Source organism: Rhinolophus ferrumequinum, chromosome 22, assembly GCF_004115265.2.
Source record: "Rhinolophus ferrumequinum isolate MPI-CBG mRhiFer1 chromosome 22, mRhiFer1_v1.p, whole genome shotgun sequence".
NCBI classification, from domain to species: Eukaryota; Metazoa; Chordata; class Mammalia; order Chiroptera; family Rhinolophidae; genus Rhinolophus; species Rhinolophus ferrumequinum.
The window spans coordinates 15,345,691-15,489,869 of record NC_046305.1 but is presented as its reverse complement, the minus strand read 5'-3'; the positions used below and the strand labels follow the sequence as shown (position 1 = coordinate 15,489,869).

Here is a 144,179-nt window from a genome sequence, read left to right as displayed (position 1 = left end):
CTTGGATCAAAATCAAGCACAGTGGCCTATTTCCTCAAGACTCACATCCAGTCCTGGTGCTCAAGTGCCTGTCACTTTGATGTCTAGAAAAAGCAAGGAGAGATAAACCCAAAGGAAAAACATGAAGGAAAAGGTAGAATTCGGACTTATGGGAAAAGCATGGCTACCCCTTATATCTCCCACCCCATGCCTTGAATCTATCTCAGTACTTCACTGGTATTGACCCATTTCAGATCTCCTCCAGATAATGGGGATAGGGAGTTTTGCATTCACCCAAGAGAATAGTGGGTACCATTTGTTTGATGATGTATTGATTCATCCAACAAATATTTATGAATGACTAATATGTGTTAGAAACTGTTAATGGGTGCTGGGGATACATCAGTGATGAAAAATGACAAAAATCCCTGCTATCATGGGACCTATATATGCAAATATATAGGTAAAATACATACTAGGTCAGATAATGATAAGTCCTATAGAGAACAATATAGCAAGAAAGGTGAACAGGGAATGCTAAGCTATTACAATACCCTAAGCAAGAGATGATAAGTGTCAAAAATGACATTGGAGATTTAAATATTCCAGTGTCAATAACTGATAGAATAACTAGAAGGAAAATCAGCAAGCATATAGGAGACTTAATACTTGATTTTACTAATAATTGTAAAACATTCCACCCAGTGACAGCAGAACTAACATTCTTTTCAATCACACATGGAACATTCTCCATGTTAGGCCATAAAACAAGTTTCAATAAATTTAAAAGGTTTGAATTATACAATGTATATTTTCTAGCTAAAGTGCAGTTACATTATAAATCAACAACAGAAGGAAATTGGGGGAATTATCAAATACTTGAAAACAACATTCTAAATAACCCATTTGTCAAATAACACTGGAAGGAAAATTTAAAAATATTTTGAACAAAATATTTTTGTTCAAAAAATAACAAAAATGAAAACTCAACATATCAAAATTTATGGGATGCAGCTAAAGCAGTGGTTAGAGGGAAATATATAGCTATAAATGCCTACATTAGAACAGAAGATCTTAAATCAGTAACTTAAATATCCACCATAAGAAACTAGAAGTAGAAGAGCTAACTAAATCCAAAGCAAGCAAAAGAAAGAAAATAATAGATTTGAATAGAAAATAATGAAATAGAAAACAGAAAAACAGAAAAAAATCAGTGAAATCAAATTTGATTCCTATAAAAGATCAACAAAATTGATAAATCTCTTTAGCTAGACTGACCAAGAATTAAAAAAAAAGAAGTCACAAATTACCAAAATCAGAAAAAAGAGGGGTGATTCTTACAAAAAATTTAAAAATCATAAGTATTATTAATCACTTATCAATCAATTTTTGTGAAATTAACAAATTTCTAGAAAGACACAAATTACCTAAACTGACTCAAGAAGCAATATAATAGATCTATTACAAGTAAAAAAAAAAAAATTTTTTTTAATTAGTAATTTAAAATCTTCCCACAAATACAAAGTCTGGACCAAATGGATTCACTGGTAATTTCTACCAAAGACAGGACTTGTATACTGAAAACCACAAAACATTGCTAAATAAATGGAGATACATTCTATGTTCATGAATTGGAGACTCACATAATTAAGAGGGCAATTCTCCCAAAATGATCTATAGGTTTAATACAATCCCTATAAAATTGCCATCAGGCATTTTTTTTGTAGAAACTGACAAGTTCATTCTAAAACACATATGAAATACAAAGAACACAGAATAGCTAAAACAGTCTTGAAAAATAAGGAAAAGAACTTATATTATCCAAAGTCAAACTTACCGTAAATCCAGACAATGTGGTATTGGCGTAGGATAATCATGTATATCAATGGAACAGAACTGAGAGTCCAGAAATAAACTCTCACATTTATGGTCAATTGATTTTTGACAAATGTGCTAAGGCAGTTTAATGGGGGAAAAGATAGTCTTTCCAACTAATAGTGCTGAGACAATTGGTATTCACATGCCAAAAAAATTAAAAATAAGAACACAGACACTAACCTCATACCATACACAAAAATTAACTGAAAATGGACCATAGACTTAATGTAGAAGTTATAAAACTTCTAGAAGAAAACATGGGGAAAAAACTTAATGACATTAGGTAAGGCAAAGAATTCTTATACATGACAACCGAAAGCATGATCTATAAAAGAAAAAATTAATAAACTGGACTTTACCAAAATAAAAAAATTTTGCTCTCCTAAAAGACATCATTAGGAAAATGAAAGGGGGAGGCACAACCTAGGAAAAAGGTTTGTAAATCACGTACCTGATAAAGGACTTGTATTCAGAATATATAAACAAGCCATACAACTCAATAAGAAGAAGACAAATACTCCCATCTACAAATGGCCAAAAGATTTGGATAGACATTTCACCGAAGAAAATACAGAAATATCTAATAAGCACATACAGAGATGCTCACCATCATTAAGTTACTTGGGAGATGCAATTTAAAACCTAAATGAGCTACTACTACTACACCCCTGCTTGAATGGCTATAATCAAAAAGACGGACAATACCAAGAGTTGGCAAGGGTATGGAGAAATTAAAACCCTCCTACCTGTGGGAATGGAAATGGTAGAGCCACTCTGGAAACACTTTGGTGGTTTCCTATCAAGTTAAACATACTTACAACCCAGCAATTTCACATCGATATATCTAATATATAGGAGAGATACAAACCATGTCTACAGAAAGACGTACACGTTAGGGTGTACAGCAGAATTATTCATAATAGCCCCAAGCTGGAAACAATCCAAATGCTACTAACTAGTGAGAGGAACAACAAATGTGGATGTCCATGCACGGGAATACAATTCAGCAATGAAATAGTAGTACTACTGATACATGCTACAACATAAACGGACCTCTAAGTAAAAGAAGCCACACACAAAACACTATACATTGTGTGATTGCATTTATATGAAATGTCCAGAAAGGCAAATCTAAAGATATAGAAAACAGAGCAGTGGTTGTCTGGGATTGGAAGTGGGAACAGAATTGACTGTAACTAGGCACAAAGAAATGTTTTGTGGCGATGGAGATGTGATAAAACTGGATCGTGATGACGATTACACATTTCTGTACATTTACTAAGAATCCCTGAGCAGTACACTTCCAATAAATAGGTGGATTTTATCGGGTGTAAATTATACCTCAATAAAGCTGTTAAAAACAAAAGAGGTGATGGGGCTTGGACCATGGGGTGTGAGAGGTGAGGTAGTGAGAAGCGATACCAACAGAGGGTGGAAGACTACATCACACTAGTGGATGAGTAAAATGTGCAGAACAGGGTCTTGATCCTGGGTCACTGTATTAGGTTTCTCCAGAGAAACAGAACCCATAGGCTATATAGAGATCCATTTCAGAGGAAATAGATCGGAATCGGCTCAGGCAGTTACGGAGGACGAGTCCCACTCTCCGCCCTCTGCTCCCAGCTTGACAGTTCACTACAAGGGCTCTGAGTTAGATCCGGGGCCTGCTGGGGGACCACCTACAACGTCAAGCTCTGTGTCTTACCCGTGGACTCCCAGACTGTGTAAAAATCTTGGGAGACTGGTTTCCCATTAAACTACTTAAAAAAAAAAAAGGCAAGAAGAAGAAAAACAGAATAATCCTAATGTACAACTCCTCCATTCGTGTCTCATTAGCAACGTGGAGCTTTTCATCTTCTCTTTGATTGCATATGCTTCCCTCCCCCACCCTCCACCCACACAGTCATTTCTCCTGCTTGCCTTTTTGTACTTAGTTTCCAGTCTAAGTATCAGAGCTGGTATTGGAGATTCTGTACTCCCTTTATTAGTGTCATTGCAGAAGCCATCACGTCTTCCTGAGCTCATTCCTCATTTCTCCTCTTCTCTCAGCATCATGTTAAATATGCAGGGTCTCATCACCAGTCTCGCGGTGCCAGCCACAGCTGCAGCTACCCTGGTCTGCAAAAGGCAGTAAAGGAAAGCTTGCAGGAATACAATGTTAAGAAATAGTCTGCTGTGGAGTCATTCATTCTTTTTCCATATATCCAGAAAATTTTTACTAGGTGACTACTATGCAAAGGCCACTGTGGAGATGCTTTACAGAATGCTAAGATATAAAACAGTCTTTACCGTCAAGGAATTTACCAGCAAGGTGTGGAAAGAACAGTGATATGAAAGAAAAGGGCAGCAGACGACAGGCTCCTGAGTGAGTTGGGGTTCCACAAAAGCACAAGCTCGCTGCCGCTGATGTAGTCACAGGAGATCTCCTGGACGCAGTGGCTTGGCGGTGGCATTTGAACTGAATCTTGCAGGATGAGTAAGACTTTGAAACAGAGAGAAAAAGGAGGCAGAGGAGAAGGAATTCTAGGAGGAGGGAACAAAACCATGGAAACAGGAGAGCTTAAGTTATATTTGAGGGTAATAAAGGTAATTCATATATCAGGACCCACAAATGGACGCATAGCTGGCCCAGTGATCCGGCCCACAAATCTAAACCTAAGTCAGCCTACACTTACTGGAAACGCATCAATGTCGGGAAACCTACCACCAGTCACAATCCGCCAACCCAGCTTCAGCGGGCTCACCCTAGGAAACAGGCCCTGCTGGCCTTCTCAGGAAGTCCCCCACCTCCTCGTCAATCCTGCCCCGTTTCTGCGTTGCCTCCTCTCAACCTCTTTAAATCTCCTCTTGCCCATAATCCCTCAGGAAAGGGCTCTACGGCTTGTGAGTCACTGCACTCCCCCAATCCATGGATTGGGGGGACATCATATTCATTACTGAATTGTTTCAGTGTTGTCATTTGAAAAGGACATCACCACCACCAGGGGCTCCTGCATCAGAAGCACCCAGAAAACAGTGACAACACAAATTCCCAAGTCGCACCCAGAGATTCTGTTGGAACGCTCTCCCCACTTCTCTCTGCAGGACTGGCTCCTTCTCGTCCTTGAACTCTGAGGTTATATGTCACCTTCTCAACAAAGGCTCCTTCCTGCCACTGTTATTTCTCTCAGCCCCCATTTTTCAAATCACGCACATATTATTGTTTATAATCATTTTGTTGGTATGTTTGTCTGCCTCTGACAGTAGCATCTAAAGTCTCTAATAACTAAACATCAGAAGGAGAAATTAAAAAAACAATCCCATTTAAAATCGCTCCAAAGACTATAAAATACCTGGGAATAAATTTAACCAAAGAAGCAAAAGATCTGTACTCAGAAAATTATAAGACACTGAAGAAAGGAATGAAGGAAGATATAAATAGATGGAAACACATATCATGTTCATGGATAGGAAGAATTAATATAGTTAAAATGTCCATACTGCCTAAGGCAATATACATATTCAATGCAATTCCTATCAAACTGCCAACGTCGTTTTTCACAGAAATAGAACATATAATCCTAAAATTTATATGGGACCATAAAAGACCCCGAATAGCAAAGGCAATCTTGAGAAATAAGAACAAAGTGGGAGGTATAACAATACCTGACTTTAAATTATACTACAAGGCTGCAGTAATCAAAACAGCATGGTACTGGCATAAAAACAGACACATAGATCAATGGAACAGAATAGAGAGTCCAGAAATAAATCCACGCCTATATGGCCATTTAATCTACGACAATGGAAGCAAGAATGTACGATGGAGTAAAGACAGTCTATTCAATAAATGGTGCTGGGAAACCTGGACAGACACATACAAAAAAATGAAGTTGGACCACCTCCTTACACCATATACAAAAATAAATTCAAAATGGCTTAAAGACTTAAATATAAGATCTGAAACCATAAAATACCTAGAAGAAAATATAGGAAGAAACTTCTCAGACATTACCCGGAGTAAGATTTTTACTGATATATACCCTCGCTCGAGGGAAGTAAGAGAAAAAATAAACATGTGGGATTATATCAAACTAAAAAGTTTTTTCACAGCAAAGGAAACCATCAATAAAACAAGAAGGGATCCTACTGGATGGGAAAAGGTATTTGCCAATGATATATCTGATAAGGGATTAATATCACAAATCTATGAAAAACTCACTCAACTCAACTCCAAAAAACCAAACGATCCAATTAAAAAATGGGCAGAGGACTTGAAGAGACATTTTTCTAAAAAGGACATACAGATGGCAAACAGACATATGAAGAAATGCTCAACCTCACTAACCATCAGAGAAATGCAAATAAAAACCACAATGAGATACCACCTCACCCCAGTCAAAATGGCTATCATCAATAAATCAACAAACAACAAGTGCTGGCGAGGATGTGGAGAAAAGGGAACGCTTGTGCACTGTTGGTGGGATTGTAGATTGGTGCAGCCACTATGGAAAACAGTATGGAGGTATCTCAAAAATCTGAAAATGGAACTACCCTATGATCCAGTAATTCCACTCCTAGGTATCTATCCGGAGAAATCCAAAACTTCAATTCAAAAATCTTTATGCACTCCTATGTTTATTGCAGCACTATACACAACATCTAAGACATGGAAACAACCAAAATGCCCATCGGTAGATGATTGGATTAAGAAACTGTGGTACATTTATACAATAGAGTATTACGCAGCCATAAAGAAGAAAGAAATCTTACCATTTGCAACAACATGGATGGACCTAGAGAACATTATGTTAAGTGAAATAAGTCAGACAGAGCAAGATAAGTACCATATGATCTCACTTATTTGCGGAATCTAAAGAAAAGAATAAGTGAATGAACTAATCAGAAACAGTTTTGGAGACAAAGAGGAAAAACTGAGGGTTGCTAGATGGGTGGGAGGAGTGGGGGTTGGGGGGAGGGTGAGGGGATTGGAGGGCAGTCGGTGACCACAGGATGGCCACGGGGTTTGAAAATTAATCTGGGGAATGTAATTTGGTGGTTACCAGAGCGTAAGGGGGTTGGGGGGTGGGGGATGAGGGTGAGGGGGATCAACTGTATGGTGATGGAAGGGGAGCTGACTCTGGGTGGTGAACACACAGTGTGATTTATGGATGATGTGATACAGAATTGCACACCTGAAATCTATGTAATTTTACTAACAATTATCACCCCAATAAATTTAAAAAATAAAATAAAAAAAATAATAATAAAGTCTCTAATAACTATTGGAGCTTCATGGTCCCCATTCTCAGTGTTCACACCCTGTGAAAAAGATTCTAGGGTGGGCAATTTCCCCCAAGCTCCTTCCTTAACCTAAGTAACCAGGTTGGCATGAATTTTTAATATTAGAATCAAGCTATGTTACTAGAGCAATAGGAGGAATGGCTCTCCCTCTGGGCGGGATTTGAATAATCTTTTTTTCTAGAAAGTTCTTAGATACTAACATTTGTACATTTTACTAGGAAGCCAGGATATACTATCACAGGAACCAATATCTTATTAAGCAATCTGTGCCTCCATTACCCTATTTGTAAATGGAGGAAATATTGTATATCCCAAAGGATTGTGGTGAGAATTAAATGACTTAATTTATATACAGAAGAGTGCCTGGTTCAGAGTAAGTGCTCAACAAACGTTAGCTTTTCCATTTTTATCATAGTAGCTCTCATTCAGAGCTACTATATTTTTTTCCCCCTGAAAATAGAAATTGAACATTATCTGCATCAAAGTCACTGAAAGAGTTTGTCTGAATGCAGAGCCCTGGGTCCCAGGCCAGACCAGTAGAATGGTGGTCTCTGTGAAGGGAGCCCAGGAATCTGTCTTTGAACAAATTTTCTAAGAGATTTTGGTCTCCCTGGAACTGGAGACCCACGAGCTTAATGAGTTTATATAAAGTGTGGATGAAATTTCAGCCTTGGCCTTCATGTCCTGCTACCTGGATCAGCTATGGAACATTCCATCGTCTAGAAACCCAAGACCTGAGATGTGGTCATTACACAAGGCATGGCAGAGCTGGGGTCAAGATAATGTCACCAAGATCACTCTGAAAAACGCCTGCTCCAGCCCTCAGTCTTGTTCTAGAAACATACCTCAGGACCTCTTATGAACAATTCCTGGCTTGCAGTCGCTGGGAGGGGCCTCTTACAGCCATCAGCTTTCCTGGAAGGAGATCTGCTTCGGGAACCTGTGATGCTTTGAACACATCTGTCACCACATCAGCCGAGTCATGTACACAACATACGTGATTCCTGCTGCCTCCTGGCTGTGAACTATCTGATTCCCTGGCATGTCTGCCTGTCAGATGATTCACTGTGGACCACAACTCCCCTGGGTGTGACATTCAAATCTGACCCCTCGGAGCAAACTTACCCCAGAGCAGCTCCTGCATGTCTCCTATTTTAAGTATGAGAATCTTGCCGTATCATCATAACAATCACAATGCAAACTAGTAAGTCCTTCTGTTTCTATAGGACTTTATGGATGGTTGTCAAAGAACTGCCACAGCCATTATCCAGCATGCCCTCATAATGGGAGTAGGGAAAAACAGGTGCCCCTTCTGCTTTGCGGGAAGTGAAACCTTGAGGAGCTCAGGTGACTTCCCTCACTTCCCCCAACAGATTCAAGGCGAACATGGCCGGTGACTCTCCACGCTCTGACGCTGGGCGTGCGGCTGTCCTGCCCCCCACGCTGCCATCGTGTCCCCAGGACAGAGAAGAAATGAGGGGCATTAGCGGGGACCACACTTTGAATCTTGAGCCCATGGCTCACTAGCTGTGTGACCTTGAGAAAATGCACCTCACAGTGGTGACATAAGGGAATAATGTGAAGTGCTGTGCTCGGCACACCCTGGGCTCCCCACAGGCGTTTCACGTTAATAGCCTTGCGTTATTAGTAACCACAGATATCACTGATGGGGATTGTGGTGATTCTGATGAAAATGGCCCAGATCCGATCTGGAGCCTGTCTGCCCTCTGATACAGTCTTTTTGGGTTAAGAGAATAAAATGGTTATTGTGGTCCATTTTTGTCTTTTTTTTTTTTTTTTTTTGCTTTGATAAAATAGAGAAAACTTTTAGAACTCATTCCCCAGTTTTTAAGAACTTTAGACTAAATTAATATACGATGTTATGTTTGACACAGGGAATAGAAGTTTTTGTTTTTCCCCAAAGAACTACACTTCAACTCTACTCTTGTCCCAAATCAAATGACTTCAGTTCTTCTGCTTTGTTCCGTTAACTTCTTGACCAAGTTTAAAATAAATGCTGAAGAGATACACTGGATCAGGTGTGACCAGGCAAGGAAAAGATATTGAGTGGACGAATTTTCCTGATAACTGCTTAACCTGGTCAGGTGGTCCCTGACTAATTTCACAACATCTAGAAGTTCAGAATGAACTATTTATAAATAAATAAAAATGTTGACACGCAGGGAACCATTTGTCTTAGATGATATAATCACAACTTTCAGTTAATCACAGTCATAGAGATTTTATGCTTCTTCTCACAATCATTTCCTGTTAACAATCCAATTCATTGCGACCACCTTACACTTTCTTGTTCCACATACACATATAGCACGCACCAGGAACTTAACAGGCCCTTGGGGGAGATTGCAAAGCGAGAGAAAGAGAATGGCCTACCTGTCAGGTCAGGGCCAGAGGTTGAGTGCAGAATCAACCCCTGACAGAGGCAACGTCCTAGAGGACAAAGTGTATGAACACAATCACCCGTTATTAGTAACCACTGTACTTCTAACGAGGATGATCCTCTTTCTGCCAACCCCTGCGTCTCCCCATCCAACTCCCTGAAACCAAGAGAACTCGCTCCCCTCTAGGCAGGGAAAAGGAAGAGTGACACAACAGAATACTGTGAGCATCAGAGTGGCCAACTGACACACAGAGAAGTGACCCACAAGGGGAATGCAACCCAAGAAATAACTCACAGGAAAACAAAAATATTCCCAGCAGCACTGCTTTTAAGGATACAAAGTATAAAGAACTAAAAACCTCCCCAGTGTGTAGAAGGGCCAAAAATACCATGATGGAAACCATGATGGAATACTACATAGTTATTTTAAAAACAAGTTATGGACTACACACATGTAGAAATGTTTACATAGAGCAGGATAAAGTGGCAAGTCACAATGAATAATGTCAAAATTAATTTACATGTATCTAAATACTGAACACTGCTATAAAAAAATCTCACCGCCTGAGAGATTAGAATCTTTATAAATTTATCCCATCTCAATTTACAAGGACCACACAACTATATAACTACTTTTCCCTAGTAAGTTCATTCTTTCAGTCTTGCAATTTCTATTTATCCTTCCTCCACTAGCCTCAAACATCCCAGCTCTCGTAACAGAATCCTAGGAGTTGTCTGTGACTCTTGCTTTGCCTGCCCGAATTTGGCAACATAATCCCTCTCCTTTCGTGTGTTCCGGCCACACTGGCTTCTTGCATCCTTGAATTTGCCAAATGCTCTCCTATGTTGAGGCCTTCCCCTATGCACTTCCTGCTGCCTAGAAGGCTCTTGCCTCAAGTCAGCTAAGTCTTGTATTGATAAACCTCCAGTATTATCCGCAGGCACGCTTTCCTTCATAGCACCTAGCACCATCCTGATGGGTCACTGTTGGTGAGGAATGATGGGAGGTAATGGTGCTGCAATTTAGGGGAAGGCCCTGGCCTTGGCCAGGTAGGGCTGGAGCCGAGAGGCAGTGGGCAGGGAGCTCAGAGGTGGCTCTCAGGTCAGTCTTTGACATGCAACCCACAGTTGTTCCATGTCTCATTGTCAGAGTTACTCTGGCGAACAGGCAATAGTCATATCAAACTATTGGTCAACGATAATTGCACAGGTCGTTCCACAGCCACTAAACTCAGATGCAACACAACAGAACGGTTAGAGCATGGGTTTGGAGTCCAAGTTCCCGGGAGGAACCTCAAAGGTGTGGTCAGAAAAGTCAAATGACACAGAGAAGTCAAGGAGAGCCAACATGTATTATTTTCAATACTGACTGTCACTCTGGCAAAGCTATGACCTTAGTTATCATATTGTTTGTCCTATTTGAATATTTACAAAAACATAAGCTCAAAGGGCAGAGGTGTGATGGAGGAGGGAGTACAATATGAAAAGACAAGTAACCAAATGAAGGCCTAATCCTGAAGGCAGAAAATCCTTTCCTGTGCCATATGCTTTTAGTGCACTCTTTTCATCCTTTCAACTTTCATATCCTGTGAAAGCCTTCATCTTTTCAGCCCCTGTCTACAACAGGTTACCAAAAAGAGCTCGGTGACAGTCGTGCCTGCTGGGAAAACCATAGCTTCATGTCTCTCTCTTCATAAGTATCTTAGCACTATGATACTTGCCACCACTTAATGAGGTGGGGTTTGCACAGCCAGCAGTGCAGAGGCTGGTTACTTCTTCCCCAACAATGTCTGTAATGCCGGCAGCTGCTGGTCTAAATTCTGGCCCTTCCTCTCCACCCACTCCGTGACTGCTCGCCTGGATTCTTGTAACAGCCTATGCAGTGGTCTGATAGTAGCCTTCGCCCATGCTAGTCCCTTCTTCCCTCCACGTCATTCATTTAGTTCATTTATTCACGTAGCAAGTGTTTAACGAGGACCTTCTCCACGCCAGGCCTTCACAGGAGACCGAGCAGAGCACAAGTCAAGCCTATCCTGACTCAATGGACTTAAAAGCTAGAGATAGCATGTGTATGTCAGCCCCATACTTAAAAAACGAATGTTGGGTTCTCTTTACCAAAGTACCTTACAGTGTTTCCAGAAAGCTGGACTCCGTGGAGGTACATAGGAGAGTCAACTTTGCCCTCAGGAGGGAGTGAACCGCAACAACAGTTCCTGTGTGTGTGTGTGTGTGTGTGTGTGTGTGTGTGTGTGAGGACAGGAGGGGCTGGAGCCCATGGGTTGCATTTGTGCCTTCTGACCCTTCGGTTAGGTCTTGCTAATGGACTGGAGGGCACCTGTCCTGCATTCTGTCCCTAGTACTCCTCCATTCCACCATATTGCCTCACCACTGTTCCCCGTTCTCTGTGTACCCATCACAACTCACTGCTTCCGCACAGGCCTTTCCATCAGTGTGATTTTCTTTCTCAGTCTGTTAACCTGAAGCCCTCTCATTCATCCTTCAAAACTCACTTCAAATATCACTTTCTGTGAAATCTTTCCCTGTAACCCCAGACAAGTCTGGAGGTCCTTCTTCTGTGTGCCCACAGCTATCTGGTGTCAAGTCCAGTATAACACTTACTATGTTTACCCTAATCATTTGTTTATATCTGCCTGCCTCCAGCAGACCGGGCTCCTTCAGAACTTCTTATTTATCATCATCGCTCCAGTGCCTGGACTATAAGAGGTCCCTAGTAAGTGATTTTGGACACATGATTAATGAACGATGGCTGGATGAATAAATAAGTGAACACATGTATGAATATTGGGAAAGAGCCTGGCCTGTCTGCAGTTCCACAAGGAGGCTATATTGCTTCTAGAACATTGAAATGGAATAACAAGAACATAACTGTCCACTTACTCTTATCAAAAAGAAATTATTTTTCTTAACATTCTTATCTTTAACCTACTCTAAATGTCCCTTCTGCCCCCGGTTTTTCATTGGGAAGACTTTTTTTCCTTTTTTTGTTCCCACAAGCTTTCCTTTGTGGCTACGCAAAACTCAAGGGTCAAGTAGCTCACTTCCTAATACCATGTGTTCCAGGGCACTCTTCCTTCTGACTAGGGAAAGGCCTCTGTGCTGTCCAAGTGCTTACTCACTAGCTCCTTCCAACTTCCATGTTTAGGGCTGCTGTCAAAACTATTGTTCATACAACCTAAAATTTCTTCATTAAACATTATTACAGCACTATAAACCTAGCTGAAGCGGGCTTCTCATTACTTAATATTTCCTAGACCTTTAAAAATACAATCGAACCAAAGAGAAAGCTCGTGAAATAATTGCACAGACGTTCTCTCCCAGGTCCCCTGAATGGGACCCTCCATTCACCCAACCAGGTTATTTCTGTGGATTCAGAGGAAGGCAGAGATTACTCTTGACACCCTTCAACAGGGCAGTTTGACAAGCCAAATATCAATGAACTCATTCAACTAGCTCATAAACTTTCTGGGATTCAAATAGAGTTTCTTGATATTTCAGGGTATTTTAAGTGAGCAGATTAATCTCTCACATCTGTCCCTCCAGATGTTTCTGTAGACATGCCACCTGAGAAGGGGACCTGGGTGTCTTTACCAGAAGCATACAACCTTCTTGCTCTCCCCATTAGTATGAGCTTCAAGCCTTCACTACAGGCTAGGAAAAAATGGGTTGGGGTACACCTCTAATCACCATTCCCTAGAAATTATTTCAGTTAAATTTGCTAGTATTAATTACACAAGAGCAATACTTTGTCATTAGAAAATGCTAGTTGCTAAAACCTTTTATTAGTCGCTAGTCACTTAATCGGCAATGGCCAGAGGTTAAGCCACATCCAGCCCTTATTAAGTCTGAGATTTTGGTGCACAAATTTATAGTCTTTGGACTTTTTAGATTATTTTCTGGTGAACTGTTCTGATTTTAGAAATGACGCAATAATGTGCATAGCTGGGATCAACACTGCATAAAGTGTGTCGGGTGTGTTGTGTGTGCATCTGCGCACTGTAACTGTGTATCTACATCTTACCTTCAGAGTTTCAGTAGACATTGAACCATGTCCAGGTTGAGGGAGTTTTTATTAAAAAAAAAAAAAATGGCTTGCCAGAGGCTCAGACTTCCCAACTCTAACTTTTTCTACAAAAGAATTCCTCCCCAGATTGTGACACTTTCGTTGACTTGTAACTACTGAAAAGAACGGATCTTAACGTGAGGAAAATGTTATGGGTTTCTCGGAAAAGGTGTTGTGTAAATATAGTGGTTATGCCTCATTATCAAGGCTTAGCCCGGAAAAGCAGAACTAGGCGTAATACATTTACACACCTGAAGGATAGATATAGGCTTAAAGAGGACAGCAGACTTGTTCTCTATCTCAGGGAAGATCAAATAAGAAACGAAGGACTTAAGTTTCAACCAGAGAGAGCATGATCAGGCTTACATGAGAACATCTTGATTATCCAGCTGTTTTATGCAGACTTCGTAAAGAAAGCAGGGAATTTGGCAAGTATTTACTGAGTGACTGTTGTATAGAAGGCTTGGGTCGTGGAGGATAGAAACAAAAGTAAGACATATAGAGTCTCTGCTCTTCAGGAGGTCACGATCTGGTTGGAGAAACAAGATAATCATTCACAAAATGACAGTTCATACAGAATAACAACAAGATATGGTCCAAGACCATTTACACAAGGGCAGTGGGTGGGAGAGTCCAGCACTCTGAGCCCAGAACAGAGAGAGCCCCACAGGCTGAAGCAAGTGGAAAATTTTGGTATTGAGCCTTGAAGGATAGAAAGGGTTTTGAGAAGAAGGGAGGAAGAGATGGGGAAGAAGGGCATTTCAAGAGAGGTTGCCAAATCTTTTTAAAATGAGCTTGAAAGACAAATATGACTCCACTTATATGAGGTACCTAGGGTAGCCAAATCCAGAGATAGAAAGTAGAATGATGGTTGCCTGCTGGGGAGGGGAAAATGAGAATTTATTCATGAAGAGGTACAGAGTTTCAGCACGAAAAGATAAAATAATGCTGGAGAGAGATGATGGCGATGCTTGTGCAACAATATGTACTTCATGCCACGGAACCGTACATGTAAACGTGGTTAAAATGGTAAATTTTATGTTATGGATATTTGACCACTATTTTTTTCTAAAAAGTTTGAGGTCAATAATCGTCTGTCCCTAGAAGACAGAGGATGGGTGGATACTGATCTTTTGAGGTCTGTTCTTTCATGACTCCCTATTACCGGGATGTGCGGCCCACGTGACAGCAAGTGTGAAAGGATTACATGTCATCCATCCCTGCGTTGTTGCACTTTAGTGGTTGTCTTAGTCTGTGGGGGTTGCTATAACAGAATATCATAGACTGGGGGGCTTATAAACAACAGAAATGGATTTCTCACCGTTCTGGAGGCTAGAAGTTCAAGGTCAGGGCGCCAGAAGAGGCCAGGTCCTCTTCTGGGTTGCAGACTTCTCTTGTGTCCTCACCTGACGGGAAGAGCAGAGAAAGGAAGCAAGCGCTCCAGTGACTCTCATCAGGGCAGCAATCCCATTCACGAGGGCTCCATCCTCATGACCTCATCTAACCCTAACTACCTCCCACAGGCCCTGTCCCCTAATACCGTCACATAGGGGGACGGGTTTCAACATAGGCATTTGTGGGGGGTGGAGAACACATACACTCAGTCCCTACAGTGGTTGACTCTCCAACAGCTTTTCCCTTCCTTCTTCCTTGCACACAAAGCCCACTTCCACTACAGAGGCCAGTTACTCACGTTTCCAGCTTCACTGCAGGTAAAGCACGGGCATGTGACCCTGTTCTGGCCCATGGTACTAAGGGGAAATCTCCTAGGGGGTATATATTGGGAGGGTTTTCCTCTCTATTAAAAAAAACAAAACAGAGAGAACTCTACTGAGAGGAACTTTCTCTTGGTCTTCCTTTGGATGTTGTGTGAAGGGGCTAAGATGGTCATCTTGCATCCAGAAGGGAGAGACTAGAGAATGACAGATAAGTCAATCTGGAATCCTGATACCCTGCTACTGTATTCATCACCCTCAGAAAGTAGATCCTTCTTTGTTTGAGCCACTGTTTGTCTGGTATTCTGTTTCCTTGCAGCCAAGGTGATTCCTATGGACTATGGTGTCAGAAAGACAGCCCTATGGCACACTACAGAGAAGCCAGATTCGGCAGGATTAAAAAAAAAAAACACGTGTTTATTATTGTTTCCTTCCTTATACGGTAGGCAAAAGAAAGAATGCACAGAGCAGGGCACCCAGGCAAAAAGAACACCTAATGCTGGGTTTGCAAAGACCTAGGACCATCGTAAACAATAATAACCACTATTCTGGCATGTTTTGCAGACAATCACGTTCTCCTTTGTAACTGAGAAAGATTGTATTTAAAGGGAACACTGGGTAAGAGCATAAACAAAGATGAAGGACTCTCTGAAGATGGTAAGGGTCCAGAAACAAGACAGCAATGACCCAGGAGACCAGAGTGGGCTACTGACAGTGTACGTAGGCTAAGACGAACATCAGTGGAATCCAGAAAAAGAGAAACCCAAGGTCAACATCAGACCAGCGTCTTCTCTCAACTCAGTTCTGTGGGTTTCAGTAATTCTCAAATAAGCTTTGTGCTTTTCTTATAAAGACCCAAGCTAAGCGTCCCTCGACATATTGCTACCGGTAGACACCAGGTCGGTGTGGGAGGGACTTCTTTGTTTGCTAAAATAAAGATTCTGGAGCTCTTTTATCACATTTTTCTATCAAGGTGAACATCTTTCTGGGGGTATTACAGTTGGGCTATTTACTAAGCACTTTTGTTAGCTGGTGATATGAGAGCTATCTCCAAAGTTGATGAAACGGGCACAGCCAAGGAAGGGGGACGGCTCCATCTGCTCATCAATGATGCTGGCAGCCCTGAGAGAGAGGTCCAGACATGGGACAACCTGTCACATCCCACTATGAGTGTCCTGTGGCGCTTTTAACAGGAACCAAGGTGTTGCGCTGGGCAGCTGTCCCCTGTGAACGGGACTCCTTGACCTGAGGCAACCAGAATTATAAGCCACTGATTTCTCCAGAAAAAAAAGAGATGGATTCCGTGATGAAGCCTACCGCCTTCCTCACATTCACACACTAGTGTTTAAAAAAGGAAAACTCAAGTTCTCTGTTGGGAAGCTGACCCTAATGCTCTACAAAGAACCGTGATAAAACAAAAAGCAAACAAACAAGAAGCCAGCGCTACGAATGAATGCATACAAATGTCCTCATAAACTGAAGCCCATGTGAAATATGGCTGATCCAACTCATCAGGGATTAGCGAGCCTTCCCACTAGGCAGAGCCTGCTTCCGGGCTAAAAATGAAATTAGAAACTCCAATTCATATCCTCTGATTCTGATCAAGGGCAGAGTCTCTGGGCTATTCTCTCAGCATTCAAAGAATGCGGATTATTCCCCAAAGAGCACACAAGTGCTCCATGACTTGCAGAGTCCCAGTGGAGATGGAAGGTTTTGGCCTCGGGTGAAAATGATTTTCCACGGAAAATGTCACACGGACACTACCTTCTGGGTCTCAAATGAATCGGGGTCTTGTACCAGGAGGCTTTTCTCATTCACACTGTGGGTTGGGGACACGGCTCTCACAGGGCGTGCAGGGCTTGCTGACGGTCCTGTGACCTCCTCTGTTCTTTTCAAATTGAAGGAGAACAATGCAGAGCAGTGGGAAGAGCGTGGGATACGGAGGCAGGTCTGGGAGCCTGCTGCGTCTTCACTGTGTGATATTGAACAAATGGACGAATTTCTCAGAGCACCTACCTTAGAGGGTTGAGGTGAGACAATATATGTAAAGTACCAAAGAACACACAAAGGGTCAGATTATTAGAGCCGACTCATGAGAACAGATCTGACCCAGTATTAGGCTTTACTAAGAACTTCAATGAAACAAGCAATCACAAGGGTCAGCTGCAGCAGCAAGTGGCCCGGGACTGACGCAGCTCCCCAGGTCCTTTCCTGCCACGTCAAGATACTTTCCTGCGCAGACTGACACAGAAAACCTTGAGCCATGTATGTGGCCACATCACCTACACAGAAAAGAGCCATCACGAAGTATCTTCATGTTGTACTCAGACAGGTATGTAACTTACTTCACCTATTCCCAGGACTCATGCTCAATACATCCATAGATTCCAGATTTGTGACAAATAAGCAATCCAAGCAGACCAGGTACCTCCTTCTAAAAGCAGTTCCTAGGTAAGGACCCTGCGCTAGCAAATATCCTTCATGTGTTTACATGGAGGTCTATCGGTAGCATGTTTGCATAAAGATTTGCTCAAGTTCCCTTCCTTCTCTTTCCCCACAGGCTTCCCTCTGGTAAAGAGAGAGGATAGAATGCAGGCCTGTTGCTAAACACTTCCTTCCCAGCACCTAACCCAGATGGGGACCTGACAGATAGTAGCTTTTATCACATTATTAAAAACAATAACTATAACGTGACTACATGTGTTCTCACGCTCTATTTCTGCCCGACTTTCCAGGCCTTGCGTAATTCAGCCTCTCTATTTCATCCAGGCCTCACTTCCCCAGTTGGGTGCCGTTCTCATCTCTGCCTTTTGTGCCCTTGTACGATCCCACTGTTCTACTCACCTTTCAAGGACAGTCAAGGGTGCCTTCCTCGGGAAAACGCCCTGCCTGCTGCTGCCCTCTGATTGCACCCTTTGTACCGTCTGTCATCCACGATCTGACGCTGAACCTAGCATACTTACATCGTCCTGTTTCTCACTTGTACATGTGTGACAGTGTTCTTTCTCCAAATAGATTAGAAATCCCATTAGGGCTGAGTCACTCGTAGCCGGAAGCATCCTTCCATCCACCTCCCTAACAGATGTGGTCCCTCTGGTACTGACCCCATCAGGAGCCTATTTTCCATAATGTGACGTTCTCAGAACTTCTTGTAATTCCTGATGTCAGTGTTGTCTCTCCTTATGGGCAATAAGCTCCAGGAAGATGGTGCCCTCTCTCTCTTGCTCACTCTCAGATCCCTACTGCCTGACACAGCACCTGGCAAGGAGTAGGTGATTGTTAAATATTTGTTGAAGAAATAGGTTTTCTAGTGGTAAAACGAGGTGGAGCAAGGACACCCATTAATTTATATGGCGAACCTATCGCGCATCTGCTCTGCGTACGCAGGGTGCAAAGATGAAGAGGACATGACTTCATTCGTTTGATCTCTGGATTGAGAATGTCTGAGTCAACGTCTTTACCACCCTGTCTGGGTCTCCAGATACGTACAAAATAGCTATGCAGATAAAATCAAAACAAATCTCATTAGTTAAGCCCAATAAGTTTACAGGAGGGAAGGAGAAAATCAGGGGAACATGGCTCTGAAGGGGTGCAGGTCTCCCACTGCCTCTTATTCATCCCCAACGGCCATCACACAAGCTTGACTACTGGCCCCAATGTAGGTGAAAAGCTTACGGCAATCCTTCACTTGAGCTTCAGCCTCGTAGCTAGTAGATCTTTCTCCTGCCCCTCACCTCCCTGGGCCCTGTAAGCAGTGCCACATTTGTGAAGATATATGCTAGGACACCTTTCTGAAAACCTTTTTTCAGAATGACACATTCTAACTTGTTTGTAACAGATTTTGGCCACCAACACAACAAATTCAAATGAACTCTAATGTTCAAATCAGGTAATACAGATTTAATTTTATCCGTCTTAATATTACTCTGTGTGATAAAAGACATCATATTGTCATTGCTTTTCCAAAGTCAATACACTTTTATTGGGTTTGGTGCAAGGTCAGTCTATTCCTCAATCTTCTGAGAAACAAGGCAAGTAAAGAATTTGGTGTTTATTAATTGTATATTATGAAAGATAAGGGTAAACTATGGTGGACCAATCTCAAATCCTCCTGGGAAGAGGGGTTGAGATCATAGAATGGAGGCAGACGGATTCATGTATGATACTTTCTTAAGCATGTAAGGTCCCCCCCTCCCTCCCTGTGCCAAACGATTCTGTAGTGCAGCTCAAGATGCAAAGGGCTCTTCCTCTGATGCTTTGACCTACTGAGGCTACTTCCAGTCCCCAAGCTAAAGCTGTCTGCAATGTACACCGACAGCATCAGCAGCTTTCAGCCACACATCAAAAAGATTGAGTCTCTTGCTGGCTGCTCCTTGTCCCCATTCCATTTTCCCTCCCACTCATGCCCCTCTCTTTTGCTTCTCTCCTGGAAAGTCACCTCCACATCCCTTGGTACTCTCTTCAAAGCCTCTCTCCGTGCTCTGTCCTCTGCGGCCATGTGTTAGTAGCTGTTTCTCTGCTCTCCCACTAAACTGGAGCTCTGTGAAGGCAGGATCTGGGTCTCATTTGCTTTAGCATCCCCGGGGTATTCGAGAGGGCCTGGAACATGGTGAGTGTTGAGTAAATGTTTGGCCTTAATGAACACATTGAATGAAAGTTGAATCAAAGAACCAGTGCTTAGTGTCTGGGAGATACAAAGAGAAGTGGGTTTAATGCTTCACATTTGAGCACCTCACCCGTTTGTGACGGGGATAAAGGGTAAGGGATTCTACGTGCTGCACCACCCCACCCTTTGAAGTCAAGGTCATTGGAGAGGCAGTAACAGGAAAGGACAATAGAAATTTCAACTGTGCCTTATGTCGTCTCTGGGGACAGTTGAGTAACACCGTTTAAAGAAAAACTTGAAGGGGGAAAACGTAGACAAAAGAACTCCTTCAACTGGTTTCAATTAAGCCAACATAAACCCCTTCTCATTTATCAGAAGTCAGCGCATTCTTTCCTCCTTCTACACCATTTAGAACTCTGACCGACGATCCCAGATGGTTCTGTTTTCCCAAATAGATTTTAGTACCAACTCTAGTGTATTCACTTGGATGGGAAACGAAAGCAGATAGAACTGGCCTCTGCTGCCCTCTCCCCCATCTGTCTGCCTGAGGTCTGCAGCCCAGAAGCCCACTTGGAGGGGCCTTTTCTTGTCAGGTGCTTGGGGTTGTGCTTACTTGTGTCTTGGCTTATCACCGTCCTAGTTCAAAGCCCACCCTTTGGTTCCCCTGCTCCTAATGTTGAGTAAATGTTTGCTGAATTGGATGGAACTGATGCACTGGCTTTGACAGGAAGGTTGAAAGCTTCCCCAGGATTCCAAATCAGCTTCCTAGGACCCATCAAATGGACCCCATTCCTCTTTTTGCACATTTTTGGACACATCTGAGTAATGTGCACAACACTGCGAAACTAGCACCTCGGAGTTTTGGTGAAAGAACGGAGTTTTGGGAGGTCCTGCTCGCTGATGTGCCCGTGACTCATCTGTACTTCTAGAAGAGATGAAACGGCCATTCGTTCAGTAAAATCTGTCTTGTACTGTAAACTCCACCCTACAGTTCCTAAGAGCAACCAGCACAGCCTGCTGTCAGGCTGCATAGCCTGAACTACAAATACAATTGTCCTATTTTATTAGTGCCCCTCTGCACATGGCAGTGGCCTCAGGCACCCAGCCGGCTAAGACATGCCCTAGCCATCCTCAGGATGTAAACGACGGCCTGATGGGTAAGTGGTCGGCATAAGCACATGGAAAGATGGAGTCATATCACTGGATACCAATCATTCTAACTTCTATACAGAAATAGGATTGGAAAGTTTCAGTGAGTACAGTTTCCTTTCTTTCTGCTGTCCTTAGTTTCTCATGAGAAGTTTAACGATTTGCAGACTGTTTAGTATTAGGATTTCCAGAATCTCTTTCTCTCCCAGAAAGGTTGGTATTTGATTAGCAGCAGTAATAACTGCAACAGCTAAACTTCATGATTCTCCACGATGTGGCAGGTGCTGTAGCAAAGCCCTTAGACATGAGTTGCCTCTGTATTAGTCTGCCAGGGCTTCCATAAGAAAACCCACAGCCTGGGGGGCTTTAACAACAGAAATTAATTTTCTCACAGCTATGGATGCTGGAAGTCTGAGATCAGGCTGCCAGAAAATGTGGTTTCTGGTGAGGCCTGTCTTCCTGGCTTGCAGATGGCCACCTTCTCACTCTGTCCTCACATGGTCTTTCCTCTGCGCCCTTGGAGGGAGAGAGGGAGAGAAGAAGAGAAGGAGAGAAGGAGAGAGGGAGAGAAGGAGGGAGAGAGAGAGAGAGATCTGGTGTCTCTTCCTCTTAGAAGCACACCAGTCCCATCAGATTAAGGCTCCACCCTGAGACCTCAGTTTAGTTTGATGACTTCCATCAAACTAAACTCCAAATACAGTCACATGGTGGGATTACAGCTTCAACATATGAGTTTTGGGGAGACACAGTTCAGTTCATCATAACTACACCGAGTCCTCACTACAAGCTCAGGAAGGCAGGCCCTACTATACCGAGCTCTGGAATCACAGTGACAAGAAGATACACTGTCTTCCAGGAGCTCACGGTCCCAGGTCCAGCTATTGGTCGGAATAAAGCTGAGAAATAGAAAAATGTCTCTCTGGGTCCCTTCCTTCTCTGAGAGATCCTTTTCGGTCCCCGTTGTGTGCCACTCTCCTTCATGTCCCCTTCCAAACTGGCAGCTAGCACCCTAGATTACCTAGGGTCTTCACCCCTAATTATTCTTCTACGTCTCTTACCCCTGTCCAGAACTTTGCTGATATTTCTTCCATTAAAACATCTTTGTTCCAAGTCCCATTCTCTTGAGGCCAATCTCTCAACTAGGAAAGGAAAAGACATAGCAAACTTGTTACTTCTGGGTAATGGACTGACACTGCATTGGTGGCCTCTGGAGACTGGTGACTTATGGCACACATTTCAGACACCATGCAAACAGATGGTGGCAATTTTTCGAGGGTAGGTATGTCTGTCAGCAGATATCAAACTCACGGTGAGCGAGACATCATCCACCCAGGGCTTTTCACAAATAAGGCTGTTCCTGCAACTACACAGAGCTGTGCTACAGGGTGTGTGACAGACCCTATGATCTCTCTTAGACCTTTCCAGAATGAGGAAGTCATGCCACTCTGCTTCCTGCCAAGCACATCCCTGGGGTCGCCCCGACCAATGGCTCTCCAGAGATGGGGTATAAATACCTCAGCTCCCTCCTCCCTTGGGCACGGTCATTCGGAGGCATGTTTTATACCATGACCGCCTGCTTCCCCATGGGGTTTCAGTCACTCACCGTGAAAAAAGGCGTGACAACGTACTTACTATTGGTTGCCTCCCTTCCCTGGATAACTTTCCCATTGCCAAATCAACTAACTGGCACTGAAATTCTTTTTCAGTGTCAGGTTCTGGAGGGATCCCAACTGAGAAAACCTGGCATGGGAGTGCAGCTGGACACTGTGCAGGCTCTCTTATCGTGCCATGAGGTTGGGGGCTCCTTGTGGGGAGCCCTCCCAGCACCCCACTCTTCCCTCCTCTGCATGGCCATGGAAAGAGGGTGGGGACCCCAAACCAGAGCCTGTCTGCCTATGGAGATGTCAGAAGAGTATCACCCCAACTGATGGTGCTTTCGTAACTGGAGACCCTAGCTTACCTAAGTGGAATCTTAATTGGGGGTGGGTAAGTGTGGGACCCCAGGAATTAATCTGTTTTCATAGAATATAGGATTTGGAGTCAGAAATGCCTGTTTGGATTCCAGCTCTGCCACCTATGAATTATTTGGCTATTTAACTTCTTTGTGCCTTATTTTCCTCATCTATAAAATGGGATCATAATTGCTGCCTCAAAGGGTTGTTCCTAGGATGACAATAATAGCTAATATGGTTCCAAGAGGCTTACATGAAGTTAATGTAACTCAAAAGAACCCGATGAGGGTATATCACAGGTTGCTTACCTAAAACCTTTGGAGCCAGATGACTTTTGGGATTCATATTTAATAAAGATTACAGGGCACACGTAACATACATTGCAGAACCCCCATAAGTGTATAGGGGAGTCCCCTAGACTCAATCACAATATCTCTGCACCAAAAATAGGAAGATTTATACAAGTGGGGTAAAGCTCATGAAAAGTCTCATTTCGGAATTGCAGATAAAGGATTGTGTCCCAGCCACATTAATCAACTGGCTCCAGATTACACACCGGGATTTCAGCCCCAAAGACGAGTGCCAGAGCCTCTGCTCTAACCACTAGAACGTACTGCCTGCAACAATGAAACCCTCTCACCAGAATAAATGAAGGTCATAAGGAACTTGTATCTGATTCACCAGGTAGGCAAGAGCTGCTTTTTATGTTAATATCATAAATAAGTTTATAGAAATAATTTCCCCCAGAAACAACATTAAAGATGTGGTCACATCTGAAACATTAATGCTATAAAAACATCAGCCTACAAAAAAAAATAATAACTACCATTTCTTGAAAATGTGCTGAATAATTTCTATCTATTCATCTCATTTCATCCCCCCAGGGCCCTAAGATATGGGGGTACCACCCCTGGTGTAGATAACGGTAAGTAACTTACCCAAAGTCACCCTTAGTAAGGGGCTGGGCGGCAGAGCCTCCCACTCCACTGCCCTGCCTCCAAAAGGCGCGTGCGGGCTGCCCCATCACTGTGGGGTTCACCTAAGGTCACGGGACAGCCATCACCAGAGCGCCAGCTTCCTTGCTTTGCTGCCTCCGAAGGCCTGGCGGTGACCGAGTGCTGCTCTGGAAAGCTCCCCAACTCAATATCGTTTCTTTTTGCTGCCCACTCTTGCCACTCTGAGGAAAAAAACAGTACCTAGTGTTCAGTGAAAAATGCAAGGGTACTGATTGGAAGGAAAATTTTATCTTCTTCCAGTCCTGTCCATGGTGTTGCGCCACTCATTCTGTCTTTAGGTACATGTTCTGTGCAGCCCAAGAGGCAACCCGAAAAGCTAAACAGGTACTAGATTCAGGCCAGGAAACAATCACAAGCTGCAAGTTCTCGTGCTTTGCCCAAAGAATGACTATTTGAAAAACAAGAGCTAACAAAGGCAGCAACCTCTGTAAACACACAGTGTTTTAAGGTCTGGGACGTCTCATAATCTGCAGGCGGTTGAAGAAGGATGAGGCGAGCAGGGTCCTCGTCTGCCTGTACAGAAATGAGACGCTAAGCAGAGAAACTAAGCTACTGAACTACTTAGAAAGTTAGGGGGGAATGAATGCTGACAGGGAAGTCATGGGCTGGGCATTGAGGGGGTCCCCTCAATGTGCCAGGTGTCAGCGACTACCCGAGACACAAACTAATCCTTGGTATTTCAGAAAGATGCAAGTAAGCAGGAGAGATGACTGAGGTTCATTCATTCACGGGTCCGAGGGCCTGATGGGGAGCCACGGCCGGAGCTCCTCTGCCCCCTCGAGAACTTATCCTCTGGGCTCCCCCAGGTTGGAATTCTGCCAATATTTAAGGCATCATGTTTCAATCATTAACTCTCTTCCACTAGGTTTTTTGTACATGCCTTACAGTTTTGAGGAATTATACACTCTTTGAAGGCAGGGATCAGTCCCGAGTGATTCTATAACCTCTGTGGAAGCGAGTATGGCATCTACTCCGCTGATATTTTTGAATGAGCACCTCTTGATCAAAGTCTTTTTCAGTCGTGTCTTCTGGTTAGGGTCAATAAGTAGTTTTCTTTTCTAATCCTGTGAAGCATCAGATTTCTGGACTTAAATCTAGTCCCTTTCATTTCTGCTCTCAAACAAACCGATATTTATCTGAGCTTATCTGTCTTGTTATACCTTGCTAAATGTAACTTCTGGAGAAACTCTAAACCAGAACCACTCAGTTAAGCTGCTCCCAAATTTCTGAACCACAGAAACTGTGAGATAATAAATGTTTGTTGTTTTTAACAGCTGAGTGTTGGATAGTTTGTCACACTGCAATATATAACTACTACACCACTCACGCCTGACATCCCTTCCCCATTTCCTCCTGAGAACAGGACAAGAGGGAAGAGAAATTGCTAAGAGTTCAAACTTAGGTTTCACCTACTTATACATCAAGACTTGCTTCAAAAGCATCCCTTCTATGAAGCCTTTCTTAATAAACACCAGTTAATTCCCAATGTTTAGAATATTTTTTAATTTATAAATATATTTTATGCATTTTGAACTCAGTGTCTTACCTAAAAAACGTATTTCTTGTTTTTAAATTAACTTTTTAAAAATATTTTTTTCTGAATAAAAACATAAATACACATAGTAGTAATTTTAGAACCCTAAAGAGAATTTAAATCACCTGAAATGTAAACCTCACCAAGGAAGACACTACTGATATTTTTAATATCCAGTTTTGCATATTTTTCAACACATAATTTTGCCTATGCAGTTTTTCATGCTCTCTAGCTCATGCCATGACCTTGCCTCTCAGTGCCCTGACCTTCACACTTCAGCTACTGACTCCACGGTCAAGTTCTAGACCAAACCCTTGTTATTCAAAGAATGGTCCAGGGACTGACTACATGAGCGTCATCTGAGAGCTCATTAGAAATGCAGAACCTAAGATCCCATCATTCTCTCACCTCAGGACATTTGCACTTTTCATTGCCTGCAAGACTAATCCTCCAGTTATTTGCATGACTCATTTCTTCCCTGCATTCTGGTCTATGCTCTAATGACACGTGCAGAGAAAAGCCATTCCTGACCACCCTAACTAACATTAACATTCCTGTCGTGCTCTATTCCCATATCTTTACTTACTTCATAGCATTTATAACCACTTGACATTATTTTATACGTGTTCATTTGTTTATTTCCTCCCACAAATACTTATGGAACGCCCACTATGTGACAGACACTTCTCTAAGCTCTGGGGACAGAGAACAAAATTAAGTCCCTACCTCCCCCACTCTAATGCATTGTTATCCAAATACAAGCTGTTAGCTATTGCTTCATGTTTCTTTACTTAGTAATAATCATTCCTTCAAGAAGAGGCCCAAGCCCCACCATCCCCAGAAGGCTCCATGCCGGGTCTCAGGATGTACACCCACCCTCAACGGTCCAGCTTCTATATGGAGGGATGTTTTCAATGTGCTTTTGTGCTACACTAAGTCTAACTGTTCAAGTCTCGTGAATTGTCCAATACAGCTTCTCTGCAGTGGAAGTTTCTATCAGTTGACGTAAGCTTCCAACTACATCGCTGGTAGTTGTCTTATTGATGTACAATTTATCTGACTTCAAAGGATTCCCCACAATGCAGGCCAAAAAAACCATCATCATCATCCCAACAGCAGCAGCGCCAGGTTAGGCCCTGATAACATTTTCAAGGAGCAGAGTTTGTCCCCAGTGTCCTACCACTTGCTCTGCCACCTTGGTCCTACCCTGCAGCACATGTAGGTCCCTTTCTTGGAGGCGTGGCTCTCAGCTAGTTATCATGTTCTCCCTCCTAAGGTGGCAACTTGCACATCAGTGGGAAGTGACAGGAGACTGCCAAGGGAAGGGAACAGCTGATAGCTTATTATGTGTTAGGAGTCATTTCTCCCCACCCAGGCATTTCATTATGGGAGGAAACCACAACCTAGGAGGCTATATTTTGTCTTTCATTTGACAGATTAGAAACTGAGGCTCCGTGGGATTACATAACTCTCCCACCACGTCACTCTGGGTAGTCGGGAGTCCAAGCTCTGCCTTTCAAGTCTCCTGAGCCTCAAAAATTCAAAGGAGCGCATTTCTAAAGGTGGATGATCAAAACCGACAGTTAGAAGGACTTAAAAAAAAAAAAAGGGTGGAAGTGGGAAGAGAGTGATTACAATGTTGATGAAAAGGGAGGCTCTATACAGCAAGGTGCTTCCATTCCCGGCCTGCCAGAATTTACAGACAGACTGGCTCTCAGATAATGTCTATACCAACTCCTTCATGTTACAGCCATGCAGCACTAAGGCCCAAAGTGGGTGAATTACTAAACCTAAAGAACTGAGATGAAACCCACAATAAGGAAAAGCACACAACATTATATTTACAGGAACCAAATTTTTCAATGGTCCTGCTTGGGATGGAAGAAGAGGTGACCGGTGTTTCACCCATTTATAAAACCACAGCGTCCCCGTCTGTGCTCAGCAACGTAAACAGAATCACTATAATTTTGTAATTGTGAATAGGGAATTATCGTTTCTAAGTAGAGTTTCCAAATTTAGTAGTGTTCTCATGTCTACATTTCCCTCCAATAGTTGTTGGACAAATAAAAACACACAGATTTAACACAGGAAAAGATGTATATAAAAAAATATTAAGCAAGCTTATCAGGCAGAAATATTTTGTTTAGAAATTTCTGTCTTGATTCTTAAAGCTCCTCAGGCAAAGAACCAAAATCTACTGGATCTCCCAGCACGTTTGAAAGAACACAGAGCATGGGATGGGATGCGCTCTGTTGTGGCCCCAGAAACATGGCTCCTCCTTCTCTACAGGCCAGAGATTCTGATCTTGTCCTTAGAATGGCCAAGACAGGAGTGGGTGAGTAGTCCACTTATGAACATTTGAACGCCACCAAATAAACCATTTACGGAGCTCTTACTCTGTAACAAGGACTGTATCACAATAGGTAGGATGCAGCCTGATAGGTAAGATAGGATGTACACTAAGAAAATGAAATAGTTCTTGTGAGGATAAATATGCATGCGAATGGTAGTTAACGCCTCTGTTTGCAAATGTAGCAGGATAATGTTTTGATACATAAACTGACATGTTTTCCCCTCTCAGGAATTCTTGTTACCTATGAACCTTTTCCCATCCAGGCTTTCTCGGCACAGTGCCTCAGGGAGGGGATTACACTACAGAACAAAAGAGGCAAATTCTTGCCTTTTGAATTTCAAAACCTGAAATCTTGGCAAAAACAATACGTTTAAAAGAAAAATAGATCTGGAAATGGTCACAGATTTTTTTCCTACCCCTGAGATAAAACTGGGGGGAGAAAACCTGGCAGGGACAGGTGAGAGCAAAACAAGAGTTAGACCCTTACCTGGGTCACTAAGCAGAGGCCTGTGTTCCATCGCCTTTGCCCTGACCCGTCTGACTGAGTTCCTGGAGCAGAGGACAGACAAGAGGAAATTGGGGAAACTGTGGTCCGCACCCCACGTCCAACCTCCCACTGCTGCCTCCAGCTCAGGCAAAGCGTCTGTGGCATCCACCCAGCATTCTGAGACAATAGGGAAGATGTGTCCAGGTGGAGAGGACCCGAGACAGCCGGGCAGATCCCCCACATACCCACAGAGTTCAGGGCCAGGCCGAGTATTTTCCAAGCACCCAGGTGGAATAGCTGTGAGAGACTCAGATCTGAAGGAAGGACCAGGAGGACCCGGCGGTGACTTACGTGGAACGTGGGCACTGCAGGATGGCGCTCAGTTCAGCAGATGCCAGTGTGGACTGACGAGAAACACCGAGGACTGGCGTCTATCCCCAACTTTCCTTCCCCATCCCATGCTAATGTACCCTGAGAGCCCCTAGACTTGTACAAATACTCCGGGCCCACCCACACCTTCATGTTTAACCAGCTTCGTCCAGAAATATTCTCACTCAATCCCCTACACTGTAGGCGCAAACGCTTTCTTTTCCCCATTCTTAAGAAGTAAACATCATATTCTGCAAATCGGCCCACAGTGCATCAGAAGAGGAAAGAGAGGAAGGTCTATGGTGATCCTAGGTTCCCGATATACATAAAAGTTCTCCCTTTGGAGGTCAGATACTAAATCCATAGCCTGAGTAGAGAAGTAGGGAAAAGTTTGTCTCCCAAACTCTCCTCTCCCTACCAGCCCTCTCGGTGGACACCTTTCCCACCTGAGTGGCTAATGCCTTGTCTTTCTTGCAATGTTCTCTATCTTCCCATCGAACCTGAATTTCATTCACGTTCAAGTGACTCAGAATAGTTTGAAGTTAAACTCCTCCCCCTTCTCTGTTCCCACAACAAATCAGTTGTTAAATCTACCTCTCTCTGCTCTCTCTCCTCCCCTTTCCATTACCTGGAAATGCTGTTCTCTGACTATGCCTTCTCCTCAGCCCAGGAACATGGTAAAAATTGCACTTCCTCTCCTTTTTGGAGTTGATTATGGCCAGCCACGCCATAATGACTTGCTTTGACCAATAAAATGCGGGCAGGGGTGCCACGTGTTTCTTCTGGTGGAAGCATTTTATTCCAGACACTATAGTACTTTCTTCTTCCTGCCACTGGAACTGACAACATTCCAGAAGGCTGAGGTTCTGTTGACCTGATTCCCAGGGTAAGGACTCCACGTCTATGTGAGCAAGAAATAAACATTTGTTAAACTAATTCACTGGTTGTTACATCATCATACTCTAGCCCATCCTGATTAACACGCCTGGGCTACTATTGGGGTTTGGGCCTTCAGCTCCGCTCACCTGAGCTCTAACACATGCTAACTAACATGTGTGGTCTGCGCACAGATTTTGTCAGTCCACAAAATATCACCAGTCTACAATGAGGTAAGTACAGAAATTGAGAAAAAAATATTTAGAAATTCTTATAACAATTTAACTATTAACAATTTAACTAATTTATCTGTTAAATTTATCTGTTGAATCTATTAAAAAAATATTTGGGCTTATGTTCCTCCAAATCTTAGCACTGTGCCTTGCTACGGTGGGATGCCACATACATGCTTGTTATTCATTGAGATCAAAGCTTCACGATTAAGAAGTAGAATTACGGTAGGATTTCAAGCAACAACAAGGAGATCTGGGGGATATTTAGGGTGCAAGACTCTTCCTCACTAAGGGTGAAATCGTCATTTAAGAGTTCCCCAAGTCTACTCTTTGTGACAGCACAAAATTTAGCTCTAACAAGCAGAGAACCATTCTGAGCTTTTTCTCGTTTCAGATTAAATATTGTTTTAGGTTTCCCTCCCTAAGTGCATTCATGTATTTATTCCTTGTAATAAAACTTGGTAAATATATTGCCTACGAATATGGTTTTCCAAAGTATCCACAGACTGCTCGACATTTTGATCCAGTTGTTCACGAGTACAAGAGGATAATACAATTGATCCCTAAATCACATCCTAGCTCCCTCTGGCACTGAGGCTCTTTGACGTACATGAAGGTGTTTGTCTGCAGCAGACAAGGAAGAGGCAGCATGGTGTTAGGACCTGGCTCCAGTCCTCGTTACTGACTCACGACGACGTGAAGTCACTGCTTAACCAACTGGTACCCTAATTCCTCCATCTAGGAAATGAAGATAATTATGTTAACAACAAGTATTAATAAGGAACATCAGCTCCATTGTGAGAATCAAAATGAAGAGTGCTGAAGCGCTTGGTAGTGAGTAAAGTGCCACACAATTATAATTCAGCATTTATATATCAGACTGCCCGGGAAGGCTCTAACATTACCTCGGATACATAGATTGTCTCCTCTCTAGCCAGACAATAAGATCTTGAGAGGTACACTGTGTAATAGTTCGTTGTGCCCTATTCAAAGTTCAGTCCTTTGGGACAAATAATATACATACAGTAATTGTCTGAACACTGGTTAATATGCCAAAAGTTGTTGAAGCAAATAACTTCACCGTGAAGCAAACTGTATAAACTTCATAGACCATGTGACAGGTATTCATTCCTTAGGCACACTGACAACACCCTTTTGGGGTTTTGGCAAAGGAGAATTATAATTGGCTGAGTTCCTTGAGGCTAGAGGTTCACTCATCTCATTCATCTTTGTATCCCCAACACTTACCAGTCATCTAGGCACATAGAAGGAGCCCAGTTTATGTCTGAAGATAAATTAATAAACAAAGGAACTTTAATTAGATACTTCCTATCATTACCTTCATTCAGTACCCTGAAACCTAAAAAGCCAACCTTTGTTTGATTTTGGTTAATTTGGCTTGGGGGAAGCTTTCCAGAATCACCTAAACATTTTGAAAGCACACCCACCCAGTAAGTCACATGATTTTTCCTTAGTGAACACAAGCAGTTCTCATTCAAAGATCATTAAGAGGCTTAGGTTGCAGAAGTGGGGGTGGTAAGGAACAGAAAAGCTATTGGTCTGAAAGAAGGGAAAATTGTACTGTTAATTGTTCAGAGGACACCACATTATTCTGCACATGTAAACAGTCGAGGTAAAAATACAGCAGATGAATAAAGAGCTTCTGTATAGAACTGTAACTTCGGCAGGAACCACTGTGCTATGGCTGCTGGGGCTGCAATGGAAAAAGTGACATCAGAGAGGAATTCAGAGGAGAAATGCTAAGAGGGGATGAAACACCGTGAAGTTCTGGCTGAGTCCTTTGGTCCAAGACATATTAACGTATAAAGCTATTTTAATTTAAGAAATACAGAGTACATGAATTTGTAGTTGACTCTTCTTTTCTGCTTGTGGCTTAGAATTGCCAAGTAACACGGCCCTCATGTTTTACACAAGGGATCTATACTCTTTAGGAACACATTCTTCTAGAGAGGCCCAAGACACAAAAGAAGTTAGTCTGGGGTCATTGGACTTAGATCCCCTAATGTTCCACTGACCTGTCCGAGCACAGAGGGCATGCTGACCAGGAACCCCAGAAAACAAAGACACGCTATCTGAAGAAATCATTGCACGCCCTTTCCCCGTTTCCTGCTTCCATCTAGGGAGGGCTCCCCGTTTACATAAAATTTTATGTGTATTACGGCAGTAATTTGTCTTTCACCACTGGTATTCAGGCAGTTCAGAGTTTCAGAACTTGGGTCTCTTGATATGTAGAGATGAACCTGAAATTTACTTAATAAATTAGCCTTTGGCAAGGAAAAAATGAAATGCATCATCTCACATGGATATGAACAAAACCACAGTCTAGTAAAAAACACCCATCCCTCCCACCCCTGCCCCAAATGAGCTTTATTTTTAAATATAGATCTACAATTTGAGCAAAGCATGAATCAAGTCACATATGTGATGACAGTAGAGAGTGTAATTTTAGAGACATGCCAGAAAAAAAGGGGGTGTGAGCACATAACACTTATTTATATTTTTATTTATGCTATTTCCCACAGATTGAAAATAAATTTGCAAGAGCACAACTTCTCAAGCGGATCTGCTTCTAGAGTCAGAAAATTTTGTGCTTATTTAGCAGTGCCCTCTGCCGTCCAAATGGATCATTTTAGTTTACCCTGATGCAGAAAATAAGCCACTGTATAATTCAACAAGTCTACAAGCCGCCCTCATCCACCCACCAAATATTTATTAAGAGCCTAGTTTACATGCCAGTTACTGTGGAAGGTGATGGGATACACAGACGTATAAGAGAAGACACGAATGTAAATGCAATTACAAAGTTACTTGACCACAAACACAAAAAAATCACTTTACCTAGTTTTTCACTAAAATGAGACAGACACAGCTAGATTGTCTCCCTTTCCGAACTGTTCTGGACCATTATCCACATTAGCAGGTGTCTGGCCATCTTTGGATAGAACTCTGTGGTCAATTACACAGGGAACAACAGTCTGAAAGCGTAAACATTCTGGGACGTACAGTTTTAATGATGTCTGTGAGGAAGCTTTCACAGTCAACCTCAAAGGACACATCTGGTCTTATAGTGACCAGAGAACCACCGGTCACCAGATCTAACACACAAATCTAACATTCATTAAGCTTACATTTCTTTCTGAAAATGCACCATTTTTCTAGCACTGTGAAGAGAAGCCTCAAAAGGAATCAAATGGCAGAAACCCTGAAAATTCATCATAAACTGTTTTAGGATCCTTAGATCTGCAAACTGCCAACTGGAGTTACACAAGCACATACTGTTCTGAACTGGTACGTCTTCAGGCTTTCGGGGGGGAGCAGAGGAAATCTGAAAGAGTTCCAAGAACTTCCATCAAAAATAGAAAATTCAAATATTATCAAAAGTAACATTCAAATATCACTACTACAGACCAAGAATGATACTCTTATACCATTTTGTAGTGTTCCTACTTTTTGCCATTTTCCCATTCTTGTTGTCGTTTTCTAGAGTGATTAGCTTCTAACCGACAGAATACGGCAAAGGATGGTCAAGAGTACATTACATAAGATTATGAGGTCCATCTTGCTGAGACTCTCCTTGCTGGCTTTGAGGAAGCAACCAGTTGACCTGGCAAAGCCCAAGTGGCAAAGACTTGAAAGTGGCCTCTTGGCAATAGTCCACTAGGAACTGAGGCCCTCAGTCCAAAGCCAACAGAGAATGCAAAGCTGCCAATAACCACATGAGTGAGGAAGAAGACCATTTCCCGGTCGAGACTCCGATGAGACTGCAGCCCTGGCCAGTACCCTGACTGCAGCCTTATAAAGGACTCAACTTAGAGATGTCAAATGAGTGCTCTTTTAAATTGCTAAGTTTGTGGTAATATTATTATGCAATGATAGATAACTCATACAGATTTCAAGGTACTTTTAAAAAACATTTTTATTATAAAATACAAATAAAGAAAAACTGAAATACTGAAGAAAGACCAAGTCATCCTTTTGCTGCGCTGCCATCCTATTATAATCAAATGACAAATAGTAATTTGTCATGTTTGGTGTGCTATTTACAGCCATGATCATACCCATTTATACACTTTTGTACCATGTTTACTTAATATTTTCTCATGTTTATTATATTCATTACTAATTTTAAAGAATACAATAATGTACGATTCGTATCTGTTTGTTCACTATTTCCCTAAACCAGGGGTTGGTGAACTCTGGGTCTGTGTTTGGAAATAAAGTTTTACTGGAACACAGCTTTGCCCATTTGTTTACCTATTGTCTATCGTTATTTTTATGCTACAAATTGCAGAGTTGAAAGCTGTGACAGGGACTATATGGTCGACAGAGCCTAAAATGGCACTTTATAGGAAAAGTTTATTGACCCCTGCCCTAAACTTTTAAGAGGTTTATAATTTGGGCTATTACACGTGATGTCACTTATAACACCCTCATGCTTATAATAATTTACACTTTAGGCACCTTAACTGGAATAGATTATGACAAAAGTGGAATAACTGGGTCTAATTCATAAAGCTGTTTTTAAGGCTGACACTGTCCCCCAGTGTTTCTCTGGTGATGGTCTACTGTGACATAGTAAGGGTGGAGGGAATAAGAAGGAAAGGAAGCCTCAGTACTCCGACAGGTAGCATTTCTCTGGTCCCTATACATCTAGACATGTGAGCTTACACCCTAGAAGAGCATTGTTTCAGTTTCTATTTAAAGTTAACCAAGAGGGAAGTAACGGTAATTGCAACACTAAAAACAACTGAAAGAATTTTTTTCTCTCTTTCTATTGGGGATGAAAAAGCAGACGAACTAAACTCTCCAGGTGACCAGGTGTATACGAAAGGCCACTCCAGACTGGCTGCCGTAGCCAAAGGCACTGAGAGGGCTGACTAAGGGACAGAGGTGACAGCCTCAACTATGTGCTGGCATTGGAAGCAACGAACAGTGAGGCAGCTGTAAGTGCAGGATGAAGAAATGTGTCACTCCCCTTAACACATCCTAGGCATAAACCTGTATACAACTGTAATTGAACGGTTTCCAGGTAAGAAAGTTCTACAGCAACTACGCTATATTTTTGAACAACAACAAAATTCTTCTAAAGAAAGTTATATTCTTTAGAAAAAAACGTATGGAATGGGACCAGCTACGTCAACCCTGACTACCTCTGAGATAAAAGATTAAGCAGGTTGATGGGTCTCAAATCCAGTCTTGTATGAATAAAGTAAGCGTCGGGAGGTAGAGGTGTCATCTTCTAAGGGAAATATTCTGTAACATGAAAAAAAAAAAGATCAGGATGGACCTGTTCCCCAATGAATAATGTAATTTAAAAGTAAAACTAGAAAGATATCTTAATATAATTATCCTAATGCCAACACAGTATGTAAAGACAGAATAGATAACACATCTATTTTATTAAAATATTCCTGTCAAAATGTCAACCAATTTAACACAACTTAAAGAAGTATTCTTTTGGTTAAAACTATTTTTAGCCTTTACATTCCACCTCATTTACTCATCAAATAATAAAATACACTGTGACTTCATGAATTACACGGGGAAACTATGAAATTCTCCATATTGTAAGGAAATCAAACTATTTTTACAAAAACTAGGCACATGTCACTGAACAAAATATAGCATTTTCCTGAGGTATGAAAAGAGAGCCTTTTTTTTCCTTGAATTTTCATACGGCAGAGGAAGAGGCAGTTTTATGAATAGCTCGATTCACAATTAGAATCATGTCATAATGTTTCTCTTTTTTCACTGTTTACTGTTAATTGCCTCAAAACTGACCTGAGGGTCTGGCAGCATAAATCCATCAGTGAGTTTATAATAGACTATTGTGGAATCGGACTCCACTATGGCCAAAGTAAAAGACATCGGCAAGTCTGGATCACCTTGCAATTTTCGAGACGCCTTCAATATCTCCCTTATCCTGAAAATAAAGTCACAATACATTTAGGATTCACAGTCACTCAATTAATAAGATGAAATTCTGTAAAATCTTGGGGAAGAGGTAGGCAACAACATTATATCCATAATGCTAAGGAAATGTCTGGAGGCTCAAATATAAACATTTAAAGTCGTCTTGTCACACAGCAAGGAAGGGCTATCTGCAGACTTTCGATCCTTCTCTTTTGTGTTCACCCATCTCTCCTGATCATCATACCTGTGAGAATCAAAGTGTACTTAGGAATCTACAGAATGAGATTTTTAAGCGATTTAAAAGAGGAATAAACTTCTGGAAAAGCTGAAACTAACAGTGAGTGTTCCGTGCATCTGTATTGGCTACGGATCATAAGTGTTCATTTTCCAACTTTATCTTACAGCGAAGCACTTTGGTACTGAGGTTTGTACCAAATGGACTGCAATAAATATTTCCCCCACAGTGTTCATAATTACTACCTATTTAAATGGCTATATAATATTACTAATAATTTATCCCATCATTCCCCAATTGCTATAAAGTTCTGTCATGTTTGGGGGGTGAAGGTGCTAATACATAAAAGCTGTGATGGTCATCTTTTTTCAGGTACTTGTTTCTTTTGGAATGTTTGTTGGGTCTTTCCAAGTATTGGGATTATTAGATTTAACTATAGATATTTTTATGGTTCTCAATATGTATTCCAATGCTTCATAAAAGCTAAGAGAAAAATAGAAAGAGAAATAAACCTTCCTGGGTAAAATTTATATATCAAATAATCAATGTTATACACGAGTTCAGTTTGCTTGCTGTGGAAAATAGTCTATCAAATTTAATATCTAGGTCTTCAAAGCACTATTGACTTTTGTTTATACAAACTAAAACTCCTTATTACCTACTCAATAAAGCCTGTGTTTGACAATTCAGTAAATGTAACCTTCAGAGCTTTCTTTCAAAGGCAAATAAAAAATGCTCAGTTGCCTTTTTCTCTAAGCTAACCAAGTCTCCAGAAATTGAAAAAAGATTTACTAGCATATTAACATGCTACCACTGAATACATAAATAATTCAACACTATATTCTCTTTAGCAAAAGTATAATTTGTCCCCTTAAGTTCTACTTCCCATCCCTAAGTAAAAATTCTTCTGGTCACTCTTCACCCATCCTATTAGCTACTGAAACTATAAAGAATCTAAAAAGAAAAATCTGCGTTGTATTCTTACTGCTACAATAATTATAATGCTTTATTTAAAAAAAAAATCAGTAGTAGACATTGGAGATTTTTAAGCAATTTAAAACAGCAATAACCTTCCGGAAAAGCTGAAACTAAGCTGTCCTTGCTAAAACATCCCTTAATCTTTACGTAATATGCTTCAGAGTGATAACTGGTTTGTTAGAACATCAGTCACAAGAGGCTGCTTCCTTACTACCCAGGTTTACGAAGACACCGAATGGAGATGAGAGAATGAGTTTCTAAGTTTGTTTCCTCATATTCAAACCATTTAAAAATGACCTTGAAAGAGGTAAATCAACAATACAGCAATACTTCAGTTGTTAAGCATAACTGTCATGAAACACTTATTGGATAAATAAAATCTGTCTCCCTGCAAACTGTTAATTCCTTTTCAAGAGTCAGCAAAGCATCATCTTCTCTCTTAGTCTTCCTGTCATCTTTCCCCAACCTCTGGGCAAAGTTACGTATCCTACCCTACAGAGGCACCGCGTGCAAACCTACGTTACTACCAGGTTGTTGCAAAAGTAATCGTGGTTCTAAAGGTTAAAAACAATTGCAAAAACCGCAATCCCTTTTGCACCAACCTAATATAATATAATCACTACCATGTGTTTATACATCTAAGTATCTGTTTTCTACTGGGTTGTACTCATTTTCAGGGTGAAAGCTTTTTTTTTTTGTTTTTGTTTTTGTTTTTTAATTTGTTAATGCCCAATACGTGGTAAAATACCTGGGCAGAAAAATGAAGCTTTTTGAATGAAGGTTTCCATATGGGTACAATAAATCTTTAGGAATATAAACATTAAAATAAATTTCTGACAAATGTTTTTCTAAAATTTATTATGCAACTTTGTTACACTAAAAAATTCAACTTGGCTTAACTCGGGATCATCATTTTTGGTACTTATTATTGGAGATACACAATGGTAAATGGTGTAGGACTTGGAACCAAAGAAGTCCCTAGAATTTAATTTCTTAAAAGTATCTGATATTCACTGTCTTTTTGTTCATCAAAGCATTCAAATTGTTTTATCACTTGTCTCTATACCAGGGCTTGGCAAACTATGGTCACTTATTTTTTCACAGCCCATGAACAAAGAATGGTCTTCATTTTTAAATGATACATTTTGTGTGATTATGTAAGTTCCTACATGAGAGCCTCAGTTGAATCACTCTTCCCACAGACCTAAAATGTTTCCTATCTGGCTCGTTAAGAAAAGCTTTGCTGATCCCTACTCTACACTATGAAAAAGGTTAAGGGTAAGAATGGAAGATATGATCACAGGGCAGTATACTTCTTTTTTCAATATTATTTATTCAAAATCAGCAGGAAGACGTTCCACTTTCTAATTAGGATGCAGAAGATCTCAAAAGACCACCATTCCTACCATAACAATAAGAAAAGACCAGTTGCTTTAAAATATTACATTTTTCTTTACAGCCATTAAAAAGAAGTTTGAAGGAACTCAATTCCAAAAAGAAATGAGTCCTTCCCAGGTAAGTAGAGAGCGAGAGACAGCCACTTCTGTCTCTGAGGGCAATTACTAAGTGTGGGCACAAATGTCTACAGCAGTGAGCCTGCCACAAACAAGCAACGCCACTGGGGTAAGGAGAAACCAGCAGGACGTGTAACAGCCGCATAGGAACAGGCACGGCAGATTGGACTCTGGGAAGACACCAATCCTTCCAGTTCACCAATTCTCTCTCGTGGGCCTTTTGCTGTGTTGAAGCAACAGCACCTAAAACTAGGGAAGGGACTGGAAAGCAACAAGCAAGCTCTAGTCACAGTCTTGCCGAAGACAGAGGCCTGAACCCATTCTTTAGGCATCTGAAACCAGAACAGAACTGAGATACCTAAAGCTGCAACTCAGACCTGACCCCTCTTGACTTCCGGTAAGACTGGCTACATCAGGCTTTTACCCTACTTGCCAGATATAGGAAAGGATAAGCTCTTTGGGGGTGGGGTATCATCAACATCAGTCTATTACTCATACACACTGTCTGGAATATAGTGAAAAATGTAAAAAATTCTAAACGATGTGAAGAGAAGCAGGAAAATGTATCTAATAATCAAGAGCCAAAAGTCAACATAAGAAGACCTTCAGGAAACGAAGGTTGTTGAAAAACTCAGATGATGATATTAATAGCTAAAGGCTCTCAAATAGTTATTGTAAATATGTTAAAGTACTGAGAAAAAAAGACAAAATTAAAGATAAAAAAATTGAAGCAGAAAAAGTAGAAATTCTAAAGAAAATAAAATGGACATTCTAGAATTTTTAAATAATATATATTTTTAAAGTACTGACTAGGCTTAACGGTAGACTAGGCACGGCAATAGCAAACTTGAAAACTTGTCACAAGAAACTAAATTGAAACAGAGAGAAAAAAGGAATTAAGAAAATAAAATAAAACATGAGAGGTCTTTGGTACCGTATCAAGTAAGTTACCATGTGTGTAATTGGAATTGCGGAAAGAAAGGAAAAAGAAGGGTATGCGTCTTAGTCCATCTGGGCTGGTGTAAGAAAACACCACAAACTGGGTAGCTTGTCAACAACAGAAATTTCTCTCTTCTAGTTCTGCAGGCCAGAAAATCCAAGATCGGGGTTCCAGCACAGCCGTGTTCTGGTGGGGGCCATTTTTCTGCCTCGAAGCTGACGCCTTCTCTCTCACTCTGTCCTCTCACGATGAATGAAGGAAGCAGCGAATCTCTTTATCAGGTGCTACTCTCATTTATGGAGGCTCCACCCTCATGGCATATAGCACCTCCCAGCAGCCCCACCTCCTAGTATCATCATCTTCAGGGATTAGAATTTCAACAGATAAAATCTAGGAAAACACATTCCGACTATAGCATTATAGAAGCAACAGCTGAAACTTCCAAATTGGTGTCTCTGAATGTAGTGTGTCTCTCAGAGAGGGCATATAGTGGGATCTTGCTTTTATATCCAGTCTTGTATTTTCTGTCCTTTGAAGTGTTTAATCCGTTTATGTTAATACTGGTATTGTTGGATTTATGTCTGCCATTTTATTTTTGTTTTTTATACAGCACGTCTTTTTGTTCCTCCTTTACCACCTTTTTTTGTATTAAATAGATATTTTCTAGTGCACCATTTTAATTTCTTTGTTTTTTTTTAACTACAGTTGTTTTTTTTTTTCAGTTTCTTAGTGACGGCTCTAGAGATTACTATATACATCTCACCACAATTTACTTCAGATTAATACTAACTCAATTCTAACAAAATATAGAAACTTCTCCAATATAGTTTCATTTCTTTCTCCCTTCTTTGTGCTGTTACTGTCATATATACTATGTCTATATATTATAAACTCAATAATACAGTGTTATAATTATTGCTTTATATAATCTTATGTTCTTTTTTAAAAGTTAAGAGAAGAAAGGATTAAAAATAGATTAGTCTTTCATATTAACCTACATATTTAATATTTCTGGTACTCTTTATTTCTTCAAGTTACTCTCTGATGTGATTTCCTTGCTCCTACGTAGCTCCATTCCCTCTCCCATCCTTTATGTTATATTGTTATATATATATTACTTATTATGCTATAAGCCTGGTCAGTTGATTTTTGACAAAAGGCAATTCAATGGAGAAATTCTTTTCAACAAATGGTGCTGTAACATGAAGATAACACACCTCTATATCCACACACAGGACTAGTGTAACGATCAATGAGGTAACACACATAAAAAGGTTTAGCCAACTGTCAAGTACTCACCAAATACAAGTATCACTATATAGCACTATGCCAGCTTTGCTACATTGCAATTTGGGACATAATGCTTTTATCCACCCCCTTCCCTTAAGAAGCAATTTCTACCTTTGTTAAACTGCATAAAAATCAGCTAGATTCCTGTTCATATCAGAGATTTACTTTACAAAGAGATTATTTAGATGAAGCAACCACAGATATTAGAATCTTCAATACTCAGCACTGATGGGAAATGACACTAACGCCACTACAATACACAAAAGTTAAAAGGTTATTTAAACATCCCTACCTGGCAGAGTATAATGAGGACGGGACACAGATGGAAGGGAAAAAATCTACTAAGACAACTTTTACATATTTTCCATTTCTCAAAATATGATATTTAAATCAGAATGTATGTGTGTGTGTGTGTGTGTGTGTGTGTGTGTGTGTTTCCTAAGGTAAACTGTGTGGAAATTTTAGCCCATATACTGAAATTTGGGATAGAAATTTCCATTTCATTCATATTTGTTCCCAGGGTTCTTTGATATAAGCAGCAAAACATTTTCAGACTTACTCAAAACACCACATGGGAAACCCTAAAATTTGAAAATTAGTTCAGAGTTGTAAAGAGGGATTTGTCTTCAGAGCTGAGGGAAGTCACTGTCAAAAATGAAGTGGAGTTCCCATCTCTGAGCGCTCTTTATCCTCCTTGGGTGGGGGGGGGGGGGGGCGAACCTTACCAATGAATGTCTGGTAATAACGGACTAACACAGTTTATCTACCTTTGCTACTCAAAGCCCAGCTTGGGAAGCCTTACGGAGATTCTTGTCCAGGATCTCTTCTAGTCTATTTTTTACCATATGTTTAAAGTCATGTCATCACCTGTCCCCATTCGAGACCTTTCTTGTTTGTTTTCCTTTATAGAAAACTGATAAACTCCTAAATATGTTTACTTTGCCTTTAAGTCAACAGACTGTGCTTTCTCAATCTAGTAACAACAACAAAAGGTTCCAAAGTTCTATTTTAAACATCACAAACAACTATAAAGATGCTGAAAACAATGAAACACTAAAATACTATCTCACTTAACTTCTAACCAGCTTACAGTTTGAAATCTTAATTTAGAAACCATAGAACAATATCTATACACACACACACACACATACATATACGTATATATATACATATATATACATATACATTTGTTTTTACAGCTCAGTTCTTTGGAAAAATATTGTAGAGATGTTTCATCACACAAACCTAAAATAATAATTTAGATAATAAGTCTTTATAGTTCATTTGACAGAAATCCACTATGAAAACATAACCTATGTATTAATATGAAAAATTTCAGATTTTTGAGTTCTTTATATCTCAAGGGGAAAAAACCCACCTGAAGAAAGAGATAAATCAGTAAAAATCATAGTTGTTCATAAACAGTAACAGAATTTGATGTCTGTAACAGGTTTTTCTTTCTCATAACTATTCAGAAAGCTCAGCATACTGAAAACAGAGTGGTTCCAATTTTAATAAAGCAAACTTGAAAACAAGCCTGAGGCTAACAAACAGGTACAGCCCTTCTTTATCTAAATACCTCCATAAACCTGAGCATTCATTTTTCTGTAGCAATCCTACAATACAGGCTAAGTCATATCGGGACATTTACACAGATGACAAGAAAGTTGAAGGCAATATTACTTTTAACTTCAAATATTGCTGAAACAAAATATATCATGGGTTAAAATTATTGTTTTCAACCCACAGAAAGCAATATTCTCCTTCTGTCCTCTTCAATGGGACCAAATGGCACGTGCTGTAGCCTCATCAATTAAAGACATTAACTCCTTGATCTGCCTCATTATGGTATTTTGGAATGACACCCCATCATCCAACTCTGAAACACAATGTAAATTTAAATTGGTGCAGAAGAAGCCTTATTCCTCCGCAGGCTCAATCCTGAAGAAAACTTTCAAGGATAACAGACAGCCTCCTCGGGAATCATGCCAGTGACTTACTAGCGAAAAAGCAAGGTGACTAAACTCCCAGGGGGCGTTATTGAACAATTAAGTGCCTGTGTAGCTATTCACCGCAGTGGGAAGCCATTCTGCTAATAGAAACTGCAAGCTTTTCTTTTGGAGGATGAGAGAAAAATTGCTGTGTCAGTTAAAAGAAACTGCCAGAATTGGGGGTTTCACCAGCAACAGATTTCCAACAGAGGTAATATGAGGACACACATATGACATGCAGGCAAGTCAAAGGACAGAAATCATTTTACGCATTATTAAACTTTAGGCCTCACATTAAATAACGGTCATTAAATGAATTTATAACAAAGAATATACTTTTGAAGAGTGGAAATACAGGGAAATAATTAATAGGGTATTTTTCAAAACAAACTAGCATTTCAGGATTAAATCTCATAATTAAGAACAATCTTTTAAAATATTCTAAATCTAGTTAATAATACTGCATGGCATAATCAAAACTTGCAACAGTAGATCTTAAAAGTTCTTATTACAAGAAACAATTTTCTCGTAATTATGTAAGGTGATGTTGTCAACTAGACTTCTTATGGTGTTCATTTCACAACATACACAAATATCGAATCATTATGCTGTACACCTGAAACCAATATAATATTATATGTCAATTATACCTCAATTGAATAATTGTTTTTAAATCTTCTAAAGAAGGAATTCACTTAGTTCTAGTAACCATTTACTCCACCATTAACATTAAGTCCTTTTTCCAAGACACTAAGGAAAAAGAAGGGATGAAAGGCAGGGGTGTGGCTATGAATGAAAAAAAATTCACTGAAAGGTAAGGAGGCTACTCCTATCACTGAGAGTGCCTCTCCAGACCTGTGATTGTTCTCTATCCTAAGGGCATATTATAGTTACAGTGCACAGTGTGGGCAATAGTGACAAATATTGCAAGCAGATAGATTTTGCAGACATTCTAATTTTTCAGAAACTCTTGGAAGGTTACTTGAGCATATCCTTATACTCTTTAACATTTTATTTAGCAAGTCTCCACTGCAGGAACTTAGTAGTCTAAGAGAGTTCATTTAGTCATTCAACAAACACATAATGAATACCAAGTACCAGGTGCCAGGCTAGGCACTGGGGAAATTGCAATGAACAGAACAAAGCTCCTGCTTTCATATTTTCTTGTAGTGATAGGAAGACAGTAAACAATCAAAAGAAAACTAAATATATTGAGTAGCAATAAATGCGTAGGTGTTATAAAGGAGGACCACATAGTAAATTGCAATAATATTGCTAAAAGTCTCTTGATCAAACTAACTGACCAACGTTCCTAGACTTTTAGCCTTATGGCTGCTGAACTAGCAGATGACCAGTTTGGTATGTGGAATGTTGAAGCCTTTTTCCAAATTTCTAGAGTAATATCCAGATTGGAAGATGCTAAGAAAGAGAACATCTGGAAAAAATCTCTCTCATGTAAAATGTCCATTTTAGAGGTTATCAATCAGCAAAAAGCACACAAAATGCCACCAACATGTGGGACTGGGGGCATAAAATGGCCACTGGAGAGGTTCCACCATGACCTATCCACTCTCCTGCGCTGGCACCAACAGGGAGAGTCATTTATATTGTAATTCAGTCAGGTTTAAAAGGATGAATGATTCATTGTATTACTAAGCCAAAAAGATTTATAGATCATTTCAAAAAACAGTATCTTAACTGTCTCCGGATTTTATCATTTACAAAACACTTTCACTCAACTTTTTTTTAAAACTCATAACATGTATAAACACAGTTAAGCTTAAAATACAGCAACTGTGGTTTTGGTTTTCAGCACAACTCTCATATTTTACTGAAGAAACTAAAGTGACATTGAAATGGGAGACAACATAGGTTCTATCAGGAAAAAAATTGGTAATTAAAAAATAGAAAAGCATTTTTTTCCTCATAATTTGCTATGGGTCCTTGTGTAAGTTACTTAAGATATTTTCCCATTTAGAATTACCTGTAATACTAATACTACTACAGAAACCTGTAATATTAGTATTATTTTCCTAACTTCATTGTAATATACTTCTCCCATTTAGGGACACTCAACAAATATCAAGGGCCAAAGTGGTCCAAAAAAGAAACTAATGAAGCTATCTGACCAGAAAGTTGACTTCATTTGCTACTTTAGCACAAAAAAAGGCCCCTGGCTTTTGTTAGGATTCCTCTGCTTGTCTCATGTTTAAATTCATCTGGTCCCTTTGGTCTCTATGAAACTACTAAGATGATTTTATATCATTGCTGGGTCTGGGGAAACTGTTCTCACAACCTCTACAGTCATTAACCAAACGTGCTACATGGGTTCTTAGATTTACCTTAGTAAGAAACAATCTAGAGTACTTCCTCATATGTATATACAATCCAAATACATAATACAGTATTTTAAAATGTAAGCTAAAAATTATTTTACATCAGCATTACGTCGTATTTTTAGATGAGAGAAAAAGGAGATGTGTCCTTCCCTTCAAGAAACAAACAACCTCATACTCCACCAGCATCATTTTCCCACGAGATAAGCAGATACGGGTAGTCTACCAATTCTATTCTCCCACTGGAGATCGGCAATTAGTATACAATCAATCTTTACACAAGGGAAGCACTGCTGGGTGTAGGTACCAGTCTGTAACCCTCCTCCTTCTGTCTCAGTACCAATAAAGGAGATGAGCTGGAGATCTAGTAATCCCACAGGTTATTTCATACCAACTTTAACCTGAAAGACCTCCTGAGACTTGAAAAATACGCCAAAGTGTTTTAACTATGAACATATACTATGTATAACTGCTTTACAGAAAACACCAGTCACAAACTGTACTTCTGCTCAGAGTACTGCATTCACTCACTGTCATTCTAACACACATTCATGTTGTAATGGAATCTGACTGCGCTATTACCAGAAACTGTACATAAAATCACCAGGTTCAAAGCCTGGGAAAATAAGTGGGAAATGGATATAAAAACTGTGTAAGGAGTCTTAGAAATTCACTCAGATATAATGTTAAATCTTATCTAAAATTGTTACCTTTTAAGGAATCAGCAAATCCATTTACATCATAAAATAAACAACAGAAAGAATAAGCCATACAAATATATTAATATAGGCCTCTCTGCCACTCAATAGTCAAGATAGCTCCTGAAGTGATTTTAAAGGATAAGTGAGATTACTTATTGTCATCACTCGAGAAATATTTTATAACCAAGTTGTAGTTAACTATGTAAATGACAGGGTTTGGTCCAGTTTTACAAACTTGGGACTTCAAGACAGGGGATAGCTGTAATGCCTTTTATGCTATATGCCCTTTGTAAATAACATGAAATTGCACCTCCAGCAAATCACCAAATCCTCTGGTTCTCGGGCTTGTATACCACCCAGATTCTCTAGTAATAAAAATGCTATTTAAAGTTTTTAAGGAATAAAGAACATTTTTTTAAAAAGTACTCTAATCAAACAGCTAAGCTGCATAGTGTAGGATAGCAAAACTGCTGTGCTCAGATGGGTTGTGCAGTACGTGGAAAACAATTCATTTCTAACAATGAAGTATCAAAGTTGTCATGTTATTTCTTAACAGAAAATTAATATTCCCCGTAATATATTATCATTCTCATCCACTCACATTCCACCATGCTTTCATTTTTTTTCATTGAGACATGACTGACGTATAACACTGCATAAGCTGAAGGTGTACGATGTGATGAACTAACCTGTTAACCAAAGACCAAAATCACTGCCCACCTGTTATGGCTGAGGGAAGCACTGATGGGTGTAGGCACCACAGTCTGTAACCCTTCTCCTTCTATCTCGGTACCAACAAGGCAGATGAGCTGGAGATCTGGTAATCCCACACAGTTTACTTCATGCCAGCTTTTACCTGAAAGAGCATCATTGAATGGAAAGTAGTGTTTATCAAAAATCAAAAATCAAAATTCTAAACTTCTACCTAATACTCAGCTGAGAAAATACCACTCATAACACTCTCTTCTCTTTATTTTTCAGTATTTTCTGCTACCCGGTAATTTCCAATGTAAATGAAGAAATTACTAAATTGACAAAATTAACAGTAAATGCATATATGATGGTTATTATAATGTCAGCAATGCAATATTCCAACTTAACTCCCCAACTCTTCACCACAGACCCAATAATGAAACAATATAAACAAGTAACTTACTCTCCATGAGGTCCAGGTAAACCAAGAATGCTATATAAACTTGGGTGGCATCTCCTACGTCTAATTCCATCATTTCTAAATACTGAAAATCAAAAGGTAATTGTTAAACAGAGAAGGATGAATCTCTTAATATTTTCTTTCACTCAATCAACAACTATTTATTAAATATATCTAATGTATAAAACTCTTTTCTAGGTAGAGTGGGAGTTACAAGGCAATTTAAGATCTGATCCCTGCATCTAAAAAACTTCCAATTATTGGATAAACACATTGCATACTTGTTAGGCAAATAACAATGACAGTAAGTAATTAAAAGCCAAGTGAGTGGAATTACAAAAACGTGACACAACGGGTCAGAGATGCTCCATTCAGATGGCTTAATTGGTGAATGTTTTATGGCAGAGGTGGGATGCAATTGAGCCCTGGAGGACACATACGATTTGAGTAAATTGAGAAGGTAGAGTAACAGTGTAAGTAATCACACAAAGATGAGAATAAGCCACACATATTCAAAGGCCTATAAAGAAACCTACCTGCCAGGAGTAGAGACATTTTTTAATAAGATTTTTGTTGCGGCATGTCAGTGGAAGCTTCTATTTCCCTGGTCTCTTATTTGCATGTGGAGAAAACTCTGTTAGAATACCACTCCTGGCCTCTTTCCCCACCTCTTCCCACTTAAGAGTAGGGAGTTCTTTAGTTGCTGGATTTTAAAGAAAGGACCAAGAAAGCTGCTACTGCTGCTTCAGGGGATACCTGAGATTGTCCACCTAGGCAGTGGCTAGATGAGTAAGCGGGGCTAATGCAGAGGTGAGGGATCAGTAGACCCTCTTGGCTACATATCTGATGTCACATTCTCCTACCGGCGTCATCGCTTCATCGCAAGTATACAGGTACAGGGGTGTGGTTCGTTTTCCTCCAACTTCACATGTGCTTGAAAACAAGCACTGAAAACGTAATTGGGAACTAGGTTGCAAGGCCTTGACGGTTAAGCTAAAACTCTGACTTTTTTCCATAAGGAAACATGGAGGATTTCTAAGCGTGAGAATAATATAATGAAAGTGGTGTTTAAGGGTGATACAGCTGATGCCATATTACTGGGTAGACTACGTTATTTTCAAATCGAATATTAAAAATGCAGAACTGGAAAAATCAAGGACCCAATGTATTTTCTTTTCTTTCTTTTTTATTAATCAATTAGATCCTTCAGGAAGAAAATCAAAAGGGAAGATCTGATGGTCAGGGCTTATATAGCCATTAACTTCAAAGGGAAAAAAATCTGCAATTATAAACACTGACAGCACCACCAAATCTAGATGAGGTTTTTAAAACTTGTTGCGGGTGTTTTACTTATTAAATACTTACACAGAGCTTACTATGTTGTCGATTGCTCTACACACTTTAACTGATATAATCCTGTAATAACCCTGTGAGGTAAGTTATTACTCCAATTTTACACATGAGGAAACAATGAGATTAAACAACTTGCCCCCAATCATAAAGCTGGTGACAGAACCGGGATTCAAACTCAGGCAACGTGACTTTGAGTTCATACTCCTAACCACTGTGCTGCCTCTCCACCTTATGGTTTTTCTTTTTCTGGCACTGCATAACCTCTCCATGTTCCTGTGTGTTTTTCTCACCTTGAGGGGGAATAAAGGGACAGAGTTCTGGAAAAAATTAAGCAGGAGAAAATGAAAAGGGGTTAACTTCTCAGGCTGGTATCCTCAAAATTTTCCTTTTCTTGACTGTTCTTAGGTGATCCCTTATGAACATTGCTCTCCAGCAGGAGGCTGCAATTCTACTAAAATTACCAGACCAGTCCCTGAGATTCCTACAAAACCCCCACCGCCGCCATTCATCGTCCATTCATTGCTTGGCACATTACTGGTACAAGGCACCAATTTGCGCCAACAGAAGCAAGCAAGAAATTCTCTTTCCCTCCCTTACTGCTACTAGAGAAAAATACACCCACAAGATGAGTAGTTCTTGCTTTGGGGAGGCACCTAACTTTCCAAGAAATTCGAAAACTTAGGAAGCTGCACTTCAGCAAAATCCAGACGCACTGTGTGGGCCCGAGGCCAAGTGCCTACACCTTCATCATTACAGTCTCTTAGATCTTATCCGTGGCCCACAAACTGTTTTTGCGTGGTTGCTGTGGGGAGTAAATGAGCCCATCCCCAGAACCAGCCCTAGACGGCAACAACTCAGATATTAGTGGTGTGGCTGCTGTCGGCCTCTGGCTTGCGAGGGGCTGGGTTTGTCTTTCCCTGCGGATAAGAACAGCGAGCGAAGTGTGTGTGTGGGGGGGAGGGGGAGGTGGGGGGGAGGGGGAGGTGGGGGGGAGGGGGAGGTGGGGGGGAGGGGGAGGTGGGGGGGAGGGGGAGGTGGGGGGGAGGGGGAGGTGGGGGGGAGGGGGAGGTGGGGGGGAGGGGGGGGTGGGGGGGGGGGGAGGTGGGGGGGGGGGGAGGTGGGGAGGGGGTCGTGTCTGAGCAACAGTTCAACTCATTTCAACACGCAAAACCAATACCGCCTGCGGCTGGCAGGGTGCTTTCGGGTCCCCTTCCGTGAGGGTCGCGCGCACACTCAGCGACCCGGCCCCGCAGGAGTGGAGGGTAGCGTGCAGCCCGGGGGTCCGCCGGGGGTAGCGGCCTGAACCGACGCCCCGCTCCTCTCGCGCTTCCTGACCTTTGGGTGGGTGCCTATCCAGGCGTCCTCGGGGGCCCAGGAGTGGGCGCCGCCGCCGCTGCGAGGGCCGCCCGGGCCCAGACCGCTGCAACCCGGGGTCGGCTCGGCATCGCCGCGCTCCTCCATGCCGACCGGTGGCGCCCGCCCGTGGTGCACCGCGCCCCGCGCCCGGCCAGAAGCAGGGATGCGCGCGTCTGGGTTCCGCCTCCCTGCGGCCGGCTGCCTCCGCCCGGGAGGACTCCCATGCTGGCCGCAAAGGGAGATCAGCCCCGCCTTCTGACACCAGTAGCGAGAACGTGCACAAACGCACTCTAGTTTCGCGGTGCGTGTATTCCAATCCGGGCAGATACGCGAGTGAAGAAGGTTCACTCTCCTGAGCCCAGAAGCCCTTAACTCTTCCTTACATCAGTGCTGTTTGCAGCTCTATTGAGAAAGTAGAGAATCCTTATGGCCTCTTTGCGTTCAGCATCGGGTCCTGGTCTCCAATTCCTGAGAACAGGGAAAGTCTCATTCAGTGTCCTGTCATGTAAGCTTAAAGTGTGGAAGTGGAGGAGATCTCTGTAGATGAAAGTGAAAAGAAGAAAGACCAGACTGCTGAGAACTGTAATTTTGGGGTGGACCCACCTTTCAGGATTAGAGGAGCAAGAGGAAATAGGAATAGTTGAATGAGTGGTCAGAAAAGTAGGATGCAAACTAGCGTAAACATGGGACCAGGAAACCAAGGTTGAGGAGTTTCAGATAGGCAGAGTAGGATATTGTAAGCATTTTTGGATTTACTATGAGTGACATGGAGAGAACATTGGAAATTCCTGTTAGGTTTTAATGGTATCTCTGGCTGATATGTTGAGAATAGACCTTAGGAGGCAAAGGTAGAAGGAGGGACTGGTTAGGAGGCTATTGCATTTGGCAAGGCAAGATTCAAAGTCACAGGCAGAGAAAGAACTTCTGCTTCCAAATATGACTAAGACCCTACTGGACTATCCCCCCGTAGAAAACATTTATAATGTAAAACTTGGACGTTATACAAAAAGCAACTACCAGAATATACTGAATGCAAACAGAAGCAGGCTCACTGGTAGGAAGGGCAGCTTGCTTGGGAGACAGATAAGAACTATACAAGAAAATTTTCCTTTCCTTGGCGTTTAGCTTGAGACTCGGTACAGTCCAGGAGGCAGGCTCAGCGGCAGCAGGGGTGCATATGGAAAACCTCTCCATTTTTCTTATCTGGGGAACCAGAAAAGTGAAGCCAGGAAACTCTGAACGCTTAAGACATTAGGAAATCGCAGAAGGGAAGGCTCCAGAGAGGGGATTTCCCAAACTCTGTTGGCTCACATCTCCGACAGGTCCTGAACCACTCGAAACAGAATTACAGCAGTTCATTTGACAACAAAGGATCTGAACTGAGACCAGAGCTGTCCCTAAAAAACAGAGTTTGCAAATAATCCAGCCAAGAAAATTACCTACTAATATAAAGGAAATAACACTCATCATGGAAAAATAATAGACCCCAAACCTCCACAACTCATCATTCAAAATGACCAAGACATGAATCAAAATTACTGACACAGGAAAATCACATTTGGATTACATTTTCTAGAGCCCAATCCTGAGATGAATCAGATGTTGAAACTGACAGAAAAGAATTTGAAGGTAACCATGAAAACTATCCTCCACGAAGCAAAATAAAACATGTTTTCAGTGAATGAAAATCTCACGAGTCAAATAGAAAATCTCAGCAGAAGAAAAGAATCAAATGGAAATCCTGCACCTGAAAATTAAAATTTCAGAAAAAAAAATCTCACTGGGTAGATTTAACAGCCAAATTGCAGAGGGGGAAAAAGTGAACTTGAAGGTAGAGCAAAAGAAATCATCCAAGATGAAAAACAAAGAAACATGATTTTTAAAAAATGAACAGAGCCTCAGAGACCCACAACATGATATCAAACAACATACTTACAAATAGAACACCCAGCTGAGAAAAGAAAGAGAATGAAGCAGGAAAAAACGTTGAATAAAATATTTCCCCAAATTGGATGAAGGACAGAAATTTGCAGGTACAAAATGCTAAATGAATACCAAGTAAAATAAATACAACAAAATCAATGCTGAAGTCAAACTGTTGAAAGCCAGATAAAAAGTTTGAATGCATCAAAAAAATGGAATATACGCGTATTACACACAGGGAGAAGTGCCTCTATTCCTGAATGTGATGTAAAACCACACATGAAGATCTATAAATTGTGCTAGAATGTATTGCGTTTGAATCAAGTCATTAACATTTGTCTCCAGAAAGCCCCTGCTAAGCTCTAAAGAAGCAAATAGCACTGAAATTAATAGGCTCCTTAAAGCACTGAACACTGACATTAATTCAAGTCACTGGAAGCAAATAAATCTTTCTCTTTGACCTCCCAATCCATTTAGATGATGGTATTTATAGTAGCATTAAGAGCATTTTGTTCCTAATATGAGTAGAGGGTAAATTTTATAAATCAGTAAGGAAATCCAATGGATTAGGTACGATGTGAACAATCCTCAACTACCTTCAGGGGAAGATTTTCAGTTTAAACTTGAGTTTAAGAAAAAAACCGAGGGAGGGTGATAGGGAATCCCAGAAAGAAGCGGAAAGACCTGTAAACTGAAAAGACAACAGGTAATGGTACCCTCTGGCAAACAGATGATGATCTATTGCTTACAAAAAGCAAGATACGTTTAAGCACGAATATTAAGTGCTTATGAATTGTAATGTCATTGTCTATTTTAAAAAGATGAAAATGGAGTATCTCTTGGCTTTTGTATTAAGCCATGAAATTTTATAAATAGACCTTGGTAATTGGGTATGGCTAAGAAAAAAGAAACAAAGGATTTGAGAACACTTAAAACAACCTAGTTTTTAAAGGATTAGAATCCAAATGACTATTGTGGCAATGTAGACTGAAATCCATAGAGAACAGGTTTGAGTTTCAGCTCTTGATAGAGTGAAGGATTTCTCGTTTTACACATACTTAAGTAGTTCACTATATTAGAGAAGCAAAGTGGTTTGGAAAAAAAGCTAGGTAAGTAACAACAAATAAAATGCCCCCTGAGTATACTGGATGTGATCAAGTTCAATGTAATTTGGCCCTTGCTCTACTGATTTCCCATCTTGATATGTGAGCCAGACCATATTATTCCCACAAAAATATCTGTAATGTCTAGGCCGAGACATATTAATTCAGTTAGAATCTCAAGAGGAAAAACACACTTTGAGTTGTGAGGTGAATTTTTAGAAGAAAAACTTTTTACACAGTATTGTATAAGACAATGATCTCAAGCTGAAAAATTTAGGCTAGCATTCTGGATCAGCTTTAACGCATTGCTCGTAAGAATGTTCATATATATTTTGTTCCTTCTTTTGTACATAAAGCACAGAATTTCCCATTCTTTGTGTCTCAAGGAGAGTACGTGAGATGTTTACACTTTGGGTAAAATATTTAGAATGCTATGATATTTTACTATTCATATGAATGAGCATATATGAGGGTTTTTTATCATTCAGAAAATAATTTAGAGTAATTCAAAAATATGTTCTCTCCAATTTCTCATTAATTTAACAGTGCAATCTAAATTCCCCCTTTACAAAATCAGGATATAATATATTTAAAATTTTAAAATACGGCTTATATTTGGGGCAAAAAAAAACAACAACAACAAAAATAAGGTACCTAGTAAAGATAAGCAAGCTCTTAATGGAGAACATTATAAATGTTACCCAAGATCATGAGAGAAGACCTTACCTAAATGGAAGACATACTGTGCTTCTGAAGAAAAAAATTCAATATTGTAAAGATGGCAATTTCCTCCAAATTGATCTATAAATTCTAGCAATTCTAATCACAATCCCTACGGGGACTTTCCTAATACCTGATAAGCTGATTCTGAAATGTGGGCACGAAGGGCCAAAAATAACCAAGATTCTTCTGATGAACAAACCGATGGACCTTATTATAAATGTTATAATTGACAGTATGTGATATCGGTACAGGGATAGATAAGTAAACTGATGGAACCGAATACAGGCATACAAATTTGGGCAGAAATGATGTATGCATTGCAGGGAGGAGTTGAGGCAATGTATTTTGCATATATATACATACGTATGTTTGTATAAAAAGAACTTGGATCCCTAATTGCACCATAAACAAAATCAATTCCAGATAGATTAAAGGCTTAAAATGAAACACAAAACATGTAAGATTTTAGGAGAAAATATAAGAATATTTTATGACCCTAAAATAGAGAAGAATTTCTTAAATAAGACACAAGAAGCACCAACCATGTGAAAAAAAAGTTTGATAAATTTGACTATATTTCAATTAAGAATTTTTGACACAAAGATCGTGGAGGACAAAAAGCTATAGACTTGGAGAAGGCATCTGTAACCCATAATTGAAAGACATGATTCACATCCAGAATATAAACATAACTCCTAAAAATCAATTAGGAAATAAAACACTCTCTAGGGGGAAAATGGGAATAAACAGGGGGAAAAAAAAGACATAAATGGCCAGCAAATAAAATTGGTGCTCATCTACATTGTTAGAGTGAGAAAATGTAAATTAAGACAAGATGATAGTATAACATACCCATGAAATTGGCAACAAAACCTCAAGAGTTGGCTGAAAAGTAGAGCAGATGCACAAATCCTATGATCCAGCAAAACCTGCTCCCAGGTACATAGCCTAGAGCAGTATTTTTCAAACGGACAATAAGGATCCACTAGTGCTTGTAAAGTAAATATGAATGCATTAGGGCCAGTTTTTAAAAATGAATTTTAAAATAGAATAGGAAATATAAGTGTGTGTTGCATATAGTTAGAATAACTGTTACTAAGTATTGCCTCATGAAATTTTTGTTTGTTACATATTTATAGCATACCATGATACCAAATGTGTTTCTAATTGATGGTTATGGTTAAAAAAAAAATTTATCTCCTTTGGATCAGGAGACATATACAAGAGTATTTATGAAAGTATTGGTTGTAACAGAAAAAAACAAAGACAAGCCAAATATCTATTAATAGTAGAATAGATAAATCCATTGTTGTACATTCATACAATGTATTACTATGTGAAAATAATGAGCCACAGCTTCAATCAACAACTTCGATGAATCTCAAAAAACCTAATGCACAGTGCAAAATATTAGTCACAGAAGAATATATAAAATATGATTAAATTTACATAAATTTCAAATACAGCTTGCACATGGATGCTCACAGCAGCACTATTCATAATAGAGCAAAAGTAGCAACAACCCAAATGTCCATCAGTTGCTGAATGCATAAATAGAATGTGGTATGTCCATATAATAGAGTATTATTCAGTAATAAAAAGAAAGTACAGATACATGCTACACCATGGGTAAACCTTGAACACATTATGCTAAGGGATAAAAGACAGCCACAAATCACCACATATTGCGTAATTCCTTTTATGTGAAATGTCTACAATAGGCAAATCAATAGAGACAGAAAAGGTTAGTGGTTTCCTAGGGCGAGGGTTGGGAGAGAATGGGGATCGACTGCTAATGAATATGGGATTTCTTTTTTGGGGCGATGAAAATGTTCTAGAATTAACCGTGGTGATGTCGCATAACTCCGTAAATATAATACAAGCTATTGAATTGCATACTTTAAGTAGGCAAACTGCATGGTATGTGAGAAAAATTCTAATAGAGGCAACACTATGCCTATTGGAGGCATATTTAGGAGGCATACCAGTCAGGGTTATCCAGAGAAACAGAACCAATAGGATGTGCACATGTGCAGAGGTGTGTGGGGGGTGTGGGGTAGGGGTAGGGAGATAGCGAGAAGAAGGCGAGACAGAAAGATCGATTTGTTTTAAGGAATTGGCTCATGCAAGTGTAGGGCTGCCAAATCCAAAATATGCAGGGCAGGCTGGAGACTCAGGGAAGACTTAATGATTCAGTCTTGAGTCAGAAGGCAGTTTGGAGGCAGAATTCTTTCCTTCTCGAGGAAATCTCAGTCTTGGCTCTGAAGGCCTTCAACTGATTGAACGAGGCCCACCACATTCTGAAAGATAATCTGTTTTACTCAAAGTCTACTGATTTAAATGTTAATTGCATCCAAAAAATACCTCACAGCAACAGCTAGACTGATTTGATCTAAAGTTTGGGTACCCAAGCCTGACTAAGTTGACACATAAATTTACCATCACAGAATGTAAAGTTCTACATAAAATTAAGACACTGATTACTACAAAATTCAGTCTTGTGCTTCTCTCTGGGGAGTAGAGCAGAGTATTGTGTCAGGAAGGGACATACCAAGAGCCTCGAAGTTAACGGTCATGTTCTGTTTCTCAAGGTGAGTGCTGGGTATATGGACATTCATTTTATTAGTCGTAAACTATATATTCATATACATGTATATATATTCCATGTTTATTAAATATTTTATATTAAAAGTTTTCTGAGGTTTAGAGTACAAAGGGATAACAATTTGGTTATTTCTGTATACAAACAGCTGCGTATATGCAGTCTTAAATAATACTTGGCTTTGTAAATATGAAAAGTCATTAAAAGCAAGTCAGGGTCCCCACAATAGCCCACCTCTTTCTCTAGATATTTGTCCAACATTTGCTATCAACATGGGTATTGAGTCTCACTAATGAGGAATGAGTACAAACCCATATTGAAAATATCCAAGTTGAAAATGCCATATTCAAGTTATCCCAAAATGTTAACAGTGGTTGTGGTGGAATAGTGGATTTAGAGTGCTTTTTTTCTTTTCCCATTTCCAACACATTTTTTTATCCTATAGTAGAACAGACTTCAATGAATCATTGAATTTGGAGGCTTTGGCATAAAAGGACTAATTATACTTAGCTTGTTTGTCATGTCCCTCCTTGCGTCCCTCTATCCCTCCCTCCATTCCTACCTCCTTCCTTCTCCCTTTCCTGCCCTGTGCCAAATGTCAAAGTTTCGTCTATGCTCTGGCCTATATTCAAGAACTACCTAATATTTATAGAAAAATGTTTTTCAATTCCAAACAAATGTATACAAATTTAAAATATACTCCTGTATCTCTTTTAAGACGACTAGATGGGTCCCTTAAACTGTATTCACTCATTCATTCCAACATTTATTCCGTGCCTATTCTATGCCAAGGCACAGGTGCTGGAAATGCATGGATAACTGAGATGTACTGTATGAACAAATAATATAATAAATTGGTATGTGTTACAGTGTTATGATGGAAAAGGAGGATAAGGAAGGGAGTGGAGAGAGTTAGGAAATGCCTCCTTAAAGAACTGGGTATTGAAAATAAGTCGGAAAAGGACAGTGGGCAGAAGGGGATGGAGAGGTTGGAATTTCAGGTAGATGGAACCATAGAAGCAAGAAGGGTTAGGGTTAGCGTTAGGGTTAGGGTTAAAGGAGACACAAAATTTAAAAACAACAACAACAATTAAGGATAGGAGAACACTGACTTAGTTTTTGGCTTAAGGGAAAGATGCGGGAAGAGAGTAGAGATAAATGATGGAGAAAAGTCATGGACTAGAAGGGAGGGGAGGGGATCAAAGGCTCTGTCACCAATAGGCACCTGCAAATCAGGAGTATGTTGGTAGAGATGTTCGAGACTGGGGTGTGGAGGAAGTTCAATAGAGAAGGTGAATTCTTCTGAGGTCGTAAGGGGATCCAAGGAGAGTGGTGAAGCCTTCTAATAGTTGCAGAGAAGGAAGGATAACACTAGTAGAAAGACTGTGGGATAGGGTTGAGGGCAAGTTCGGGTGGGAGGTCATGAAGGTGCACGGGTGTCAATCCAGCGGGCACATCCAGTGATCAAAGCCTACACAGGCCCACAAAGAAGAAACCCCAGCTTTCATTACTGGCTTCCCTGTGTTATCCTCAAGAACAAAATCCGTTAGCAGTGTAGCCTAGTGATTTTCTTTTACGTGCTAATTGTGTTCTTTCTCCTTCTCTTCTTCCTTATATCTCTTGTCCTCCAACAGGTATGGATTTTCCCCTCTCTTTGTTAGCTTAGGTCATTAGAAAGAAGAAAACCATCCAAGCGAATCTCTTCTTTCACATGCCATCCCATCTGGAAGCTCAGGGTCCAGGGTTGTCAGGCAGAATGGGGCTTCGGAACATTGACCCACAAGGGACTTTCCTTTAATTTCAAGGGATCGATCTCGCTGTAAAATTCGCCAAGTCTTCAAACTTGGTGTGAGCCAAGGTCTACTCAGTCAAGAATGAACTTCGGGAGAAATTAAGTGTATAACTAAATGCAAACATTCTGCCTTTGTGGAAGTTAAAAAATTGTTTATCATAATGAATAGTTGGGTGACTTTCCATTTTAGAACTCTACCCATTTAGTCAATAGGTGCATTATGAAAAACTGGATACATTGCATCACTGTGAAGGACTTTAGACTGCGGTTTGCAAAAGCAGAATAAATTTTCTTGGAGTGGTACCCTTATGTACACACACACACACACACACACACACACACACACACGCCCATTGGCAGACAGGGCCACACCTCACAGCTCTGAGGGAAGCCACAGACCTCAGCTGTACAAGCTGAGCCGGGACTGGAGGAACTTTCCGCAGGACCCAGTACAAACAGCCCACAGACACGACTGTCTGCGAGCCTGAGCCCCGGGCGAGCGCTGGCGTTGGCAGGTACGCGGTGCGCCCCCGCTTCAGGGCCTGGGCGGTGCAGCGGCGGCGGGAGGGTCCGGGGCTGCAGAGGTCGGTGCCAGTGTGCGCGCGCCCCCGGCCGGGCCAGCCGCATCCCGGGTCCGCCCCTCGCAGCCCGCCTCGGGCGTCCTCGGGCAGGTCCTCCCGCCGGCCCCAAGCCCTGAACATGGCTGCGCGCCCCGCCGCCAGCCTCGCCTGCTCACTGCTGCTCTTCTGGGCTCTGCTCCGCGGCGGCTGCCCGGCGCGCTTTACCGCCGAGCGGGACTCGGAGGACGACGAAGAGGAGGCGAGGGTTTTCCCCGAGTCACCACTGCAGAGACCCACGGTGCTGGTGGCCGTCCTGGCCCGCAACGCCGCGCACACGCTGCCTCCCTTCCTCGGCTGCCTGGAGCGGCTGGACTACCCCAAGAGCAGGATGGCCATCTGGTGAGCCGGCAGGGACCCCGGGCCGCGGCGGCGGGAGGCGGCGCGCACAGCCCCGGCCGGCCGCTGGCGGAGACCTGGGTGGGGGCTCCCTCCGCCGCTGCGGGGCTAGGGAAGCGTGGTGCGCACACCCCCTCGCTGCCTGCGCGGGTCCTGGGCGGATGGCGCGGTCGGGTTGCCGAAGGACGCGCCGGTGTGTGTACGCGTGGGGTGCTCATGGGGACAACCGGCCTCCCTGAGCTCCTGGTGGGCTGTGTGGATCTGGGCGGCCTCGTCGCTCTCCCGGACACGGGCCTGGGGAGGCGATCCCCAAAGAGTGCTAGCTTCTCCCCCTTTCAACTCGGGAGGTTTCCTCAATTCCCCACCTCAGACTCCTCGCCCTGGGGTGAGGGGATAAAGGTGCCGGTCGCCGCCTACTCCTCCAGATGCGACATGGAACGCAACTGCAGCTCGCAAGTGGGGCTCTGGAATGACTGGGGTGGCTGGCGAAGAGTGTGCCGCCCTGGCTTCGCGGTGCCCGGCTCCTGCTCCCCACTCTGAGGCTGGGGGAAAATGGCTCCTGGTTCTTGGGGACTCGGGGGACGAAGAGGGGATCTGGATCCAGACTTTGAGGCGAGGGGGGACCTGCCGTGTCATCCCAACCACGCCACCACTGTGGGCCCTGTCTCCTCTGAGCACTCCAGGCTGTCCCCGCCTGTGCATCCTCCTGGGACGCATTCCCGCCGTAGATAGAAACAGCCCAGGGCTGTCTTGGGTACTGCGTGCGTCCTGGGAACAGAGCCGCTCTCAAGAAGGCAAACAGCCAAATTTTGTTGCCCTTAGGGATAGAGCCCTGGGCCTGGTTCCTGGGTTTGCTGCGGGGAGGGCCAGGGCATCAGTGGACTTGGCTGCCCGCCCCAACTTTAGAACTCCGTCCAGTCCCGCAGCTTTATAAACGCAGGTATCATTGGGCGAGAAGTTGGTGGCCAGGTGAGCCGCCAGGGGGTCTGTGGAGGAGGACGTGGACATGGGCTAGGAGAGATAGGCAGCCAGGTACCTGCACAGAAGGACTTTCCCCAGGAGGACAGAGCCCAGGTCACTCGGGAGCAGTTTCTATCTCGTGTTGAGAAAGGGAGCTGTCCGCCGACAAGACGTATCCTTAAAGCAACGTTTGGGCAGAAAAAGAAGGATGGATAAAGCTGTCGCTGGATTTGGCAGCCTGACTGTACCTGGTGGGAGAGGTGCGGAGGTGAGAAAGCAAACATGAGATATAGTGCAGCACTGTGCTGTACACTGCTTTACTATATACGCTGCTATACGTGACCGCTGCCACGGAGAAGGGCATGCGTGCGATGTGGAAAGTGGGGATGCTGGTGCAGCCAGGGTTTAAAGCTGAAGGAAGGATTTTTTTTTTTAACCACTTAAACACCAAAAGAACATTCCCCAAATGTCAGTTCTTAGATTTTTTTTTCCCCCAAAAGAGATGTTTTACCCTATGGTTTTGGTCTATAAACATTGCTTAAAGAACATTACAATAGTTACTACAGGAGGTTAGTGAGGGGTGAAGCAGGTAGTAGGTACCGGTTTTGCTACCTATACGGACATTAATGTCCAGACATTACCTCTTTTATCATACACTAAACTTGTAAAAGAGATACTATGATCCTTATTTTACAAACAAAAATACTGAGACGCCGATCAGCTCAACAACTTGCTTCATGTTACAGAATTAATGGTTAAAACTGGAATTTGAACCTGTCTGTCCCTAAACACTGTCCTAGAACGGTAGTGGTGGGAACATGACATCAGTAAAACTTATATAAACCTAGAGGCTACAAATTAGGAGACTTGAGTTGTTTGTCACCAGCATGAAATGCGGTTTGGGGACAGTTGCTTGGGAGCCATAGACATCAGTTTCCTCATCAGTAAACATGAGGGAATTGGAATAAATGTGAAATCTGATTTTCAAGAATTCTTTCTGGCTCTTAAATTGGTAGATTTTATGATGTGACCAGAATCAACCAGCAATGACTGTATATACTAGGTCCCCTGGATGCTCCAGGTTCTATGGACACGGGTTCAGTTTAGGTGGGTAATATTCTAATTCTGCATAGACCTTTGGGACCTATGCACCCCTACCCCCATTCGTGGAACTGCACCTTGTTCTTTATGGCCAGTGTTGGAGAGGTAAGGACAAAATCCAAGGCTTGGGTAAGGCCTTGGGCAACCTGTGCATTGGCCACTAAAATCCCTTCTTTGAGTTCTGGCTTACAAACCTTGCATCATTTATTAGGTAATACCCCAAATGGCAGTTTTTAAATAGTCCTTTACGGCTCCCAAAGTACTTTCATCAACTGTTTCATCTCATTTAATCCTCACTACCATTCTGTAAAGAAATAAAGTTATCTCCATTTCATAGAAGACATTCTGTCTAAAGCCACTGACTTACGTTACATTTATTGGTTAATTTCACCAATGGTCAATGACAAGAGCTCACAGTTCTTCTAAGCACTTTACATTCATGTTCTGGTTTGATCTCCATAATAACCCTATCAGGTATATACTGTATTTATACCCTTTTATAGATGAGAAAACGGCACAGAGAGGTTGTACAAGCACATGTCCCTAATGACCTTCTTTGGTGAGGACCAGGCATGGTGCCAGGTTTGGGCCGAGAAAAGTTGAATAAGATGTGGCTGCTCACAGACAAATATGGCTTTTTTTTTTTTTCCCCTGAGCAGTGTAAGGTGATCTGAATGGCATTTACAGGAATTGGGGGAGCGACAAAGGACTTCTAAATCAGATTGGGGCAGTTCTGTGGTCATGGAAAGCTTCTTGAGGAGGTGACACTTAGTTTGAACTCAGTTTTTGAAGGACAAGTAGGAATCCACTAAAACCTGGGGGGATAGAAGGGGTCTAGAAAAAGGAAACAGGAGGACAAAAATCATAAAACAAAAGAAAGGACATTCACCAGAGTTTCCTGTCAGGGGAGATAAAGTGGGTGGCAGGTCTACTGACTACAGATCTCCGAATTCTTTGCATTGTACCACGGCAGCTGCTGACGTTGAGACTGGCCCAGGGGAGTATTTGGCTGGGAAGGTCATGGGGTATAACCCTCAAGGAGGAGGTGGTACCTCAGTTTAGGATGCTACAACTTTGATGGGCTTCTGCTAATTGCTTACCTCCAGTCTGTCAGTCCCAAGCTCGCCTCAACATTCTGAGATGCCAGGCTGCTCAGTATCCACTCAGCAAAGATGGTTGTGAGCTACCCAGAACCTTACAAAACAGAAGCCTGCTGAATACAGAGGCTGGGTGCCAGCTTCCGCTTCATCTTTTCTCAGGAGCTGTGTGCAGACTCACTCTTCTCACTCATCGGCTGACCTCTAAGCATGGCTAGAGGAGCATCTGATAAGACTTCTTTCCTGGATGGGTAATTGAGAGGCTTGGCTTGTGGATCACATTCAGACTTCCCAGTGATAGGATTTTTTGTTGTTGTTGTTCTCACTTAAATTTCTGAACCAGGTCTGAACTGCACAGACAGGTGAAATGAGTATCAATGAATTGACCTGAAAACTGTTGCTTTCCGAAAATGAGTGCAGCAATCTCAGCATCAAGTTTATTCAGATTAGGTTGAATTAAGGAAAGCTTATCATTTTAGAGATGCTTTGTACCAGCTCAAGGAAAAGTTGTCACATTTACCTATCCGATCTCAAAACCCCACCAAACTAATTGTTTTCCTTCAACTATCATGCAGCTTTGTGATGTGGAACCAAGGAAGGTATTCCTTGTGTTCCAAGTAAAGCCTGCACTGAGTTCATGGGACTCACTGCTGTGCGGAGACGAAGGAAACTGTGAGGCATTGTGCCAGGCGGCAGTGCACAGCCGCGGGTTCTCTTTAAGTCAGTGGAGCCACGAACAGGGGCCTTAGCAACAGAAGGAAGGCTGATCTCATCCCCCTTCCCAAACCTATGATTAAGGGGAGCGGTGCCAAGTACCATGATAGTGAAAAATGGAGCAGGGCATAAGGAAAAAACATGTGACTCAAAAGATACATTCAGTTTGTCTTTTGGAGAGCCTGTGGAAAGACGGTTGGGGTACACAAAGTCTGTGTACTCACAAGGTAGTAACTGCCATGTCATTACAGAATGATTTGGGCATTTCATTTGGTTGAGTATTAAAAAGTGCTGTGCTACATTGGGGACCATTGTACGCCTTCCTGAATAAAGAGGTGAAAGTCTATTGATATAAACATTAACAATAATAAGCCGCTACTTCTTCTGGGTACTGATCCCAGCATTCTGTGCGCTACTCATCTGTGCCGTGTTTGGGGATTAGCTTGGATTTATCTCCACATTTCCAACCAGTAACATTTAGGTGAATGTTGAATTAGATATGCTAATATATGTGTGTTTATAAAATGTTCCAATCTACCATTCAGGATAGCTTTCAGCAACAGCAGTGAGAATGATGTCACCTTTTATCATTACAATCTTGACATTAAACGTGTGTGTTATTCCTTTGGAGAGAACCTTCAGCTCATGGCTGAAAAAGCAGATGATACTTTAGTCTCCTTCTCTCCATTACTGTGTCTTCCTCCCCTTTCTCCCTTCTTTTCCTTATTTCCAGCCTGGTGGGTTAGTTCTGAGGAGGGAGTCTGCAAGCTTAGAGTCAGACAGACTAGGGTCCCAATCTCCTGTGTGATTGTGGACGCATCAGAGAGCCTCTGAGTGTAGCTTCCTCATCTGGAAAGGATGAATAACAGCTACTTCAAAGATTTATTAAAACAGCAAATGAGCTGATGTGTGGACAGTATCTTTTACATAAATGCTACTAAATAGTTGCTATTTCCTATCCATATTTTCCTTTTTGTCCCGTCTCTTTTACCTCTATCTTCCCAAATGAAGATTTCAATAGATCTATATAATGTTTCAAAGGGATTCTATTTTCTTCCTTCCAACAAAAAATGATCAGCATGATGAAAACTAACATTTATGGAGGTGCTGTTCTAAACACTTTGGCATGGTAATTGATTTGCTCCTGACAATAACCCGAGGTGAAACGTGCCGTTACACGCCTCACTTTACACAAAAGGAAACTGAGGCACAGAGAATTTAAGTAACTTCCCTGAGGTCACAAGGCCAGTGCATATTGGAGCCAGGATGTGACCCAGGCAGTTAATGTCACAGACTGAGTAGAGAGGGTTTGTGTAAGATTAAGAAAGGACCAATTAGTTCTAGTTTTTGCTTCTGTCAGTTGACCCAACTTAGGAAGATAAGAGCGCCAGTGTTTCTTTCAAACAAGAATGGCCCCTTCTGCTTGAATGACATAACGGACTCCGTGGTTCCCTTCCGCTGTCTTGATAATTTTGTCACTTTCTAGTTACTGAACGCCAGTTACTATGGACATGACCCTCATCCCTGTTCTGCCCACCTTTCTATGTTGGTCGATTTCATAGGAACAGAGCAAGATTCAAGGTGGGTTGTATATAAATATGTAGGTCACCTGCTGTGCTCACAGCACCTAGCAACAGAAAGAAGTATTATCAAGTCTCGTTAGTGGACAATGAATAAAGCAGCACCATTCCTACACATGGGGGCTGCAGCACTTGGGGTTTATATTGGCAAAACTAAAAACAGCAGGTTCTTTTCAAGCCTTTCTCATTAGGGGTCTTAGATGTGGTTGACCCCCCAAACTGAACTTTCTTCCAAATAATTGGGGAAAACTATCTATCCTTCCCCCACTCTCCAATTTCAAACCATGATTGGCCCTCAGCATTATATAGTTCCTTTGGGTAAAAACTGAAGCGACGAATACGTGTCGCCGAGCCCATTGTTCTAGTTCTGACAGATTGTCTGCAGGGTTAGAAAGAATGCCCCAAAATTGCCCTGGTTCTATTTTATTAAGTCACGTCCATGGGTGGGAAAAGTAAAGCACAGTTCAAGGATTTCACCTTCATATATTATATAGTGAATAAGTATCTGGATGAGATAACAGATTTCTAGATTTTTAAATCCTATGTGTGTGGCTGTTTTAGTGTTGCTTGTGTTCTAACAAATGTCACTCATGGAGGAAAGGAGCACGCCAGTTATTCTAAGCAGGGTTTGGTTTTACAGATTTGTCTTCAGCTCCTTTCTCCAGGTGAGTCCACCACCGAGTTTCTTGGTGACTCCAGGTCTCCAAGCTTCCCGTGGTCCACTCCCTCGACTGTCTCTGGTGGTCGTAGGAATGAACAGTGAAGGCTTTGTGACCAGGAAGGCTGCTGGTTATGCCGCAGTTCTTTTTCCAACACTTAAATGTACACATGGGTCGTATCATTGTGTGGCACTGTCCTCAGTCTATGGCATAGTACAGTAGGGCATTCTAAGGCTTATATAGGGGCCATACTAGGACTCTCATAAGGCTTGTTTCTGCACATTTCTTCCAATAATATACAGTACAATTAATGTCGGAAAGAAAATCATTAGCCTACAGTATGGTTGTGAGTTCTATTCTCCAGGTGCCATATTATGAAGAGCTTTCACTGTGGGTGTTTAAATCATAGTTATTATTCATCAGGAATTACAAAACGTGTATGGTGTATGTCCCGACATTTTTATTCTCCGTGGAGTGACTTGCTCATTTAATTGCACTCGTGTTGTGTAGCACATCAAAAATTGCTGATTTGAAAATATTTTAAATCTCTTAGGGTCCATGTGGAGTTATTTAATAGCAATTTAAGTAATTTAAAAACCTGCTTTCCTGACTTTATCTTTTTAAAATTGAAACAATAACACACACCCACAGTAAAAATTCAAGCAGCACGAATGGGAATATGATCAAAAGTAAACCTCCCTTCTACTCCATACCACCGGCCAGAGGCAAACACTTTCTTGTGTATTCTTCTAGAAACTTTCTATGAATATCCCTGCATCTAATGTTCACCAAAATATGAGCGTTTTATTGAGCTGGTTCTGCAGAAGGGTGATGTTTTAAAAGCACCCTCTCTATCCCAGGTTCTGAAAACTCTGCCAGCCCACCGACACTCATGCCCAGCTTCACACGACACCTGTGTCCAGGTAGTGACTCTGAGCCCCTCCCTGATCACATTCATCCTGCTCTCTTGTGCTTATGTCTCTGGCCCCCAGAAAATCTGGTCGTAAGCTCATTAAAAAAAAAAAATTAATGAAGTGTCCTATGCCTCCAAAAAGCTCACATATCGTAAATACGTAACTGGATAACTTTTCACAAACTGAGCAAGCCCGGATAAGCAGCCCCTGCCTCTCCAGGCCTGCACTTGTACACAGCCAGGACGGTTATGGCTGAGTAGCTGCTGTCCCCTGCACTTTCTCCAGACAGTTGTGTCCCCATCAGCTCACTCTCTGTGCACAATCCGACTCAGAGGCTGGCCTGGCCCCTGGTGGCATTTGGGTTGGGTGGTGACCCTTACACCCTCATCAGGCCCCTCTGGAGCCCTGAGGGCCCTGAGACTAGAGTAGTAACTGCTTTCCAGAACCAGCAGGCTTGGCAAGCTGCCAGCGAGAGAACTAGAGGTTAAGGAATCAGGATCCTATTACGTTTCCCTCACCTCTCCATTCCTCTGGTAGGAAAGTTGTGTGTTAATGTTCATAAAAGTAAAAATAAAAACACAAAAGGATCTCATTATAGGTAATAATTGAAAAGCCGTGCAAAATTTTAAAAAAAAAGTGGCTGTAATTAATCACTGGGACTTGCTGCCATTCAGATTGTGGCTGTGGGATCGGCCAAGTCTCTTGCATGAATTAAACCTTCAGAGTTGACTGGAGAGCATTTCTTTTCCTCTTTGGGAGCACCGTACGAAAATCATGTCAGACTTAGACTTCCAACCTAGCTTCGTGACACCCCGCCAGGGCTGAACGTAAGACTTGGTAACACGTTTCATTTAATTGAGGTCGTTATTATTTTCGTTGCTGGGCAAATTCAGTCGGCCTGAGGCCTGTCCCTGACTAGATGGTTTAGCTGATGAGATTTCTGTTCCTCTGCAAGTACAATGCAAACTACTCCCTCTCGTGTTTTCTGATTAATGTGTCAAGACCCCTTAGAAGATGTGCGTTTCAGAAACATAAATGATAACATACATGATGATCGTGGGCTCTGTACTCCTCAGAGTGGGACCAGGCCTCTGCTGCTGAAGCTTTCCTAAGAGCACCTGTTTCATTGATAACTTGGCAGTATTGTAAGAATTCTTTACCTTCTAGGTTGAATCACTTTCAAGTCTACTGAGGCACGAGAGAGTAGGTTCCTTAAATGGATCTTTCTCCATTTTGGCTGCTGCCGTGGTCTGAATGTGTCCCCCCCAAATGCATATGTTGGCATCCTAACCCCCAAAGATGATGGTATTAGGTGGTGGGGGCTTCGGGAGGGTTCCACCTCCATGAGTGGGATTGGTGCCTTTCAAAAGAGGCTCCAGAGAGATGCCCTCACCCCGTCCTCCCTGTAAGGAGGACACGGCACGAAGTCCGCAACCCAGAAGAGGGCCTTCACCAGACCCTGACCATTCAGGCACCCTGATCTTGGACTTCCAGCTTCCAGAACTGTGGGAAACAAATATCTATTACTTATAAGCCACCCAATCTGTGGCATTTGTTACCGTTGTCTGAACAGATTAAGGCAGTTGTCAAGCCCACGAAAAGCATGAAGGTAGCCCAAAGTGCCCACATTTTAGACAACAGGGAAGTAGAACTCTTTCTTTCCAGCCCCTTTTTCCGTCTGAGAACGATTATATATGTTTTAGAGGTGGGGAGGGTCTGGGGTTATAGCAAGCTTCCTATTCTCGCAGCACAAGAGATGAGCCTGAGAAAGGGGAATGTCTGGAGGCACGTTGATTGGCATCCTCCCGAAACGTCATGGTAAGTGAGAAATGGCTGTTTCTCAGGGTCTTGGGAAAGGGAGAATTTTCTGGAGACTAGCGGTGGAACGTAAATTCCTGGGCTATCTGTGAGAAATGTGGTTGTGGACAACTGGGATTGTGGCATTTCCAACACGGGGTTTCTTGCTGGACCGCTGGGCTGCTTTTCAGTGTCTTGGTTTCCAGCCAGCCCCAGAATCTGTCCAAGCTCCACACACCGCAGTGATTATGGTTTAGACCCGCCAAGATAGTGGAAAGTTGCTGCCAAGTGGAATCAGGGTTTTTCATGTCTCCGCTGCACCATTGAACAGTAATGGTGTATGCAGCTCCCGTGTTGCCATTTTCCTTCTGCTGGAAGCTGGCTGGGGGTGGGGAAGAGCGTTCAGACAGCCGGACTGTGTCTCGCATTTCAGAAGGATTTTATTGAAACAGCCAGCATCCTAAAATATTTTAGAAAATTATATGTCTCCTCTCTGCCTTTCCTCAGTCTTGTTAGACTTTATGATTTACTGGGCACATTGATTTCCACCCTAGAAAATTCGCTTTGGTGTGATAAACTACAAATTTCTGAAGCAATGGACTAAAACATGGTATGTACATCCTTTTATTTATTTGGCCATTTCACATTGTCTATGTGGATAAATCCAGGCAATCATGTTGAAATTAGTAGTTCAGGTGGCCTAAAAGTGACTCACGTCCATTCATCGAGTTCATTGGCCTTACGCGGACGTGACCTCCATCACTGTTCTGCCCACCTCTTGGTTTAAGGCTACTGGACTTCGACGAGTGATTCCTAAATCCTGGTTCAGGAGCCACCTGCATCACAACACCTAGGACATATATTACTTGCTTAGATTTCTGGGCCTCGTTTCAGCCACTTTCAGTCAGATGGCCCATGGGAGGGGCCTGGGAATCTGGTCTTAAAACACATACACAGGTAATTTGGATTCACCTCTGGGTTTGGGAACTGCAAGAGATGGGCTCCCAGAAGGCACTGTGAGGAACAGGGGACCCTCATGGGAGGACTGAAGGCTATGCATGCCTCTACTGGACAGTCCATGAGATTTTCAGAGCTTGGCATAGGCGTGGAATCTTCTAAATTCAGGTTCCAAATGCTTAAACCATCCAGAAGTCCAAAGAGTTTTCTCATCAAGTAAAGTAGTGAGGTACAGGGTTACAAAGGAGAGGCTATGCCAGGCAGACATTATTTGTGTTTTTTATTCAGTGAAACATACATGTCCTCCCTTCTTCCAACAGTGGCTATTTAAAAAAAAAGTTTTTTTTTTTTTAAGATGGTACCCCAAACTGCTTTGGGAAAAAACACCTTGCACTGGGGCTCGGTATAAAATGACACTCCCTCAAACCTTTTACTTTGCTCAGTGTATCTCACATCATGAGCTCATTAAGCATTAGGTTTTAGAGAAGGAAAGATAGCTATTAGTGAGCATCTCTTAATAGAGTGGAGGGAAATCAAACCAGTGCATTTCCTTGAGATAAACAGCAGTCATTTAAATCACTTTGGTCCTCATATTTCCTAATCTTCGTCCCTTTGTTATTTGTATTTAATTTTCCTACCTTTTGATTTTCTCTTTGACGTGCCATTAAAAATCCCTCCCCTCATTTGTGAAAAATATAAACAATCTATTATACTGGTCTGCTTGTAGTAGTTGGCATGTCAGCCCTAATAGATAATATTACCTAAGTCCCTAAGTCTGGCGTCTTCACTAGTTATGACATCAGAACTTTTTGGAAATTCATACTGTCCCGGTCCGCTATACAAAGGACTGTTCTGAATTTGTCGCTGCTATCCTAAATTGATACAGTAGTCTTATTATAATCTCACCTACAGGCAGCCTTCTCGAGGGCTGATCACAACTCAATTGCTAAATGTTGTACCTTTCCACACCCTCGTTTTATTGTGTCCTTATGGTGACAGGTCTTTCAAAAATCCCACAGCGAAGTTTCCCCAGTTTATGCACCCATTTTCTTTTTTAGTCTTTTGCTTCTCAAGAAAATGTGAGCGGTAATCTTTAGCTTAGTGCATCCTGCCAAGAAGAAAAAAGTCACCTACGGAGGAAGGTGAGACCTGGCTGGTGGGTCTCCAGGACAATTGCTTCTAGCCCAAAGCAGACTGTCCATGTTTCCTCCAGTATGCAACAGTCCTCGTTTTGTCATTTATGTTGTCTGATGAAAGGCTGGGAGGAATTACTCATGCTGTGTCACTTAGTCTCTCTGAGCCTCAGTCTCCTCTTCTGTAATCTAAGGGAGATACTCTAGAGTTGTGGTTCTCAAATGTGGCTGCTTATTAGGATCATTTGATGAGGTTTTGAAAAATACCAATGCCTGGACCCCACCCCCAGGCCATTTAAGTGAATTTCGGGCGTAGGGCAGGGCAAATGACATATTTTGAAACCTTCCCAGGGAACGGTAATGTGCAGCCAGGCTTGAGAACCTTTTGATGAGATGTCCTCTGGGGTCCCTTCCGATCTGGCGTTAGTGCCCCCTTTTGTGGAAATGACCGTAAATGAAGAACCTTCATGAACCGTAATAACTCTGCATGACTGATGTTTCCTGGACCCTCAGCACACCTTTAGAGCTTTTGGAATGGCCTAAAAATAAAGTCTAAGTTTTCTCGGAAGCTCATTGTGTTGCATGCACCCTGTTGTAAACTGTGCCCGAAGGTGTTCACTCAGTGTCGTCTCCTGCTGAAGGCGTGTGCTACCCGATGACCGAACTGCCAAGGGATGTGGCAGGAAGTGGGCTGGCCTTGCAGGGGCACACACGGGAACTTCTCATGAAGGGGCTGTGTGCTCCAGGTACAGAAGCAGCGGTGGCCTAGGGCTTGCTTTCTGTGGCGCACGGATGCTGCCACTTCGCTAAGGGAGCTGTGTGTGCCAAGGCTTCTAAGCGCATCTAGCCAGGCTCGGGCGCTCCAGATTCCTTCCCGCAGTGTGTGTTTTGGTGTGTTGCCCAGCCTTGCTTTTAGGCATCTGTTTCATACTGGTGCAGGGCCTCTAATCATCTCTGGGTATTGAGTTTCTGATGTTACTTTTTTAATGGCTTTGGATTTTAGCTTCTTTTGTTTCTCGATTTGCATACACAGTGCTGCCTTTGTCCTGTGGTCTTGACACAGCTTCAAAGCCTTGACTGGGCATTAAAGACCCACTGGCTCCTCATTTCCTAGGCATCAGATTGCAGCAATGCCAGCAGGTGACTGAAGGTTACAGCTCCACTTCTGGGCCAGCGTTCTGTCTCCCAAAGAAGACGAGATTCTGCCAAGTCCCCTCTGATAATGGTCCTGAATTTTAATAACTTTTCCTACAGTCCGTGCAAATACTGGTGAACTAAAAGGGTACGACTGGCATTTGTGTGAAGAGGAAGGGACAATAACTCACCAATACTTACTGATCTGCCCCCACCCCATGAAAGGCAGGTTATCAAGTGTCTTTCTGGGAAGCATGGAAGCCCCAAGCCCACTGGCCAGTGCTGATGTTGGCATGGTGGGGTCCACACCCTCATTTGCCCGTGGGTCTTAACAAAATAAAGGCAGTAATCGAACATTCCATTTTCCATGCATTGATTGTCTGTGTTTTGGATATACAAAGGCCGGTTTCTGGTAACAGACCGGTTTTGGTCTCTTTCGTCCAATCACCCAGCAGACACCCTTGAGCTGTCTCTCTCTCTGCTGCCCAGTAGTTGTGAGGTTAGACACTGTAGAATAATTTTTATCTCAGCTCAGAAAAGAAACTGGAAGATATTCAGCAACATTCCACATAGGGCCTTCCAGGGCCAGTTTTATCTGGTTTCTTAGCTGTTCGCTCTTTCGCGTGATCTATGCAATGTACCACCGTGTTTTCAGATTTTTCTTGAATTCTCTGCTTTGTCTTGGTCTCCTCATCTATACAGGTTGGCAGCTCTTTAAAGACTTTTCTATCCAAAGCACGCTATGTATTTGCAGTTCCGTCACTCATACCATGAAAAATGAAACAACTTACTGTATTGCCACATCATTTAAGATGGTAGTTGGGCCTTCGTTTCTTTCTTTGTACTTAGATATAACTTCTTCAGTCGTTTTGACTTAGCCGTGTCTCATATCCTCGCTCAATAGACTGATGGCTCATATCTATATAAAAATTATTTGCCCTTTGTGATGGTTAATTTTATGTGTCACCTTTGCTGGGCCATGGTGCCTGGATATCTGGCCAAACATTATTCCTGATGCTTCTGGGAAGGTGTTTTTAGATTAGATTTACATTTAACTCAGTGGACTTTGAGTAAAGCCAGTTGCCTCCCATAATATGGGTGGGCCTCATAATCAGTTGAAGGCCTGAGTAGAGCGAAAGACTGACCTCGTCCAGCAAGACGAGGCCACCAGCCTGCCTGTGGTCTTGAGCTGCAATACTGACTCCTCCCTGAGTCTCCAGCCCGCTGACTCACCCTATAAACTTGGAACTTGCCAACCTCTGTAATTGCATGAGCCAATGGGCCAATCAATTTCTTTAAAATCTCTCTCTCTCTCTCTCTCTCTCTCTCTCTCTCTCTCTCTATTTCTCTATCTATCTCTCTCTCTCTCATCTATCTCTCTCTCCCCCTCTAATATAATCTCTAACTTGAAAGAAAATACCATCTCTTTCATGAACAACAGCAACCAAAAGAATATCATAAACAACATCATCTGTGATGAGAAGAAAAAGAACCCAGAGAATTGTGTCAGAAAAGATAGTTCCAGATCTGAAAACTGGGAAAACCATTGCTGTCAAGGCTTGAGAAGGAATATTTGCCTCATGAGTATGCATATTGCAGGTCTTTTGTTAGATCTGACTTTTCTCATGCATGCAGAGTAAGTAAGTGCAAGGTCCCCCTTTCTTTGAAAAGGCAAAAATAGGAGTTTGACATTTGCCACTCGGATGGGAAACAATGTGTGTGTTTGTTCTTTGCAAAAGCTGCAGTCCAGCCTGCAAGGCTGTGTATTTTGCTCAGTCCCCTGAGTGGAAAAAGTAGCTTACATGGTGGGGGAGCTTAGGAGAACCTGGCAGTTGGAAGTCAAGTTTCACCAGGCTAATGGGTTATTGCACCACAGTGAAAGCCCCCTTGCCCCTGCCCTCAATCCCACAGAGGGAGAGGCTTCACTTCACCGTAGACATGCTAAAGATTGGTCTATGCTGACGTCCAGGGACCAGGAGCATGCGTGCCTGTGAAAGTGGGCGGGCCATGTCCTTCCTTGCTAATGCTTTTAGTGTAAGAGCAGAAGAAAAAGTTGGGAAGTGGAGCTATGGGAGACAGAACCACGGTCTCCTGATTTTGATTTGTAGGCTACCCACAGAAAGATAAAATTACAAAGGCAATAATATTCTTTTTCAAAGAGTGTTTTCCACTGGTGACTCTGACTTACATTCTTGGGGTTCAGTCTCGAAAATCGAACTCTTGCTTTTCTGAGCCACAACCAGTAAATAACAAAGCAAACCCTACCACTGGATCAGCGTTATCTCCAGAATGCGCGGCTCGGTGGCCCTCGCTCTGATCCTGGCTGTTCAGATGATACTCTCAAGCTGTTAGCTGGCTGCCTCCTTTCCCTACGAACTAGCAACAACTGCACTGAGTTTCTGAAGTAAGACTCTTGTAGGATGGAAGCCTTAGTAACACTGGGGCACAGGCACGGAATTATAAAATGCTCTAGTGAGTTTCCCTTCTGCTATAACAGTGAATGTGATTTAAGGGCCCGGGAGGCAAACCGTTTCAGCCCTAAAAACAGAGTGGACTTGGAAGCTTTTCCTGTCTTCTGCATAACAAGGCGTCTGAGATTTGATGTTGTGTTCCCTGATCTGCATTTCAGCTGTCAAGTTTTAGATAATAAATTATGTTGGCGTTCTGTTCCTTTGAGCTAGAAAGCTAATAGTTTCCCTAAATGGAACACTTCATCTTTTTGAAGTCAAAGGAGCAGAGGATAAATAAACCATAAGCTATGTTTTACCTTCTATAGAGACTGAAAAAAGTACACATTTCTTCTTAGTGGCAGAATTCAATGAAAAGAATCAACATCATTTCCCCTTAGATTTTCTTTTCTTTTTTTTTTTTGAGTTCTTATTCTAATCAAATTTCCCTACTTTTATTAACATCGTGGATTTGGCTCCCTTCTCTTTTTTCCAATTCTTTCCTTTTTATCTTTTTCAAGGGGGCATTTTTCTAGGTTGGTGTTGGTTAATTTATTGATGGATTAATCTGTTTATTATTAGAGGATTGGCAGCACTAGAAACTCAGGTGTCCTATCTGAAATAATTAGGAAAAGCTATTTTTCACAGCACCTTATAAAAAAATGATTATGACTTTTAAAAATCCGGACAGGTAATTCTTGTTTTCAGCCTCTGAAAAAAAAATATTTGCCTTCCTTGGCCTTTGATCCCTGACAAGACCAAGGTTACACATGACTGCAGTCTGTAGTTAATTTCACCCTGGGTGGTAAAATAATACACTATGGTTTCCAGACCCCAAACAATCAGCTGTTAACAAGTGAGGTCATTTTTGGTAGAAGAATCGCATGTATCGTTGTCTCAAAAGAGACCTGGGCTGCAGATTCTGTCTGGGGGCCTGCTTCCAAATACTTGTCCAAACTCCTCCCAGCTGAGCTTGACCTTGGCCATTGTCTCACTTTTACATTTCAAAGAGCTTGAGGGCTGCACATGCCCAACTAAGTACAGAGTAAAACAAAACCAGTCACCTGTCGTTAAACAAAAAGTGAAAGTGAAAACAGTAGTCGTTTTATGATTCTTTTCATTGAATTCTGTCACTAACAAGACGTGCACTTTTTTCAGTCTCCATAGAAAAGTAGAAAATGTTACTTCTTTAAAAGTGTTTTAAGTATTGAAGTAATGTGTAAAAATATGAGGTTGCATGGATGTTTCCTTTCCTAATCTCAAAGACCTGCTCTTTAAAAAGCAACCTGTAAACAGCTGCATGGAAACCGACCTCCACAATGGCCCCCAATGACCCCTAATGACCCCCATGACCCCCAATGACCCCCAATGACCCTTGCCTCCGACTGTTCACCCTTTCCATAGTCTCCTCCCAGGCTGAATCACGTGAACCGTAGAACAGGTAGAAGTGAGAGTGTGGGACTTCCGAGGCCAGATCATAGATGGCATTGCATTTTCTGCGGTGATCTCATGGGTTGCTTGCCCTGGGAGATGTCCCCTGTGCCATAAGGACATTGAAACAGTCCCAAGGAGAAGGCGCATGTGGAGAGGAACTATGGTCTGCAAGCCAGCACCGACTTGCTACTGTGCGAGTGAGCCATCCAGGAAGTGGACCTTCCAGGCCAGTCAAGCTTTCAGATGACATCTCAGTACAACCTCACGAGAGACTTCAAGTAAGAATGTTGTAAACACCTGAGCAACAATCTAAGAACACGATACAAGTAAATGTCATTATTTGAGGTGCTGGGGGTACAAGTATAGACTGCCCCCATGGAGCTTATGTTGTACAGTATTGGGAGAAGGTGATGATAAACAAGTAAACACATAAACCTGATGATTTAAAAAGATACGTGCTAAAGAGGAAGCAAAACAGGATGTTGGGGTAGAGCTTTGATAGGAAAGTACTTCATATATAAGGCGGTCAGAGAAGGGTGTTTTGAGAAGGTGAGATTTGAGCCAAGCCCTGAATGATGAGAAGGAGCTGCCTTGTCCCGATGGAGGGGAGGGGAGAGCTGGAGGAGAGAAGGGGAACCGGTTCGGTTCCTGAGTCAGGGAAAAGCTTTGCTTCTCGGAAGAAAGCAAAGAAGGATGGTCGCTCGTCTATTTTGGACCTATATCAGATTTGCCATCTCAATGGCTCTCCATTCTTCTCTGGGCTATTTTTTAGAGGAAATGCGGTCAGTTTTCCTTATCATCAACAAGAGTATAGGGTTTTAATTCTTATCAATCTGTGTACCTATCCAATTGAACCCCCACCAGTTAGTGAAAATAAATATTATTGGTGCTATTAACCTTTGAGTATCGTGAAAGGTGAATAAACTCAAGTGTCAGCAAATTCCCTGCTTTAGCATCCTCTGCATCCTGATTTCACAGCAGAACATTCTCCAAGGACTATTTTTCTCTGTTGTCATCAAGGGCAATGCCATGACTAACAGGATTCAGGGGGACAGCACTCATAAAAAATTAAAGTGCTTTGCTTGAAAAATAACAAAATAAAACCAACCGAAACATACAGCCTCAACAATAAATGAAGACATTCTACAGAGCCATCCAAAGAATCTAACACACAAGTGAGCACTGGACATCATCAGATCTGCCTGTATTTCTCACCCAACGCACAGGTGAGGAGTGTCGAAAGGACCTTCCACACCTGCCGATGCATCACTGGGGTTTAGGCGAATTATTTGCTGGACTTCAATTTGTTTTCCTTAGGCATAAAGCAAACATTTGCAGAAATTTAGATGGCTGTTTTAGATCCTCTTCTCCCTCTCCCCGCAGCAGTCATGTGAACACAGGCTTCTTTTGATGTCCCTGGTCCCTCGTTGACAGTACAGCACATGTCATCTTGATTGAAAAGAACGTTTCTCAGATTGGCTCTGGGCTAACGGAGCAATTTGTTTTGGGTTTGCTTCAGTTTGTACTTAATATCTGAGTTTCCACTGTGGAGTATTATACCCCCTAAAAACTCTTCTATCGTTTTCAATCGTTTGAGGCTTTGAATTCTTTATCTCCTAAAACAGGAATGAGACCACCAAACATAAAGAATGTGAATTCAAAACAATCTGCTTCGGCTGAATATTTATTTTCTTTGAAATCTTCTACTTTGTCAATGAATGTAACTAAGCACTTTGTGAGGCCCAAGTACAGGCAAAGGGTACTGATTATGGATTTAAAAAGTAAAATCTTGTCAATCAATATTCGAGTTATGTTTCCTGAAGAAAACCCATTAGTTCTTTCCTGGGGAAAAGTCTCAATGAGTAATTATTTCAGACCAGTGAGCTCATAGCTGTCTGCTTGGCAAAGCTCAGTTCTGGTTTCTTCATGAAAAATAAGACAACTGCCAGGATTTTTCTGTCTCTTGCCTGAGTCCTCACAAGAGTTGCTTTTCACCCCTTACGATTTAGATTCATTGGGTCAATAACATTTCCTCTACGTTCCATGTAGTGCTACCAAGAAGTGAGTAGATATAGAGAAGCCAAAAGTCCAAGTAGAGAGCAATGATTCACTTCTTTCCAAAGGGAGAGGCGCATTTATAGGGATTGTGAGAAAGGCCTTTAGCCATTCAAATTCAAGTGCTCAAATTCAAGACGTTTGGAAATCTAATCTCTCATAAAATAATAATGGTAATCTGGTTTACTTTAAGCAGATGTATGGCTCCACAATGATCTCTCTTTGTTTTTTAAAAGCTTCCCTCCCTCTCCGACCTTTGGCATTCTTACTGCTTGCTACGGACAGAAAATATTTCTTCCTTCTCAGTTTATTCAGGATCCCTGCTGTCTGGAGTATCTTCCAGCATATTAATTTATGAATTTGAAAGGATCACATATTCATCTTTGGAGGGGCCTCTGTGTTAAATTTGGCTCTAAAATATCTTATGCCTTTTCACTTAGATATTTTGTGCCGTTATTCTATGTATATCTTCGTAAATATCTAGGTAAAGCAAATGTATGTGTATAAAGCAAAGAATGTGTGTAGTCTGAAAAGGGTTTATACTGTTCCTTGATTTTATTAGCAATGAAAAGTTCCCTATGAATGAAATCATTGTTAAGATTTGTTTTCCAGTTTGTTTACTTTGCTTCTGAAGATGTTTTGAAACCTTGATTTCTGGGAATGGAATTCTTTATATGCTTCCTAGGAGAGGAAATACAACCCACCATTTAGAATAATTAATACTAGAAAAGAAGCATTCTTTTCTCCCCCTATAATACTACAGTGGAACAAATCACCCATCCCCCAGTGCAAACAAAGTGAAGTAGAAAGAAGGGATGTTCAACGTGTCTGAGTTAACTCTCTCAAATATGATTCTCAAAAGTAGTTTCCTTGTTTTTAAATTCATCTGGTAATTTAATACAACGCTACTGCTATCTTTAGAGAATCATTTTTAATTAATATATGACAGTTGTGTCTGCTTAATGTCTTTATTGTTGCTATATGAATTATTTTTCTAAACAGTTTGTTACGCTACCTAGTCCTCTGCAATACTTTCACTTAATAATGAGAGCTAATGTTTACTGAACACTTACTGTGTACCAAGCGTTACGATGACGTTTTCTATGAATTAACTCATTCAGATCTCACCCCACCCCATGAAACACATATTGTTATTAGTCGCCTCATCTAACAAAGGGAAAACTGAAGTTCAGACAAATTACGATTTTTCCAGAGCTCCAGGCTTAGTGCCAGAGCAATGACCTGACCCTGCCCAGAGGCAGCTGGACTGGGAAGTTAATGAAGCTTCGGCTTCAGTCCCCCTGCTGGGGGCCCACTGCAGTGTATTCACATCTATTTTGGTAAAGTGTGTGAAGGAAAATCTTTTATCAGCAATGGGCTAAAACAACTCAGCCAGCTTCCCTGTATTTCAGACGGGGTCGGAGTGGCCGCGGGTGTATGTGGGATCCGGTTAAGGGAAAGCGTACTCGGGGAGGCATTAGTTAGGCGTTAGCAGAACACTGTGGTTCATAGTCCCTTCCGTGTATAGTGTATTACACTTAGGGCCAACGTGACACACAGGTGAAGGACCCGAGGCTTAGTTGGACAGCTGGCATCAGACGTAAGTGCAGTGTTAGAGAAGAAACAATGGCTGACACTTATCTCTGGAAACTCTTTCCAACCATCAGACGTGAAGAATTTTAAGTGAATAATGATTTCGTTCTCAATTCCTGGTCAAAACAAAACTTCTATCAGAAATGTACTTGATAATGCAGTGAATACAACTGATTATAATTATACAACTATGGGACACTTTTCTTTTTCCTGTGCGAATCTCAGGAAATAGAATATATCAGAATTGCTGCGTCTGAAGAGCACAAACCTGTGACAGTATGTCTGAGAACATATGGGTTTTCTGCAATCGCAACACCTCAGCTTACGTTCTAGCAGATCTGATGCGTTTTGGCCTGACAACGTCCGGCAGTTTCATTTGAAACCGTACACGAAACTCACCGACACAGTGATATGGCTTGAAAATTTTCTAAGCTAGTAATAATAAAAAGCAAATTTCAACTAAAAATCAACCTTGGTTGAGGAAAGACAATTATATTTCTATTCTCTCTCTACAAAGAGATATTGTGAAATAATCGTCATATAAAGAGGTGATCAGAGAGTATGTAAACAAAACCCTAAGAAAGTAAATGTAGACAAGGATGTCAGGTAGTTAATTAATAAAATAGTTTTCTGGAGTTTGTGGCATTTCTCAGCTTTTGAAAATTTGCTGTAATTATTTCATAATAATTACTTCATTATGAAATAAATTTATGAATTTGTTATAACTATTTATATAGCTATTTTCTCATTCTAAGTGAGTATGCACATTCCCTAATTTTACATTTGGAACCTTGTATTCCATTTCTTAAAATGGCTTCTCCTAAGCTATATAAATTTCAAGCCCCCAGAAAACCTTGACTCAATGCTGCCCAAGTCATTAGATTTCAAACCTACTTCCTGCCCTTCTATGCCACTCTGCTACTTGAGTGCCACAAATCGTCCCTTTAAAGCCTTGTTTTTGACTTTCGATTGTCTCACAGACCAGCTGTTCTTCCAATTAAAGTTTCATGTTAACGCTTCCTGAACTAATGAAATTCATCCTTATTTAACACTGCAATCTCACTACTGACAAAAAAAGGCATCCCCAAATTTGTAGTTATAAACAGTATTTTAACACCCGCACTCATTTCCCACAATAAAGTGCTTTGAAAACCTTCTGTATGCCGTCTTTGCCCCATTGCAGGGCAATTCTCGGCACCCCACACCCCACTTGAGGCTTGCTGTGTAATTGCCTCCTGGATCTTTGGTGTAATTCAGTGAATGATAAAAATTTTAGTGACTGGTAATTTAGACTCACAGTGGAAATTTTTAAATCATTTTGACCCTGGAATAGATTTAATATTGAGTGTCATTTACTCCGTACAAAAACGCATGTTGTCACATTTTATTAACTGTGACACCCTGGGCCTATAAATAAAGCCACACATGACAGTTTAAGGCCTGGAGTAAGAATTCATTTTTATAACATCACCTTTGGCACGTTAAGTCATTCAGCACATTTACTAAAGTTAATAGCGACTGTCAAGAAATCATAATGAGTTAGAATCAGAATTTCTAGTGTGTTTGAATTTCACACACATCTCTGACACCCACAGCTGGGACTTAATTAGATCTCTTCATAGTTTCACATATATTATAGACTTTTATTTCATTGACCAAATCCTTCACACTGCTCAGGAGGTGCCCCGCGAACTCTGTGACCTGTCATCTGCCACCAAACATCAGCCACGCGGTCCCTTCTGCAGTTTCCTCACTTTCAACGTAATGACGTCCTGGCCCAGGGTCAGGGATCTACCCTATGGCTCTCAGAACTACGTATGTTCTCTAGGCACCTATGCCGGGACAGGGAGCAAAATAGTCTGCATTTCACCAAACTGAAAGTCATGCAAACACGTGGAGATAGTCTTTTATTTATTTTCTCACTCAAGATATCAAGAGTCTCTCTAATGGCAGGAATTGGGCTCTCCCAAAGGGAGTAATACACCCCCTCTCTCTCCCCACTGGTCGCACAGGCTCACCAGGAAGCAGAGTGGATTCAGGGACAAAGCGCCATTCTGAGAGTCTGGAGGCGCATTGAGACCAGGTGGGAAAGGTGGGCTGTGGCTGCACTGTGAGGGCCACACAGAGGAGTAATAGGGTTACATGTGTATTTACCTAACATCTACATAAGATTTTCCTTGAGAACAGGGTCTGTCTTCTTATTGTAGCCCCAGATTCTGGCACTGACGTACCAGCAGGAAGGGGCTCAATAAATACTTGGGAAAGGGTAAATAAATTATTTTAATCGATTTTCACATCAATATCCACTTTATTTACATTTTATGATAAAACGGAGGTCCCCAAAGACAACTAATGGTTTCCTCCCAGTTCCTCGGGGGCTTGTCCGGTTACAAAGTTAGTACCAACACTGAGATCTTATGCTTTTTTTCCCCCCAGAAGCAGGGGAATTGAAATTCTCTTCTGTCGGATCCTTTCTCTTATTTTGCTTATTTGATGATGGGAATAAAGTGCATTTTGTAGTGCACGGTGAGGATGAATTCCATGTTTATTAGAATCCCATATCCACCCTGAAAATATATAGTTTCTTTATCATGATGCTAACGTCAGTAAAAACAAACTGTGATTCATTGTTTCAAAGAGTGAGCCACACTCATTATGAAAATTAGATTCAATCTTTTCTTCTCTCTTAAGAAAAAGGATTTTGAAATGTGACCCTTCATTGTGTTTTCATTTGGTTTTGTAGCAAATCGTTTTTCCCTCCAATAACCCTCAATGCTGTAGGATAGATACCACACACAGTTTGATTTGGATTCCCGACGACCAAAATCTCTGCTTAAGTAGTTCTATGTTTGTATTAGCGGATAACATTTTACAGTGTTTTTAAACACATTTGCACAAAAAGGCTTGTAAGGATAGTGGATTAAAAACATCATTTGCACTCATCATCCTAATACTATACAGCTGGGGACAGGTGATGGCTGGGATTCAGGAGAGATCTTGGGGAAACTCTACTTCTTTCATTTCTCCCTTATTCTATCTTTTTTTCTTCTTTTTGGGGAAGAGAGACCTGAGAAATGTATTCTCGGCAGGCATGAGGAGGGACAAAGCAATGTCATTCTTTTCCTGCCTTTTTCCTTTTATTATATTGTTCTTAGAGGTAGTATTCTGAATGATAAGAAAGGACTTTATAATAAAAGCCAGTGTAACTGCAGAGAATTTGCGCTTCCTGCCAAGCCATACTGGTCAGGTCACATGTACTACAGGTTTATATGATAGTCTGGTACCATATTAACCCACACGGATCACACTGCTGCCACTTGCGCCTCACATGTGGCTATTGCACGTAGGGTTCACAGACTCTGAAAATCAGACAAGACAGACAATTGACAGAACTGCATAATGATCCTAACTACATAATTACATTGAGAGCAAAAAAGAAGTTTAAAGCTGTGCTGCCTTAGATTACTGAGAGAATGGTCCCTGACTGTGTGTCAAATAGCACGACAGCTGAGTGGAACAAGGAAGGTGAGCTGGAAAGAGACAGAAGATTGTAAAAAGCAGAATGGTCTCCAGTCTGCCATTTCTTTCTGGATAGTTTCTCTTTCCCCGTTAAGTTGTCAGAGACCTATGTTGGAGAGGGGTGCCGAAATGAAAGCTTTACTGGACGAGATTCCAGCTTTTATTAAATAGGCTCCCAAAACAAACCATGTGGCCAGCACTTGCATAGCTAACCTTCACTTAGAAGTGTTCACAGTGTCTCCTGTATTCAACTCCAGGTTGGGACGTGCGCTAAAGAGGGAGATGAAATATGGATATTATTGATCTGACAAGGTTTTGAATTGTTTCTTGAAAACGCTGCAACAGCCCTTGGATCGCCACTAGCTTTCTTGGTAGGTCGCTACTGCTGGTAATTAGATGTCAAGTAATGGCTTTCTCCCAACTCGTAGCTTTTCACTGAGCCATAGCGTGGTGCCACCGAAAATTAAAAACAGACCTTCATCCGTACGAGCCTGTTGTGTTTGCTTCCCCCCTGGCTGTGGGGCACCATCCGCTCCCTGCTCAGTGGCTGTGATTCGTCTCCTGGGAGCCCGTGATCATTTGCTTCAGTTGCCTAAAACCTGGCCAGGAGTTCTGTGAGAGCCGCTGTGACAGGTGCCCAGGACTTTTGGAGCAAAGGCTGGCCCGAGGCCAGAGGAGCCTTGAAATTCTTCCCTGCAGGAGTTGGGCAAAAGCAGGGATTTGGCAACTCTAGACTCGGATTTTCAGTTGCTCTGTCATTTTCCTTTCTGTCCTCACAATAACCACTGTTTTTATGGACTATAGAAACGTAAGTAAGAGTGGAATGAATACAAATTATGCCCCCAAAATAGGGAGAGAAATTATATTTTTAAATACGGTCATAATCACCAATTTTCAATGTAAGCCAAAGCCTTTTTTGGTTTTTTAATTCTCTCTGTCTCTGTTAACTTCTTGGGCTGTCACGACCAGTGTTCTGGTTGTTCAGTGATTTGAAAAAAGTAGTGTCGCCTGCTGTCCAAAATATGAATATAATCCCCAAGATGATTTACTCATAATTCTGCATTTAAAATCTGAAAGAAATACAAACACTGATGTTTAGAGGAAGGAAGGGGGATTCATTTGGAAGGCAGAGTGTAAAACAAGTGGGTGTAATTTGAAGGGTTGTCATGTACAGTCCAGTATGATGAGGTTTCTGGAATAATTGGCCAAATGTAATACATGTGGCTGAGAAACAGACCAAGGTAAGAATTATACATCTGTTCATTTACTTATACCTCACCTATTTCCAAAAAAGATTTGAGGGAATTATGTTGATGATGAAAATGTCAATCTCTTAATAAATTGCAATTTCAGGAATGTGGAAACAGGGAAATTTTTGTTGCTTTCAATTCATATTTAACAAATCACGTTTAAGGCTGACCAATCCCTCTCTGGTCTTTACTTCCTGGAATAGTGTGGGTTTCCTTATTATTCATTCCTCTGTCCATCCATTCATGCAGCACATGTTTCTGGAGCCCTCACTCTGTGTCACTCCTACACTGTGCTATCGGACGGCCAAGGGCAAAGGGGGGGCCTGGTACCAGCATTCCATCAGGTCCTCTATTTTCAGGTGCCTCCTGCCCTCAGTGTGGAAATTACTTTCTTGTTAGTAGATAAAACAACTCCCTTTGGGTTTAAATGATTAATTATTCCCAATGATTTTCACAGACCTCGTGATAGCATATGATGAAGTCTTTTAAGGATCTTCAGAATGAATTCAATGAGCAACCACGGATCCCATCCACAGGAAGTGACTCCCCCTCCCCAGGCCCTTCCCCCGTGCCGTGGCTTCCTATTGCTCTGTACTGAGACTGTTTGGCAATATAGCAAAGTGAAACGATTTTCTACAAAAATTCCCAGAACACTAATGTTCTCTCTAATGTCCACAAAGGGCCAGTCTATGCCACAGGATGTTTCTGAATCATCCACTATGCCTATTTAAAAATTATGGAAATAGAAAATTCTGTACCATCCGTGCTATTGAATCGCTGCATGATTTCTATAGAGAACGGCTTGTCTCTTGCTACAAGTCCTCCTAAAAGGGCTTTGTACATTAAAAGAAATGGAGAAGTTTTAAAATGCTTAAGAAAGTTGTAGAACACGGTGAAGAACTTAAATTGCCCTGCTTTATGATTTCTATTCCTATTCCCTAGTATTGTTTGGAATAAACCGTCTGAGTTACTAGTTACATCCCATTTTCTCTGTTAACTTTACAGTTTGGCAAAGTGGATAGGTAAGGGTTTTTCTGTCATTACCAGATCTCAGGACACTTGTGTAAATTCCATGGATGCATGCCTTCCCGCTAATTGGGCAAGAGCGACTGACAACCTTACAGACACGTGGTTCTCACGTGACAGCCCAGTGCCTCCCTTGGCTACGTTCGTTGGACAAGGGTTTAAGACTGTGGCTAGCTTGCTGTTTAGAAGATGCGAATTGAAAGTGGTGTTTAACATACACCTTAATCTGTGATTAAAATAATGTCCGTTTATATCCTGGGCACTGACTAGATGATGGTAATTTTCGTTTTTAAATAATAATTTATTGTGGAAAAGAAAATACTGATAAAGGTTGTATCATGTTTGCTATACTATAGTTGCTCAAATTGGTAACACGTTCTCTGATTTTAAAAACTGGAAAGCCTGGAATATTGTCTTCATCTTCTTTAGACTTTTTAGTACATGTGCTCACTGGGGATTTGGGCTTTTAGAGTCAAGTTGCTAGTGGGAGCCGGCACATCGGCTTGCCTCTGGTATCACACATCAACCTAACAAGTTTCCTTTTTAAATACCTACTTAAAAATATGATAATACATGTGCATGGAAAAAGAAAAACTGAAATTGAGACAGGTTAGTTAACATGTTATTAGGCAGACAGGAAGGTCCCTGGTAAAATACACATAAGACAGCCATATCCTAAAACTCCAGATTCTGAGACAACTCTTTCACTCTAGGACAAAATGGAACAGCGCCTTGGGGTTAATAAATTATCTCACAAATCCCTTTTGGCCTAACAAATGGAGCAGATCTGAGAGATAGGAATGGATTATTTTGCTAATTCCTTCAGGATGGACAAACAGAACAAACCTGATAGATGAATTCCATTCAAAGTTGCCTCCACCCCTTCCCCAAACAGGCAAGGGAAGGTATAAAAGTAAGAGCTTTTGCCTCAGTCAGGGGGTATCCCATTCAGGAACCCCCTCTGGCTTAGGACCTGCATTTCTTTGCTTTTTAATAAACTATCCTCTTTTACAACTCCTTGCCTCTCCTTGGTCCGTGTTTCCATTCTTCGGTTTCATGAGACACGATCTCAGCACTCACTCACAGGAAAAAAAATCTCCCACATCAAAATGACATGAAAAAGCATGCAGTGAAAACTACGTCTTTTCTGCACTTGAGATCTCCTGTCTCACTCTCCAGAAACAACCGAGGTTAATGGCTTTCGTGCAGCCTTCCTGAAATGTCTTCTACACATAAAAAACATCCCATTACTGTGAAACAAACCACCCCAAGCTTAGTGACACAAAAAGACAACCATTTTACTATGTCACCCACTCTGTGATTCAGAGATTCATTAGGGCACAGTGGGGTGACTCTTCTGAGGAGTCTCCATGCTGACTGGATCCTCAGCTCAAAAGACACGAAAGCTAGGGAGCTGGAATTGTCTGAAGGCTCATTCATTCCCATGTCCGGTCCCTGGACTGGGCGAACTTGAAGACTGAGACTGCTGAACAGAGCACCTACACTTGACCTCTTCATGTGGTGTGGCTTCCCCACAGCGTGGCGACTTTGGACTCTGGTTTGGGTCTGCTGGTCAACAAGGAGACCAGCTTTGTGTGACTTGGCTTTGAAAGTCACACAGTGTCACTTCTGCTGCCCTGATTCAAGAGGAGGGGGCCTAGCCCCCATCACTTGGTAGGAGGAGGGTCAAGGTCACATCATGAGATGGGAGATATTATTGCAGCTCTCTTTGGCAAATACGTATGTAATCGTTTTCCCCCTAAATGGGAATTTACTTTATGTGGAGATTATTCATATAGATCTCTCAGGCTGATCATTGTATCGTAATCTACTGCTTGAGTAGAAATCATTTATTTAGCCAGTCATCTACTGTTGAACACTTGTTTCCAGTCTTTTGATATCACAAACAATGATGCAATACATTTTGTTGTATCTTTTATGTATATATCCCAGTATATAGGCTATATTTTTACCAGTGGGATTGTTGGGTCAAAAAAATGTGCAATTTTAATTTTGATAGATAGTAAGCCTAGTTCTTTGCATCAGGATTAAGTTTGGTTGAGTGTGGAAAAAAAAAACTTAAAACTCAGTGGAAGTCATGTGCAATATTTCTTATATATCATTGGCCCAAATTTGTACAAACATAGGTGCATGAATATGGGGAGTGTATCCTATTATCTGAATGGTGATGTGCCCAAAATTATGGTTCTTACTACCAGGAAAGAAGGGGAGCATGGATACCTACATAGTTAACTAACAATTTCTGAATCCTTTCTTTGTATGTCATCTCTGATTCTCACAAAGGTGTCGTCATTATTATGCCTATTTTTCAGATAAGGGAACTGAAGCTCAGAAATGGTAAGAAGCTTGCCCAAAAATAGAAAGTGTGGAACAAGAATTCAGACCTAAGTCCTTTTTTTTTTTTTTTTTTTTTTTTTAACAATACCAAACTGGAATAGGACTTCAAGCTACAAACTCAGCATTTACTGAGCCTATTCTGAAATCTTGCTTTTCTCTGAGATCCCAATAAGGTGACTTGGTCCTGTTTGCGTTGTGTACACAAAGATTAACTTTCTCACGATGATTATTCTTTCCGTGGAAATTTCTCTGCCAGCCACTACAAAGCAGCAACAGCCTAGAACAGCCACTTTTGCACTTGATTTCAACGACTTAATTTCAACAGCTTCCCTCTGCTGTTCCTTCTTTCGGATCTCGTAGCCTCCTGCTCCTCACACAGTAAACCCTTTCATAAGGAACGGCTGAGTCATGAAAGGGAATGTCGATGGCCACAAGTTTATTTGCAGGCCTGGAGTCTGACCCAAGTTGCTTCTCGCATCCTGAGGCAGCAGTCTCCTGACAGCCGTCCACACCAGGCTGAGTGGACCCTGTTTGCTGATGGGCTCAGACTCTCAGTCACTGCTGGTGGCAGGAGCGCCACCTGTGGAGCCTGGGACTGGCCAGCAGTGAACACTGGGCGTCCATCCCAAACTCCAGGTAGACTAGTGTTTGCTTTCTGCAGCAGTGAAATGGGGAAATTCATAGACTTCAAAATAGAGTGAGGAGGAGAATGGAGGAGCATGGAGAAGCATAGTTAAAGCCTCTAAACTTTGTCATTCAAAATCTCTAATTGGAAGAACCTTATAAATAAATGAAATTTTGTGCTAGAGAAGCATGACGCCCAAGCCTGCAGACATGGGGGATATTCCCAACTATAAGTAAGGGTTTGGACTTCTGACTTGACCTAAAAAGATTGTAATGACTTTGAGATTCAGGGGTAAGGAGGCACTGGAGCAGGGCATATCAAGGCGTTTTATAAATGAGACAGAATATTTCTATGTGATTCCATCTGACTTTACTAATAAGAATGAGAGTCATATGCTAAGTTCAATAATAGCTTTAACAAAACACGTGAATTGGCCTGTAATGAAAATGTTTTGTAAAAAGTGATTTCTCGGCATATATGAAAATGTAAAATAGGGATGCTTTTGTCATTTCCAGGTATGAAAACAATATGATGCTTTAAGTTAGAAATACAGACTAAATACAGTTTAAAAGTAAATTAATAAATCAGAAAATAGAGTTGAAGAAGTAGCCTGAATTCACTATAGAAAGTCAAAGAGATGGAAAATATGAAAGAGAGGTTTAGACATACGGAGGAAAGGATGAGAAGACTTAACAAATGTTTGTTGGAATTCCAGAAGTCAATTTTAAAACGAATAGGGGAGAAGCACTATTTGGATAGAATATTACTGGGAATTTTCTAGAACCTGTAAAAGATACCAATCTTCAGTGACTCCCAACCAGGATATAGAAAAAGAAATCCACAACTTGATACATTATAGTTAAGCTGTAAAATATATTTAGCAAAGAAGATGAGACCTTAAAAACAGCAGAGAGAAAAGATAGATTACTAAAAAAGAACAAGATAGTAAAGCTGACTTTTCAAGAGCAAACTCAAAGCCAGAATGACATCTTTAAAGTGTTGAAATAAAAAACTGACATCCTGGAATTCTATACCTAGCAAAACTCCTTTCAACGTGGAGGGTCAATGGAGACACTTCCAGAGAAACAAAAATTGAGAGCATTTACTACCAGCAGATGCTGACTAAAGAATCGTCTAAATGCATGTGGTTCAGGAAGAAGAAAATGATTCCAGAAAGAAGATTTAAGATGCAGAAAGCAATGGTGAGCAAGGAAAATGGTAAACATGTGGCTGAATCTTAAATTTTTGACTTTATAAAGTGATAACAATGTCTAAAGGATTAAAAAATCAAGACAGAACTAAAATATGGTATAACAATACCATTTAGTTTGGGATGTTGCTGAATTGGAGTTAAGTCATTCTAAGGTCCTTGTATTGGTTTGTAGAGAGTAAAACTGTTTATTAAATTTAAACTTAAATTAGGTTTACACGAGGTCTGACAATTAAGTTCGTGAACTTGTTGCAATGATGTTGCTAAGCTTTTTTGCTATCAGAGGGATTATTCATTATGAATTTGTATCAACTGGACAAACAGTTAACGAAGTTTACTATTTGGAAGTGCTGAAAAGGCTGTGTGAAAAAGTTAACCTGAACTTTTCACCAACAATTCATGGCCCTTGCATCACAACAATGCACCAGCTCACACGGCACTGTCTGTGAGGGAGTTTTTAGCCAGTAATCAAATAACTATATTGGAACACCCTCCCTAATCACCTTATTTGGCCCCCAATGACTTCTTTCTTTATCCGAAGATAAAGGAAATATTGAAAGGAAGACATTTTAATGACATTCAGGACACCAAGGATAATATGATGACCGCTCCGATGGCCATTCCAGAAAAAGAGTTCCAAAATTTATTTGAAGGGTGGACTAGGTGTTGGCGTCAGTACATAGCTTCCCAAAGGGAGTACTTCGAAGGTGACCATAGTGACATTCAGCAATGAGGTATGCAGCACTTTTTCTAGGATGAGTTCACAAACTTAATTGTTCAACCTCGTATTCTAATTTCTATGATAACCACTAACTATTGGAGAGGGAAATAATGAAATGAGAGGAAAAAATCTCAATCTAAAATAAATCAAGACAGGAAAAATTGAAAACAAAAAAATTAACAGTCACAGGGATGTAAAGTACAGCATAGGGAACATAGTCAGTAATATTGTAATAACTATGTATGGTGTCAGATGGGTACTAGACTTACTGGGGGAATCACTTTATAACTTATATAAAGGTCTAATTAAAAATAAACAATAGCTGCGTAATACATATTCTGCCTTTGACACCCATAGAATATTTACAAAAATTAAACATAAAAAGGCTAAAAAGCAAGCAACTTATCATTTTTTTTACCTTTATACCTGCTGCCCACTGAAACTTTTTATTTTATAATTATCTCTATAACACCTCTGTTAAGCAAAAGGTCGTTTATTCTGCAGAAAATAAATTTGAGATGTAAGTTTGTTTGCTTGGAATTCCAGTGTAGGTTGGCTGGGGCCAGATTCTAAGCCTCTCGGTCTGTGGAGATAGTTCTGCGATTGTCACTCCCATGCCATGAATTCATTTGTTCATTTATTTACCTTCCTACCCATTCATTCACTTAATATGTATCATGCCCCTTCTTAACTCAGGCATTGTACTATTGAAATTCTTTCAAGGCTTAAAAGCTCAAGACGTAGAAAGTTTAAGTAGTTAATAGTTTCATTACCCGAGTGGCAGTGGCCTCTGGGTTCACATTCACTCTATTTCTAACAGGTCATCTCCTTCTACCTGCATAGGACAGATGGTCCCCGACTTATGATGCTTCGACTTAAACAATTTTTGGACTTTATGACGGTGTGAAAGTAATAAGCATTCGGTATAAACCATAGTTCAATTTTTGCATTTTGATTGTTTTCTAGTCTAGCGAGATGTGGCCCTGTGGTGAAGCTGGACAGCGGCAGCAGGCCACAGCTCTCAGCCATGTGACCGCGAGGGTCAACAACCGATACCCTGCGGGGCATTCATTGTATTGCATGATTTTACCCAACTGTAGGCTAGTGTAAGTGTTCTGAGCACATTAAGGTAAGATAGGCTAAGCTATGGTGTTCAGTGGGTTAGGTGTTTTAAATGCATTTCAATTTACGCTTATTTTTAACTCACAGTGGATTTATCAGGCCATAACCCCATGGTAAGTGGATGAGCATCTATATATTTGCTTTTTTCAGGATCTCAGATAACCTTCTATGTGTCCGAACCTATGCTTTAGTTTTTCTCAGCAGGTATTTCTCACTTGAGAGAAAACTGCAGTCTTCTCCAACTCGTACCCTTGCCTGTGTTTAAAGAAAGCCAGTGCCCTGCGGTTATAAGGGAATAAGCAGCAGGTCATTTGACAGGTCTTCACCTCTGGGTAGTCAGGCCTTTGCTCACAATGTGGAGAATTCCCTGAGCCTGCAGGAATGTCAAAACATTTATTTTGGTCTAAGGAGAGATAACTTCGCAGAAAATATCCTTTCCTTCTCGGAGCTCCGCAGTCCAATGTTTCAAGCTACCATAGGACTCCTTATCGCATCTTCAGAGAGTTTTCTCTCCACTTGTCTCATTGGTCCTGAATTTTGGGTCTCTTTACTGAACACTGAAACCTGATCACTATTTATACCTTTAAATCACCTTATCATTAGATGGGCTTATCTAGCTTCTAATGGGTTCTAAACATTCGACTTGAAATCTCTGCCTTCGCTTCCTCATACAAGTTTTCTTTTGTTAGCCCAAAGGATCACATGTGTCTCTCATGAGCCTGGTACTGTATTAGCAATGGTGTGTCAAATCAGTTAGGACAGGGCTAAAAAGAATATTATGAGATTTAAAATGAAAGAAACCTAAGATTAGTTTAATGAGCTTACTTAGAGATAAATAGTTGAAAGAATAAAACCCAGTAAGTTGGAAAAGTTAAAAATGTACATCTATTGCAGTTGGGGGTGAAGGTTAAGGACAGAAATCAGGAATAAAAAAGTAACAAAAAAGGATCATGCTTTTTTAAAGAAACATGTAATAATTATAAAGAGATTATGGAAAGATGGTAAATTAGAATATCCCATAAAAGTACAATGAAAACAGCATAAATGGAGACAATACACTTAAATGTATTAAGGTAATTCGTATATTTTTAAGTGAATTGGGGATAGTAAATGAAAAATTGTGAGGAAAACCCAAAAGGTTTCCTTAAGAAGACAATCAGATCAGAAAAGAAAGAGAGACAGAGAGAGAGAGAGAGAGAAGGAGAGAGAGAGAGAGGAAGAGTGGAAGAGGAGAAGAGAGGGGAGGGAAGCGCAGGGGTGAGGGGAGGAGAGGAACACCAGATGGAAGCAGAGCTGCAGTACAAGCAGCCTTTGACCTTGTGCTGTCCTGACGTGGCTCTGGCTTCCCGAGGCTAGCTGTCTTCACTTGTGGAATGTTCCACCAGAAGAAGATGCTGGCGGCTTACTCCTGTCCCTCCCACCCCAGCTAGCTCAAGTGGATATTTCTTTTTCTGAGTTCAACACATTTGTTGTATTCTGTCCTGCTAAGGTTTTATTTCAGATTTTTTTCATCTATGTTCAGACCGACTATATATATGCACATTTGGAATTGTTCATTATAGATGTGGGGTTCAAAAATCATTTTTGCAAATAAGTTAGATTTTTAAAGGTTCTTTGGGAGATTTTCCCACTGGATCAAGGCTAAATAAATGCCTTTTATTGGGTTACAGTAGATACTACTTTTATTGATGGGCTACTATAGTCACAATTTCTTGCTACGTAAATTTGGAAATTTTATATATTCAAAAAAATGCCTATTGATATTATGCATCCGTGTTATTATTTCTTTCCATTTTGTTTCCTTCTGTTAAGTTTATTATTGCCATGTGTTGTTTCTTGGTCTTTGTAACAATACAGATGAGGAAATGAGGGCTTAGAGCATAAGTAATTTAGTCAGAAGTAATTAGCTGAAGGAGTCCAGAAGCCACTTGAAAACACAGCCTCCTGGAAAGAATGGAACCTATCTGTAGAGGGTATGGTCAGGTATGCTTGACTTTATTTTCTATTTTTAAAAAATTTGACCAAATATAAAATTCTTGATTTTATGCTAGGTAGCCTGGTATTCCTGTCCTCCAGACCTTACCACAAGGAAATCTCTTCATCTATTGCTTTTGAAAATTCACCTTTAATTTGTAGGTTACTTAGGCTTGGATCCTGGGTCTTTCATTTATTAGCTTTGTGACTGTTTTCTCCTTCAAAAGATGGGGAGAACACCTACTTCCTAGAATGTTGTGAGGATTAAAGGAGAAAGTACAATTTTCATTTTACCAAATCCTCATTTGTGAGTACTACGTTGTACCAAAGGCCTTCGGTTGTGTCTTCCTACAAATAGCAGTCCTGATAAAAATTCTGGTTCATCTCAGGCTATGCTGTGCTCCTCTGCTGAAAAAACTTGCGTCAGTGAGTTTGAATCTGGCTCTGGTAATACCTAGGCCCCGCTCCAAATATCAGCTATGTGGGAATTAAAATGAAAATGTCACCAGTGACATATTGTGAGATACTTTACAGAAAACTTGAACTGAAACGTTAGTCGGGAGACTCTGGGGAAGTGAACTTTGAACGTTGGACATCATTCCGATGGTGCTTCTAGAAGAAGATGGTGGCAGCTGAGGACTAAAGCATGCCTTAGACATGGCCTGACTTGAGACCGGGGGGAGAAAAGCAGGAAGAGCTACCTTTGGCCTGCTTGGTCCTAGGGGAAGCCATCACACCCTCTTTTAGTTCTGAAGAGGAAGTTGCAGGCGTCTCCCTTTATTGGCTGGAATTAGGCTGTTTATAATGATGAGTGCCAGGTCCTTTTGCTGGATTTCTAATTTGGCTCAGAGGACACACCCTAATGAAAGACGGGAAGAAGAATGACTCACCTGTTGTCATATTTACCATCAACTGCAGTTACACTTGCTTAAACTCTGCCCTAGCCAAATAGCTCCTGGCTGCTGCCTTCAAACCAACTGGTCATTTCCCCACGTCCTCCCGGACAAGTTATGGGGCTCCCCAAGAGCCATCCAACAGCCCAATACCAAACAGTATATCTGACCCCAGGGCTGTCTCCAGGGCCTGCTTGAAGCTCAGACTTTCCAGATACGGATTATGAAACATTCTGGAAGATATTTCCCCAATCTTGTCTGATTGTGTGTTTCAGTTTTACAGGCACGGTATCCACCTTTTTAAATATATAGTGATGAAAAAGCAGGGTGAGGACAGCAGTCTTGCATGCACAAATTCATTTAGCAACACTGAGTACTGATGCCAGCAGCTGTCCTGGGCTTGCAGAGACAATGATGAGCAAAGACAAACATATACCTGAGCTCAGGCAGCTTATAGACCAGAAGGAGAAACAAGATACGCTGTACCACAGAAATAAATATCAGATTGCAACTATGATAAGTACTAGAAAGAAGAGGTGCTTAGTACCCAAAGACCATCACCAGGGGAGTTGACCCATGTAGGAGGTCAGGGAAGCCTTCAGTCCCTTGGAAGTTTCAGATCCAGCATCTTTGTCCTAACTTCCAAAGTCACCAGGCGAAATTTGGGGCAGGCTTTTCAAAAGCCAGTGTCTGGCATCCTTCCCCTCTACCTCTTTTCTCCATTCACAGAGAAGGGAAAGATCCCTAACCCTATCTGGTAGAGAAGAGATAACCAAGATATAACAGAAAGTTTGAGAAACAGCAAAGACAGAAATCAATTAGTTATTAAATGCTGTTTGCTTTTCAAGACATTGTTCAAAATTATAAGCACTTGGTTGGGTATGTTTGTTCTTGAGGCATGACCAGAAGAGGGCCAGGTACCCATAGAGGTTCAAAACTGTCCCGTGGCTATGGCAACTTTACTAATAACATGAAGCCTGTTGATAGAACTAGCACTTGGAAGACAAGATTACAATGTACTCTCTGCCTTCTTGAAAATCTTTCCTTCTGCTTTAAACGTCACTCCAAAGGGCAATTTCAAAATAAGACTCATAGAGTGGGGTTCACAAGACAGTCGTCTAGTCCTGCTGTCTGATTGTAAGTCTGGCTCTCTTACTCCCTCTGAGGTTGGGGCATGATGGGTCACCACTCTGGACCTGGTTCTCCTCATCTTTATAAGGGGATTAATAAGAATACTCCCTCGTCAGGTTGTTGGGAGCCTTACATGAGATGTTCCAAGTACAGGGCTCGAGTTCCGTGCCTGACTGATAGTGAGCGCTCAGCGGTAGCAGGGAAACATCTATGTACTGTATATTTGTGCAGGCGCCCTCCCCAGTCGTGTGTCACAAACCCGCACGGACCCTGCAAATGTCAGGAGCACGATGTTCCTTCCCGCTGACAGGAGTTTTCCATAATAGAGACGGGAAAGAAATAGCCTCAGCATAGCCTCTGACACCACGAATAAGAGTACATAACTCCTCAAAAATATGTTCTGGTCCTCTTCAGTCTGCCTCAGTGTGAGTATAGAATATGAGCATGGCTCGAACACCTGCGAAACAGCATTCTCCGCCCTTGCACCTCCCCCGCCCCCAAGCACAAAAATCTCCTAGGAATTGATGTGGGAAGCTCAGACTTAAAACTTTTCGGGTAAATTCAAGGCAAACCTTTTCTCTCTCCCCTGAGCTGGCCAGGCATGTTATTGCTGGAACCAAGACAACAGGTTTGAGTAACAGCAATGGACTGGACAGATTTTTTTTTTTTTTTTGTGTGTGTCAGCCAGAGCCACGTTCTTATTGTATTATTGTTGACTCTGTGGGAAAATGGCCTTGAATTCAGTCTGCACATTGGATACTTGCTGTCTTTGTTCACTTTTCTAGCCCACCTTTTTCAATGGGGAAACAAGTACATACTATAGCGGGAAGAAGTTTGATGACTTTTTAAAAAATCAAAATGCTCTATCAGACTTAGCATTCTTCTGTTATATTTGCTGCTTCTTTTTAAAAGTGGTAGGCCATTAATAAACATGGAGAGTATGTTTTCATTTTGTCATCAGTTTCTGCCAGCATTTATTTAGATACTTGGTCATCCAACAAGCACATGCTAAATGTTTACTATGTACCGGGCACAGTTTTTGACTGAGAAATTTGAGCACGTGGTCTGAGAAGTATAAATGAGATTTTGCAGACAATGGGTCAAGATGTTAGAAATCACACTTTTCCCAGAAAATCCATGATATGTGGCAGCTGAACCGTTGTATGAAAATGGAATAAAGTGGTAGCTCTTCATGTATGTTTTGAACATTTCCTTTAAAGAATTCAAATAACGGCAGCACCTGCCACAACCTGGCAAAGTGCATTATTGCAAAGAGTTAGTCACCAATCTATTTCTTCAGGTGGGGCAAGATGCTGGGGTCCCAGGAAAGTGAGACACACATCTTCCCTACCTCCCGTACTTATCCCTGAGGGACAGCTGTGTGGTCCCTGAATTTCTGCATCCTCCTTACTCCTTTGACCTATAAGACTTAGACCAACAAAATGACATGTCGTTCTCAAACACATCGTACCTGTTTCATACCTCTCTGCTTCCGCATGTATTGTTCCTCCTTCTGGACTATTCTGTCTACCTTCTACCTCCCCCTAAATATCTGCTCATTCTGAATCCCAGTTGAGGCTTCTCATATAGAGATTCCTCCCAGACCTTTCCAGACACTCCTCCCCTCTGGCAATTGGAGACCTTGCCATATATCCATCATTGCAAATGTGATGACACATTACAGTTATTTATTTATACACCTGTCTTTCCTGTTAAGCTCTGAGAAACTGGAAGCATCTTAACACCAGCAACAAAGTGTTTACCAGCAGGTACCATGATGCCTGGCACAGAAGAGATGCATAGGACATACACAAATGTCTACTGGGCTGAGAGAACCGTATAGGTGTTTTCACAGTTCTTATTACGTCCAAGTTTGATGAGAAAAGAACCACTCAACAAGTATTTGTTGCGCACATACTATGTGCCAGGCACTCTTTTAAGTGCTAGGAATAGAGCAGTGAGCAGAATAGACAAACATCCTGTGATTATGGAGCTTACGATCTCCTCCTTAAGCTGGATGGATGGTCATAGGCTTAGCTAAAAACTTTGTTACTAGGGAAGAAGAGGAAAACTGATACTGAGACAATTAGCGATCTTTGCCGTACTATTAGTCCATGCTCTCTGTGTTTTGATGGGCATGTATACTTTTTATTCTTAAAAAAATGGTAGACTGGTCATTCTGGTTTGTTTGACTTAAATGCATCTGTTAAGCTCTGTTGATTGCATGTAACTTAAGAGCCCATTTAACAGCTGTCTCATTTCTTATTTGAAGGAATGTATGTGTGTTTTGTATGTGTATACACGCACGTGTGTATGTGTGTGTGTGTGAGTGTCTTGAGGACATCTAGGGAGAGGCCAGCTTTCAAAAGTAAGTATCTTTGAAAGCTCTTTCTCATGCCCTTGGCTCCTCAGAATAACCCGCTGAGCTGCGTACTACAGCACGTGCAACTGCTCCACTTTACAGATGGAAACACAAGGCACAGAGGGTTTAAGTCAGTTCATTATGATCACAGAGCTAGTTGGCGGAAAAGCCATGTCTCTCGACTGCATACATTTTTATTTGATTAAGGATGTAACTAATTAAGTAAGAGTGACAAGTAACTCAGGATCAACGGGTGACTAAAATACTATTTACTGTCCTGTTTAACAGCAGTGGTCTCCAGGAACGAATGAATCCAAGTAAACCTTTCTGTACAGTTTGAGCTCAGATCAGCCAGGTTTCCTCGTCACACACAGAGTGGCTCCTACTGGGGAGGTTCTCCCATAGTGCTTCCTTCCACAAGCCCAATCCTAGGGCTGTGACTTTCTCTGTGGTCACACTGGCCTCTGTTCATCATGACCTCGTGTGTCATGGGCTTTGGTGTTTCCCCAGGGCACTGCCCTGCCAGGCCTGACGATCGACTGGGCACGTGGGTGCCATCTGCCTGGCAACACCACTGAGACCTGACACTTCTGGCATATTTGCACCTGCCCCCACACTCCTGTACGGCCTCTGTTCATGTCACATTCACTCAAGATATTCCCATAGCAGAGGAAAGGGCCCTTCTTCGCTGCATTGGAACAGAAAAGTGAGCATTTCGGAAATTAAGAAAAATACACGTCAGAGATGAAGTATAAGGGAAACAAGAACAAGCTTTGGGAAAGTCCCTAAGCCTGATTCCTCACCTGTCAAATGAGGATCGTAATACATACTTTGAGAACTACTGTAAAGATTAGAGTTATATACGTAAAATGCCGAGCTCAGTGCCTGCAACATAGTACTGTAGCTTCTCCATAAACGATAGAGAATAAAATAAAATCTGTTTTCCATAATATTTAAAATGTGGGCAACAATCCCAAGGGAAGTGACAGTACGTGTCCACACACAAATTTGTGTATCAATGTTCATGGCCAACAGTATTCATAAACACTGAAAAGTGAAAACAACCCAAACGTCCACTAAGTGATCCATGGACAAAACAAACGTGGTACATACATACAGTGAAATAGTATTCAGTCCTAAACAGGAACAGAGGGCTGAAAGATGCTACAACATGAGTGAACCCTGAGAACATTATGCTCACACCGTCAGCTCATCCGTGGCCCTTTTCTCTCCTTTATGTTATCTATGCTCAGCTTTTGTAGGCATTTGGGTTGCGTAGGGAAAGGTCCCGCTGAAATTTTTTGTTCGTTCATTCATTCATTCATTCATTCATTCATTCATCAAGTCCTTGATAAGTGCCTGTTTCACAGAGTAAACTCTGTTAGCTACTCAGATAGTCCTATCCTCAGGGAATGGAGAAAGACACAGAACCAGCTAATTATCAAACAGGAGCAAGAGGGATGCTGGGAGAATGGGAAATGCTGTGATTGCAGGTAGGCCTCATCCAATCTGGCCTGAAGTGTTTGGAGGTTGAAGAGGTTCAGGGATCCTGAAGAACGTGGTCTGGATCCTGTTGTGTCCTCCCTTTAGTTATCAGTCCTTTTGTTCTTGAGCATGCAGGAGCTTTTCACAAGTAATGCCACTTCTTTGGGTCACATCCACAAAATAAGGAACTTAATAAAATTTCAAAATCCATCAAGGAAAAGAAAAGGAGAAATGAAGAGTGGGTGAAAAAGAGTGGCAAGAAGAATAGACAAAGGACAAAAGAGGAGAAAAACAGGAAGAGTGCTTAAACAAATGAGAAACATGTTTATCTTGTCTCTGACACTGGCGCTGATATTTTCACAAAATTCCAAGGATTTTGACTGCAAGGAAAATTATACTGAATTGAACTTCCACAACGCTTACAGGGAATGGATGCATCTTCCCATTTTTCTTGTTTTATTTCCCCTGGGACATTTCCATCCTTTCGTTCTGAGATTTTCACATTGGTCATGTTGACTGCTGACCTTGACAAGGCAGAGAATTCCTCCCCATCTGACAGGTGGGCACTCGCTCTCTGCGGGGGAGTCCAGTGGGGGCGGTTTGAGATGGGGTTGGGATGGGGCATCAGAAGGCCTAACAGAAGAGTCCAAGCTCTTTCTGCATGACTCGCCAAGTCATAATCGCTCATCCTCAGCCTTCTCTTCTCTTACATGGGGAGATGCAAATAACGCCTCACTTAGCAAATCATACGGCTCAAAATGGGATAGTGCATGACATATGGATGAGGAGATCTTAATCCCAAGAGAGGAAAACTATAGCTCAGAATCAAAAGTATCAAGAAAAGACATGAGTCTATGTTCAAGTTCATCTTCATTTTATACTGTGAAATGGTCAGTCGGCGTATGTTACCATTCCTCTTTCCACCCCTTTAGGAATGAAATTAATTCATTGGTTGATTGCATTTCCAGAAGCAAACATTTCTTGTTACATCCCTCTTACCCAGTCTTCAGGTGTGTAATACCTGTGATTGTTTTTGGAATTAAGTGGGACATACGGAGGAGAGATGTTGAGGGAGTATAAATATTTATTTCATTGGTGAGGAGGGTTTCATGAAAAGGGATTTTCCCAATTTCTTCATTCAGTAGGAAGAATTGCTACTCCAGGACTTGGTAGGACTTAGGAAAAGGCTTTCGCTGGGAGAAATCTCTAGGCTCCCCCATCTCCCAGTCCATATCTGTATCCTTCACCATATCCACATCTATTTTCCATCCAGCAGATGGATTCTAGATTTTAAACAACTCTACACAGTAGCCAAGAAGCAGGAATCCATCATCATATTTTGCCAAGTGGCCAAGCATATCTCTTCCTGTTGGCAGAAACAGCGGCTGGTGAGGCTTTCCCTGGGAACAGGAATAGAAGTGGTGGGACGTGGTGACATGACCTTTCTTGAAAATGAATTTTCCCAGTTGCTTCCAAAAGTGGAAATTCATTGTAAGGTGGAGCTCTTTATTTTCTACATCAGTGAGCCTTCCTTAACCGGGTGAACATAAGAGGGAGTAAAGAGGGTAGTTCAGTCTTTGAAGTCTCAAGTTGGAAAATCCACTTTTCATGGGGTGTCATGGTGTGAATCGTCCAGGTAGTGGCTAACTTTGTTGTCCATTCCATCCCTCTTCCCTTGAGCCTCTGGGGGACGTATTTTGAAGGTTCTGAGGAAGCATTGCACAGTGTTACGTTTATCTTGCCCCAATGATTGCAGTCCTGTTGTGTCAGAAGTCTAGGCTTTCGGGGGTGGCACGGAAGCTGAGAACATTCCCTGAGGGTCAGTACAGATGGAAGTGAGCAGGAGTATTCTTTCCTTAATATCTGTGTTCCACCTGCTGAGAGACCCGGTCTGCATCTTTATGTGGCTCCAGTGGCCCCACACTTACTAATGTGAGTTTAGCCCTCACAACCTCAGTAGGTCTTGTCAAAATAAATGAGTCAGTGCTAATTATTTCAAGTTGGCCATTAATTTTAGAGCCAAGTCTGAGGAATGAAAACGGACCTGGAACAAGGAGAAATGTCAATGTGTTTAGACATTGCTGAAGAATTTTTTTTTTGTGCCACAGACAAAGTAGTATAACTATATCATCCTGCAGACACGTTTTGATTCATTGGTCTGCTCTATGGGCTCTCCCTTTTCCCTGCAACAGTGACAGCCGGGAACTTCATTAGCCAAGGAGATCCCTGCACATGCTGTGGATCATATTTGTGAGTCCCCTTTATCCAATTTGACTTTGAATCCGAGACCATGGGCCTTTGCTGATGCAGAGCTAGAGAAGAGGAAGAGGAATTAGAAACAGAGAAAGCGGATGGGCAGCATTCGGGTGAGAAATGGCCTAGACTTCCCTCTGAGGCCAAGTGGACTGCACCTGTTCCCATCAGCTTTTCCATTTCAGGTACTAGCTCTAAAGGAAGCCGACAACCAATGGACAGAGGGGACCGCCCGTGAGTACCACAGTGTATGAGGGCCACCGCTCTCCTACATGTGGAGGAGGGAAGCCTCTTAGAAGCTGGCAGTTCCCCATGCTCCTTAGAGATAAAAGGAAGTGACTGTCCCAACGTGGCCTTCCAAGAAAATTAACTGTGCGAGGACTGGCGTGGCTCAAGAGCTGAGCTCTCCTTGCCGTCTAATCCTGAGCCAGAGAGACCCAGGGGAGAGGGAGGTTGTTGTTGATTTCAGTGACTCCACTCCGGTTGGGAAAATTGACCAGGAGCATAGTCTTCCAGCCAGTGCATGCTTGTGCTTTCACAAACTGCTTTTCCCGTTTGATTGGGACTGTAAATCACTTGCAGATCACCTCTCCAGATGTCTGTTCACAACATTTGTTTTCTTCAAGGAATCATTTAGCCATGCCTGTTCCCTTTCTGGCTGCCTTTCCTGGTCTGATTAGGAGAAGGATGGCGGACCCATGGCAGCGCTCAGTTTCTGTGGGAAGGGGAAGGAGTTTTCAGGCTGAAAGAGATGCCTGAGGCTTCTCCTGAATGGTTCAGTAGTCTGTGTCCTCAGCTTCCTGGATTGATGGAAAAATCCATGTCAGCCGCAGAGTGTTTTGTGTCCAGTTGCTTGTGGAGTCTCCCAGCAGGACAGGCCCTGCACTGTTGGATTCTTCTCCGGGACTCTGAAAATAGAACCCTTAACTCAAGCCTCCTGTTTCCTCCAGGGAGCTTGCATCTGGGCCTGTGCTATCTCTCTCTCCACTCTCTGAATGGAGCTGTGCCTGTGTGCTTTCCTGATTATGCATTCAAACGGAAACACATTTTTGTCAGAAGGATTAAAAGGCAGCACTTGGAAGTGTCTGCCTGGATTTCTGTTGATTTGCCTTCGCCAGGGGCATTGAGTGGAGGGGCAGGGCAGTGAGTCTTGATGGGGGCGTGCAAACCTTCCTCCGTGGGCTGGTTCCTCTGGGACAGCACAGGACATTGGTCCTGAACATCAAAGACCGGTGTGGATGGCCCTCCAACCACAGCCGGAGGGTTTCTTCTTTTCCTCAGAAGCCTGAAAAGCTTAACAATTCAGGGAAGTAACTGTATAGGAAATGTTTTCAACTCAGTAAGGAAAGTATTTAAAATAGATGCTTCTGTTTTTAATTAGGCACATCTATCTTTGCATCCGCTAAGCAGCTAATATCTCAGGATGTTTGTCAATGGATACTTACAAAGTGTGGACTTGTTAGTCTGGACACCAGGCAAAGAAATTTCATACAATAAGACCAACTTTGTTCAAATGATTAGGAAATGCATCAATGTGCAGGGAGGGTAAAAAGGATTTAAGTCCTGTGTAATGAAACAATAATCAAGAAATGAAGTAGACGATGTAAAAATTCCCCGACACTATCTAGAAGTAATTTGGGAATAACATAGGATTCTCATAACTTTTGGCGAACATGGTAGTCACTGTACAGTGTTATTTTATTTTAACTTACTCTTACTCATAATATTTTGAGTGAAGAATAATGTGCGTTAGAGCTGATGCCCTGTTTCAGGAATTGCTCTGTCCATCCCTCCAGGTGATGGAATGTCCAGGTGGCCTATGGGCCTCCCTCCTTCCTAGACCTTGTTCTGAAAGGAGGAGCTGGTTCTAATCTGATTTCCAGAAGAGACTTGGAAATAGATCAAGTTGGCCATTGGTTTTTATCCAGACTAGTTTTAGTTCAAATATCCATTTTATGAAATAAGATTTTAAAATATTAGACAGACACCTCTATCCCATTTTTCTACACTTTATGACTTAAGTTACATAATTTTAAGTCACTTGGTGTTTGACAGAAATTTATTCCCTATGTGTCATGGTGTTCCCCTGTGCTTTGCCTAACTTTTTTTTTCTTCTCTTGAACATTCGTGAATATTCTCTCTCTTAAAGATTTTATTTGTTACTTTTGAAGCAGCAGTGACCTCCAAAAACTCAAGTAGAAAGGACCAAAGCCATTATGGATTGGGCTTAATAAAATCTGATTTACTGAACTTGCCTTATATGGAAGAAGTGACCACTGTTCACAGCTCTTCATTTACTCTTAGCAAGGCCATGCTCCCGGGGAACCACTCCTGCTGATAATACCCATAATTTTCCCTCCCAGAAGGAACTGCTAAAGTGCCAATAAAATCTAGGCATTTGGGGCCAGCCCGGTGGCTCAGGAGGTTAGAGCTCCATGCTCCTAACTCCTCTGCCGGTTCGATTACCACATGGGCCAGTGGGCTCTCAACCACAAGGTTGCTGGTTCGACTCCCTCAAGGGATGGTGGGCTGTGCCCCCTGCAACTAGAAAACGGCAACTGGACCTGGAGCTGAGCTGCGCCCTCCACAACTAAGACTGAAAGGACAACAACTTGACTTGTAAAAAAGGCCTGGAAGTATACATTGTTCCCCAATAAAGTCCTGTTCCCCTTCCCCAATAAAATCTTAAAAAAAAAAAAATCTAGGCATTTTTACTCCCTTTTAAAATCTCAGACACCTCCATCTTCCCATGACTCTTTCTTTTCTGTTAGCCCTTCCTTCCTTCCTTCCTTCCTTCCTTCCTTCCTTCCTTCCTTCCTTCCTTCCTGTTTTAATTTTGTGTAAAAAGCAGGAATAGGTGTGCAATTTTGTTAGAGAACTTTTTAGCACTTATAGAGATAATCATATGGTTTTTCTTCAGATCTATTAACATAGTTTATTATATTAATGTTTTTCCTTTATATTGGACAATCTTAGGCCATGCTATATACTATTTTCTTCATAGGATGTTGGATTCTGTTTGCTAATACTTTAGGATTTTTGCAGCATATTCATTAAAAAATAATGGTCTATAGTTGTGTATGCGTGTGTGTGTGCGTGTGTGTGTGTGTGTGTATCTTCATTAGGTTTAGATATCAATATTGTATTTGCATCATTAAAAGGACTTGAAATTTTCTCGTTTTTTCCTGTTTGTTGGAGAGCAGTCTACATAGCATTGGAAATATCTAGTCTGTTAAAATATCTGGTAGAATTCCCTTGTAAAACCATATGGGGCTAGTGGGGTTTTTTGTTTGTTTGTTTCCCTCTTTATTTCTTCCATGGAAATTGTTCTGTTTAAGTTTTATATATCTACTGGAGGAGTCAGTTTTGCTAAGTGTATCTTCCTAGGAAATCTTCTATTATATCTAGTTTTCAACTTATTTTTTTCATTGAGTTGTACAAAGTAATTTCTTATGATTAAAAAAAACTCTCCATATCAATCATAATCCCCTTATCCTTCCTTGTCCTTTCTTATATTTGTATTGTATTGATTAGATTAACTCGTGGTTGTCTTTTGTTATTTTTTCTCAAAAAAGCAACATTTTATTTGATTATTAGTTCTCTTTTATTGTTTTCTACTTTGTCACTTTCTACCTTTATTTTTATTATTTATTTCTTTATGCTTGTTTGTTGCTCTTTTTCTAGCTTTTTGAGTGGGAATTCAACTCATTTATTTTTATTGATTTAAGGACATAAAACGACATTTTTCTCTGATTACGAATGTAATTGTATTTCAAAATTCTGATACGTAGTGTTTCCATTATTCATTGTTATCAATTATGAAATTGGTTTGTATTTCTTCTTTTACTCAATAGCTGTTTAGCAGAGAATATTTGATGGAATTATTTGTTTTCATTTTATTACTAATTTCTAGTTTTGTTGCTTTGTGATCAGAGAATGCTGTTGATATTATTTCAATTTTATAGAGGCTTTCTTTGTAATGTAATTGTTGGTTAATCTTTGTGAATGTTTCAAAATGTGTACTTGAGAAGAAAATATCGTCTCTATTAATGTGTTCTATAAATCCTGTCTATGTAGTTACTTTTCTCCCATTTGTACAGTCTTCAACTGAAAGTGGTATAATCACATCTCTTATTATTGGTGTTCTGCTTTTTCTTGCAATTTCTATACTTTCCACTATATGAGAGGTTGACAAACTACAGCATGCAGACTGGCTGCCTGCTTTTGTAAATAAATCTTTATTGGTGAACAGGAATGCTCATTCCTTTATGTACTATTATGAAGGCTCTGCTGCTACAATGGCAGAGTTAAAAAGTTGGGACTGATAGTGTATGGCCTACAAACCTAAATATTTATTTTCTGGCTCTTCAAGAAAATGTTTTCTGACCCCTGTACTATATGAAGGTACACATTTACACTTATTAAACCTTTGATGTCAACTACATCCTTTACAATTATAATTAGAATCCTTCTTTGTTGTGCTTAATATTTTTGGCCCGAATTCTACCTTATTTGATATCAAGATTACAACCCCTGCTTTCCTTTTTTTTTTTTTTTTTCCCCAGTTGACAGGTATGACTCTTTGGTTTTAGCTGTTCTAAATTACTTTATTTTAGATATGTATCTTGTACACAGCATGAGCTTGCTTTGCGATATGACTTGAAAATATTTTTGTTTTAATAAGTGAGTTAAGTTCCTTTATAAGTGGATCAGTTTGATATACTTTCAAGGTGAAACGGAAACACGTTTTGTATACATTATTTGAAGGCTTTTGAAAGTACCCTCTTTTGTGTAAGAGATGATAAAGTTAATCCAAAATAGACCCTTGAAGATACCTTAGGTTTTGAGTTTTATACTGGGCACTGTTATTGTGCCTTTCCCCTCCAGTGCATGGGATTAAAGCAGCACTGACTACAAATTTTGTTGTGACCTGCAAATGGACTTGAAATGAAACTGCGACTGAATTACTGCTTAAATCGAAGGGAGTTGTTGGTAAAGTTAAAAGGCAGAGTTTACATCTTGGATAACTAAAGACTAAAACAAACAAGAAAATTTCCAAGAAGATTAATTAACTTACTCTAGTTTAATTCATTTTATGCTTATGCTGTTTTAGTACGACTACTTATTGATAGTGGCTTAGCCCTGTTTAAGGATTTAATGACACAGAGATATTTTAAGCAGTATCTCTCACTTTAGAAATTCATTGTGTCCAGTTTGGACCATGAATCATTATATAGTCCCTCTTTGTCATGCTTAATTTTTTTTTAAATCATTTTTCATATATACATGTGACCTATATTCATCTTTTGTTATCGGTATATTTTAAATATTACAATTTTAATACAGTTTTTTTCCTTTCTTAAAATGTGTATACATTTTTTTTGGCACCCTCTGTATAGGAATCATTTTCATGTGTATAATTTCCAGAATTGGCCATTCTCCTTTCTGTTAATTTGGGGCCTCTTGGATGTCCCCCTCTTCCTTGGAATGACATAACTGAACTCTATTGTGCTTTCTCTCACGCAGGGCAGCCACTGATCACAACGTGGATAATACAACAGAAATCCTCAGGGAGTGGTTGAAAAACGTACAGAAACTCTACCACTATGTGGAGTGGAGGCCTATGGATGAACCTGAGTGAGTAGCAAGAGAACATTTTGTGAATTCTTCATTGACCCTTCCTCCCTCAACCATGTGCAGCCACGCAGGCTGTCACTCGTTGAGGCGTATGTGACCTTACCTTGTCTTTCATCTGGGCATCTAGTGTAAGTTTCTTCCTTTGACCGCACTCCATATTTCAGTCTTCCTTTTTACTCCCTAGCAGGTACCAGCCAAGTTTGTGTTCTCATCAGTTCACAAGTAAATTATCACAGAGGTATATGTTTTAAAAGTGATATTATCTATTCATATTTTAAGTAGAAAGCTTTTATACCTGAGGGATCATAGTGAAAAGTTTACACACTTTTTACATACACCTTGCTTTTTCACTTATATCTTCAGAATCTTTCCCCAGCAATAGTTAAGGAGCTTCTTCATGATTTTAATGGCTGCAGAGTATCCATTGTATGGATGTATCATAATTCTTTAAGTAATCTCCTACCAACAGACATTTAGGTTATTTCCAGTTTCAACCATAGCAATTTCTTAGTTGTTTCCATCTTCACGTCATCCTACATACCATACTGTCAAATCAATCTATCTAAAATACCAATAACTTGATTTAATTTTTCTGTTAAAAGGACTCCAGTGGCTATCTAGTACCTCCAGAACAAAGTTTAAATACCCTAGACTTATATTTTTTAAAGTTCCCTTAAAATTAGCTCCCATACCTATGCACCTATATTTCCTACTTCTTCCCAAAGGAAAACCTGGTTTATCCAGAAAGTTTCTTTTTTTTCAACCCCAAGTTGTTGCTCATGCAGTTTTGCTCTCCTGGGAAACCTTTTCTTCTCTGTAACCAGTTCTTATCCCAAACCCCACCTACTACAGAAAGCTGTTGCAAATCATTCCAGTTACAAAGATCTACCTGTCTCTCAACACTTGTGTTGCTTGTTTTCTATATCATCCTTTTTGACACAATAATACACTTAACTAACATTAACTATATAATTCATGCATTTTTTTCTAACTAATTTTTCAGTTCTTTGGCAGGCGCTAATATATACAAGTTACATTTTCTCTAATGCTATGTTTTTGGCAGGCATGAAATTAATACTTGTTGGATGCACAAATGAGTGAATGAGAATATGAATAAATGTATTTAAAATTTACTATTATAAATGTTTCTAAAGCTGTTACAATTCCAACTTAAGGAATTGTACAAGTAGAATGAATTGAGTTGCCTCGGGATAAGTCATTTATTGAAAGCCAATTTTTTTTATAATAATAAATGCCATTCTAGAACAAATTTTTGTTCTTCTAGTCTCTGTATATAATGTGTGTGTGTGTGTGTGTGTGTGTGTGTGTGTGTGTGTGTGTAACCTCAAGTCCCAGTGTGTGATTCTTAGTCTCTCTGTATATGCTTTTATTATACATCTATATGCATATATATATCAAATCCCAGTGTGTGAGCTATATATTGAGCAAAAATTAACAACAAAATTTAAACACTTTAAAAAATTTTGCACACTCTTGCAGTTTTTTTTAACTTAAAAATGATTTTGTTTTATTTTATGGTGATAAAACTAATATTTTCAGTATTTCTTTTTTCATTAAATGTGTTGGGTCATATTAGTTACAGTTTTTTAAAAAAATATATATAATGGAATTTGGCCTAATTAGAATAGCCCAGAAAGAGTTTATGTACCTCACTTGCATTTTGGTAATTTTCTCTGTAGCCAGATTTTGACTAAATATGCCAAAGTCACTGTAAGAAATATTAGGGAAGGCTTTTTGGGGGCAAATCTATTCAGAAAAACAGGAATTGTACTGATTTTCATTGGAGCAATAATTGGGGGAGACATCCCAGCGAATTGCTGTGTAGTACATAGTTTTATTCATTTTATTTGTGTAGTTACAGCCTCATTTTTTTGTGTGGGTTTTTATTCACTGAGGCACAGGTATTGCCAGTGCGGGTACAAGAACTTGAAATGTGGCCACAGTGGGGCCACTGTGACAGCGTGAATGTCCACGCTAGTTAGGTGCTTTCAGAAGGGTTCGCGAGGGTACCCAACCGCTTGCCTACGTGGCCGTGCAACAGTCCTGGCCTGGCTTTTCTGTGGATGCTGACAGAGACCCCAACGACATCATACATCTGCTCCGTGACCTCACTTCACCCGGGAGACGTCAGTGTGTTAGGTTCTGTGGAATCCTTTAGGGAACTTGGGAAACTCCTATTTTTATGCTGGAAAATTTCCAAATTTATCTCATGGCTAAATGGATAAAAACATGTCTAAGGAACGTGAGCTTTGGGGTCATGCCTGGGTGCAGATCCTTACTAAGTAACATTAAGCAAATGACTTAAATTGCTCTACACCAATTTCCTCATCTGTGAAATGGGGAGAATAGTAATAAAGGTGGCCCTCCATATCCGTGAGTTCCATATCCACCGATTCAACCAATTGCGGATCGAAAATATTTGGAAAAAAAGATTGTCACTTTTTGCTGGCGTGTACTACATAGTTAGGCCTATGAGGGTTGCATCTGTACTGAACATGTACACACTTTTTTTTCTTGTCATTCTTCCCTAAGAAATACAGTTTAACAACTATTTACATAGCATATAGATTAGGTGTTATAAGTAGCCTAGAGATGATTTAAAGAATATGGAGGATGTATGTAGGTTATAGTATACAAATACTAAGACATTTTATATAAGAGACTAGAGCATCTGCGTATTTCGGTATTCTGGAACCAACCCCCCATGGAGACTGAGGGATGACTGCGCTTAACCTTGTAGGGACACAATGGGCTCCATTTAGAAGCCACTGGAATATCTCATATGAAGATTCTTGTGTATGGTGAACAGCAAGTTCCTTCATCTCTCCTCGTGCCGGTTTTCTTTTCTGTAATATGAGAATGATACTAACATTAACAGTGTCTACTTCCTAGGGTCACTGGATGAGGTAGTACGTAGTGCCTGAAGATGGACGCACTCGATAATTATGTTATTATTATTATTATTACTATTATTATTAATTTTAGGTCTTATCCTGATGAAATTGGACCAAAGCACTGGCCTGCCTCCCGGTTTTCCCATGTGATGAAACTACGACAGGCAGCCCTTCGAACTGCGAGGGAAAAATGGTCAGACTACATTCTGGTAAAAACAGATGTCTGATTTCTTGACACTTGTTATCTAGAATGTATCCAAATTAATTGTCCGAAAACTAGAACCGTGGGATCAATCAAAACAATCTTTTGTTGAGGCACCACCTTCCCTACTTTTTAATAAAAACACAAGGGAAAATTTGGGGAACTTAGTATTGGGATACCTGGATTTCATCTCAGACCCACTTCTGACATGCATTTTCACTAAATAAGTGAATAAGCTCCTGAATGCTTCGAACTCTTCCATATAACAGGCATAAGAAACTCTGAATCTTTGCATTGTAGTTCACGGGGAATGCTACGGTACAGCAAAATAGCGTCTCACTAACTTTTTAGACTTTTGGAGAGATGAGAAATTAATTATATAAAATGAGATTCAAATTAGCAGCTCTGAAACTCCACTCCCATTTTGCTCCTAAGTGTTTTGGGGAATGGCATCTCTTGCTAGGCTTCCCGGTTGCTCCCCAGGATGCTAGGCTCTCATGGAGACTTTCTCTCCATGAAGAGGTTTTATCACTTGCCTTAGAACTTTGAGGATGGTCCAGAAAGTGCTGGACTTGATTAGGAATCGATGTTGTATTCCATCCTGTCCTCCATGAACCCATCTTGACCCCAAAGGACAGCTTCCTAAGTAGCTACAGTCCCCATTTCCCTTTTTTGAATGTTGACAGAGACATATTGTCCCACAAGGTTGTGGGAACCGAGGTCTTCATCTGTGACCCTCAAAATTCATTGATTTCTTTTGGCAAATGTTTTCTAGTACAACATGAGGAATAACACCCATAAAGCCAATATTGTCTCATGAAACGTACTGACATCTGCTCACTGTCACTGGACTGATTCCTAACGGGAGTATTTATGGACTTGTGTCCATCGCTAGGCCCTCAATTACAACAAAAATCAGCCCAACGATTTATCACACACACTCTCAATACAAATAATTTCATAGAAGTTTTCAAATTGTACTGAAGATACAATATTTAACATTGTATAGCTGTTTCAATGTCACTGGAGTGTATGAATGCTGAACTGCAAAATTTTTGGTAAACAGATTGACTGTCATTAGAACAAAAGTTTCTGATTATTTTGTGTGTGGTAGAATATACATAAAATTTACCATTTTAATCATTTTTAAGTGTACAGTTCAATGTGAATGGTTATTTTATAAGATAGAATCTCGTTATGCTGTCCCTATAAATGAATCCATGTTAACACGGACTTCTGCTAAGAATGGGACGTAGCTTCATTGGTCAGCATGGGTTGGTATAATGGACTTTAAACAAAAATACTACTTGTAACATTAAAATAGCATCGACGGGTCTGGTTTGGACCATGTTGGCATTACTATAGACAACCTAAATAGGTCTGTCCATTTGTACCTATAGTGGGCACTCCGTAAGTGTTTCTGAATGACCTTTACAGGGCGTGGGAGCCGTTACTATCTTGTAGGTTGAGTCCTGACTGAGTGTGTGCTCAGTGTGGTAACACCGATTTATTGCTTGGTGCCTTTTGCAGAGCTGAATATGTGTGAGTTAGACTAAGGGTAGTTTGCCTGAATGAAAACCATCAGCTACACTGGGTTTCCATAACGAGAACGGAGATAGCTGGTTCCCTATCTCATGAACAAGTTCCCGTGATCGTTCAGAAGTGTTGGGTGATTCTTGAACCCACTATGGAAAAATACCTTTCCACCTGACTTTATCCTTTTTTTTTTTTCCCTAGTTCATAGATGTTGACAACTTCCTGACTAATCCACAGACCCTCAATCTAATGATTGCAGAAAACAAAACCATTGTGGCCCCCATGCTGGAGTCTCGGGGCCTGTACTCTAATTTTTGGTGCGGAATCACACCTCAGGCAAGTCTTTGGCTAATGACTTAAGGCTATGAGTTATAACAAGACAGCCAGGTGTCAACAGTAGCCCTATTAACCGTTTTCTCATTTCCTCCCTTGAAACATGCATGTCATTTTAGAGCAAGCATTTTCAGGAAAGGAGGTAAATCCAGGTCCAATGCCACAACCCAGTGAGAGCGTCTGTATTAATGAACTATGAGGAAAATATGCTAATGAGCTTAACATTAGAAGCTTTAAGTTAACCAATAAACCTTGCTGGGACTTGTACTTTTTTACTCCCTGATTCAGAGATTTAAAATATATATAAAATATATATATATATATATATATATATATGTATATATATATATATATATATATATATAGGTTTTTGTCATTAAAGCAAACATGAGAACTCTGTAGAAAAATAGGAAAATGGAAAAAAGTAAAAAAAAAACCAAAAAACATGTTAATCCCTATCCCTCTAAATCAATTTGCTTTTTTTTAATAACTATATCATCAAGTGTTTGTAATGCAATTTACTTAACCTTTCTCTTTAAAAACATTTAAGTTGTTTGCAGCTTGTAACTATCATAATGACCATTGTGATTAATAGAATTCTTTCTTTCTATATTTGATATTATTTCCTTGGGGTAGCAAAGTGGAATGACCGAGTCAGAGTATAAATATTTTGATGACCTTTGATAATATGTTTCCAAATTTATTTCCAAAGAGATCTGATAATTAGAACTGCTATGGTAGCTTGTTTTCACAAAATTCAAGTTAAAAGCAGAATTTTTTATTTCCATCATCTTTCTTTCCCATTGTAAAATCTTCAAAGTCTAGAGATCTCTTAAGGTGAATGCTTATGGCTGGTTCCATTTTTTATTCTTTAGTTAATGAATTAGAGAGATAAATTAAACTGATTGTTGTAGTATATATCAATGTAGGATAAAGATGTGCTTAGGGGAAAAAAAAATGTATGTTGAATGTGGTCTTGTACCCAAATGGCCCCAAATTTTGAGTCCTTCTTTTATATTTGGTTTGGTTTTGGATGAAGAATGAGGCCAGTGCTGAGAAGTGTTTAATAACTGGTTCTCTGGGGGGGGGGGGGGAAATCCTGATTTGTAAATTTGAAAATTTTCCAATTTTCATGGTGTGAGTACGCTTACCATACAAACAACTTAAATGTTGTTTGAGCTAAGGGGAAAGATGGAGTACATTGCGGTATAGCCACTTGATGAGATAATTATTAAAAACATGCAAAGCTGACATCTGTGGTGCTGTTAGAATGGTGGGGATACACTTGATTTTTACTTTTACAGCTACCAACATAACAACTGGCTTGCAAAATTCCTGAAAATTTAACACTCAGTGGCTCTAGCACACTACTGGATGAGACATCCCTCTTTTATTACAATTATTTCCCACAGTTCCAAGAGGTTTGGAATGCATGTTATTATCCACATCTCTTTTAGGAAAGCATTAAGTTCATATTATACAAGTCATTCACTTCTTGGTGAGAAAACATTATATTAGGTTCGTCTGAATTCATATACTCTCAGTTAATAATTTGCAGTGTTTCATGTGGCAGCATCACTCGAGGGTTGTTTTTAATGGGTTACGCACTGACCCGAGCAAGAAGTGACTGCAGCCTCCAGGGCTCTATTATCTCCTTATTTACTTTCATCATTAAAAACAAACAGGAGAAATGTACTCTCTTATTTTGCACAGTAAAAGTAAAAATCTGAGCAACTTAGGGCAATTCTAATTTGTCTCCCTCTGTTTTTGGCTGGCTGCCATCCCCAGGGCTGGCTTCTGCTAGGACAGCCAGTGACTTCATAAGCTTAAGGCAGGCCCTGGTTTCCAGAGCCTTTAAACACATCCAAAACAACCGACCCTGGCGTTGTTGGCGAGCCAGTGAACAAGAATTACTACCTACAACATTCAATTTATGTGGAAAAAAAGACACAACTATCTCCTCTGCCTGTCTGCAGGAGGTGTATGAACTCTTTCTTTCTTCCCTGCCCCCAGGATATTCAGTAATTCATCATCGTCAGGAATGCTCCAAGCTTCTCACTCTGAGAGTATTGTTCCTACGTTGTCTAGAACTTTTTATTTGACATGCATTCTTAGACAGTTCTTTAAAGAACCAGTGTTTTCTTTATCCCTTGGAAGAATACTCCTAAGTGGAAGTGTTACGAGAACCCATGTTTTTTTACAGACAACACCGTGAGGTAGATACTAGTGCCATCATTCCTGTTTTACAAACATGAGGAACTAGGTTGAGTAACGTGACCAATACCTACAGACAGTAGTAGCTGAAGTGGGATTTGAACTCGGGCAGGCAGACGTCAGAAACTGTGCTCTTCATTGCTCTGCTTTACCACTGCTTCATGCTCATACTTCATGTTCAATCATAAGTCAACAAAATACACTTTTAAGAAATTCTTAAATCAAGGATATGTTGAAAGCAAAAATATTTCTGACACCACCTTTTTAGTACTGTTTTATATGGAAATCGCAATTCTTGAGCTCAATTGGAAATTCTTAGGCCAAAAGAAGAAGCGTGAAAGTGACTTTGCTTAAGGACTTTGATTTAACTGGTGATGACTTAGAAGGAATCAGCTAGCGGATGACTGCCAGAGATGAAGTGCTCAGATCAGAGAACATAGCTCACTTATTTGCTCTTTGCAGGGCTTCTACAAACGGACGCCGGACTACATTCAGATTAGAGAATGGAAGAGGGTGGGCTGCTTTCCTGTGCCCATGGTCCACTCCACGTTCCTGATTGACCTCAGGAAGGAAGCCTCTGACAAGCTGGTGTTCTATCCCCCACACCAGGACTACACCTGGACCTTTGATGACATCATCGTCTTCGCCTTCTCCAGCAGGCAAGCAGGTACGGTTTGGTTTATATCCGGTTGGCCTGCCCCCGTGGAAACACTGCCAATAACCAGCTCCTTTGCTTTGTGTATCTTCCTAAAAGTACTGCTATGTATGGAAGCGGACTACCTCTTCAGGTAGTGGTAGAGACAATGAATTAATTGTCTGCTGTAACCACACCAGCACCCTCTGCGTTGCTGTCCCTGTAAGCACCAATGGCCTCTACCCAGGAATCTATTCTTTTTTCTGAGCCATGTGGGAATGGTGGTGGTAGTGGGAGCCATGGGCAAGTGATGGGTTCTCTGTGGTGCTACTGCATCGCTCTGTCCATTACAGGAGTCCCTTTATGAATTAGAAAACAGTAACAGTGACCCAAACAGCACTGGCAAAGACCCCATACTTAAAAATATGGAAGTTTATTTCTTCTCAAAAAAGTCTGTTCCACCATGTTTTCAGAGACCCAGGCTCCTTCTCTATTGCTTTTCGACGCTCCATGACGTATGGTCATTAATTGTATGATCCAAGATGTCTCATTAGTATGGATACATTCTAGCCAACTGGTGACAATCAGAGAGGAGAGGGCACTGTCCTTCACTCAACCTTGACGGGTACAATCCAGAAGTTGAACATGTCACTTCCGTGCATATCCTAGTAGCCAGACTTAGTCACAGAATGACATCTAGCCATAAGGGAGGCTCAGAATGTTGTCTTCGTGCAGTATAGAGCCGTACTTCTCTCACTCGAGGAGAAGGAGAGGGCAGATTTGGGGAGGCAACCAGCAATGTATGCCACATTCCTCAGTCTGGAAGGAAAGACAAAGCCAGACTTAAGTTTCCAGTGGGATCTGTAGGCTTTTTGAAGAAGACGAGTCAGTAGGAAGGTAAGTCATTTCTCGTGTGTCACCTGCACGTGCAGTCAGGGAGGACGTAATTCACTAAAGCAGTTCAACAGGAAGATACATGACATTCCTAAAGCAAAGGTTTATTCTCCGGATCGTTCAGACCTTCCTGCCAGAAACCAGGTCCCATTATCAATGAGCCAGAAATATGACACTTGATCACTAGCCAAAGTGAGTTTGGGAACCAGGCAGATGGTGAATAAACTCATTGTGCCCGTCTAAATTAGTTAGGGTGGTGTGGTCATGCAGACAGCCCAGGGAGCTGAAGCAGGTTGTCGGCAGGTGAGAACGCTAATGCAAATTCAAGCTGCAACTCATCAGACCCCCTTAAACCCACAGGTGTCCCACTCATCTGGTGTGGACTTGGTAAGAGTGAGAATATTTAGTGGAAATGTGGAAAGAAGGCTGATTTTTTCTCTTAACTGCTAGGGCCATTTAGACCCTTTGGCAAGGTGTAGGCATTTTTCAGGCCTGTGTCAGGGCAAGAGCAAGGTTCTTAGTCTCATGTGGATTGGAAGTTTTCAAGAAGGTTCTTGTGTCAATGTTAATGGAAACTGCTTCTTTCACCTTGGTCTGTGATTTACTCTGACCTCTCCAGGATGGGAAGCAGACTCAGGACCTTCTCATTTCTTTGAGTTGTGCCAGTCCCTGTGCTTCAGAGCTTGAAGTGAGGATGTTCCAAGAAAGTGAACTATTAACATACAGTAATGATGCTTGCTTAACAGAGTCCCCCTTTATAGCCAAACAAGGCATTATTGTGACTCATGCACTAAATTATTATGATAAATTCTTTTAAACCAAAAACTGGATTTAGGGCTGGATGAGTGACACAGGCTAGGTAGGAAAGTTTCAGCTCTGCCCTTTGCTTGGCCTGTTCACTTAGCCTTCTTTCTTTATTGGTCAGACTTCTTCTCATAGCTCCTCCCCGAACACAGAAAGCAGATGCTGAGGCCCAAAGCTGCTTGGTGATTCAGTTGGGGAAAGGAGAGGTAGAAAAGGAAGGTGAGAGAATTCAGTGCCCTAGGCATGACTTTTGTGCCTAGCATTGTGTTAGGCTCTGTGTTTGGGGAGATAAAACCTTTACATGTGGAAACATAACTAATAGCTACGAAATAGTGAAAGCTGAGGGTTACACTGTTGGTACAAACTGTGAATAGGTCAGGAGTCAAAACAGGAAAGAATGACTGTCATTTGGAGGAGTAAAAAAGCTCTCCTAATATCCAAAATTTATAAAGAACTCATACAACTCAACACCAAAAATAACCAAACAATCCAATTTAAAAAATAAGCAGAAGACCTGAATAGCCATTTCTCCACAAAGAAGACATAGAGATGGCCAATAGACATATGAAAAGATGCTCAATGACACTAACAATCAGAGAAGTGCAAATAAAAACCACAATGAGATATCACCTTACACCTCTTAGAATGGTTATAATCAATAAAGCAACAAACAGCTATGATATCCAGGATGGCGGCATAGATAAACGCTGTGCTTGCCCAACTCCATGAACACAGCAAAATTACAACTAAATTACAGAACAATCAACCTGGAGACCCATTTGAGTCTAGCTGAACAGAAGTGTTATAATTAAGGATATAAAGAAGCCCCATGGAGACTGGTAGGAGGGGCAGAGACACGAAATGGGGCCGGCCCCAAACCCCGACGTGGTGGTTGAAAATCGGGAGAGATATCTTAGCTACAGAGGTTCCTCACGAAGGAGAGAGGGACCCCTGCCCACACACCAGCCTCCCCAGCCCAGAGTACTGGCGCCAGGAAGAAGAGCCCCCATAACTTCTGGCTGTGAAAAACAGTGGGGATTCCGACCGCCCGGGTACGACGGAAGGCTGTGGGAAACCCAGATATCCTTCTAAAGGGCCCGCGCAGGTACTCACCCTGGACTCTGGCGGAATGATGGTGACTCTGGAGGTGTCAAAGACTTGGGAGAGACTAAGTTGTGTGACTTCAGGCAAGGACTGGAGGGATGGCGCCCATTTTACCCGTGTGGAGCCCTGCTCCCGTGCAGCCGGCAGGCAGACGCCATCTTTACTGTGTTGAGCCCGCCCTCTCAGGCCAAATCTGAATCTGATTGGCCTGTGAGCTCTGCTGCAGCACCGTGCTGACTCACGGAGACCCTGCCTCACCCAACTTGCATACCAGGCACTGAACCATAAGGCAGCTGGCAGTTTCCTCTTCTGGAAGTCAAACACTTTTAACTCCCAGATGATGATACAAGTATAATATTTACACCCGTGTTTCTAAATAACATACTCATATTGCTACTTCTTGCTTTTCTGGTTTTACTTTAGGAATCTATTGACTCTCCACTATAGAAGACGAGGAGCTAGCGCTTTCTCCTTCCTTTGCCCCCTCCATGCAAACACATTCTTCCCATCACCCTGTCCTCTCGATATAGTTATGTGGTAATTAAGATAGATCAACAGTCAGTTTGTTGTTATAATCATGTGAACCTAATTCTAAGCTGTGTCATTTATAGGCCATGGTTAGTTTTCCTTTCTTATCTAACTTAAGAATTGCCTCCTTTTTTTTTTTTTTGGCTTAGTTTTATTATTACTAATACAATCCAAAACTGATACCTAATTGTCTAAAACTTCTCATGGAATGGTCAGATTTATCAGGTGTCCTTTTTGTGTTTGTGAAGATGTCTCTTCTGGAGTCTCTAATAGACTCTCATCTGAGTGGTGCCCCAGCTCTCAACCTGGGACCCCCTTCTCTTCTCTTCTCCATTGACTCCTCTCTTCACTATGTCCCAGGTCTTCCTTGTTGCTTATAATCTTTCTCCTCCTCTTGTCCTCTCCCTCTTCTCCTTCTTCCACAGCATCTGGTAACCTTGCTGAGAAAGTGTGATAAAAAGTAAATATTTATGATCTTGCATGTCTGAAAATGCCTCCCTTGTCCCCTCACACTTGACGGATAGCTTGGCTAGGTCTCATCTCCCCTTCTTACTGAAGCTTTGGCAAAGTTGAATGGTAAAAGGATTGACCTAATTAAGGTAGAGAGGCAATCTAAATATGAAATAATTTTCCTTCTTCTTCCTGAATTCATCACGACTTTGCAGGGGGGTACAGATTGGTTTGAAGTGCCCCACAAGCACTCATGGGGGCAAACAGCAGAGCTAGTGAGTTTGCTTGGTGAAGGCAAGAGAAGTGACAGGGCTTGGTGGACAAGCCCTGATTCAAGCCAGATTCAGCAAAGGGGAGGATAAAAGCTCTTTTCTTCTCCTGTTCTTCTCTGTTAATGCCACGAGACAGCTTCACCTGATTTGGCAGGTGATACAGCTAACTGCAGGAAACTTCATCTGCACAAAACAGAGAAGGCCCTATGCAGGTAATGCTCTCTCTGGAAAGCATAGATGATTATAGCAATGAACAAATCAGAAGTTTGGACACATAGACCAGAGCTTGGCAGACTCATCCTTTCAACTGAGCAAATCTTTTCATTAGTCAGGACTGTCAGTTCCTGGATCTATATGAGACCATCTTGATTCCTATATTTGTAGCTACCTGGTTGAACACAGATGCTGTATAACTCTTGGAGTTAGGCAGCTGGGGCTGTGAAGACCAGTGTTGAATATAAAAGAGGACTGTGGCATATTTCTGGCAGTTTCGTAACAGGACTTGAAATGCAGACTTTCTTTTGTCCCTTTATGAATCTATTATAGACGTTTCATGTCCATTGGTTAGCTCCAAATCCATGCCTGCTAAGAGAAGAAACAAAACCAAGGAGAGTCATGGAGAATTTTTAATGTCCTAATTTTTTTTTTAAAAGTTTTTTTGTTCTACGTATGCTTAGATTTAACTTCATTAATCTGTCAGCCTTACAGGATTTTCCTGTTTGCTTTCATATCAAATATGCATTTTATTCCTCATTTTCTCGTTATTTCCTGTAGGTGGATTACAGTGTTCTATTCTGTTTTCTGGAATGGGAATTCCTTGCCTCCCTTTTGATCCCTTCATGCCTTTGTGTTCATTTCAGGCCACAAGTATGCTTTTTCTTCAGAGAGAAAAACTCAATTTCCTCTGAGCTGAAGAATGGCCCAGGGTTTTTATTAGCCCCCAATGCTGTGTTATACTTTCTTAATAAAGGAGCATTTCTGAGGTCTCCAGATAGTGCCTGAAACAGCTACTTGTTCCATTTTATTACCAAACCAAGCATCAGTCACAGTCCAGCCTCTTTTTCCATAGCTGTTACTACAGTACTGAGAAGTGTGTTTTCTGATTGGCTGGCTTTGTCACTCTCTTGGGTTCTCAGGCATCCAGATGTACCTCTGCAACCGAGAGCACTACGGCTACCTGCCCATCCCCCTGAAGCCCCATCAGACTCTGCAAGAGGATGTTGACAGTCTCATCCACGTGCAGATAGAAGCAATGAGTGAGTGACCCATGAGCCTGGTGATGGCTCTTGTCCTACTACCACTGTGACAGCACCAGCCACTTCTCCCCTCTCCCAGGACTGGAATCTCACAGCCATCAGTCTACCTTGGCTATTCATTTGTTCATTTATTCTTGAACGTTTCCTGCGTAAGATATGAATATGACTAAGTCCTTACCCTCAAGGAGCGTCCTGTCCAGGTGGAGAGCTGGGTACACAATTACATTACACACAGTCATAAGGGCTATAACGGTGCTTTGCGGTGTGGATTTAAACTCTAACTTAGCTGCTTTCTAATTATGTGACTTTGTACTTTGGGTAAGTCATCTAACCTCTTTCACTGTGAAATGGAGTTAATGAAAACGTTTAGTGTTTTGGGGATGATTCTCCATGATATATATAAAAAGGTCTAATAATAATAATTATGATTTGAACTTAATTACAGCTTATGATGTAACAAATAATCATTTTTTTGTACATGGTCTCATTAACCCTTATAACAACTCAACGAAAGGGTTTTTTGTTTGTTTTTTAATCCCCATATTAAAGATGAAGCAACTGAGGTGTAATGAGTTTACGTAACTTGACCTAGATCATTCTGCTAAACAAATGACAGCCTGGGATTTGAACCGATCTCTCTCTCTTCAGAGCTCATGTCCTTAAACACTGTGTTGTTATTGCCTCTAGCAATAACTAGCATGAGTTCATAATTGGTAAATAATCAGAATTGCTCAATAATCAGTAACTACACTAATTATTATGTATCATGTGCAATGGTGGCTGAAAGAGAAAATAACGATGCACCCCGCCTAGGGAAGGATGTCGGAAATGGCTTCCCAAAGGAGGGAATATTTGCACTGAATGTTCACGAAGAATCTGTTATTTGTCACTAGAGCGTAGGTTATGCATATGTGGGTGGGGTGGGGGGAGTTGGGGAGGTGCAACGGGAAGGGAGACTAGAAAGTGGGCAGGAACTCAGCCAAAAGGCCCTCTAATGTATAAGAAGGATTTTGGACTTTTCTTGAAAGGAGAGGAGTGTTTAAAGGGATTTTTGCAGAGAAATGTCCAGGTGAAATCTGGATTTAGGATGACACTCTTGTGGTCAGAGAATGCTGGCTACAGGCACTCTATTAGTGGCCTCTTATTTAGTTCTTGTATTTGCCTTGTCTAATTATAGTTTTGTTAAATTTTCAGATTCTGAATTTTAAAAGATAGAACATAACTGGAACAAGAAAATAATTGGAAAATAAATCTTTGAGGGTAATAATGCAGAAATATCAGCCAGAGGACCATGTAGGATTAATAAAAGGATGGTGATGATGAAATCATATCTGTAAAGTGTTCTTAGAAAAGACGAAATAGATGTTAAAAGCACTTTGCACAGCCTCTGGAACCCAGTGAGCAGAAAATAAAGAGCTGCTAATGGACTACAACCAGTGAAGCATTAGAACAGGCATTATGTTCGTGGGCAAACATTGAATGCCTACCTGCAATATGTGAATCGCTCTATGAGGGTACTGGAAATTCAAAACATGTTATAACCAGTTCCCTCTTTCGGGTGTTAATATTTAAATGGGGAGAGAAAACAGACATAAAAAGACTCCAGTGATGTAGTATACTGCTTTGTGAACAATATAAGAGCAATAGGAAATTTGGAATAGGGAGAGATTGCTGTGGGCTGGTGTGATCTAGAAAAGTGTCAAGTCCCAGTGGTTTTTAAGCTGGGCTTTGATCATAGTGTGGAATTTAAACCAAAGGAGTGATATGGTGAGGGCACTATTCACAGAGGAAACAGGCTGAGCAAAGACATTGTTCAAAAAGAATTCCTAGAAGATCCAAGATGGCAGGTTAAGTAAACCCTGTGCCTGCTGCCTCCCAGGATCACACCAAAATTACAAGTAAATTATAGAACAATCAACCTCAAGAATCATCTGAAGACTAGCTGAACAGAACTTACCACTTAGATCAAAAGAACTTATAACTTAGGATCTAAAGAAGAGGCCACAATGAGACTGGTAGGAGGGGCGGAGATGCAAAATGGGCTGACGCCAAACCCACAAAGAGTGGTTGAACACCCCAAAGGAGGGAGGGGTCCCAGCCCCACACCAGGCTCCCCAGCTAAGGGTTCCTGTACAGGGAAGAGGAGTCCCACAACATCTGGCAATGAAAATCAGTGAGGACTCTGACTGTCCATCCTGGTGAGACTGAAGGTGTCTAGACACCCAGACACCCTCTTAGAGGGACTGCACACAGACTCACTTGCTTGCAAACACTCACCTGGTCTCCCCTGGAGAGGCAGCAACGTGAAAGACGTCAAGACATAGAGGGAAAGACTGAATTGTGAGGCTTCGGTTCGAAGGCTGGAGGGACCAGCCATTGTCCTTCTGTGGAGCCTGCCTCACAGGTAGCCTACCAGAGGGCTCCATCTTTTCTATGTTGAACCCTCCCTGAAAGGGCCAAATCTGAGACTGCATTGATCTGGTAAAATCCGCACATGCTCACCACCTTGGTGACACCCTGGGTCCCCGCTATACACAGCTCGTACTGCATTGGCTGGAAAACTCCGGGCTACGGAGCTCCTGTGGGCTACGCCCCACAAGCTGTGGAAGCCTGTTACAAGCAGTGGACAGCCTGCTGCAGCCCAGGAAACTTTTGGTGCTGGGCAGTGACCAAAAACCTGTGCTGCAACTACTCTTGGGCAGCTCTCAGGGATTTGGGAGCTTGAGGCAAGCAGTGGATTGCCAAGGTGTTTTCAGGGCGTTTTTGCACAGTGGTCACAGGCCTGGCACCAGTGTAAGAACCGAAACTGCATTAACTTTGTAAAAACCACTGCCCGTGCCATGTAACTCCCTGGAACCTAGCCCCACCTACCTAGGGCTGCATTACCAGGCACTCTCAATATGGGGGCAACCAGCCTGGCCTGTGCACCTAAGCAGGTTCTTTCACCGGCGGAGCCTTATAGGTAGCTGGCAGGTGGCAACAGGCACAGGGGGTCCTGCGCCTTTTGCTAAGTGGCCTCGGGCCCAATACCCATGACAGCTGGCCTCGGTTCACAGCAAGGCCATTCGCATATGCCTCCAAGTCCAGCACAGGCAGCAACCAATCACATACAGCTATGTAGCTCCTACCAGATAGCCCAAGGCTGGTCACAGACAAGGCTGAAATAGGCCTGCATGGGAGCCTCTTCCAAGAGACATCAGAAACAACACACCCAGAGACCAGCTTCAGACCACACCAGAACACTGCCTGGTTAGCCCCACGAAAGGCACACCCAAAGGGTGAACTTAACAGGCATAAGAGATCGGTGAGGCAAACCCCACCAGAGGCATCAGTCCCCACACAGCAGCTCATATAAACTGTGGATAAAGCCAAGCCTCACAGTCAGTCAGCCTGGGAGTCAATCCCACCCACTGACACACCAAAAGCAATCCAGGTTCAACTATAACAAGACAATACACATAACACACACAAGGGACATTTCTTCTGGAACACACGCCCAGGACATCAGGGAGATTGCAGCATTGGACCACACAGGACATATACTACATAAGGCCACTCCAGCAAAGACTGAGAGATATAGGAGATCTACCTAATACATAGAAGCAAACACAGAGAGGCAGCCAGAATGAAGAAGCAAAGAAACATGTCCCAAATAAAAGAACAGGAGAAACCTCCACAAATGGAAATAAACAAAATGGAGGCAACCTAACTATCAGAAAGAGCATTTAAAACACTGGCTATGAGAAATGCTTAAGGAACTTAGAATTTCAATAAAGAGATAGTAATCATAAAGAAGGACATAGAAACCATAAAAAAGAACCAGTCAGAAATAAAGACTACAATAACTGAAATGAAGAATACATTAGAGGAAATCAACAGTAGATTAGATAAAGCAGAGGATTGAATCAGGAGATAAAGGAGCAGAAAACACCCAATCAGAGCAGCAAAAAGAAAAAAAGAATTCAAAAAAATGAAACGAGTTTAAGGGGTGACTGAGACAACATCAAGCGTAACAACATTCGCATCATAGAGGTACCAGAAGGAGAAGAGAGAGAGCAAGGAATTGAAAACCTATTTGAAGAAATAATGACTGAAACCTTCCCTAACCTGGTGAAGGAACTAGATATACAAGCCCAGGAAGCACAGAGTCTCAAACAAGATGAACCAAACAGACCCACACCAAGATACATCATAATTAAAATGCCAAAGGTTAAAGACAGAGAGAATCTTAAAAGCAGCAAGAGAAAAGCAATTCATTACCTACAAGGGAGCTCCCATAAGACCGTCAGCTAATTTCTCAACTGAAGCTTTGCAGGCTAGAAGGGATTGGCACAAAATATTCAAAGTAATGAGAAATGAGGACCTACAGCGAAGATTACTTTAACCAGCAAAGCTATCATTTGGAATCGGAGGACAGATAAAGATCTTCCCAGAAAAGAAAAAGCTGAAGGAGTTCCTCACCACCAAACCAGTATTACAAGAAATATTAGAGGGACTTCTTTAAGATAAAAATTAATTAATTAATTAATTAATTAAATAAAATAAAAAATATGAATAACAAAATGGCAATAACTACATATCTATCAACGGTTACTTCAAATGTAAATGGATTAAATGCTCAAATAAAAAAAACAGGGTGGCTGAGTGGATAAAAAAATAAGACCCTTACATATGCTGCCTATAAGAGACTCACTTCAGATTAAAAGACACACACACTGAAAGTAAAGGGATGGGAAAAAGATATTTCATGAAAATGGAAATGAAAAAAAAAAAATTGAGGTAGCAATACTTATACCAGACAAAATAGACTTTAAAACAAAGGCTATAACAAGTGACAAAGAAGGACCCAGTAATCCCACTTCTAGATAATTTTCCAAAGAAACCCAAAACACTACTTTGAGGGGACGTGTGCATCTGTATGTTCATTGCAGTATTGTTTACAATGGCCAAGATGTGGAGGCAGCCTAAGTTTCCATGATGGATTAGTGGATAAAGAGGAGGTGGTACATATATACAATGGGATATTGCTCGGCCAGGGAAGGGGCTGGGTTCTTGCCATCTGTGGCAGCATGGATGGACCTGGAGGGTATTGTGCTGAATGAAGTATGTCAGACAGCAAAAGACAGATGCAATGTGATTTCACTTATGTGTGGAATCTAAAGAACAGAATAAACGAACAAACAAAACAGAAATAGACTCATAGATACAGAGAACAAACTGATGGTTGCCGCCCTGTTTCCCCAAAAATAAGACCTAGCCAGATAATCAGCTCTAATGCGTCTTTTGGAGCAAAAATTAATAAAAGACCCGGTCTTATTTTACTGTAAAATAACAAAATAGGGTCATTAATATGATATAATATAATACCGGGACTTATATTAATTTTTGCTCCAAAATGTACTTTAGAGCTTATTGTCCGGCTAGGTCTTATTTTCGGGGAAACACAGTAGATGGAAAAAGGCTTAGGGGGATGGGTGAGAAAGGTGAAGGGATTAGGCGGTATAAATAGGTAGTCACAAAATAGCCATAACGATGTGAAATGCAGTTTGGTGAATATAGTCAAAATATTGTAATAACTATGTATGGTGTCAGATGGGTACCAGACTTATCCAAGTGATCAATTCATAAATTATATAAATGCCTAACCACTGTGCTGTACAGCTGAAACTAATATAAAATAATACTGAATGTCAATTATAACTAAATACATATATAATATATAATATATGTGTGTGCATATATATGTACATATATATGCGCACACACACACACACACACATATATATATATACATTTATATTCACAGGATGTAAAGTAACAGCATAGGGAGGGTAGTCAGTGGTATTGTAATAACTATGTATGGTATCAGCTGGGTAGTAGACTTGTTGGGGTTATCACTTTATGAGCTATGTAAATGTCTAATCATAATCCTGTTTTGTACACCTGAAACTAAAAAAAAAAAAAAAAAAAAAAAAAAAGAATCATTCTCACCCTGGAAGAGAGTTGGCTTTAATCAATAGAAGGAAATGAAGTTGGAGAGTTGGGGTGGTTTCACTGTTGTAGTCCTGGAAGGCTCAGCTAAAACAGAACGCCCATCCTAAAAGTAGTAAGGAGCCAAGGAAGGTTTCAGAAGAGAGAGTCAGGCTATAAGTATTTATTAAACACTACGTTCCATGGATTATTCGACATGCTGGTGATACAGCAGTGAACAAAACGACAGAAGCTCTGCCATCAAGGAATTTATATTCCAGCACAGAGAGATAGACGATATATCAAGGAAGAATCCACATGGATATTTGGAGGAAGGGTGTTTCAAGCAGAACAACACACATGCAAAGGCTGTTAAGAAAGAGCTTGAGGTGCTCCAGGAACAAAAGGCCAATGCGGTTGGAATACACAGAATGAGAAATTGAGTAGAAGGAGAGGAAGTCATGGGGAAGAATTGCCCAGATCATGTGACCACAGTAACGAATTTGGATTTTAATCTAAGAGTAATGGGATTCCACGCGGGGTGGAGGACGGGCAGTGGCATGATGTGATTTGTACATTTAGAAAGATCACTCAGACTGTGGCACAGACACTAAAGTGTAGGGTGACCAGTACCCCTCTCTTGGTGAGAGGTGGTGGTGGTTGAGATGCAGGTTATAGCAGGGAGGTGATGAGAAGCAGGAGGATTGAGGATATATTTTGGTGGTAGAGCCAACAGGACTTACGGAGCCCTGGATGCAGCCCACAAAGGAAAGAGAGGAATCTAGGATGACCGCAGGATTTTGGCCCAGTATACCATTTAATGAAATAGGAAAGGCTTCATGGGAAAAGATTTGGGGAGAGAAGTCTCAGTGATGTAACTTAAGGTATTTATTGACCATCTGAATGAAAAGGTGAGGCTATCTGGCTATATGAGTCTGGAGTTCAGGGGGAGACTCCAGCTGGAAAGAGACCTTTGAGAGTCATTAGCATTAAAAGGATATTGAAACCATGGAACAGTGTGAACTTGTTTAGTCATAGGACTCTGAAAGAGAAGCGGGCAGGGAGGAGGACAGATCCCTTGGGGGAGATGAACAGCCAGAAAGCTGGAAGGAAAAACTGAGAAGTGTTTCAAGAAGGAGCCAGATGCTGCTGAGAAGTCCAGTAAAAGGAGATAGGGAATTGATCATTGGTTCTGTTAAGATAGAGATCTGTGATAACCTTGGTAAGAGCCCCTTCAGTGGGATGGTGGGGACACAAGCCCATTGGAGTGGGCTGAAAAGAGGACCAGGGGGAGATGAGAAAGTGGAATCTTTTGGGGCTGGGGAATAGAATAATAGAATGGTGGCTGGAACGGAGCGACAGATCAAAGCAGAGGTTGTTTTACTTTTTGTGTTGCTTGTTTTTTTAAGATAGGATTTTAGCATGTTTGTATGCTAATGAGAAGGATCCAACATATAAGTGGAACTTGATGATTGTAAGGCTGAAGTCCTTGAGAAAACCCAGCAAAGCTGGAAAGGTTGTCCTAGATAAGAACAGGGATGCTTCTTCCACTATGGCTGATGTGTGGATGGCAGAATGTGTAGGTGCAGATACAGCTGGGTTTCCTTGAGGTTGAAGGAAATGACAGGTCTCATTAGACTTTGAATATTTTCTCTATGATATATGTAGTCCGGTCATCAGCTCAAGAGAGATGCAGGAGATTTCAGGAGCGAGAAAATAGATCTCCCAGAGAGTGCGAGAGTAAATTTTCTATGGAAGTAAATTTCTATGGAAATTTTCAAATGTTGCATCATTTGGCAGTGTCGAGTGCCAATTGGACATCTGTGGTTGTACTTTTGAAATGACTCAGTCAAAACAACTGTGTGAATTTCTCTTGCAGTATTTTTCTTGGTGCTGAGTAAGTGGACAATTGAGTTTAACCAGGATTGGGGTTTTACCAAACAAGATCAACAGAAGAGATTCAAGAGTCTTTACAAGGAACAGTTAGAGTGCTAGATCATGAGATCTAGGTTGGGCGCTGATGGAAGCAAGGGCATAAAATGGGTGCGATGGACGCAGACAAGGTAGTGGGTCCCTGAAAACATAATTGTTGGTGCTAAGGTAATAGACCTAGAAGTCAACAGGCTCCTGAATGCATCTCCATGTGGCTGCTGAGATTTCTCAGAACGATGGTAGGCACAGTGAGACCACGAGCCAGAGGCGGGAGTGGTCAGTGGCTGAAGGGGCATGATGATGAAGTCTAGGGTGCTAACATTTCCTCATTGAACCTGGGAGTTTTGAAGAATGAAAGAGAAACAGTGAGTTGCGGGGTATGAGAAAGATCAGCTTCCACTCTGACTGCAAAAGGGAGACAGTGTCCTCAAAAGAAAATCAAGAGACATTCAAGAGAAGTGAAGGGAAAATGCCAGAAAGCTTGTTAATTGCAGATTACAGACTGGGGTTTCAGAGATCAGACCGGGAGAGTTTCAGTGGGTTGCAGAGGGGGTATGACAATAATGTCTGACACATATTGAAAGCGCTGTGCTCATCACTCTACGTGTACTTACTCATTAGTACATTAGGAGCTTTACAGAAAATTTGTGGATGAATGACGTGAGGCTAGATCTTTTAAAAGTGACAGAAGTAAATGGGTTATAAGGTATGAAGAGATTGATCTTGCAAATCACAGCATGAGGCAAGGGGAAATCTTAGGTGCTTATTCTCAGCAAGAACATTTGAAAGCAACAGAATGTCATGTAAAGATTATTAAGAATATTGAATCTGAAGTCAAAAGGTCTACAAACTGTGTTCTAGCTCCACCAATCACTCACTGTTTGACCTTGGGTACGTCTACCTCTGGGCTGGTCTCATTATCTTCATCTATAATATATGTGCTGCCGAAGCGAGCACTCAGTTTATTCATCTGTGAAAACAAACAAACAAACACAACAACAAAAAAAAGTGAAGATATAAAATGGATTTAGCAAATATGAAAGCACTTAAACTGTAAAGCCCTTTAAGTGTCAAGCTTGACTGTTAGGGTTGAGAACAGAGCTGTTCTTGAGGAAGAAAATTATTTTGACAACAGTGTGCATAATGAGCCTGAAAGAGGCAAGACTAAGAGCACATGAGTGAAAACTACTGAAACAGCCCAAGCATGTGGTGAGTGAGGTCGTGCTTGGATGATGGCTGTAGCAATGGAAGAAGTTCAGGAGAAACTATAAAAAAGCGTTAGGATTTAGTCCAAGCACAATCTCTCAAATACTTTTCCAAGCATGACTGGGCTGATATAATATGTTGTATGCTGGATGGTGTGTGCTCCAGTGTAGACCACAGAAAGAGCAACAAGGGATGGCCACCCAGGAACTTCAATTGGTACCCTTTCATGCACTTTAGATAAAAAAAGGGGGGGCATAAATTCAGGCAATTATCTCAAATAATCGTTGCTAAATTTTGCGTGCCCATGTGTGAAATTAGAAAAAGCAAAAACTGAGCTGGAGGGCTTACTACAAAATTGGTAGAAAGAGCTTTGTTCCTCGTTCTAAATATTCTGTCCCTACTCAGGAGTCTTTTCCATCTGCAAAGGGTGTGGTCAACGAGTGATGGACTCTGAGACCCTGGAGATTTCTGGTGACGACCTCCACTCAAGCTCCAGATTCAGTGGCCTTTCTTTCTCAGTAGTTAACTGAGCTACTGTGAACCCAGACCAGTTGCCCAAGGTCAATTTGATGACAGAGACTAACTTTCGAGCAGGGTAGAATGGGGGTTAAAGGTTCAAGTGCAGGAATCAGACCAAGGTTTAAATACAGCTCTGTCAGCTCTGTGCCTTTGCGCAAGTTATTTAAGACTTTGTTTCCTCATCTGTAAAAATAGGGACCCTCTTACCTATCCCATGGTACATGTTGTGAAGATTAAATAAATGTGATCACATATGTCAAGAGAGTAGCCCAGGAGATCCAAGATGGCGGAGCAGATAAACACTACGCCTGCTTCCTTCTGTGAACACATTAAAATTACAACTAAATTATAGAAAAATCAATCTGGAGAACCATCTGAAGTCTTCCTGAATAGAAGTTTTATAACTAAGGACATAAAGAAGAATCCACATCGAGACTGGTAGGATGGGCAGAGACTCGAAATGTGCTGGCACCAAACCTCCACGTGGCTGTTGAGAACTAGGAGGGATATCTCAGCCTCGGAGGTTCGTCTGTGGAAAAAATGGAAACGAAAAAGAAAAAAAAAAAGAGAAAAACTGGGGTAGCAGTGCTTATATCAGACAAAATAGACTTTAAAACAAAGGTTATGACAAGAGACAAAGAAGGACCCAGTAATCCCACCTCAGGGTATTTATCTGAAGAAATGCAAAACACTACTTCGAGGAGACGTGTGCGTCCGTATGTTCACTGCAGCATTGTTTACAATGGCCAAGATGTGGAGGCAGCCTGGGTGTCCGTTGACTGATGAATGGATAAAGAGGAGGTGGTACATATATACAATGGAAAATTGCTCGGCCATGGAAGGGAATCGGATCTTGCCATCTGCGGCAGCATGAGTGGACCTGGAGGGTATGGTGCTGCGTGAAGTATGTCAGACAGTGAGAGACAGATGCAATGTGATTTCACTTAATGTGGAAGCTAAGAACAAAATAAAGAAACAAAGAAAACAGAAACAAACCCATAAATACAGAGAACATTTTGACGGCTGCCAGACAGGAGGGGTTTGGGGAACGGGTGAAAAAGGGAAGGGATTAAGAAGTACAAATCGGTTGCTACAAAGTAGTCATGGGGTTGTTGGTTATAGGATAAGGAATATAGTTAATAATATTGTAATAACTATGTATGATGTCGAATGGGTACTATATTTGTTGGAGTGATTAATGAGAGGCTTTTGGGGCACAGTGAAAGACGTGAAGGGACAAGTTGGTAGTTACAAAATAGTTATGGGGATGTAAAGTAAAGCATAGGGAATATAGTCAATGACATGGTAACAACTATGTAGTCAGGGGGATCACTTCTTAAATCATATAAATGTCTAACCACTATGCTGTACACCTGAAATTTTATAAAATGTCAACTGTAATTGAAAAATTAAAAAGGGGGGAAAGGTGAAGGGAAAAAAGAGGTCCAAATTCCCAGGTATAAAACAAGTAACTCACGGGGATGTAATATACAGCATAGGGGAAAATAGTCAATAAGATTGTGATAATGTAGTAATTCAGTGTCAGATTTTTGCTGGACTTATCTTGGTGATCATTTCTTCAGGTGTATAAATCTTGAATAACTATGGTATACCCTTGAAACTAATATAATGTTGTATGTTAACTATATTTTTAATAAAAATCTTTAAAACAAAGACATGTAAAGATTTTTTTTAAAAAAAGAGTGTAGCCCAGAGTTCAGTGAGTAATAACTCTATAACAATAGCCATTATTATTCGTAGATCTTGAAACTATCCAGGAGCCAATGAAGCACGTTGTCCCAAGTGGTGATACAGGGAGGGCCTATGTATAAGGAAGGATTCAATGAGGGATTGAATACATTATTCATGATGGAGTCAGAAATGACCCCAAAGAGAAGATGGAACATACCTACTTTCGAGTCTGATGTCAACAAAGACACATGCCTTCTTCCCACAGAGTAAGTTTCTTAGGTCTAACTCGTATTAGTTCCTGTTTTCCTCTATGGCTTAGCTCTATCTTCAGTGGCAAATCCCAGGCATATTGCTTATATTTTTGCTCAATGGTGGTTTTCATGAGCCAGCCACATTGGGCTTTTTTGGGATACTTGTCCTGTGTACACAATGACTACCCGTGTTTGATGGAACAAAGTGGCTCAAAGCAGTCTCTTTGGCTGAAATGTTCAAGCCACACAGACCATGTGACTACCAAACACAGGCTATAAGCGTGGAAAGGGTAATTCAGAAGATAACCCCCTCCCAGGTCTAAGGCCCATGGAGGGAGAGCTAGACAGCTCCTCAAACAACATGAACAGGGAGGAGTTTGTATGTTAAGTTTCTTTTTCTTAAAAACCGCACTCTGTACACCGTGGACCCTCAATAAATATTTGTTGATGTTAAAAGAAACTAATGAGGAGTGGAGTGGATCAAAAAAGATCCAAACATTCTGGGCTGCTGATGGAAACAGAAACACAGGCACTGTGTACTCACAGAAATGGACCTGTGAGGGTCGGAGTTGAAATGATGAGCCCAGCTCGTGTGTTTGGCGTAGGAAAGCTGTCTCACTACCTTCTAGAACGTCACATCATTTGATCACAAGTGGAACTGGATTATCGCCGTGTCTCTTTACGATGCCAGGGAAGGGTAAGTTAATCACACCTTTTGGTCAGTATCTCAGTCTGGATGAGTGAAGTTCTGCTGGTGGATCACACGGTGCCCAAATCTCCTTGGCTTCATACAACGATGGCTTATTATGCAAAGTCTGCGGTGGTCCTGGTGTCTTTCCTGGGCAGCGCCCTCCGTATGTTGGCACATTATTTTGGGTTGCTTCCAGTTTGTAGCTTCTCTATATGAACGTACGAAAAGGTCAGACAATTAAGTTTGCGAACTTTCCACCATGTAAGCGTGTGGTGGAAAGTTCGCAAACTTAATTGTCTGTCGGACGCTACTATGATCACCGTGATGGGGTAGGAGGAGGGTTTGCTGAGTGGAGCGGCAGCAATTCAGGCGGCTAGGATTAACTTCAAGGGCGAAGAACTGTATTCCTCCAGGTATCTGGAATAGATGAGGATGGATATTGGTGAACACTAGTAATGGCCATTACCCATCGCTCTTCAAGCAACACAGTTACTAACTTTCATTTCAGGTTTTCTTTGGATTATCTCTTTAAGAAAAGCCATCTGAGTACTTTGAATTTGTACAATACAAGACATCTTCAAGACCTGCTCTGGGTTTTTTAAATCAACAGTGCTACTACCAACCTTTCCAAATACACAGTTTGTAAAGAAAGCTTTTGTTGGGTATCAAATAAATAAAATTTTACCTCTTAAGATATGATGTCCCTCACATCTGGAAACTTCCTTGGTAGCCCTGTACCAAGTTTCGGGACATGGGCTGGCCCTCTGAGCTGATTTTGTGTTCAAGTGAAGGACCTTTTGTGTACCTGTAGCTAACCCTGCCTGGATGGGATAAAAATAGTCCTAGACTTTGACCATTGTAACCGTATAGAAAAAAGCATTATTCAGAAAACCACCAGCCTGTTTCTGAGCTCTTTCATCACCGGCCACCCAGTGGCAGCTAAGAGTTATTGAGCAATTAACTATGTTTATTTACTGTGGTGAGTGCTTTGTATGCAGGTATCATTTAAATTGTATAACATCCTAGAAGGTACACTTTCATCATCCCGACTCTACACAGGAAGAAACAGGCTGAGAGAGGTCACCTAACTGGGCCAGACCTTCACAGCCCCAAATCTGGACCCAGGTTCTCTGACTGCAAAGCCCTGGCCCTTAACCATGGCCCTAAACTACTTTCCAAATGCTCTTACGATTAAGTCTTATGGGAACTGGAGCAAATACTACCATCTGCATGTAAACGAGTGCCCTCGACACCAGCACCCTGACCATCAGGGTTCTCGTGGAGCCACTCAGTCCTGGAGAGGTGCTGTGCAGCTTTCCTGCCCTGGACACCGAGATTGTGTTCCCCGGGATCAGGCGTGTGGATGGAATTCGGCGCTGACTCTCACTAACAAAGCACTCTGCCTGTTTCTTGTGTCTTCCAGTTGACCGTCCTCCAATGGAACCCTCGCAGTTTGTCTCAGTGGTCCCTAAATATCCAGACAAGATGGGATTTGATGAGGTAGGAAAGGTGTCTGTGTGTGTGTGCACGTTCACGCGTGTGCATGTGTACAGCATGTTTCCATGGTTATATTGGAATGCAAGCCTGGGTACGTCCGAGAGCCAGCACGACTGGTGGAAAGGCACTAGGCTCTTGGGGAAAACTACTCATGTTTGCTGCTTCTCACGTATCTTAAAAAAAGGAGCATCATGGTAAAAGTGAATTAATTATTGTGTCAGAGAGAAGTTACTATTTGGTAGTGAAAGTCAATTTCATATTGTTTCTAAAATATTCCCAAATTTTATCAACCTTTTTATCCAGATTCAAGGGTAAGGTAAGGAGGATATATATTTTTGGTATCAGAGGATTTTAACTTTATTCTGAATGGGTGGAAACTGTTCTGGAACACTCTGTGCTTTACGTTCTCTCTGCTGTTCTCCTGTGGAAAAAGGTTGGGGGGCAGCATTGAAAGGACAAAGAAAAAGAGAAAAAAAGAAACCTGTTTCAAAATTCTGCCTTTCAGCAGGCAAGAACTTCATAATAGCTCTCTGAGGACCATATTTATTATTGACTTTCGGTTGTATAAAAAATGAGGCAGAACTTTAAGAAGATGCCGCTCTTGGTAACGTGTACAACATATCTGACAGGTGGCAAGGCCAGAACCGTGACTCCAAGTCTCTGAATCCCTCATGGTGCCTCATGTCCTGTAGCTGCTGGTCAGTACTGAGGAGCTTGGTGGGCTAGAGGCTGCGACAGGGCCTCAGGAACCCGCAACCCAAGACAGACTTTTTCGTGGATTCTGGACATGTTATAGGCCATGCTTGGTGCTCTGTGCTCACTGTTTGTTAGTGCTTTGTTGAAAGAAAATGCCTTGTTTATCACCCTGTACCATATAATGCCCGTCGCCAAAGTACAGCTATCTTCAAGAGCTGCTGGAACTGCGAATTGGGAGTTTGTCTGTAACATTGACTTGGAGCTGGACTTCCAGAATGGGAAGGAGTGTTTCATGACTATTAAGCAGAAAAGCGTGAGCAGCTATGAAGCTGTGTCCACAAAGGGCAGAATGAAAAGAGATGATTTTATGTTTGGGGGAGAGGAATTAGACTGAAGTATAAACAGTTTTTTAGAAATGATCAGGGCTGCAGAACATGCACTAGACAGGCTAACGGGTACTGCTGTAGCTTTCCTTGCCCTGCGCTCTCAGCAGCCGAGTTGTGTAGGGAAAAGAACCCAAGAGAACATATATTCATTTTTCCTTCTATAAACACATTCCCAGGAGGACGAAACTGAAGCCAATAAAATGGGACAAAACCAGGACCTACTAGCTGTGGTCTCCCATTTGGACGTGGGTGTGAGGATGGAGCCATTCCTACAAGACTTCCGAAAAAGGGCCAACTCTCGGGAGTGACACAGCCTCAGTGGTTACTCTCCTGAGCCTGGGACATTCACCGCTCTGTCTGGAGCAGAGAGAGGAGGGTGGAAAAAAAGGTTTTCAGGGGCCTTTCCAACCTGCCCAGTCCTCCCTGACCTTCGTGGTGGTGTCTGGGCTGCACTGCGCTGTGTGGCTCTTTCTCTGTTTACTGTTCACAAAATGTGAGCGAGCCGTCTGTGTTTTCCCTTCGTGGCTACAGTTTTTATTGCACTTGTCCTTGCAGGAACTGGGACAGGATTGTTATTTACTAAAGTCATCCCAGGCTGGAGGTCTCTGGTGTGAGGGGACTTTTTTTTTTTTTTTTTTTGCTGTATTTCTGTTAATGTTTTGTGTTTGCTCTCCTGGAGTGACCCCAGGTAGCTCCCTGTGTACACACGAGCAATGCCCTGCCCCTGTCTGTAAAATTGGGGGATGGAATATGCCCATCGCACTGTGAGTCTAAACAGGAAGAAAATGAAATATAAAAGAACACTACCCATTAAGTTACAAAATCCCAAGGAACAAGGCAGATAGACTCATCACACAAATTATGTTTTTTTCAAAACATTTACCCACTTAGGTAAACGAAGGAGGTAATGAAATCATAGTGCACCTAACCCACTTTGCCCTAAACCGGGTGGATGATCTTTTTTCACAGAGGACATCTTACTCCCTCATCAGTGTCTTTGTCCAGAGCTTTATAAATAGATGAAAGTGAGAATATTTTGCAACATTTTAGTTAAGGCAGCTTTTGGTCCCAGTAAAACATATAGCTTATTGAGATCACATTGAGAATGATCCTGTGAACCAAAGCTTAACCCAGTATAGTCTGAACTCCAGGATGGTTACAAGACATAGTTTCTTCTTTATTCTGGACATAGCATAAAGCAAACTTTATCATAAGCCACATATCATAGAAGTTTCATCTGTACTGTACTTGACAGGCGTTTGTTCAACTCCCTCTTTTTATAAACAAGGGTCTGGACCTTGAATCATTACATGTCTTCCTAACAGTCACCTAGATGGTTAGTCGGGATAAAACTGACATCACCTGACTTACCCCTGTAGGTGTCTCCTTTCCCATGCTATGTACCCTTGTTTCTAGCAGCTGAAGTTTCCCTCTCTGGGAGGAATCGTTTAATATTCAAAGTGAGTGTATTACTGCTTGTAGCAAAAAGACCTTATTAAAATACTAATTGGCCTGTAATAGCATTTGTAGGGCTTCAGGTATTTCTGTGGCTCCTTAACTCTGGGAATAGTCAGGTCAGCCTCATTACCTGTAAGGCCTTGTCGTGGCCTCACGATATGTACGTGTTTGGTGAAACCATCAGGAATGGAGGGGCAAAAGTGAGCTACTCCTGGTGGACCCAGCCCTCGTGGGAGGAAATCTGAACGCACCTTGTTTGGGACTTCATGGCCCTGTAGGGGTCCTCGCTATAGCGTTTCCTACAGATACACAGGACGTGGAAATGAGGCCGTTCCATTTCTCCCTTCCCTCTCCTCAAAGGGCTACCCCCTAGGGCAGAGCCCCTTCTCTTTACTTCTTTCAGAAAAATTCCTTGGCCTCTAAGGGACTTGAAGTCTGGCAAAAAAAAGCTACTAAAATTGAGGCTTTGATAGTTCAGTTTGGAACCTTTGGAAATAAAATGAATGTGTGAAGACTAGCTGTTCCTTATTCTTTGAATGACTTGAAATTTATCTACAGTGGAAACTAAGGCATAGGAACTGGTCCAAGGCAAACAAAACACTAGTAAATAACCATCAGGATGTAAACTCGGGTCTGCAAATAAATTGAACCACTTGCCAGACTGCCTCCTACCCCTCAGTGCTTATGCTTTGGGTTTAATTCATCCTCGGCCTCCCGAAGAGTAACTCTTCCAACCTTTCTGTCTCAAGAGCAAGGCGAACACATTCATCAACGAGCATCAGAGAAACAAAGAGAGGGTGAAGTCATTGCAGATGGCTCAGTTTTGAAAGTAATTGTGTTTGGATTCATGTCATTGGACTTGATATGAAATATAAACAAATCTTCACCACAGTTTTCTCTATGGTTACCACTCCTTATTCTAACAAAACCGTTAAAACTCTGGCCCCTACATTTACTTCAATTATCAAGCAGCCTCAAGTAAGACTTGGGTGATCTGTGTTTCTCTTCGCCTTTTCTTCCCACATTAGATTTTCATGATAAACCTCAAACGCAGAAAGGACAGGCGAGACCGGATGTTACGCACCCTGTACGAGCAGGAGATTGAGGTTAAGATTGTGGAGGCCGTGGATGGAAAGTGAGTCGGGTTTTTTCTGGAACCCTTGCCAGTGCGGTTGGAGTGCTGAAGAGCCCTCTCTGACAGAGTAGTTCTGGGTGGGAGGAATCCACAGTCATTAGAATACGAACCCACTTTTATAACAGCCATGTGCAACCTGCTTTGGGAGAAATGGAGACAGATGTAAATTTCACCGTGTTGAGCAGGCCTGAAATCCACTCACCACCCAGCCATCTCTGGTCTTCATTACGCTGAAGGCTCACGCCGGAAACGATGTTCCCATCTCCGGGCGTTCTTGCAATGGTTGGGGTGCTGCATTGGAAGGAATGCATTCAGAGCCTGATTTAGAGCAAATTGTCCAAACTTGGGTGACCTGAAGAAAATACATAGAAAAAATGCATAACGGTCTGTGTCGCCTGTTGCATGAGATGCTTGCCACAGTCGGCCTGGGTTCATCAGTTTTCCTCACAATGCTACCGGGACACATACACGCTGAGGAATTCCTAAGGAATTACGGGAAACCTGTGACGTTTTTCTCCATGTGCAGAAAGTCTCTGGGAATCTGCAGAGCTCTCTTTCTGCCTTCTGTGAGGGGGACATCTCAACTTGTTAATTTTCAGACATGTTCTCTGTCGTGCAGGGCGCTCAACACAAGCCAGCTGAAGGCCCTGAATATTGAAATGCTGCCTGGATACCGAGATCCCTACTCCTCCCGGCCTCTCACCAGGGGTGAAATCGGGTGCTTTCTTAGCCACTACTCTGTCTGGAAGGAGGTAAATAATGCTTTGTTTAGATATGCAGTTTTGGAATAAGGAGGAAGGAAAGTGGGACTTTGCAGGTGAACCTGTCACTGTCCTGGAAGTATGCTGTTGCCTCGTGTCTTCCTCTGACTTAAGACCGGCAACAAATAAGGATGTGTACCCTTGGTGCTACTTGGGATAATGACAGGGGAAGATACTCGTGTTCTGGCAGCCACACTCCTCTCTTATCCTTAGTACGAATGGCTTGTATGTATCTAGCATGTCGTTGATTAAGCGATTTCACACAGGAAGTTGCACAGAAGCCATGGGAGGTGGGTCGAGAGGAATGGGCCCATTTTACCCAGAGGAAATAAATATGTTATCCAGGCAGGAAGTGGCAGTGCCAGGCCTTGAACCCGTATCGCACAGGTTAGACATTGATGGGGTGGTACTGGAGTGGGGGGTTCTTGATTAACGGTCTATTCTCGTAAGAGAAAGTCCCTAAAGAAGGCCCTTTGAATGCCTCCGCTCTGTGATCAGTCTATGCCCATTTTGCGGGGTTTAAATGAAACATAACAGATAATGTATAAAAGTATGTAGATCATAAAATACAGGTCAATGAAATACAGGTCACCAGCTGAATAATATACCCACATTAACCAGCACCCAGATCAAGAAACAGATTGCCAGTATCCCAGAAGCAATTCCTCCGTATTTCCTTCCAGTCATCTGTCCCCAAGGGCAATCTCCATCCTGACGTTTAACAAGAGCAAGAATAGTTTTGTCGACTTTTGTACATTTTCTTATATGATTGGAACCATATATGTGGTAGGTACAGTCTCTCAACATTTGTGAGCTTCGTCTACAAACTGCATTTCATTGTGGATCATACATTTCTATCACTGTGAATATACCCCAGTTTATCGGTCCATTCTACTGTTGACGGGCGTGGACTTAGAACCCAGTTATGCGTCTTACAGATTGTGCTACTCTACTCCCAATGTTTTAATACTTCTGTATCTCAGGAAAAATAGGGATGGGACTTTTCATGGGCTGTTTTCCCCCTGATGACCTGCACAGGTAATTGACCGAGAGCTGGAGAAGACTCTTGTTATTGAGGATGATGTCCGTTTTGAGCATGAGTTTAAGAAGAAGCTGATGAAGCTGATGGATGACATTGACCAGGCTCAGCTGGATTGGGAACTGATGTGAGTGACAAGACAAGCTTATCAGAGAGCGCGCGAAGCACCCAGTCCTTTCCAAGGGGCAGCAAGCCCCACCGCCCCGCTGATGGGAGACAGAGCTCGAGCTTCCGCTTACCTGGTGTCCTCTCCAGAAGTGAGCAGAGGATAGCCACTGGGTTCCGCAGGGTGAGAAGGCAACTGTGGGAGATTCTTTGCGACCTGGAGTCTGCCTGCAGATCAGGCGACTCGTTTAGGAGCACAGCAGAAACCCCACCGTGAAGCAACGTGGTGCAGGGACAGGCTGTGAAGGTGGACGGGAAGGCATTCACTCAAGGGGGCCTCAGCTCCCCAGACAGCAGGTCCCCTCGCCAGCCTCTCAGGCTGTGGGAGGTTGGGCAGGGAGAGCGTGCCCCAGTTGGGAAGGGAAGCTGTGCAAACAGTGGGAACACTGTCAGCTGGGCTTGGTGGAGGGTCAGAGGCTGGGGCAGGAAACCCAAGCGGCCCAAGCGAGTGCTGGCTCGGAGCTGACACCGAGTTAATGCTCGCTGTCTGCTAAACTCACAAATTGAGTTCTCTCTCGCCTCTCTCTCCTTCCCTCATTTTCTTTTTAAACTAAAATGACACTTTACTTCTCTCCAATGAGGCAGAAAGTTCCAAGCATTATGTTCGCTCCCCAGCTGCATGTCAAAGGCAAGTTCATCAAACAAGAGTGTGTTCCTTTGGAGCAGCTGCAGCAGACAAGCTGTCCCCACTCCTCCCCTCCTTGGAGGGAAACTTGACGATGGGCCCAGGTGGAATACTTGTTCTCTCAGAAAACATACCATGCCGAACTCGAAAGAAACATAGTCAGGGCTCAACTAAGCCGTGGGAAATAGACCCAGAAATCAGGGCTCTGAAGTGAAAAGAGACTGGCTTCTCCTCAGAGAGCAGTCACGTGATTCAATTCTGGCCTGTCCCTTAAGATCACTGTTGTTCTGTAGTCACCCACACGTCACCGCACTTCAGCCTCTCTGAATCTGCTCTGCAGCCTGCGGTGAAGGCCTCATGGAGCCTGGAAGCTCTTTTATCCTCACACGACACATGCTAAGGACTCGACTCAGGGTGTCCAAGGCTTAGAACTGGCACACGGCCCTGCTCATTGGTAGTTTTGTTGGTGTATTTCTTGGGACAAAGTACCAACAGATCCAAGAAAGAAGGACGATTGTGCTGGAAGAATACAATGGGGGGGGGGGAAGATGTTTTCTAAGTTTCTCAGACTTCTCAAGTCAAAATATTCCACTGAAATCTATTATGTACTCTTAAAGAGTTATAGTGGTTTCAAATTTTTCACCTCTCACTTTCTAAAATGAATAAGAAACAAATGTTACTTGAACACAACACGTGAAAGCTGATAGGCTGTCCATGGCTGCTATATTACATTTCTCCAGGAAAAAAGGAAATAGTAAATGAGAAGATTAGAATAAGCCATTGGAGTCATCCCAGGGCAGCACTGCCCATTAGAAATATAACATGAGCCACGTGTATCATTTAAAATGTTCTAGGAATGACATTAAGAAGGTAAAAATAAATTAGGTGAAATTAACTTTTAATAATACATTTTATCTAACCCAACACACCCAACTATTATTTTAACATGTAATCAATATTTAAAAACTATTAATGGGCTAGGCTACATTCTTTCTCGTACCTTTTGCAAAATCCAGTGAGTTTTACACTTACGACAACTTCTCAATCCTGATGCTGAGTTTTCACCTGATGAAGTAAACTGTAGTGCTACCAAAGAGTAAGTTTTGTTTAGTAATAATAATTGTTTTATTTGAAACAATAAATTCTGTGTAGTAAATGTTACACATTTACTAATGTGTAAAATATTTTACACATCTGCAATTTTAAAATTTAAATTAAGTAAAATTAATAAATGGAGGACAGACTCAGTTCCTCAGTCACTGTAGCCACATCTCCAGTGCTCAGTAGAAGTTTCTCTTCCCCTTGATGACACGTGAGAAATTCAGACTCTTCAGTCTGAAGAGACAGTGGCTGAGAGGATGTATGTTTGATGTCCTCAGAAGAACTGAAGGTGAACATTGACTTGTTCCACAAATCCTGGGATGTTTTGACAAGAATCATCCCTGGAATGTTGAGAGTTTTAGGGCAAAATAGAGGAAGTCAGCTTTCCCTAGCAGGCAGGAAGCAGGCACCTCCTCAACTTGCTCCAGGCAAGTGGGAAACAAACAGGTTCCAGACAAAAGTAATGAATCACAGATCCATGAGTGGCTGATGGGAAGGAGGAAATGGCCGAGGGTACATCTTGTGTTGCAGAAGTTGTTCGCGGAGGACAGGACATGCCTGGGTGCCTTTCTCAGAACCGAGCGCTCAGGAGACAGCATGGGTAGAGCTAGGTGAGTGTGACGGGGAGAAAGCCATGCAGGCATTGTCATTCATTCTCCTGAGGAAGAACCCCCTTGAGTGCCTGGGTCTCTTACTGCAGATTGTTTCTTTCCCCAGCCTTTTCTGTCCTGTGTTTACCACCAGCATCTGGAGAGCTGTGCAGAAAATATGGAAGGCTAAACCTCTGGGGACTTGAATATGACAAACTCAGGATTCTCACATCTGGCTCTTTTTGTCCCCTTCCAACCTCTGTAAACACAGCTGGAAATCCCATGCCACCTTTTGGAAAAGATCTGCGAGATCTTTTAATCTCTCTACATCTTAACTTTCTGGCTTAAACACAGTCTGCTAGGCAAGAGTAGATTGGCTGCTGATAAATGGACCAGGGAAACGGCCCCACTGATGACAGCTGACAGTCATGGTTGGTGACATGATGCGCGTTGTGACATGATACACTTAATATAAGACGCAGTTGGTCCCAGCTTTCAGACGTTTGTGCTCCGTTCTTATGGCTGTGTAGTATTCAAATTGGAATTTTCTCTTCCACCCATTTCCTTTTAGTTATATTGGTAGGAAGAGGATGCAGGTGAAAGAGCCAGAGAAAGCAGTGCCCGATGTGGTAAATCTGGTGGAAGCTGACTATTCCTACTGGACGCTGGGCTATGCCATCTCTCTGGGAGGAGCACAAAAGCTGGTTGGAGCTGATCCTTTTGGAAAGATGCTGCCAGTGGACGAGTTCCTGCCGATCATGTACAACAAGCATCCCGTGTGAGTCACCCTGACCTGCCTGCCAGTCCCGCGGGCACAGCCTGTTCGTTCGTTACCCTCTCAGTTTCCAGGCCGTACTCAATATTTTCTAAAGGTGCACTGCTTTCCTAAATGACCTTTCCATAATCACGACCTATAGAGACTGCCTCTAGCGATTATCCCCTTTACAAATGGGGAAGATGAGGCAGAGATGGTGAGTTTTGCATGGGAGTCCTCTTTAATACCCAATGTGTAATTGAACTGGACATAATCTGCTCAGTCCTCTCCTTGTCTTTGATCTTATTTCCATAAACTCGTACACCTCAAGGTGAAGGTCTTCTTTCTAAGCACCTCAAATTTGTCCATTCATTTCTCAGTCCATGGTGTGTACTGTTGGCCAGGCAGCGGCTCACAATCTTATCGGGAACCCAGACCAAGAACAGTTGTCGTGACACATTGTAATACCTGTAGTCACAGAGGTGTGTTAGGCTCAGGGAGAGTGAGGTGGCCTCTGAGAAGGGTATCCATGGAAGAAAGCAGTGTACTGCTCAGGGATTCTGTAGCCAGGAGTTCACTCTGACCTGGCACTTATCAAAGGGTACCGCAATTGATGGTTTACTTGTCAGTCTCCCTGTAATCTGTGAGCCCGTGAGGCAGGAACAGTCTTACATCTCTGTGTCCTTAAAGCCTTCGACCAAACTCTACACATAGTAGCTGCTCAATCAGTGATTCCTAAATTGACAGATGGAGCAGGAGACCAGGTTCTAAGCCCGGCTCCTTCTCTCAGTTGCTGGAAGATCATCTCACTTAAAATGAAGGGGTCTTCATTTCAGTGGTTGAGAGTTCCTGATGTCCACCTTGCTCATTTCGTCTTCTGTCCTCAGTAACCATGGAGCTCCTCGCCCTCTGTTATGCAACATGTCAGAGACTGACTTGATCTCTGTGTCCTGGCAGAAACATGGAGGTCAACCAGCATCTCCTTAACAGAAAGGACATTAACACCTACAGCGCACTCACTGACCTAGGAGCCGAGCAGAAGCTGCACAGGAGCCCTGGGATGGAGGTCAAGACAGACCTCAAGTTTAGAGACAGGGAGCTGGAATGCAAAGCCAAGTTGGCATGCCTCCACGCCTCCACCAGTTCCCTTACCCCGTCACTGCCATCCAGACCCAACTGTCTAATTGACTGATCTAGGAACATTTTCTACAAAGTGATCACATGTATGTGTTATTATAGTCCACCAGAGCTTAACTCTCAACAGAGTAAGACCCGAAATTCATCTTTTAAAGTAGTCTATCCAGATACAATTAGAAATAGCCTGACCTTTTTGGTGTATATTTGTTTTGATCATCTGAAAGCTTCTAAAGATCCTTTATTATGTTTATAAAGTTTTCCACAAAGGACACAACTTAAAAAAGAATCAAAGGAACCCCTGACAATTTAAGAGAACAAGCAGGGCCCCTCGCTCTTGTCCCGTTCTGTACATGTCCTGCCCCCTCACGCACCTGTGTACTTCTTGTTTTCAGAGCTGAGTACAAGGAATATTATGAATCCAGGGACTTGAAAGCCTTCTCCGCAGAACCTTTGCTCATCTACCCCACACACTACACAGGCCAGCCGGGGTATCTGAGTGACACGGAGACCTCAACCATCTGGGACAATGAGACAGTGGCCACTGACTGGGACAGGACACATTCCTGGAAGTCCCAGAAACAAGGTCACATCCATCATAACGCCAAGAACACAGAGGCCCTGCCACCGCCAACCTCCCTGGACACCGCACCTTCGAGGGATGAACTATGAAGTCTCCACGGGGATTCACCAGCCTTTGGTTTTTCTAACGGGCTGTTCATCTGTTTGCTCCAGTTGCTTTTTGTGGTCACAGTCATGTAACTAAAGTGGTCCAATGTGATTGATCAAAATTAATATATTTTTGACAGGGGAGGAGAATAAGGAAACTAAATCCAAATTTCCTAGGATGGCTAGAAGATAGGCTTTATGGCAACTATTAAGGAAAACTTTCATCGAGATACCTAGTCCTTCAGTTCATGACCTGTATGATACTGGTCCTTACCGTAAGGTTGAAAAGTACGGCTCAGGCACTCGTCCAAGAGAAAGGTGATCACCGCACTGTCACGTCCGTAGATTGGTGGTAAGGCAGCCACACCAACTGGACCGCATCTGTTGGTCTAGTGGGCCCATTTCATGTCATAGATGTGACCTTGAAAACTTGTGTATGTAACAAGTTGGTGGGGGGAAAAATCACATCATTTAAAAGCAAGTTAATTGGGCTTTTGTTTCAAGGAATTCTGTCATGGAGCCTTATTGCAAAGTGAGGTTTTCACCGTAGTTCTCATTATCCAACAGGGATGGGTCCTGGGTCTGCCTGAGACTTGGCTTTGGACTATCATGGCAACTGAAGCTCATAAAGAGGTTCCAGTTTGCCACGTGGGTAGGATTTAGTAGCTATTTGGGGATCTGTGTAGAAATTTGAGGAACAAAGAACTCAAACGGCCTTTTTGACTGTGGTCACTTGAGTTAGGATGCTCTATTTATGAAGATAAATTTAATATATAAGGGGTTAGGGCTGGTGTCTCATTTCTGTCCTAGGGCTTCTGCGTGTCAGACTTTCC

General features: G+C 41.7%; 2 protein-coding genes across 4 annotated transcripts; one reads left to right on the top strand and one right to left on the bottom strand.

The window, feature by feature from the left end:
- Positions 1 to 32,620: 32,620 nt before the first annotated feature.
- TSEN15 (tRNA splicing endonuclease subunit 15) lies at positions 32,621 to 49,818 on the bottom strand. The gene is made up of 5 exons (XM_033091944.1): positions 49,673 to 49,818; positions 46,988 to 47,069; positions 46,552 to 46,687; positions 35,715 to 35,856; positions 32,621 to 35,186 (listed from the first exon to the last, which is right to left on the bottom strand). Exons 1-5 carry the CDS (start codon positions 49,796 to 49,798, stop codon positions 35,166 to 35,168), a joined length of 507 nt encoding a protein of 168 aa, XP_032947835.1. The 5' UTR covers positions 49,799 to 49,818; the 3' UTR covers positions 32,621 to 35,165.
- Positions 49,819 to 57,342: 7,524 nt separating this feature from the next.
- COLGALT2 (collagen beta(1-O)galactosyltransferase 2) lies at positions 57,343 to 143,888 on the top strand. Of its 3 annotated transcripts, XM_033092754.1 has the most exons (13): positions 57,345 to 58,351; positions 58,559 to 58,795; positions 105,823 to 105,933; positions 108,940 to 109,057; positions 110,788 to 110,922; positions 113,596 to 113,800; positions 118,956 to 119,075; positions 132,760 to 132,836; positions 136,402 to 136,508; positions 137,128 to 137,260; positions 138,308 to 138,435; positions 141,361 to 141,567; positions 143,073 to 143,349. In XM_033092754.1, the coding sequence occupies exons 2-13, from the start codon at positions 58,785 to 58,787 to the stop codon at positions 143,347 to 143,349; spliced, it is 1,629 nt and encodes a 542-aa protein (XP_032948645.1). In that variant the 5' UTR covers positions 57,345 to 58,351; positions 58,559 to 58,784. The 3 variants fall into 3 exon arrangements, with proteins under 3 accessions (XP_032948644.1, XP_032948645.1, XP_032948646.1); XM_033092753.1 differs by having other exon boundaries at positions 57,343 to 58,795; positions 143,073 to 143,411; XM_033092755.1 differs by lacking the exon at positions 58,559 to 58,795 and having other exon boundaries at positions 58,189 to 58,351; positions 143,073 to 143,888.
- Positions 143,889 to 144,179: the final 291 nt, after the last annotated feature.

Excerpts from the sequence above, each read along its gene's own strand:
- COLGALT2 (XM_033092753.1), top strand. The coding sequence starts at position 58,536 with ATGGCTGCGCGCCCCGCCGCCAGCCTCGCCTGCTCACTGCTGCTCTTC. Across the intron at positions 58,796-105,822 it reads AAGAGCAGGATGGCCATCTG|GGCAGCCACTGATCACAACG; the intron begins GTGAGCCGGCAG and ends TCTCTCACGCAG. Across the intron at positions 138,436-141,360 it reads CAGCTGGATTGGGAACTGAT|TTATATTGGTAGGAAGAGGA; the intron begins GTGAGTGACAAG and ends ATTTCCTTTTAG.
- TSEN15 (XM_033091944.1), bottom strand. The coding sequence starts at position 49,798 with ATGGAGGAGCGCGGCGATGCCGAGCCGACCCCGGGTTGCAGCGGTCTG. Across the intron at positions 47,070-49,672 it reads GGATAGGCACCCACCCAAAG|TATTTAGAAATGATGGAATT; the intron begins GTCAGGAAGCGC and ends TTTGATTTTCAG. Across the intron at positions 35,857-46,551 it reads GCTTCCCTCAGCCATAACAG|GATAAGGGAGATATTGAAGG; the intron begins GTGGGCAGTGAT and ends CTTTATTTTCAG.